The sequence below is a fragment of the Oryx dammah genome, unplaced genomic scaffold (assembly GCF_014754425.2).
Source record: "Oryx dammah isolate SB20612 unplaced genomic scaffold, SCBI_Odam_1.1 HiC_scaffold_17, whole genome shotgun sequence".
Taxonomy (NCBI): domain Eukaryota; kingdom Metazoa; phylum Chordata; class Mammalia; order Artiodactyla; family Bovidae; genus Oryx; species Oryx dammah.
In genome coordinates, this window is record NW_024070201.1 from 7,397,391 (window position 1) to 7,519,286 (window position 121,896).

The following is a 121,896-nucleotide window of genomic DNA, read 5'->3' on the forward strand; positions in this document are numbered from 1 at the left end:
TGTTACCCAATATGGTGATTCAATATCTCTATACATTTCAAAATGACCATCATGATAAGTCTAGTTATGATATGTCACCATACAAAGATATTATATAGTTAGTGACTATACTTCCCACACTGTGCATTTCATAGCCCTGATTCATTTATTTTGCAACTGGTATTTTCTTTCACCTAATCTCCCTCATCTATTTATTTCACACCCCACCCCGAATATCCCCCTCCTTCTAGCAACCACCTGTTTGACCTCTGTATCTATAACTCTGTTTCTATTTTGTTATGTTTGCTTTTTAGTTTTCTAGGTTCCACACATCTAAATGAAATCATACAATATTTGTCTTTCTTTGTCTGACTTATTTCAGGTAACATAATGCCCTCACAGATCATCCTTGTTGTTGCAGAGGGCAAGAATCCATTCTTTTCTACAGTTGAGTGATATTCCATTATATATTAAATATATATCACATCTTCTTTATCACATCTATATCACATCTATTAATGAGCACTTAGATTGCTTCCATATATTGGCTACTGTAAATAGTGTTGCAGTGAACATACAGATATATGCATCTTTTCTAATTAGTGTTTGTGTTTATTTTTTAAATAAATACCCAGTAGCAGAACTGCTTGATCATTTGGTAGTCCTACTTTGAACCAGCGTATTTAAATAGTGAGCTTGTTTCACTTAAAGATTCATATATTTAGGAATTCTTTTGTCAACAATGCTAATCACACAGCATCAAATTTCAGGACCTAATGGTGATTCAGGACATGTTGAGAATTTTTATTACTGTTTTCTTACTTCAGGAATTTCAATCTCGTGGAAATATCTTAGTCAGACATGTCTGGTTTGAGGGAATTTTTATAGTCAATCAAAATTAAGCCAAATATAGTGTGTCATTTAAAATGAGACTTTGTGCCAACATTATGGCTATAGCAACCTAGAACCCCCATTCTGAGCCATCTGCTATTTAAAAATCACACTCCTAGGAATACTGGCATTTGATCACCTGGAGCCAAATATAGCTATGCTACTTATTATCTTTATAATATTGGGAATCTGAGAGCTTCAGTTTTCTCAACTATGTAACGCAAATAACAGTACCTACTTTGTGGAACTGTTGAAAGGTTAAACAAGTTAAGTTAATGTAAAGGTCTTAGAAGACTACCTGGCAGTGCTATCCAGATTCTACAAAATCTACAGATTCTATGGCATTAACCATCAGGCAAGTGTAAATCAAAACCACAGTGAGATACCTCTTCATCTCACACACTATGAGAGCTATAACAAAAGACAGTAACAACCATTTCCAAGAAAGTGAAGAAATTGGAACCTTTATACACTGTCAGTGGAAATAGAATATGTCTAGTCACTTTGGAAAGCAGTCTGCAATTGTTCAAAAGGTTAAACCTAGAGTTACTATATTACCTAGCAATTCTAATCCTTGGTATATAACCCAGAGAAATGAAAATACATGTTCACATGAAAACTCATACATGAATGTTAATAGTAGCCTTATTCATAATAGCCTCCAAGCAGAAACAGCCCAAATGTCCAATGGCTTCTAAACAGATAATCAAATCATAGCATATTCACAAATCATAGTATAGTAAATCAAAGTCTATTCATAGAATGAAATATTACTTGGCAATAAAAAAGAGTGAAGTGCTGATACATGCTACCATGTGACTGAACCTTGAAACCTTCTTTCACACACTATGTGAAAGAAGCCAGTGTAAAAGACCACATATGGTATGATTCTATTTATATGAAATATAGAGGATAGGCAAATGCAGAGAAGGAAAATAGATTCAGTGGACTGTTGAAAAGGTTTTAAGGGAAAAAGAGGAGTGACTGCTAATGAATATGGAGTTTCTTTTAGGGGTGATGTAAATGTTCTAAAATTAATAGTGATAGTTACACAACTGTGCATAAGCTTAGAACCACTGAATTGTACACTTTAAGACAGGTGAACCATATGGTATGTGAATTATAGCCAATAAAGCACATTAAATAGTTTAAAATAAACTGGAAAAAGGAAAGCTAAAAACAGCAACAACAGTATTAATAATAATAAATTAGTTCACTTCTCTGGCCTTATCCTCTTCCATTCCCCAATTTACCCCATGTCTCCATACTCCTTGCAATTCCCATATTATGTCTTCCTATTTGATGTCCTGTGAACATATTATATCTGCTTCCTGGAGTTCTCTTCAGCCCTCCTCTGCCTGCCTGCTGCTAAGTCACTTCAGTTGTGTCCGACTCTGTGTGACCCCATAGACAGCAGCCCACCAGGCTCCCCTGTCTCTGGGATTCTCCAGGCAAGAACACTGGAGTGGGTTGCCACTTCCTTCTCCAATGCATGAAAGTGAAAAGTGAAAGTGAAGTTGCTCAGTCGTGCCCGACTTCGCGACCCCATGGATTGCAGCCTACCAGGCTCCTCCATCCATGGGATTTTCCAGGCAAGAGTACTGGAGTGGGTTGCCATTGCCTTCTCCGTCTGCCTGCCTAACTCCTTCATATTTAAAACTAGTCAATCAGAGTAAGCTAATGGCCCAAACGATTGATTCCCAGTGACCTAATATGATAAAATTTACTTCTCTCTCATGTAGACACTCCCCAAGTGTTCAGGGATCCAGGCTCCTTATCTCCATCAGCTCTGCCCGCCCAGGAGTCTTCCACTGTATTCTCTATACCAGGCTGAGAAAACCAGTGGGTCATCAACACAGATAGAACTCGAGGAATTTTCCAAATGATTAATTCACTTTTGAACATGGTATCTTAAGAGATGTCAGGATACCCAGCGGTCTTGGGTTCAGCACAGAGACTGATTTATTAGCTTATAACCCTGTATCTCAAATGCATTGCACTACTCCCCTTCTCCCTACATCTTCAGGAAGAGGTGATTTGCTTTAAAAATTCAAAGATTATTTTTAAGAATAAGAATGCTGAGGGGAGAAAAAGTAGTATTCAACATCTCTATTGAGGAATTGATGATGTAGCACAGGATGGAAACTGAAGCTAAAGGAAACTTTCCTTAAAGGGCTATTTATTAAAAAATGGGAAGCACTCCTTAGGACAAATCAAAGTGTAAACATACAACATCCAGACTTCTTGTATAGGTAAATTAGTGTTCTCAGCTATCTCCTGCTCCCAAATTTCTCTGTCACATTGAGGACGGTTCAAGAGGACTAGAGGACATGTTGGCTGCAGCCAGAGACATTTGAAAGCACTCACTTTTATGGAAGTCATAAGAGAGAAAAATCTCTCTCATGTTTTATTTAGAATCATCCTCGATATATTTATTCTAAAAACACAAAATACACGTAGCCAAATATCATTCTCTGTGTAAAATCTTTCCAAATCTGAAATGCTGAGAATTCAGCTTCTGATAGAATCCATTCACTTTTACAGTTAGCCTGGTAGTGGCACTGAGTTGGCTTTACAAAATCGAATGTGCCTATGCAGCTCATCCCACAGTACCTGTTAATTCGGGCTGACACTTGGAATTTCAGATCTGGTCCCTCCGCGGGGCGGGGCGGGGCCGTAGGCGGGGCCTCCCGCCGGGGAGGCGGGGTGCCGGGAAAGCCGGGGGGCGGGTCTGCTAGTGAAGCCTCGTAGTACCTGAGCGTGCGAGGGTCCGCTGCGCGAGCAGCGTGCTCCGCGAGGCTTCGCTTCACGTGGCATCGCAGTGGACCCCGCAGCTCCCGGCTCTCCGTGCTCCCGGACTGCCAAGAGATGTGAGCATCACGGAGATGCTCGTGGCGAGCGACCGGGAGCCGGCAGAGACGGCGCTGCTCCTGAGGATGGGCTGCGCTGAGAGGCCGATGCAGCCCCGGGGTGTCCGGGGCAAGGGACGGGGACCGCAGCCCGGGACCGGGAGCATCCCGGCGCTGGAGCGGGCGGAAAAGTCGAGAGCCACAGCCGCTGTCCAGTGCTTGCGAAGCCGCCGCCCCTGGGGTGCGCCCCGCGGTTTGTGAGTACTCTGCGTCGCCTGTCCGCAGACGGAAGACGGGGAACACCCCTGGAGAGCTCTACGGGATCCCCACAACCGCCATCGCCTGTTCTCCCCACCTGCCTCAGGGACAGAGTGACTGCCACCCACCATCCCCCCACCACCACCTGCGGACCCGGGGCGAGGGCGGAGGCCCATCAGGGCCGCCCCCTTCCCACCCAGGAGGTGGAGAGTTGACCCCCCTCTCCGCCGTCCGCTCCAGCCAAATTCAACTCCGGTTCTCTCCTCCCGCGGCCCCGAGCCTCCTGACGCCCCCTGGTCCTCCCGCTATCCCCCCTCCCCAGAGACAGGGGAGGAGAAAAGGGGAGCCCAGGGCGTCATGACTGAGCTGAAGGCGAAGGGTCCCCGCGCTGCCCACGTGGCAGGCACAGCGCCCTCGCCCACCCAGGTCGGAGCCCCTCTGCGGGGACGCCCAGACGCGGGCTCCTTCCAGGCGGGCGAGGCCTCGGGCCCGACGCCCACAGCCTCGGGCCTCCCCCTCTCCCTGGACGGGCTGATCTTCCCTCGGCCCTGCCAAGCTCAGGACCTGGACGGGAAGACTCTGGACTCAGAGTCGCTGGCAGACGTGGAGGGGGCGTATTCCAGAGGGGAAGCCGCAGAGGGCGCTGCTGTGAGACCCCCAGAGAAGGACGGCGGGTTGCTGGACAGCGTCCTGGACACCCTGCTGGCGCCCCCGGGCCCTGAGCGGAGCCCCGCCAGCCCCGCCGTCTGCGAGGGCCCCAGCCCTTGGTGCCTCTTTGGCCCTGAGCTTGCCCAAGACGCCCGGGCTGTGCCCGCCGCCCAGGGGGTCCTGCCTACACTCATGAGCCGCCCGGAGAGCAAGGCTGGCGACACCCCCGGGGTGGCCGCCGGCCAGAAGGTGCTGCCCCGGGGCCTGGCGCCGTGCCGGCAGCTGCTGGCCCCGACGGCCTCGAGCCACCCCTGGCCCGCGCCCGCGCGGAGGCCGTCTCCGCAGCCCGCGGTGGTGGAGCTGGAGGAGGACGACTCGGATCCCGAGGGCTCCTCGGGGCCGCCCCTGAAGGGCAAAGCCCGGCCCGCGGGAGGAGACGCGATCAGCGCTCCTGGGACCGCCGCGGGAGGCGTCGCCCCGGTGCCCAAAGAAGATGCCCGCTTCTCAGCGCCCAGGGCCGCCCCGACGGAGCATGACGCGCCCGCCGCGCCCGGGCGCGCCCCGGTGGCCACCGCGGTGATGGACTTCATCCACGTGCCCATCCTGCCGCTCAACTCTGCCTTCCTGGCCGCCCGCACCCGGCAGCTGCTGGAGGGCGACAGCTATGACTGCGGGGCCGCCAGCGCCTTCGCCCCGTCGCGGGGCTCGCCCTCCGCCTCGGCCGCCCCGGGCGCGCCTGGCGACTTCCCCGACTGCGCGTACCAGCCCGAAGCCGAGCCCAAGGACGACGCGTTCTCGCTCTACGGGGACCCGCAGCCGCCCGCCCTGAAGATCAAGGAGGAGGAGGAGGGGGGCGCCGAGGCCGCCGCGCGCTCCCCGCGGCCCTACCTGCTGGCGGGGGCCAGCCCCGCCATCTTCGCCGACTTCCCGCTGGCGCCGCCGTCCAGGCCGGGGGAGGTGGCGGTGCCCGCGGCCGCCACGGGGGCCCCAGGCTCGTCCGCGGCCGCGTCGGGGTCCGCCCTAGAGTGCGTCCTGTACAAGGCGGAGGGCGCGCCGCCCCAGCCGGGCCAGTTCGCGCCGCCGCCCTGCAAGGCTCCGGCCGCGGGCGCCTGCCTCCTGCCGCGGGACCTGCCGTCCACCTCGTCCGCCGCCGCCGCCGGGGCCACCCCTGCACTCTACCCGCCGCTCGGCCTCAACGGGCTCCCCCAGCTCGGCTACCAGGCCGCGGTGCTCAAGGAGGGCCTGCCGCAGGTCTACCAGCCCTATCTCAACTACCTGAGGTGAGGGCTCCGCGCGGCGCGCGAGGACCCCGGTCCGGCCGCCCCCGGCCCCCCGCGCCCGGCTCCCCAGAGTGGCCGCCAGGGGTGGGTGGCCGGGGCGGGGCGCAGCGCAGCTTGGCTTCCTTTTCCTCACCTCTTCTCATTTATTTATTTTTTTTTTTTTTGGCGGGGAGGCACCGCGGGGGCCCAGATTATGCTGTTTCTGGAGTGGGCCTCTCCGACAATGTTTCTAAACTTTCCAGATCTGTGCAGTCCCAAGGCGAACCAGCCGTGAGTTCTAAAAGTGCAGCGTCACTCTGGGTCCGCCGTAGCCCCGCGGAGCCAAAAGGGTGCGGCGAGTCCGGGGTTTTATAAAATGCTTTTCTTCCTAGAAGGACAGTTACCGAGAACGTGCGTTCCGGAGAGGAGATGGTAACGCATCGTTCTCCCGGGCGGGGTGGCGCTGGGTGCCCGGCCAGAACCCAAAGCAGAACCATCTTAGGGGTCTGGACACTTAGCGCTTCATTTTCACCCGAATCTCTAGATTGAAATTAATTTGTGTGTAATATGTTTACGGTCTGGCTTTAAACATCTATCACTGCAGTGCACTGTACGCTAGTATTGTTTCAAGTTCGCTGCTACTTTTAGCATACAAGTTTTGAAAACCGTTTTAATTTACATACGAGAGTTATGGAATTTTAAAGAAAAAAGAACGTGCTCTGGATTTGGAATCTTATATTGTGAATAGTCAAAACAGCGTCAATATATTGAACAATGCTTTAAAAAGACAAACACAGGTACTTGTTTAATTGCAGAGATGACTTTTTAGAATGATTGTACTTTTAGAGCAAAACAACATTTATTGTTTCCCACCGTGCAACAAGGTTATAACATTTGTCAAAAGACTAAATTGATTCTCTGTAGTGAGTTTTGCAGGAATTTTTTTTTACTGAACATAAAATTAAATATTAATTATTTAATATTGGTTGGTACTCCTGATGAGAGTCTAATAACTTGCAAGTCTGATGAATCCAGTAACAGGTAGTATATCAAGTTCAGTTTACTATGTTTTTCAGATCTGTATTTATATATGGCTGTAATTTTTAAAAACCTTTTCACGCTATCTATTCTGGGTTAAGGAAACTTTGGTATTAGATAGTAGTGCACCTAAAAATAAATTGAGTACTTTGTTTTGCGTTTCAAGGCCGGATTCAGAAGCCAGCCAGAGCCCACAGTACAGCTTTGAGTCATTACCTCAGAAGATTTGTTTAATCTGTGGGGATGAAGCATCAGGCTGTCATTATGGTGTCCTCACCTGTGGAAGCTGTAAGGTCTTCTTTAAAAGGGCAATGGAAGGTAGGCTCCTTTCTTGTTGGTTTGATTGTAAATGGACACCATCTAATATTTTACGGATCTTAATTAGCCCTTGCTTCTTCTAAGAAATTATGGTATTTCCATATAACTAAAAATATATGATGATATTTTAACAATATATTTTTATTTATAATAATCTGTATTGAATGTGGTTGGATATTATAATTGCATAATATTTGACTAACACTTTTAATATTAGACAAAGCATATGAATCTTGGAACATGCTAACATTGTTCATTAACTTTAGAGAAACAACTTTGTTCTGATTGAATTTTTATATTTCTATCACATATATTATATGTAAGATAACACTAAATTAAAATTTTCTTCCAAAAGTAAAATGGTAGAAGTCATCAAAATTATATATGTACATATATATTAAACAGTTACCAGTTTTCTTCATAATTATGTCCTTTCCCTATGCATGATATTTATATAATAATTATATAATGGTAATTATAGAAAAAAATGTTTAAAGTTCCCTTTTTGTTTAGTGCAAGCAATTTAAAGCAAAAGAAAAATTTGGACTCCACAGTAATTTAATTTCTGTAGAAATATTTTGCTTTAACTAAGGCTTTCATATTTTTAAAATCATCTAAATTACTTATTTGCCTAATGATTTTAGATTGATTTGCATAATGTATTTCATATTTGAACTTTTATAAAATATGTTTTAATCCTTTCTATCTACACTAAATTCTAAGCCGCCAAGCACATTTATATTTGAAGCTAGAAATACACTTAGACATCATTTCACACTTGAATTCTAGCAATAAGTGTATTTTATAACAAGTGGACATGAGATTATGCTTGTCTCTGGAGTTCTGAGATCACACCTAAACAAGGAACCAAAGATTTGAATGTCTACTTTTTTGCTTCCTGTTTGTGAGTTTTCTGATTTCAAAAGTCCTCTACATATAAGTAGGAAAGGAGGGAGTGGAGAATTTTTACCTTAAGGGAGCATTCAAAGGAGTTGATGTGTATTTAATACACATTTACCCTAAAAGAATATTAACCCAAAAGATGTTTAACAAAAAAATTCACTATCCCTATAGATTGCTAAGATATAATTCTTCATAACTACTATGCCCTTTTAGTGAAAATGATTCTCATCTATTAATGGTATATGTACCCCTCCTACTGAAATTAATACTTCAAAAAATGTAATTGCTCTTGCGGATTTTTAGAATTTGATTGTTTCTCACGAAGGATGGATGTATTTAACTGATGTTGAGCATATGTATTAAACTTCAGGGGGCTTTAATTGCATTTTAAATTAGTTGAGGTGCTGTGGCAAGAGGCCATGTGAGAAAATGGGACAGCTGAGGGTAGTCTTAACTTTCCACTGATGTCATTTACTCATAGTTACTGTTTGAAGCCCTTTGTGTATGTGGAAGAGTTGCTTCTCCAGTGGATAATTGAAGTTACTGTTCCCATCTGACTTTGATCCTGGTTTCCTGAACATTCTCCTCTGCATTAATGTGATTTTCTTTATACTTACAGTTTTATTAGTTTAATTCTTTATTTTTGATTAGTCTAATTCTTAAGTGAATGACCCTGTTGGAGTCCCCCAAAAGCCAGTTTATTCTAGCCCAACTCTCTCTTTCTACAGATATAGAAGTCCTAAAGACACGCATCTAAGTTTCTAAAGAGCATACAGTTAATTGGTAGCTGATTGTTAGTCAACATAGGTTAGATTTTCTTTCATTGTAATGCTTATAAATCAGAGGTGGTATGCAAAAGTAGGCATATGACAGATGCTACTTAATTCTTGAAAGTTACTTCAAAAGTGCGTATAGGACCAAGAATACTCTAATTAAAATATAAATGTTTTCACATCATTATTATCAGAATAGCATCCTAAACATAAAAGATGTCTTCCCAAATTTGCAATGACAAAGCATTTGTTGGACCACTACTGTTGGCATGGTTCTGTTTTAATTTTGAGTAACTGAAATGAAGTACCTTTATTCAACATTGTTTACGAAGAGGAGCTCAAGATAAAAGTTGAAAAATCATTTGGCTGTTAAATGACAAGTAATATTAGTGATCTCTGGACATTGAGAAGAGCTTGTAAAGTGTATATATTCAAGGAAAACTGATGAGATTAAGATTAGACTAAGACTTGAAGATCCATATTAGGAAATTATTACAGTTAAAGGTTAACAAGTTTGGTTGCCAGTGTTTGCTTGAATCAGTCATTTAAGGCAAGAAAATAGAAGGTTCTTTGAGTTTTCAAGAGTGAGAAAGATGAGTAGAAGAATATTTGTAATTGAAGAGAAATACCCAGTTTGAAATCTTAGAGTAAAATAGGGCTGTGTGATGAACAACTTCAAGGTAGAACTATGTGTGGATGCCAGTATGTCCAGAAATTGAATGTCATAGTCAACAATATGAATATTAAATACCAAAGATAATGATGATAATGGCCTTCAGGAGTGCTTTCTATGTGCCTGTGACTATTTTAATGTTGTATTGGTCTTGACCCTTTTTAAGCCATATAGTGTAGACATTATCATCACTTTCAGTTAATAAATGAGGAAACTGCCTTTGTAAATTGCCTTAAATCACAAGAAGCAGTGGAATAGGATTCAAATCCAAGGTGTTTGACCCCAGAATCTATGCCTTCCACCACTACACTTTCTCATAATAGGAAATTCAGTTTCAGCTTCACAAAGAAACAATAGCGGGTTGGAAGGAAAAATATGAGCCAAAAGAGAAAACATCTAAGAAGGTAGAAGGGAATCCTAATGGAGAATGCAATATCAAGGGTGATTGAAAGTGTGTAATGTAAATGGATGGATAATACTAACACCACATTTAGGGCTCCAGTGAAAAGACACATTCAGGAGCCAAGAGCCAGTTTCCCCACCCCTCCTCCAAGTTAGAAGTGGGAGACCATAATGTGTATGGAGAAGTTACTCAGGAAAACTGGATTTCTCTTGGTATGAAACAGAAAAGAGAAGAAGCAGAGAAAAAAGACATCCCTCAGGAAATAGGAGTATGCAGAGGAGAGAAATGACCTCTTAAGCTGAAAAGAAAAAAGAAAGAAAATATTAGCCAAAAAATAGTTGCTTGAATAGCCCATTGCATTCCTTTACTAATACTTGGCGTGAACCAGGAAGTGGTTAGAAATTGCCTTAATGCCTTTCAAGGAGAAGTCATAGTGACCTGCCAGTCCTATAAATGGAGGCCTGTATTAAGAAGGAAAAGATAATTTCTCACTGGCTTACCTCAGTATGCACTGTGATTCGCTCAATGCTAGGAATACTAAACATTCAGTGTGTAATTGTTTGCTAAACGAACCAGTCATAACAAATGATGCCAAGCTTTTATTGTTTGCATATTTTATACTGTGACAGCATTTGTAGTGAATACATTTGATGGAATAGAGTTAGGAAATATTGTTATTACAGTTGAAACATAGTGTTTAGAAGATACGAGGTTAAGTAGATGTTGATGGATTTTTAATTATATTACATTATGCCTCATTTTTCTAAGATTAAGGTATAAATGACAAATAAAATTGTGAGATATTTAAAGTATACCCTGTAATGATTTGATATTACAGGTTCATGGTGAAAGAATTCCTCCCCATCAAATTTTTTAACATACCTCACGTATTTGCCTTTCTTTGTGGCAAGGACATTTAAGTTCTACTCTCTTGGCAAATTTCAGTTATATAATGTTATACAATGTTATCAATTGTAGTCACAGCATTACACATTAGATCCTCAGACCTTATTCACCTTATACCTGAAGGTTTATATCCTTTTACCAGTCTCTCCCTATTTCCCCCCACCCTCCAGCCCCTGGTAACCACTTCTCTGTTCTGTGTTTCTATAAATTCAACTTTTTTTTAAAAATTCCACATGTAATGATATCTGTGGTATTTGTCTCTGTCTGGCTTATTTCATTTAGCATAACATGCTCTATGTTCAGCTAGATTTTTTTTTTGCATTAATTAACCAAATGTTTGTTGAGCACCTGCTGTATGCTGGGGACTATACTAGGTGCTGGTTGAAAAGTAAAACAGGACAGACCTAACTGGTTGTAGCACTAGTGGAGTTTTTAGTGTAGTAGAAGAAAGGGACATTCTATCAGTTAGTATGCATTTAACAAGTTATATATTATATATTAACGAGTTATGCCTGGACAACTAGTCACTTGACCCATCTGACAGATGCTGGGGATGGTGGGGAAGTCTTTAGAATTAGAAAGACACCCTCATAAGCAGTCTTCCCAGGTGGTCCTGGTGGTGAAGAATTCACCTGCCAATGCAGGAGACATAAGAGACGTGGGTTCCATCTCTCGGTTGGGAAGATCCCCTGGAGGAGGAAACGGCAACCCACTCCAGTATTCTTGCCAGTAGAGTCCCATGGATAGAGGAGGCTTGCAGGCTGCAATCCATGGGGTCACAAAAAGTCAGACACAACTGAGCATCTGAGTACATCATAAGCAGACCACAGAGGAAACAGAACAGAAATGAAGTATTTTTAAGAATAGCATATTTCTTTCTGAAGTTGAATGGAGTTGGTGTCATAGTCTAAAAATGAAAACTGACGTGCTAGCATCATTCTCTGTGGTATGACTTCTAAAGCAGAAATGATGAACATTCAAATTTGTGAAAGCTTATTTTTAAGAGCAATTTTAGGTTTATAGCAAAATTGAGAGGCTAGTACAGAGATTCCCTATGTACCTCCTGTGAGTGCACGTGCATAGCTTCTCTTATTATCAAAATTCTCCACCAGAGTAGTATGTTTGTTGCAACTGATGAATCTACGTCAACACATCCTAATCACCAAAAATCCATAGTTTACATTAGGGCTCACTCTTGGTTTTGTACCATTGAGTGGATCTGGACAAATGTATGATGACATATATCCATGGTTAGAGTTTCATACAGAGTATTTTCACTGCCTGCCCAAATCCTCTGTGATCTTCTGTTCATCCCTTTCTCATCCCCAACTCCTGTCAACCACTAATATTTATATTGTCCCCATAGTTTTGCCTTTTCCAGAATGTCATATAGTTGGAATCATACAGTAGGAAGCCTTTTCAAATTAGCTTTTTCCCTTAGCAATATGCACTGAAGCTTCCTCCATGTGAAAGCCTCATTTCTTTTTAGTGCTGAATAACATTCCGTTGTCTGAATATACCACAGTTTATTTATTCATTGATCTACTGAAGGACACCTTGGTTGCTTCCAGGTTTTGGCAGTTATGAATAAAGCTGCTCTAAAGATTTGTCTGCAAGTATTTGTGTGAACATCAGTTTTCAACTCCTCAGGGCAAATACCAGACTTTCTTGGTGGCTCAGTGGTGTAGAACTCGCCTACCAAAGCAGAAGTTGTGGGTTCGATCCCTGGATCAGAAAGATCCCCTGGAGAAGGAAATGGCTGGGGGAGTCTGGCAGGCTTCAGTCCAAGGGGTCGCAAAAGACTTGGACATGACTTAGCAATTAAACAACAGCAGCAGGGCAAATACCAAGGAGTGCAGTGGCTTGGTTGTATGGTAAGAGTATGTTTAGTTTTAGAAGAAACCACAAAATTGTCATCCAAAGAGGCTGTATCATTTTACATTCCCACTGGCAATAATCTAGAGTTTGTCTTATTCCATGTCCTTGCCAGCATTTGTGTTTCTAGTGCTTCAGATGTTCTCCATTCTAACAGGCATGTAGTGCTAGCTCATTGTTGTTTTGACTTAAATTTCCCTGATGACATATTATGTGAAGTATATTTTCATATGCTTATTTGACGTATATATCTTCCTTGGTGATGTGTTTATTATAGTTTTTGGCCCATTTTTTAGTTGTGTTTTTTTTTTTTTCTGTTGAGTTTTAAAGGGTTTTTTGTGGATTGTTTTTGTTTGTTTTTTGGATAAGAGACCTTTATCCAATAGGTATTTTGCAAATATTTTCTCCCACTCTGTCTTTTTGTTCTTTTGGTAGTGTCTTTTACATGGTAGACAAATTCATTTTTAATGAAATATGGTTTCTCAGTTCTTTCTTTCATGGATTATGACTCTGGTATTATATCTGAAAAATGTCATCAAACTCAAGGTCATGTGGATTTTCTCCTAGGTTATCTTTTAGTAGTTTTATAGTTTGGAATTTTATGTTTAGTTCTCTGATCCATTCTGAGTAGATTTGTGAAGGGTGTAATGTCTGTGTCAAGATTGATTTTTTTGCATATGGATGTCCAGGGTTGTTCTAGTACTATTTGTAAAGAGTGTCTTTTTTCTATTGTAGTACCATTTCTCTATTATTTTTTAAATTGATTTATTCATTTTAATTGGGGGCTAATTAGTCTATAATACTGTAGGGGTTTTGCCATACATTAACATGAATCAGCCATGGGTGTACATGTGTTCCCCACCCTGAACCCTCCCTCCCACTTGCCTCCCCATCCCATCCCTCAGGGTCATCCCAGTGCACCAGCCCCCAGCACCCTGTCTCATGCATCAAACCTGGACTGGTGATCTATTTCACATATGGTAATATACATGTTTCAGTGCCATTCTCCCAAACCATCCCACCCTCACTGTCTTCCACAGAGTCCAAAAGACTATCCATCTGTGTCTCTTTTGCTGTCTCGCATACAGGGTCATCATCACCATCCTTCTAAATTCCATATATATGCGTTAGTATACTGTATTGGTGTTTTTCTTTCTGGCTTACTTCACTCTGTATATTAGGCTCCAATTTTATCCACCTCTTTACAAATGATTCAAATGCATTCTTTTTAATAGCTGAGTAATATTCCATTGTGTGTATGTACCACCGCTTTCTTATCCATTCATCTGCTGATGGGCATCTAGGTTGCTTCCATGTCCTGGCTATTATAAACAGTGCTGTGATGAACATTGGGGTACACGTGTCTCTTTCAATTCTGGTTTCCTTGGTGTGTATGCCCAGCAGTGGGATTGCTGGGCCGTATGGCAGTTCTATTTCCAGTTTTTTTAAGGAATCTCCATACTGTTCTCTGTAGTGGCAGTACTAGTTTGCACTCCCACTAATAGGGTAAGAGAGTTCCCTTTTCTCTGCTCCTTCTCCAGCATTTATTGTTTGTAGATTTTTTGATAGCAGCCATTCTGACTGGTGTTTGATGGTACCTCATTGTGGTTTTGATTTGCATTTCTCTGATAATTAGTGATGTTGAGCCTCTTTTCATGTGTTTGTTACCATCTGTATGTCTTCTGTGGAGAAAGGTCTATTTAGTTCTTTGGCCCATTTTTTGATTGGGTCATTTATTTTTCTGGTATTGAGCTGCATGAGCTGCTTGTATATTTTTGAGATTAATTCTTTGTCAGTTGCTTCATTTGCTATTATTTTCTCCCATTCTGAAGGCTGACTTTTTACTTTGCTTATAGTTTCCTTCATTGTGCAAAAGCTTTTAAGTTTAATTATGTCCCATTTGTTTATTTTTGCTTCTATTTCCAATATTCTGGGAGTTGGGTCAGAGAGGCTTCTGCTGTGGTTTATGTCAGAGAGTGTTTTGCCTATGCTCTCCTCTAGGAGTTTTATAATTCCTGGTCTTATGTTTAGATCTTTAATCCATTTTGAGTTTATTTTTGTGTATGGTGTTAGAAAGTGTTCTAGTTTCATTCTTTTACAAGTGGTTGACCAGTTTTCCCACCACCACTTGTTAAAGAGATTGTCTTTAATCCACTGTATATTCTTGCCTCCTTTGTCAAAGATAAGGTGTCTATAGGTGCATGGATTTATCTCTGGGCTTTCTATTTTGTTCCATTGATCGATATTTCTGTCCCTTGCCAGTACCATGCTCTCTTGATGACTGTAGCTTTCTGTCTGAAGCACAGTCTGAAGTCAGGCAGGTTGATTCCTCCAGTTCCATTCTTTTTCTCAGGATTGCTTTGGCTATTTGAGGTTTTTTTTTTGTTTTTCCTTACCAATTGTGAACTTATTTGTTCTAGTTCTCCGAAAAATACTGTTGGTAGCTTGATAGGGATTTCATTGAATCTTTAGATTGCTTTGGATAGTATACTCATTTTCACTTTATTGATTATTTTTCTGATCCATTAACATGGTATATTTCTCCATCTATTTGTGTCATCTTTGATTTTTTTCATCAGTGTTTTATAGTTTTCTATATATAGATCTTTTGTTTCTTTAGGTAGATTTATTCCTAAGTATTTTATTATTTTCATTACAATGGTGAATGGGATTGTTTCCTTAATTTCTCTTTCTGTTTTCTGATTGTTAGTGTATAAGAATACAAGGGATTTCTGTGTATTAATTTTATATCCTGCAACTTTACTATATTCACTGATTGATTAGCTCTAGTAATTTTCTAGTGGTGTCTTTAGAGTTTTCTAAGTAGAGGATCATGTCATCTGCAAACAATGAGTTTTACTTCTTCCTTTCCAATCTGGATTCCTTTTATTTCTTTTTCTTCTCTGATTGCTGTGGCAAAAACTTCTGAAACTATGTTGAATAGTAGTGGTGAGAGTGGGCACCCTTGTATTATTCTTGACTTCAGGGGAAATGCTTTTAGTTTTTCACCATTGAGGATAAAGTTTGCTCTGGGTTTATCATATATGGCTTTTATTATGTTGACGTATGTTCCTTCTGTGCCTGCTTTCTGGAGAGTTTTTATCATAAATGGATGTTGAATTTTGTCAAAGGCTTTCTCTGCATCTGTTGAGATAATCATATAATTTTATCTTTCTGTTTGTTAATGTGGTATATCACATTGATTGGTTTGCAAATATTGAAGAATCCTTGCATCTCTGAGATAAAGTCCACTTGGTCATGATGTATAATCTGTTTACTATGTTGTTGGATTCTGTTTGCTAGAATTTTGTTGAGGATTTTTGCATGTATGTTCATCAGTGATACTGGCTTTTGTTTTCTTTTTTGTGGCTTCTTTGTCTAGTTTTGATATTAGGGTGATGGTGGCCACGTAGAATGAGTTTGGCAGTTTACCTTCATCTGCAATTTTCTGGAACAGTTTGAGGATAGTTGTTAGCTCTTCTCTAAATTTTTGGTAGAATTCACCCATGAAGCCATCTGATCCTGTGCTTTTGTTTGTTGGAAGATTTTTTATCACAGTTTTGATTTCTGTGCTTCTGATGGGTCTGTTAATATTTTATATGTCTTCCTGGTTCAGTTTTGTAAGATTATACTTATCTAAGAATTCGTCCATTTCTTCCAAGTTGTCCATTTTATTGGCATATAGTTGCTGATAATAGTCTTTTATGATCCTTTGTATTTCTGTGTTGTCTGTTGTGATTTCTCCATTTTCATTTCTAATTTTGTTGATTTGATTCTTCTCCCTTTTTTTCTTATTAGTCTGGCTAATGGTTTTTGTATTTTATTTATCTCCTCAAAGAACCAGCTGTTAGTTTTGTTGATTTTTGCTATGGTCTCCTTTGTTTCTTTTTCATTTATTTCTGCCCTAATTTTTATGATTTCTTTCCTTCTACTAACCCTGGGGTTCTTCATTTCTTCCTTGCTTTAGGAGTAAAGTTAGGTTATTTAGTTGATTTTTCTCTTGTTTCCTGAGGTAAGCCTGTATTCCTATGAACTTTCCTCTTAGCACTGCTTTTATTGAATCCCACAGGGTTTGGGTGGTTGTGTTTGCATTTTCATTTGTTTCTATGCATATTTTTATTTCTTTTTTGATTTGGTCTGTGATTGTTGGTTATTTATAAGCATGTTGTTTAGCCTCTGTATGTTTGTATTTTTAATCGTGTTTTTTTTTTTTTCATGCAGTTGATATCTAATCTTATTGCATTGTGATCAGAAAAGATGCTTGGACTGATTTCACTTGTTTTGAATTTACCAAGGCTAGATTTATGGCCCAGGATATGATCTATCCTGGAGAATATTCCATGTGTACTTGAGAAAAAAGTGAAATTCATTGTTTTGGGGGTGAAATGTCCTGGATATCAATTAGGTCTAACTGGTCCATTGTATCATTTAAAGTTTGTGTTTCCTTGCTAATTTTCTGTTTGGTTGATGGTGTGAGTGGGGTATTAAAGTCTCCCACTGTAATTATGTTATTGTTAATTTCCCCTTTCATACTTGTTAGCATTTGCCTTACATATTGCAGTGCTTCTATGTTGGGTGCATATATATTTATAATTGTTGTATCTTCTTCTTGGATTGATCCTTTGATCATTATGTAGTGTCCTTCTTTATCTCTTTTCATGATGTTTGTTTCAAAGTCTATTTTATCTGATATGAGTATTGCTACTTCTGCTTTCTTTTGTTCCCCATTTGCATGAAATATCTTTTTCCAGCCCTTCACTTTTAGCCTGTATGTGTCCCTTTTGAGGTGGGTCTCTTGTAGACAGCATATATAAGGGTCTTATTTTTCTATCCATTCAGTCAGTCTTTGTCTTTTGGTTCAAGCACTCAACCCATTTACTTTTAAGTTAATTATTGATAAGTATGATCCCATTGCCACTTACTTTATTGTTTTGGGTTCGAGTTTATAAGCCTTTTCTGTGTTTCCTGTCTAGAGAAGACCCTTTAGCATTTGTTGAAGGGATGGTTTGGTGGTGCTGAATTCTCTCAGCTTTTGCTTGTCTATAGAGCTTTTGATTTCTCCTTCATATTTGAATGAGATACTTACTAGGAATAATAATCTTGGTTGTAGATTTTTCTCTTTCACCACATTAAGTATGCCTGGCCATTCCCTTCTGGCCTGAAGAATTTCTATTGAAAGATCAGCTGTTATCCTTGTGGGAATCCCCTTGTGTGTTATTTGTTGCTTTTCCCTTGCTGTTTTTAATATTTGCTCTTTGTGTTTGATCCTTGTTAATTTGATTAATATGTGTTTCACCTTGGGTTTATCCTGTTTGGGACTCTCTGGGTTTCTTGATCTTGGGTGGCTATTTCCTTCCTCATTTTAGGGAAGGTTTCAACTATTATCTCCTCAAGTATTTTCTCATGGTCTTTCTTTTTGTCTTCTTCTTCTGGACTGCTATGATTTGAATGTTGGGGTGTTTAACATTGTCCCAAAGGTCTCTGAGGTTGTCCTCATTTCTTTTAATTCTTTTTCTTTTTTCCTCTGTGCTTCATCTATTTCCACCATTCTACCTTCCACCTCACTTATCCTATCTTGTGCCTCAGTTATTCTACTGTTGGCTCCCTCAGAGTGCTTTTGATCTCAGTTATTGCATTATTCATTATCGATTGACTCTTTTTTATTTCTTCTAGGTCCTTGTTAAACATTTTTTGTATCTTCTGAATCCTTGTCACTAGTCTATTTATCTGTAACTCCATTTTGTTCTCAAGGTTTTGGATCATCTTTACTATTAGTATTCTGAATTCTTTTTCAGGTAGACTGCCTAGCTCTTCCTCTTTTGTTTGGTTTGGTGGGCATTTATCATGGTCCTTTACCTGCTGAATATTTCCCTGCCTTTTCATTTTTTTAGATTACTGTGTTTGCGGTGGCCTTTCTGTAGGCTGGAATTTTGTGGTTTCTCTTTATTGTGGAGGTTGCTCCCTGTGGGTGGGATTAGACTAGTGGTTTGCCAAGGTTTCCTGGTTAGGGAAGCTCACGTTGGTGTTCTGGTGGGTGGAGCTGGATCTCTTCTCTCTGGAGTGCAATGAAGTGTCCTGTATGAAGTTTTGGGGTATCTGTGGGTTTGGTGTGACTTTGGGCAGCCTGTATTTTAATGATCAGGGCTGTGTTCCTGCTGTGCTGGAGAATTAGTGTGCTAGTGTGCTATGTCTTGCTCTGGAACTTGTTGGTTCTTGGGTGGAGCTTGGTTTCAGTGTAGGTATGCAGGCTTTTGGATGAGTTCTTGTCGATTAATGTTCCCTGGAGTCAGGAGTTTTCTGATGTTTTCAAGTTTTGGAGTTAAGCCTTCTGCCTCTGGCTTTCAGCCTTATTCTTACAGTAGCCTCAAGACTTCTCCATCCATCCAGCACCGATGATAAAACATCTAGGTTAATGATGAAGAGATTCTCCACAGTGAGAGACACCCAGAGAGGTTCACAGAGTTACATGGAGAAGAGGGAGGAGGGAGATAGAGGTGACCAGGAGGAGAAGATGGGGAGTCAAAAGGGGAGAGACCAATCTAGCCAGTAATCAGTTCCCTAAGTGTTCTCCACAGCCTGGAATACCCGGAGAGATTCACAGAGTTAAGTAGAGAAGAGAAGGTGCAGGGAAATAGAGGTGACCTGGGGGAGAAAAGGGAGAATCAAAAGGGGAGAGAACAATAAAGCCAGTAATCACACCTCTAAGTGAAAATGAATAGTGAAGATTAGATTCTTAAAGGTACAAAATTAATAACAAATACCTAAATGCAAAGGTTAAAAATCTAGAGTAGAGGTTAGACTCTCATAAATAAATATTAAAAATACAAAACAAAATCAATCACAAAAATTATAAAAAATATGTACATGGAATTTGCTTTAAAAATAGGTTTTCATCTTTTTTGCAAGATAATAGGTTATAAAAATGAAAATTAAAGGAGTAATTAATAAAGAACTTAATAAAAAACTAAAAATGATAATAGTAAAAATATATCTAGGAACTTATCTGGAGCTGTTGTGGGTAGTGGGGGTCAGTTCAGTTTCAGATAGTTCCTTGTTCCAGCTTGCACTTGTTCTCAAGGTCTTTGCTGCTGCTGCTGCTGCTAAGTCGCTTCAGTCGTGTCTGACTCTGTGCAACCCCATAGATGGCAGCCCACCAGGCTCCCCTGTCCCTGGGATTCTCCAGGCAAGAACGCTGGAGTGGGTCGCCATTTCCTTCTCCAATGCATGAAAGTGAAAAGTGAAGTCACTCAGTCGTGTCCAACTCTTAGTGACTCCATGGACTGCAGCCTACCAGGCTCCTCCATCAATGGGATTTTCCAGGCAAGAGTACTGGAGTAGGGTGCCAGTCTATAGGCCCCCTCCAGTGCTTAGTTGGTGTTAACTGCAGGGTTTTAATCTGTTGCACCTGTCACTTCCAAAGTGGTTCCCTCTTCTTTGTTTATTTTGACTTCCTCTGTTTGCAAGTCACTTCAGTGTCTAATATCCACCCTTACACAAGGCGGTGAAGGTGGTCACTTATTTAGGCTCACTTGTTCAGTTGTGCTGGGGGAAGGGAGGAACACTGTAAACAAATATTGCTGGCATGTGTGGGGAGTGCTCAAAGGGTATGGACCACACTGGGTTTGCCCCACTCACAGCGTCTGTGCTTTCCCAATCTATACTGCTCAGGCCCAGGGTGCTCTGCAGGGGCACTGTCCAAAGTGGGTTCTGCATTTCGTGTACTTCCCAGGTCTAAGCCACTCAGGTTCTGTAAGGGCACAGACTTGGTTGGGCATGCATTTTGTGCCCTTTCCAGGTCTGAGCAGCTCAGGTGACCAGGTGCTTGGCAAGCACGCTATCCTAGGTGGGCAGTGCATCTTAGTTACCTTCCCAGTCCCAGGCGTTCTGTGTGTCTCCTCTGGAGAGCTGATCTCTGGCTGTAACCCTCCTGGCAGATGTCAACCATCCACTATCCCAGGAAGACTTGGTTAGCAACTGGGGGCATGCTAACAGTTTGATGGAGGATGTGTCTCTGGGGCTGAGACTGCCCCTCACCTTCTGGCTTTGGCTGCCACCCTCCTGCCTCTCTGCCTCTAGAAGGGGAGGGCCAGTGTGCAGCTGGCTAGCTCTCCTTTGGTGTCGCTCAATCCTTTGTTCTGTGAGCAGGCCAGGCTGTGCCTTGGTTAGAGCTTTTCATGGGAAAGTTCTCTCTCCCTTTTTCTTTTCTCTCTCCCTGGCTATCCCACAGTTTGGGTTGCTATCTCACGTTAGCTCCCTCAGATTGTCCTCAGGGCATTCAGGCCTGGTCCTTACCCTAAGCATGAAACCTGCGCCTCCCTGTCCAGCCCTCGCTGGCTGGTGATGGCCACAAGCATCTGGGCTACTTCTCCACTGGCAGTTGCGGTTAGGTATGTATTCTGTGGGTTTTAGTTTTTTTTTTTTTTCCCTCCCAGTTATGTTGCCCTCTGAGATTCCAAAACTCCTCAAAGACCTCCCTGTGAGAGGGTTTCCTGGTGCTTGGAAAGTTCTACTTCACGACTCCCTCCCCGGGATGAGTCTCTGTCCCTAACTCTTTTGTTTCTCTCTCTGTCTTTTATATTTTGTCCTCCTTCCTTTTGAAGCGAATGGGCTGCCTTTCTGGGTGCCTGGTGTCATCTGCCAGCATTCAGAAGTTGTTCTGTGGAAGTTGCTCAGCATTCACATGAATTTTTGATGAATTTGTGGGGGAGAAAGTGGTCTTCCCATCCTATTCCTCTGCCATCTTAGGACCACCTCCTCCTTATTTCTCTTTTATTAGAGATAAGTTGACTGTATTTATATGGTTCTGTTTTTAGGCTTTCTGTTCTGTTCAATTGATATATTTGTCTGTTCTTTCACAATGTCTTAATTATTTTAGCTTTGTTGTAAGTGTTGAAGTCAAGTAATGTCAATCCACCAACTTCAATATTGTATTGCCTATCATAAGTCATTCGCCTCTCCATATAAACTTTAGAATCATTGTGTTAAAATCCATAAAATAGCCTTCTGGGATTTTGATTGGGCTTATACCATTGGGTTGAAGGAGAATGTTAAATTATGATGTATATTTACTTAAGAAACATATGGCATAGCATGATGTGACTTCTATGCCTGGTAACATGGTATGAAAATTACCTGTATTCCTTTCCTTTATGAACACCCATGCTGGAAAATGTATAACACATATAACTCTATTAGTAAGTGAACTGCTCAACCTGTAAGAAAGAAAGAAAAGAAAATCCCCAAACAAGGAGGAAATGGAAAATTAGAGTGGGAAACAGGTATTGATGCTTTGACTATCCTAATGGGCTGTGGCAACTCAGTTACCCGTGGGCTTGGCCTTTCATCACCAGAAAGGAGTGGGGACCAAAAGGAGGAATTGGGAAGTGATTTCCATTTTCCTGAGCTCATGACTTCTAAGGACTAGTAGAAAGATGGACTGTTTTAAAAATCTGTCCCACTCTCATTTAAACAAAGAAACTTCTTTGTTTTGGCCTTGATGTGGAAGAAGGTGGGTGATTTCCCTGTGAATTTGTAACCACAGTCCTGTCAGTGCTCAGATCTTAATTTCTTGACAGTCTTCAACTCAGTTGAGGTCAGTCGCTCAGTCATGTCCGACTCTTTGCGACCCCATGAATCTCAGCACACCAGGCCTCCCTGTCCATCACCAACTCCCGAAGTTCACTCAGACTCACGTCCATCGACTCAGTGATACCATCCAGCCATCTCATCCTCTGTTGTCCCCTTCTCCTCCTGCCCCCAATCCCTCCCAGCATCAGAGTCTTTTCCAATGAGTCAACTCTTCACATGAGGTAGCCAAAGTACTGGAGTTTCAGCTTTAGCATCATTCCTTCCAAAGAAATCCCAGGGCTGATCTCCTTCAGAATAGACTGGTTCGATCTCCTTGCAGTCCAAGGGACTCTCAAAGAGTCTTCCCCAACACCACAGTTCAAACACATCAATTCTTCGGTGCTCAGCCTTCTTCACAGCCCAACTCTCACATCCATACATGACCACAGAAAAAACCATAGCCTTTACTAGACAGACCTTAGTTGGCAAAGTATATCTCTGCTTTTCAATATGCTATCTAGGTTGGTCATAACTTTTCTTCCAAGAAAAGTCTTTTAATTTCATGGTTGCATTCACCATCTGCAGTGATTTTGGAGCCTCCCAAAATAAAGTCTGACACTGTTTCCACTGTTTCCCCATCTATTTCCCATGAAGTGATGGGACTGGATGCCATGATCTTCGTTTTCTGAATGTTGAGCTTTAAGCCAACTTTTTCATTCTCCTCTTTCACTTTCATCAAGAGGCTTTTTAGTTCCTCTTCACTTTTTGCCATAAGAGTGTTGTCATCTGCATATCTGAGGTTATTGATATTTCTCCCAGCAATCTTGATTCCAGTTGTGTTTCTTCCAGTCCAACGTTTCTCATGATGTACTCTGCATATAAGTTAAAAAAGCAGGGTGACAATATACAGCCTTGACATACTCCTATTTGGAACCAGTCTGTTGTTCCATGTCCAGTTCTAACTGTTGCTTCCTGACCTACATACAGACTTCTCAAGAGGCAGGTCAGGTGGTCTGGTATTCCCATCTCTCTCAGAATTTTCCACAGTTTATTGTGACCCACACAGTCAAAGGCTTTGGCATAGTCAATAAAGCAGAAATACATGGTTTTCTGGAACTCTCTTGCTTTTTCCTTGATCCAGCAGATGTTGGCAATTTGATCTCTGGTTCCTCTGCCTTTTCTAAAACCAGCTTGAACATCAGGAAGTTCACGGTTCACGTATTGCTGAAGCCTGGCTTGGAGAATTTTGACCATTACTTTACTCGCGTGTGAGATGAGTGCAATTGTGTGGTAGTTTGAGCATTCTTTTGCATTGCTTTTCTTTGAGATTGGAATGAAAACTGACCTTTTCCAGTCTTAAGGCCACTGCTGAGTTTTCCAAATTTGCTGGCATATTGAGTGCAGCACTTTCACAGCATCATCTTTCAGGATTTGAAATAGCTCTACTGGAATTCCGTCACCTCCACTAGCTTTGTTCATAGTGATGATTTCTAAGGCCCACTTGACTTCACATTCCAAGATGTCTGGCTCTAAATGAGTGATCACACCATCGTGATTATCCGGGTCATGAAGACCTTTTTTGTACAGTTCTTCTGTGTATTCTTGCCACCTCTTCTTAATATCTTCTGCTTCTGTTAGGTCCATACCATTTCTGTCCTTTATCGAGCCCAGCTTTGCATGAAATGTTCCCTTGGTATCTCTAATTTTCTTGAAGAGATCTCTAGTCTTTCCCATTCTGTTCTTTTCCTCTATTTCTTTGCATTGATCGCTGAAGAAGGCTTTCTTATCTCTTCTTGCTATCCTTTGGAACTCTGCATTCAGATGCTTATATCTTTCCTTTTCTCCTTTGCTTTTCACTTCTCGTCTTTTCACAGCTATTTGTAATGCCTCTCCAGATAGCCATTTTGCTTTCTTGCATTTCTTTTCCATGGGGATGGTCTTGATCCCTGTCTTCCTGTACAATGTCACGAACCTCATTCCATAGTTCATCAGGCACTCTATCTATCAGATCTAAGCCCTTAAATCTATTTCTCACTTCCACTGTATAATCATAAGGGATTTGATTTAGGTCATACCTGAATGGTCTAGCGGTTTTCCCTACTTTCTTCAATTTAAGTCTGAATTTGGCAATAAGGAGCTCATGATCTGAGCCACAGTCAGCTCTCAATCTTGTTTTTGTTTACTCTATAGAGCTTCTCCATCTCTGGCTGCAAAGAATATAATCAATCTGATTTCAGTGTTGACCATCTGGTGATGTCCATGTGTAGGGTCTTCTCTTGTGTTGTTGGAAGAGTGTGTTTGCTATGACCAGTGCATTTTCTTGGCAAAACTCTATTCATCTTTTCCCTGCTCCATTCCGCATTCCAAGGCCAATTTGCCTGTTACTCCAGGTGTTTCTTGAGTTCCTACTTTTGCATTCCAGTCCCCTATAATGAAAAGGACATCTTTTTTGGGTGTTAGTTCTAAAAGGTCTTACAGGTCTTCATAGAACCGTTCAACTTCAGCTTCTTCAGCATTACTGGTTGGGGCATAGACTTGGATAACTGTGATATTGAATGGTTTGCCTTGGAGGCAAACAGAGATCATTCTGTCATTTTTGAGATTGCATCCGAGTACTCCATTTAGGACTCTTTTGTTGACCATGATGGGTACTCCATTTCTTCTGAGGGATTCCTGCCCACAGTAGTAGATATAATGGTCATCTGAGTTAAATTCATCCATTCTAGTCCATTTTAGTTCGCTGATTCCTGGAATGCAGACGTTCACTGTTACCATCTCCTGTTTGACCACTTCCAATTTGACTTGATTTATGGACCTGACATTCCAGGTTCCTATGCAATATTGCTCTTTACAGCATCAGACCTTGCTTCTATCACCAGTCACATCCACAGCTGAGTATTGTTTTTGCTTTGGCTCCATCCCTTCTTTCTTTCTGGAGTTATTTCTCCACTGATCTCCAGTAGCATATTGGGCACCTACTGACCTATTGAGTTCCTCTTTCAGTATCCTGTCATGTTGCCTTTTCATACTGTTCTGGGGGTTGTCAAGGCAAGAATATTGAAGTGGTTTGCCATTCCCTTCTTCAGTGGACCACATTCTGTCAGACCTCTCCACCATGACCCGCCCATGTTGTGTTGCCCCACAGGCATGGCTTAGTTTCATTGAGTTAGACAAGGCTGTGGTCCTAGTGTGATTAGATTGACTAGTTTTCTGTGAGTATATTTTCAGTGTGTCTGCCCTCTGATGCCCTCTTGCAACACCTATTGTCTTACTTGGGTTTCTCTTACCTTGTGTGTGGGGTATCTCTTCATGGCTGCTCCAGCAAACGCAGCCGCTGCTCCTTACCTTCGATGATGGGTATCTCCTCACCACTGCCCTTCCTGACCTTCCATGTGGGATAGCTCCTTTAGGCCCTCTGGCGCCCATGCAGCCACTGCTCCTTCGATGTCTAGGAACCATCAAACCAAGAAGTTTACTTAAAATGTGATCTTGGGTAGACTGGTTACATCTCTGGGCATTTAATAATAAACACAAATAAATATTTGCTTTGGCATATACCCTTAACTCTGGCAATGTTTTTAAAAAACAAAGCCTTTAGAAATTTAAACCCAGAATCCCAAATTATTGGAGAAGGAAATGGCAACCCACTCCAGTGTTCTTGCCTGGAGAATCCCAGGGATGGCGGAGCTTGGTGGGCTGCCGCCGGGGTCACACAGAGTCAGACACACCTGAAATGACTTAGCAACATTCCTGTGGATTGTTTTGGGAAGAACTGACATCTTGAAAGTACTGAATCTTCCTTTCCATGAACATGGACTATCTCCCCATTTATTTAGTTCTTTTATTTCATTTATTAGAGTTCTATGATTTTTGTCATATAAATTTTATATATATTTTGTTATATTTGTACATAAGTACTTCATATTTGGGGATGCTAATTAAATGGTATTGTATTTTTAATCTAAAATTCCACTCGTTCATTTCTGCTACATAGGAAAGCAACTGACTTTTGTATATTAATCTTGTATCTTGTGACCTTGCTATAATTATTAGTTCCAGGAGTTGTTCTGTCAGTCCTCTGGATTTTCTACATAGAAGAACATATCATCTGTAAACAATGAGTGTTATCTCTTCCTTTCCAATGAGTGTATCTCTTATTTTCTTTCTTTCTTTTTTTTTTTTTTTTTTTTTTTTGGCCCATTGGATTTGTAGGACTTCTGCTACAGTGCTGAAAATAAATGGTGAGATTAGATCTCTCTAATTTTTCCTGACCTGATGGAAAATCTTCTAGTTTATCACCATTAAGTATGACCTTAGCTGTAGGTTTTTTGTAGATTTTTTTTTTTACCAATTTGAGAAAGTGCCTCTCTATTCCTCGTTCACTAAGAGATTCTTTTCACAAATGAGTGTTGAATTTTGTTGAATACTTTTTCTGCATCTGTTGATGTGATCAAGTGATTTTTCTTTTTTAACTTGTTAATGTAATAGAACACATTAATTTTCAAATGTTGAACCACTGTTGCATATGTGAATTAAAATCCCATTTGTTTGTGATGTACAGTTATTTTTATACTTTTTTTGGATTTGATTTGCTAAGATTTTGATGAGATTTTCCACATCTACATTCATGAGAGATATTAGTATATAGTTTTCTTTTTTTGTGATGTTTTTGTCTAGTTTTATATTAAGATAATGCTGGCCTCATGGAATGATTAGGAAGCATTCTTTCTGTTTTCATCTCTAAAAGAGAATGTAGAGAGTTGGTATAATTTCTTCCTTAAATGTTTGGTAAAATTCATCATTGAACCCTTCTGGGCATGGTGCTTTCTGTTTTGTTAAGTTACTAATTATTGATTCAGATTCCGTAATAAAGTTCTGTTCAGATTGTCTGTTTCTTCATATGTGAGATTTGGCAGATTGTGTCTCTCAAAGCATTGATCCCTTTTCATCTGAGTTATCAAGTTTTTAAGCACAGAGTTGTTCATAGTATTCTTTATTATTTGTCTCATGTCCACAGGATCTATAGTGATGTCTCCTCTTTCATTTCAGATATTAGTAATTTGTATCCTTTCTCTTCTTTTTTGTTAGCTATCCTGGCTAGAGGCTTACTTATTTTATTGATCTTTTCAAAGAACCAATTATTGGTTTTGTTTATTTTCTTTATTCATTTCTTCTTTTCAATTTCATTGATTTCTGATCTAATTATTATTTTTCTTCTACTTATTTAGCTTAATTTACTGTTTTTTTTCTAGTTTCATAAAGTGAAAGTTTAGAAGATTGACTTTAGATATTTTTTCTTTTCTGATGTAATATTTAATGCTATTTTATTTTCTCATATATTTAATGCTAAAAAATTCCCTCTAAGCACTGCTTTTGATGTATCCCACAGATTTTGATATTTGTGTTTTCATTTAGTTCAAAATATGTTTAAATTTCTCTTGACATTTCTTCTTTAAATCATGTTTTATTTAAAAGTGTGTTGTTAAATACCCATGTACTTTGAAATTTTCCAGTTGTCCTTCTGTTATGATTATTAGCTTAGTTTCTTTGTGGTATAAGAACAGACATTGAATGATTTCTGTTCTACGAAGTTGTTAAGGTGTATTTTATGGCATAGAATGTGGTTTACCTTGATGGATATTTCATGTGAGTTTGAGAAGAAGGTATATTCTGCTGCTGTTAAATGAAGTAGTCTATTGGTGTCAATTATGTCTAATTGATTGATGACATTGTTGATTTCAACTCTGTCCTTACTGATTTTCTTCTTGCTAGATCTCTCTATTTCTGCAAGAGAGGTGTTGAAGTAGCTGACAAATAGTGGACTCATCTATTCTCCTTACATTTCTGTCATTTTTACCTTACCAGATTTTGATGATCTGATGTTAGATGCATACACATTAATAATTGTTATGTCTTCTTGGAAAATTGGCCTCTTTAGTGTGATGTAATGCTCCTCTTTATTCCTAATAATTTTCCTTGCTTTGAAGTCTTCTTTGTTTAATTTTTTTTTTCTTTTTGACAGACTCATGAACTTTATTTCCCTGCATTTGGAGCTCTGTGGTGCTTTTTACACTTATTTTAGTCCACAAAACTATCCAACCTTCCCTTCCACAATAGTTTCTTTGACTTATATCTGGGCTGTTAAGAAGACAGTTTGCCAATAATCTTATTTAATATTCTCTCCATAGAAAACTGTGGCAATTTTCCTGTTTCTCTAAAAATAAACATGTATTCCCTGGACTTTACTTCTAAACTCTGTAAATAATAATACATCCTATTATTAAAGATAATAAATTGGATAATTTATTCTTAAACTGCATGTCCCTCAGGTTAATATTTAGCATGAGGACTAAGCTGGTTTCAGGCACAGTTTTGTGCTATGACCCATTGATGTAAGCCTCTGCTTTACTGAAAAAGAAATGGTGAGAATGATGGAATTTGGTGACATGCTCAGTATATGGTTATGTAGCATTCTCAAATTATTATTTTCCTTCAGAACCTGCATCTTAATCCTACAGCAGAAACACAAGGGTAGGTATTGGTGTGAAGACGTGCATGCTAATGCTAACAGGTAGTGCTTTTCCTCCAGACTTTAGATTGTTGTACTTTAAGTACTCAAGTATGTGACAGTACAGTCTCCTTAAAAAGTATCAAGACATTGCCAATGAGACTTAAGTTCTCTTTATAACTACCTCTAATCTGTTCTTGCCTACCATTGTTCTACACTTCTATCTTAGTTTTTTACATTTTTCTGCATGTTTGTCTGTAATATCTTGTTTTAGATATGTTGATACACAAATGATATATATCATAATTTGTGTATCACTTCTCATCTTATTTGTTTCATGAAACAATGACTGCAAGCTCGGTATGTTTATATATAATCTTAACATTCTTTTAACTATTCAATTCAGTTCAGTTCAGTTCAGTAGCTCAGTCGTGTCCGACTCTTTGCCACCCCGTGAATTGCAGCACGCCAGGCCTCCCTGTCCGTCACCAACTCCCAGAGTTCACTCAGACTCACGTCCATGGAGTCGGTGATGCCATCCAGCCATCTCATCCTCTGTCATCCCCTTCTTCCTGCCCCCAATCCCTCCCAGCATCAGAGTCTTTTCCAATGAGTCAACTCTTCACATGAGGTGGCCAAAGTACTGGAGTTTCAGCTTTAGCATCATTCCTTCCAAAGAAATCCCAGGGCTGATCTCCTTCAGAATGGACTGGTTGGATCTCCTTGCAGTCCTTTTACCTATTCCATAATACTTTATAAGATGAAAAGCCTCTTATGAAGACATCGCCATTATTTGAGTAAGCATTTTGACAGTTGACTACTTGGATGTGTGCCTTGCTCTTCTTTCTGGAGTATAATTATTTCTTTGTTTGGCTGTGTGAGGTCTTCTTTGCTGTGTGAGGCTTTTCTTTCATTGTGGCAAGTGAGGGCTGCTCTTCGTTGCAGGGCGTGGGCTTCTCATTGCAGTGGCTTCTCTTGCTGTGGAGCACAGGCTCTTGAGTGCAGTCTCAGTAGCTGACAACGGGCTTTGTTGCCTCAAGGCATGTGGAATCTTCCTGGACTAAGGATTGAACCCATGTCCCCTGCATTGGTAGGCAGATTCTTGAAACACTGGACCACCAGGGAGGTCCATAATGAACTATTTTTATACTCTAAGATACATCTGTATAAATTAAATATTAGCTTGCTTCATGCTGCTAAAACAATTTAATTCATTAATTTTTCACTCCAGATGTGTATATTGATACTTAACTGCATTTAAAAGTTACTTGTGCTGGGAATACAAGTGAATGAATGTGTATGCAGTCCATGTCTTTGACATGCACAAAACCAAAAAGAGGAAAACACAAACAGAAACCCTGTTGATAAATTAGTGAACACAAGAATACATTGATATGTTATGCCAAAGCCATGAATGATTCCCCCTAAGATTCAGTTAGATAAATCTAGAAGGATTGCAGTTTTTTCCACTAATACATCCTATTGTTGTAGAAGAACGAAGAACCTTATTCATTTAACAAATACCTTACTACACTTGACTGTAATCAGGTGCTATTGTGAGTGCTTTTGGTATTAAGTCATTTAATTCCTCTAAGAGTCCCATGCGGAGAAGGCAATAGCACCCCACTCCAGTACTCTTGCCTGGAAAATCCCATGGATGGAGGAGCCTGGTGGGATGCAGTCCATGGGGTCGCTAAGGGTCAGACATGACTGGGCGACTTCACTTTCACTTTTCACTTTCATGCATTGGAGAAGAAAATGGCAACCCACTCCAGTGTTCTTGCCTGGAGAATCCCAGGGATGGCAGAGCCTGGTGGGCTGCCATCTATGGGGTTGCACAGAGTCAGACATGACTGAAGTGACTTAGCAAGTGACTTAGCAAGAGTCCCATGAGGTGAAGGTACTCTCACTATTTTTATTTTACCAGTGAGAATACAGAAGGGTTACTACACAACGTAGGGGCCAAGGGCCAAGGACTGGGCATTTGACTTCAGCTTCTTGGCTTTGTGTGCTTCTGTTCTGTCTTTCCAGATTGTTTTGTACTTGAACATATACTAATTACTTTATAATTTTTCAGACAAAACATATTTCCTGGGGAAATGGTTTTCAAGTTGTGCTTCTTAACTTAGTCCCATTCCTTCTTAGCCCAGAACAGCCCTGCTTTTGTTTGTTTATTTGTTTGACTCTTGTGCTTAAGATTTTATTTGAACAAAGAATTCTCTGCCAGCATTTTTGTTAAACACCACTGCATTATGACAGGAAACTGTTAGCCTCAGTCAAGTGTTTATTCAGGTACTTGAGTCAGTCCTACACAGTTTATTGACTGTTTGCTGAAAACTTTTTAACATCTGTACAAAGGTAGGATGAACGTTTGCTTAAGATTTCAAATCTAACTCTTCAATATTTTAAGAGAATATCAACATTGTCACCTGAAAATTACATCTGAGTTATGGAGCTCTATCTTTTGTCAGCAAAACAAAGTAACTGCAGGAAATGTCTCATTAATAACTTCTTTAAAGGACTGGTTGAAATAGTTGATTCTTAAGACAGAGACCTCAAAACAGGCACACAAATTTTTTACTTCTCGATTTTTCAAATTTTTCCTTATTTGAAACTTCAGAAAGTCACGTCCTCTGTAATCTGTTTGTTTCTGCTTAGTCACCTCAGTTGTGTCCAACTTTTTGCGACCCCATGGACTGTAGCCCACCAGGATCCTCTGTCCATGGGATTCTCCAGGCAAGAATAAAGGAGTGGTTTGCCATGCCCTCCTCCAGGGGATCTTCCTGACCCAGGGATTGAACCCACGTCTCCTGCATAGTAGTCAGATTCTTTACCAGGGAGCCACAGGGGAAGCCCCTGTAATCTTCTCTATCCACCTGATTAGTAGGAGGGAGATGAACACAGTCTCCTTGTTGCTGGATGACCCTCGTGTAGTAAACTACATAATGTACACTTTGTATCATCTATTAGCCTATTGTGTTTTCCTTTTTACTTTGACTTCTACAAAGCAAAGAAGTGACTTTCCATGTTCAATTTTTTTAATGTAATTAACTTAGATTTCTGGTTTAACTCTCAACTGCTGCTACAGTGTTGGTCTTATGTACTTTATGTAACATTTTAAGAAATCATATAATCTTTTTTTCTGAGGCATAGTGCTCAATAATAATCATTATTTCTTAAGGGAAAAATACTTTCTATGTTATTTTCTCTTCTATAATATAATGAATTATTTATGAAATAGAATAAGCAAGCAGTGAATATGGACCATGAGCTCAACATTATGCTATAACATTTGTAGGGCTTCAGTGGTAAAGAATCTGCCTGTCAAGCAGGAGATGTGGATTCGATCCCTGGGTCACAAAGACCCCCCCTGGAGAAAGAAATGGTAACCCACTCCAGTATTCTTTCCTGGGAAATCTCATGGATTGAGGAGCCTGGCAGGCTACATGGCAAAGAGTTGGACACGCCTTAGCAGTTAAACAACAACAACAAATAAAAATTAAAATGTAAAAATAGTGGTTATTATTTACTTAGTCTTTATTAAATTTAGGCACTGCTCATAAGCTACATGTGCTAGCTTATTTAACCCTCAGAACAGTCCTCTCAGGCAGGTTCTGTTTTCTTCATTTTACAGATAAGGTTCATCCAGTTGGTGAGAAGTAGGGCAGAGCTCAGTTCCTGGAGTTCATGCTGTAACCCTTTCCTGGATCCTGTGGCTTGTACAGTAGAACAGCAGTCTCCAACCCCTTTTGGTACCAGGGAGCAGTTTTGTGCAAGACAGTTTTTCCATGAACTAGGCGTGGGATGGGAGGATGGTTTCAGGATGATTCAAGCTCAGTAGGGTTTGTGGTCCTATGAGAATCTATCACCTCCGCTGATCTGACAGGAGATGGAGCTCAGGTAGAAATGTGAGAGATGGAGAGCAACTGTAAATACAGCTGAAGCTTCACTCTCATCCACCGCTCACCTCCTACGGTGTAGCCTGGTTCCTAACAGGCCACTGACCACTATAGATCCAAGGCCCAGTGGTCGGAGACCCGTCCAGTAGAAGGTGCAGTCCTTGATTTCAAGGAACTTGCAGGCAGCTGATAGTTTAGTGCCTGACTGCATTCTGTGATGCAGACAAAGTGCTGAAGTACATCAGGGGAGAAGCTACCAGTATCTGTCATTATTGACTGCCTATGGGACAGAAACCATGCTAAATGCTGTGTATTCATTCTCTCTCTTCTTATCCCCACTCTTTAGTGTCTAAGCAGAGACTCACAAGTTAAGAAGATTACCAAAACTAGTAGGTAGTGGTGGAAGAGCTTGTTTATTTTGTCCTGTAATAGTTATAAAAGGAGACTTATGGGAAATAGTAGCATTTATCCACAATAGAATAAAGAGTAGGAATTAAGAGGCTTTCATTTTAGCTGGGTTATCAGTAAATAGTCTTGGAACTACTGGCTCACTGTGCCAAAGAAAAATTTCAGGTGGGTCAACAGTTTTAAGTTTTGGTTTTTTTTTGTTTTTTTTTTTTTTAAGGAAAAAAGTATTAAAAAACATAGAAAGAAAAGATGGAGGCATGTATTTATAATATTGGAATGGCAAAGCTTTCTTTTATTACGTGAAGTTCAGAATTCAAAATCAAACATGGTCAATTTTGCTACATAAATGAATTTGAAACTTTTTCTATAAGGAAAAAAATGTCAAAGGACAGATTGGAAAGCTATCTGTAACACATGTGTAAGTCAAAAGGATGTTATTGCTAAGGTACAGAATATTCTTTCTAACTTTTGTTGTTACAAAGGAAAAAAGATGAAAAGCCAAAAAGAAAAACAAGCAATAGATATGAAAGCAATTTATAAAACATAGTCTAGATATATGAAAAATGCTCAATGTACTAATAATTATTACTGATTAAAATAATGGGCATGCTGAAAATCATATTGATAAAACAATGAATAATGATCTTTTGAAAGTTGGAGAGCAATTTGATATTATCTATTAAAAGTATTCATTACTTTGGCCCAACAGTTCTACTTCTAGAAACTCATCCTTAAAAGAACTCTAAAAATGTGTAAAAATACCTCCAGGTAGATGTTGAGTACTACATTATTTGCAATACTGAGAAAATGAAAACAGTTTGAATGTCTGTTTATAGGTTAAGAAATTATGACACACCCTTGCAATAAAATACACTGTGGCATTTTAAAAGAGTGAGCTAGCCGTCTGTATTTCAAGTATGAAAAAGCATCTTAAATATATTGTGAAGAAAAAGTAACAATATCATTTGGGGTAAAAATAATTGCACCTATTTGATATTACTGTGTATAGAAAACTATCTGAGAAAAAATACACCAAGCTGTTTACTGCTGGGATATGATATGATAATATGTTTTGTTCTTTAAGCAAAAATTTCCTGAAGACACCACTGTTGCCCATCCACCTAGTGTGTGACTTCCCTGCACACTAGCTCTACCTAGTGCGAGCTGTAGCTAATGGCAGAGTGCACCACTTTTCACCTTCAGGCACGCAAGGAAGTTGAATGAAACCAACAAAAGGTGACACAGCAGAAATACTCAGGAGAAAAGCCAGAGGTCACCCTGCAGCATGAATTGAGGAATTGAGCCTGACTATAGAGCCAAGAACTGACAGAGGTCCACAATTCCTCATCAGTGTCAGTATTCAGAAAGACATGCAAACAGAAGTTTCATCGCAGTCCCTTGTCAGTAATACCTGATTTGACCTGACCTGAATTCACTTGACAGCAGAACCTAACCCACACTCATGTTTTATAGGCTATGTGAATAGTCATACATTTCCTGCATAAATATTAATGTGTTTTATTACAAAGTTTTGCTCTATATCAACTATCTAAAATCTGAATAATTCTGAATTCTGAAATACATGCTCAAAAAGTTTTGGTGAAGAGATTTGGACATGTACGAAGAAACAGAGTCATCAATTTGTTGAACACAGTGCCCACAGTTTTGCAGTGTAGCAGCCCTGAAAATCACTTCAGCCTTTTGGTTAAGCGAAGTGTAGTATGGAGGGCTTCCCAGGTGACACAGTGGTAGAGAATCCACCTGCTAGAATAGGAGATGCAAGAGACTCAGGTTTGATCCCTGGGTCAGCAAGATCCACTGGAGTAGGAACCTGTTCTGGTCTTCTTGCCTGGAGAATTCCATGGACAGAGGAGCCTGGTGGGCTACAGTCCATGGGTACACAAAGAATCAGACATGACTCAACATCTGACATAGCCCTGAAAATTATAATGAATATTTACTGAACAGTTATTGATATTCTTCTTATACCCACTCCAGTGTTCTTGCCTGGAGAATCTCATGGACAGGTTAGCCTGGGGGGCTATAGTCCATGGTGTCACAAAGAGTCGGACACAACTGAGCGATTAATACTATACTTTTACTACCGTGCTGGATTCTACAGAAGGTTACAACAGATAAGTGAGCCGTAATACCTAACCTCATAGAGTTTTTAATTTCATCACAGAAATGACAACCTCATAACTAAGTATAATATAGAACGTGGTTGGGATTTCCAAGGGAAAAAAAGATCATATGTAATTAGGGAGACCAAAATGTAATTTTGTGGGGAAGATAGCACTTTAGGTGGACGGCTGAGAATGCAGGATTTTGATAGCAGAAGTTGTCATAATGTCTTTTATAAACAAAAAGTAGGAGCAAAAGCACAGTTTGGCTAAAGCATGGAACATGGTCAGGGATCCACAGATCTTTTATCCTTATATATATAACAACTTGATGGTTTTTTCCTGGGGTATTGCTCTCATGAGATTTTCAAAGGGAGATTCTCAGAGGGATCAGCGACACTTCTCCCAAAAGTTAGGTGCCACTGCCATAGAGAAATGGTGAAAAGTGTTATTAAATGGAAGGTTGAAAACACGTGAGATGACAAAATGTGGTGTTTGGCAGTTAATTGTGTGGAGAATGAAATGTCCTTAAATTTTTTTGAGCACTGTGGTGATGTATTCCAGTATGTTGCTTAGGAAATGTAATATGTTCGCAGTGTCTAGGGAGTATTGAGGCAGGAAGCTCCAAACCCATGAGAACAGACTGAAAATGATGCATTAAGGATCTGGGCCAGGATGGTGGCCCAGAAAAACGTGTTCACTGGGTAGATAGGAGCCAAGATTAGTAGGGTAACCAAAGTTTCAGGAGAAATTTGGGAGAAAAACATGTAGATAGAGGAACTTTGACCTAGAGAAAGAAGACGAACTTGATTATTTAATTAAATAAAGGAGTAATGTTGAAAGTAGTGTTTAGAGAAGATTATTCTCAGAGTACCATGCAAAATGGATTTGAACAGAGGTTAAATGCCTTTGAGGGCTTCCCATGTAGCAAAGTCGGTAAAGCATCTGCCTGCAATGCGGGAGACCTGGGTTCAGTTCCTGGGTCAGGAAGATCTCCTGGAGAAGGGAAAGGCAACCCACTCCAGTATTCTTGCCTGGAGAGAGAAACCTGGTGGGCTACAGTTCATGGGATCATAAGAGTCGGACAAACCACATTCTATATTATACTTAGTTATGAGGTTGTCTTATCTCCCTGATGGATTTCCCTTGTAGCTCAGATGGTGAAGAATCCACCTGCAATGTGGAAGACCTGGGTTCAGTCAATGGGTTGGGAAGATCCCCTGGAAAAGGTAACCTTCTCCAGTATTCTGGTCTGGAGAATTCCATGGACTGTATAGTCCATGGGATCTCAAAGACTTGAACACTACTGAGCAACTTTTACTTTCAGTAGGTGCCTTTGAGTCAAAGAGAACATCTGTGGAACTGATACATCGATTATGAGATGTAGTTTAATTTCAAATTGTATGTATTGTATGCTACTTAATATACTCACCAGGATCTTGAAATAATGTAATCTTTTGTGCATAGTTTTTGTGGGAGTTTTAGGTGGCTCAGTGGTTAAAGCATCTGCCTGGAATTCGGGAGACCTGGGTTCGATCCCTGGGTCCGGGAGATCCCTTGGAGAAGGAAATGGCAACCCACTCCAGTACTCTTGCCTGGAGAATCCCATGGAGGGAGGAGCCTGGTAGGCTACAGTCCATGGGGTCACAAAGAGTCGTACACAACTGAGCTACTTCACTTTCACTTTCACTTTGTGCATAGTATAACCTCTGAGAATTGAGACATTCTGGTCTATAAATCCACTTGTTTGTTCATTTATTCATTTATAAACAAAAACATGTATTCAGTGACTTCTTTGAGCCAGAATTTACAGTAGATATTGCAACTCAGAAATGAGTAAGTCAAGTTTGTAACCTAGGGAGAAAGAACTAGAAGTACATTATTATTAAATACAGTAATATTTAGGGTAGATTTGAACAACAAATTGTGGAAGCATAAGATAGTGGGCAGCTAACTCTGGTGTTTAGTGACTGGGGACAGAGGGGAGCAGTATGAATCTGACATAAGCATTAAATAAAAATATTCAAGTTTTTAAAAACCATTATAATTTCAAAACTTGTGGTAGCATTTGTGTGGTTAATAATAGAGACCACGATAGTTGATCCTTCATTAAGCAGAGCACTTTAGCAAATGCTCCTTTATGCTAAAATCTGTCCAGGGCAAACTTGGGGTTGGGGGAGATGAATGTGTGAAGAGCTGAACTTATACTTTGTACCAGTGTAATATGAGAGGATTGTCAGCAGTACAAGAGGTAGGAAAATGAAGACCTAGCTGAGAAGGCAACGGCCCCCCACTCCAGTACTCTTGCCTGGAAAATCCCATGGATGGAGGAGCCTGGTAGGCTGCAGTCCATGAGGTCACTAAGAGTCGGACACGACTGAGCGACTTCACTTTCACTTTTCAGTTTCATGCATTGGAGAAGGAAATGGCAACCCACTCCAGTGTTCTTGCCTGGAGAATCCCAGGGACAGGGGAGCCTGGTGGGCTGCCGTCTATGGGGTCGCACAGAGTTGGACACGACTGAAGCGACTTAGCAGCAGCAGCAGCAACAGCAAAATAAATGTCTAGGGTACAAAGAGAAATGCATGCCTGTGAGAAATTTCCGGTTACATGGGGATATTTGCTAAATCCTTAGGAACAGAGACGTCTGGCGACAGATTTGGTGCTATTCACTGCCTTGTGTTTTCGTTACCTCCAGCTCCCCTGAAACCTTAAGTGAACTTTCACTTTACATAATCACCGTGCCTTCCTGTTGCTTTGGGGAAATGCAGGAAGCTGGTGATGTCTGTGTAGGTGGTGAGAAACCCAGAAAGAAAGGACTGTAGCATAATGAGCCATGAGCACTTTCTACAGCTGGAGAAAGCCATTTCTCCCCAAACACACTACACCACCCATTTTCTGATATGGTGTATCCACCCCAGGGCCCGTGCATTGACATGCGTGAAAGAATTTTTATAATCTATATCTATTCTTATACAAAAATAAGAAATGAATTATATCAGTGGTATCTGTCCTAGCACACTCTTTCAAAGTATACATCAGAGGCTTTGGAAGCACAAGACCTCCTAATGGAAGTGCCTAAGTTCCATGTTACAGACATGTTGGTGAATGCAAACTCCCCCCTTAATTAGGGTTTAGGATATAGCGAAGTACTGCAGCTTAGTTGGATCTGCAGTGAAACCACAGATTAAAGATAATACCAATTAATGAAGCATAGTGAACAAGAAAAATGGCAGGGCTGGAATTCCTCCTACCTCTCTAGTAACAGTTCCTCTGATACAGAGCTCTAGACAGTGTAGTCAGGCATGTCAGGCCATCAAAACAATTAGAATTTACCAAGATGACAGTTTGAAATACGGATTTATATACATTATCCTAAGAAATGAACGTTGCTTTAGGAATATGTTTCACTAGAGATGTTGGCTAATAACTCTGTTAAACCATTATTGTAAATTAGACATTTAAAATTTAGTACTCTGAACCTGAGGACAAACCTGTACAATTTTTAAACAAAGGTTTAAATTAAGGTCATGTGATACTCAATTTCATCATTCACAAATTGCACTTAACCTAATAAAAATGTTTAGAAACCTCCTTTGAGGGTTTCTAAGGAAAAACCACAGGTTTTTGCTATTCTTCCTATAATAGAATAAGTGACTGAAATGCTACATCTGAAACAAAACAAAAAAATAAATGTAAAATAACTGGATGGCCAGATAAAATGCATTCAGCAAATACTTTTGAAAGATAGATAGAAAACATTGCTCAAGATCTAAATAAATAAATATTAGAAAAATATAGTGTTGGAGGTTTATTATCGTGTTTGACTCTGTGAGCCCATGGACTGCAGCATGCCAGGCTTCATCAGACAAGTGAAAGAACACAGAGTTTCACATCTTGGTTTGTATTACAGTGAATTACTGCCAAAACATAGTCACCAAAAAATTCAATTCAGTGAAATTTGTGGTTGTGTTACTTGAGGCTAATGAAATGACTGGGGCAGGCTTGCACAGCCTGGTGACTTGAATCTCAAGTAGTCCAGACCCATCTAGTCTCAGTTGTCATTTTATACCGTGCTTAAACCAGTGGTTTAAAACCACTGGCTTTACACCAGTGGAAGAGATTCTGGATCTCATGCAGAGAGTGCAGGAAATCTGGTGCTTACTACCCATTTTGTTGATCTACCTAGGGGCACTAGCACATACAGAGGTTGATGAGGTTGCCTGCCCTTTCTCTGCCCAGCCTTACTCTCCTCTTGATTTTCAGAATAGGAGCTGGTGGAGGACTGAAGCTGTTTGAGAGAGGTGTTTTTTTTGTTTGTTTTTTTGTTTTTTTTTTGAGAGAGAGTTTATCTGAGTTAGCATTATCTCATGATTATCAGTTGCTCTTTGATGGGATTTTACTGATTGTTAGGCTCTATTTCAATAATGAAATACACAGAAAAAGTGTTTTTGATGAGTCAGTAAAGCAAAGATGTAGTCTCAGTAGTAATTGCCTTTTTTACTAAAAGAATGTTTTATGGAAAGACTGCATAAACTCCTGATAGGATTTTTACTGTGATATTAAAAAACAAATCCAGGTTAATGTTACAGGTGGCCTCATATAGGAAATTGACTTACTACTTCCTTCACAGGCAAGCTAGACATTGCAGCAAACAAGTGGAAATTTTAAGTGAACAAAGCTCTGCAAGGTGTCATTACTGTGACTGATTTTTAACAGAAGGTCCTTAAGATACAGAAAAGTCATAATGGTACTTTGCAATCTAATGAGGCATGACAATGAAAATCTTTTACCACACAGTGGTTTTCTCATTGCACATTATTTTAAAGAATTGTAGGATTTAAAAACAAGCTACATATTCTCCTGTATAAAAGTATACGTATCCTAAAGTGCTGATCTTTCCTATGATGACAGGTGTCTCAGTAGTATGCTACTTAGCAGAAGGGGCACTTCGCCTGCCCCTTCAACTTAAAGACAGTGATTTTTGATAGAAGAATGGAAGTGTCTCCCTTTTGCAAGACTTTGCTGCGATCTAAAGAGCATTTTGAAAAACATTTGTCTGTAGATGATCCTTTTATATGATTTTATTGTGAAGGCATTATGAGTACATTATAGATATAAGGTTTCATAACTGTATACACTTGAAAATAGAATTTTCTACTTATTAAAAAATTTTTCCCGAGTGTCAATGGTTATTATATGTAGTAGTAATAGAGGCATTTGTGGGCTTCCCTGATGGTTCAGTGGTAAAGAACCTGCCTCCCAGTGCGAGATGTGAGTTCACTTCCTGGGTCAGGAAGATCCCCTGGCGAAGGAAATGGCAACCCACTCCAGTATTCTTTCTTTGGAAATCCCATGAACAGAGGAACTTGGCGGGCTTAGTCCATGGGATCACAAAAGAGTCTGATGTTACTTAATGAGTAAACAACAATGGAGGCATTTATCTAACACTTATTACATGCCAAGAACTTGGCTGTATGTATTACATGCAGCACAAAGTGGTTAAATCACTTGCACAGGCCGATAATGAATAAATGGCAAAACTGAGACTGGAACCCAGAGAACCTTCTATCCTTTGTCTTAATTGTTTGTAATGAAAACTAATTTACATCAAGGAGGGTAAAACTTCACTAGCTAAATTTCAGGCAGGGTAGGGGGTACTTTACATAATTGATAGGTGGAATTGGAAACTGAATATTATGACTAAATAATCTGTCTTGCAAACAGTCCTTTCATTGTCCATGGTTTCTGGATGATTCTCTTCCTCCTCCTTCTCAACCTTCCAACACTCTCCCATCCTCACCTTCAGCTGTGCTTCCTAACTTTCTGAAAACACTTCCAGAAAATGCTACCACCACAGGTACCCCAGTGGCATCTAACTCATAATTGACTTTTCCTCCTGTTACTGGGGATCTGTGGTCCTCCACAAGATAGCCTATGGCCCTTGTGCACTAGGTCCCATCTTCTATTGACTCATGGGCAGGCTCCAGAAATTTTTCCCCTCCGCGAATTATTATTTTTCTCTCTGATTGATCCTTATTATCGGCATGTAAACATGCTATTATTTCTCCCATCTTAAAAATAAAACCAAGATATTTCTGTTGATTTTCTAATCCTTCAGGTAACAACCATTTCTCTACTAATTTTGCAGCCAACTCCTCCAATAAATTTTTTTCTACCTTTGTTTCTTAAGCATAATCCCATCAGTCGTTGTCTCTTCCACTCACTTCACCAGAACTTCTCTTGTCAAGATTGAAAATGAAAGTGAAACTGTTAGTCGCTCAGTCATATCTGACTCTTTTGCAACCCCATGGACTATAGCCTGCCAGACTCCTCTGTCTGTGGAATTCTTCAGACAAGAGTACTGGAGTGGGTTGCCGTTCCCTTCTCCAGGGGATCTGCCTGACCCAGGGATCAAACCTGGGTCTCTGTCATTGTAGGCAGATTCTTTACCATTTGAGCTACCCGGGAAGCCCTTGTCAAAATTACCACACTGCAAAATCTGGCCAGCAATTCTTATTCCCATCTTGCTTGATCTGTTGGTGGCATTTGACAGTTGATCACCCCACCTTCCTGGAAATGCTTTCTTCACTTGGCTTTCAGGACAAGACACTCTTGATTTTCCTCACTAGCTCCTGTTAGTCTCCATTTCCCCTTTAGCTTTTAAAATTGGAGAGCCCAGTGCTCTGTATTTGGACCCCTTCCTTTCTGTTTTTAAACTTGGCTCAGACAGTAAAGAATCTGCCTGCAATACAGAAGACCCAGGTTTGATCCCTGGGTCGGGAAGATCCTCTGGGAAAGGGCATGGCAACCCACTCCAGTATTCTTGCCTGGAGAATCCCATGGGCAGAGGAGTCTGGTGGGCTACAGTTCATGGGGCCTCAAAGAGTCAAAGGCCTCAAAGAGTCCTCAGACACAACTGAGTGAGTTTCACTTTCCTTCCTGTTTTTAAACTAATTCCTTAGAGCTGTCTGGGCTCATGACTTAAGATAAATCATCCATATCCTGATGCCATTTCCTTCTCGAATGTATGAAAGTGAAAAGTGAAAGTGAAGTCGCTCAGTCGGGTCCGACTTGTCGCAACCCCATGGACTGCAGCCTGCCAGGCTCCTCCGTCCATGGGATTTTCCAGGCAAGAGTACTGGAGTGGGTAGCCTTTCCCTTTTCCGGGGGGTCTTCCAGACCCAGGGATCAAACCTGTGTCTCTTGCATTGCAAGTCGAGTCTTTACCATTTGAACCACCAGGGAAGCCATGTGGTCCCTTACCACCTCTAAATGCATATGGGTTTTCTAAATAGATCATTAGAAGTACCAGGTGTTGCTAGTTGAATGATGCATAAAATTTAGTGTTTTAAAACTTAAAAGATATGTGGATAGTTAGGAGAGACTTCAGAACAGGTCCAGAGGCATCATTTTGTTTATAAAGAGAGCATAGAACTAGCCTCGAGAAGAATGAATGAAAGCTGATCACTGTCAGAAAGAATTTTAATTTAAAAGAGATGAAGAGAAGAAAGAAGAAGCGATTTTGAATAGTAGCATCGAGGCCTTTAAAAAATGAAACATTGGAATGTCACTGGTTAGATTCTATAAACTACTGAGTTCCTTTTTTGGATTATATCCAGAATCTGATCTCTTATCACCATCTCCACTGACCACTTGGTTTCAAGTCACAATTATTCTCCTTTGGATTTATCGAAACAGCCCCTTAACTGCTCTCATTTCTTTCCTTGTCCTCCTAGATTTTATATTCAACCTAGAAGCCAAAGTGATACTGTTAAAATTTAAGCTACATCATCTCAGTCCTCTGATGAAAACTCTGCAGTGGCACTATTTTCTTTCAGAGAAAAATCGAAGTTCTTACAGTGGTCCCCAAGGCTCTTCAGGATCTGAGCCCCTTTACACTCTGGCCTTCCTCTCTACCATGATTCTCACTTGACTAGGGCAGCTCTCACAGTACTAGTTTGCTCAGACAATCCAAGTCAGCTCCCAGGGTGTTGGCCGCTGGCTCTTTCTGTTTTAATTTCACTTCTTGACTCACTGTACTCATCCAACTCATTCTAACTTGCAGCTTCAATGAATGTCCTGAACAAACTTTGGTGACTTCCAACCTCTCATTTAACAGTCACATTCCTCCACTAGAGTGTTTCTAGTTGTTTAACACCTCTATCAATAATATGTAGATTTAATTTTAGGAAAAAGTGTACATGAATTGACTTGCTAAAAGAAACAGAAGAAAAATTTGGGTAATAATCTGCTTTGAGTTCAGTTCAGTTCAGTCCCTCAGTCCCTCAGTCCAACACTTTATGACCCAATGGACTGCAGCATGCTTCCCTGGTGTCTCAGCTGATAAAGAATCTGCCTGCCATGCAGGAAACCTGGGTTCAATTCCTGGGTTAGGAAGATCCCCTGGAGAAGGGAAAGGCTAACCACTCCAGTATTCTGGCCTGGAGAATTCAGTCCATGGGGTCACAGAGAGTCGGGCATGACTGAGTGACTTTCACTTTCACTTTGGACTGCAGGACACCAGGCTTTCCTGTCCATCACCAATTTCCAGAGCTTGCTCAAACTTACGTCCATCGAGTCAGTGATGCCATCCAACCATCTCATCCTCTGTTACCACCCGCACCTTCTCCTCCTGCTTTCAGTCTTTCCCAGCATCAGGATCTTTTCCAATGAGTCAGTTCTTTGCATCAGGTGGCCAAAGTATTATAGCTTCAGCTTCATCATCAGTCCTTCCAATGAATATTCAGGATTGATTTCCTTTAGGATGGACTGGGTGAATCTCCTTGCAGTCCGAGGGACTCTCAAGAGTCATATTCAACACCACATTTCAAAAGGATCAATTCTTCGATGCTGAGCTTTCTTTATAGTCCAACTCTCACATCGATACATGACTACTGGAAAAAAATCATAGCTTTGACTAGATAGACCTTTGTCAGCAAAGAGATGTCTTTTTAAAAGAGCATTAAAAGCATATTAAAAGATGCTTTTTAATATACTGTCTAGGTTGGTCATAGCTTTTCTTCCAAGGAGCAAGCATCTTTTAATTTCATGGCTACAGCCACCATCTGCAGTGATTTTGGAGCCCAAGAAAAGCCCACTCTTTCCATTGTTTCCTCATCTATTTGCCATGAAGTGATGCGACCAGATGCCATGATCTTAGTTTTCTGAATGTTGAGTTTTAAGCCAGCTTTGTCACTCTCCTCTTTCAATTTCATCAAGAGGCTCTTTAGTTCTTCTTCGCTTTCTGCCATAAGGGTAGTATCATCTGCATATCTGAGGTTATTGATATTTCTCTCTGCAGTCTTGATTCCAGCTTGTGCTTCATCCTACTCAGCATTTCACATAATGTACTCTGCATAGAAGGTAAATAAGCAGGGTGACAGTATACAGCCTTGATGTACTCCTTTCCCAGTTCAAACCAGACCATTGTTCAATGTCCAGTTCTAACTGTTTCTTCTTAACCTGCATACAGATTTCTTAGGAGGCAGGTCAGGTGATCTAGTATTCCCATCCCTTTCAAAATTTTCCACAGTTTGTTGTAATCCACACAGTCAAAGGTTTTGGCGTGGTCAATAAAGCAGAAGTAGATGTTTTTCTGGAACTCTCTTGCTTTTCTAATGATCCAATAGATTTTGGCAATTTGATCTCTGCTTCCTCTGTATTTTCTGAATCCGGCTTGAACATCTGAAAGTTCTCTGTTCTGGGTCATTAAGATCATTTTTGTATAGTTCTGTGTATTCTTGCCCCCTCTGCTTAATACCTTCTGCTTCTGTTAGGTCCATACCATTTCTGTCCTTTATTGTGCCCATCTTTGCATGAAATGTCCCTTGTTATCTAACTTTCTTGAAGAGATCTCCAATATTTTTATTCAATTGTTTTCCTTTGTTTCTTTGCATTGGTTACTGAGGAAGGCTGTCTTATCACTCCTTTTTTTTTTTTTTTTTTTTTACTTTGGAACTCTGCATTGAGATGGGTATACCTTTCCTTATGTCCTTTTCCTTTCACTTCTCTTCTTTTCCTAACTATTTGTAAGGCCTCCTCAGACAACCTTTTGCCTTATTTTCCTTGGGGATGGTCTTGATCACTTCCTTCTGTACAATGTCATGAACCTTCATCCATAGTTCTTTCGGCACTGTGTCTAGCAGATCTAATCCCTTGAATCTATTTGTCACTTCCACTGTATAATCATAAGGGATTTGATTTAGGTCATACCTTAATGGTCCAGTGGTTTTCCCTACTTTCTTAATTTAAGTCTGAATTTTTCAAAAATGAGTAGCCCTCAAGTCAACAAAAGAGTCTAAAATGTAGTGAAAGAAAGAAAGTGACATTGCTTAGTCATGTCAGACTCTTTGCAACCCCATGGACTGTAGCCTGTCAGGCTCCTCTGTCCATGGGATTTTCTAGGCAAGGATACTGGTGTGGGTTTCCATTTCCTTCTCCAGGGGATTTTCCTGACCCAGGGATCAAACCTGCACTGCAGGTAGACTCTTTACTGTCTGAGCTACCAGGAAAGCCCTTAAAATGGAGTACTTGGGTGCAGTCTCAATCCTGTCTCTTATGTTGTTGGAAGTGGGTGTTTGCTATGACCAGTGTGTTCTCTTGGCAAAATTCTGTTAGCCTTTGCCCTATTTCATTTTGAACTTCAAGGCCAAACTTGTCTCTTACTCCAGATATCTCTTGACTTTCTACTTTTGCATTCCAGTCCCCTATGATGAAAAGTCCATCTTTTTTTGGTGTTTGTTCCAGAAGGTCTTGTAAATCATCATAAAACCGTTCAACTTCAGCTTCTTCAAATGAGTGGTTGGGGCATAGACATGGATTACTGTGATTTTGAGTGGTTTGCCTTGGAAATGAACAGAGACCATTTGGTCATTTTTTTTGAGATTGCAAAATGCAATACTTGGGTGCAATCTGTATACAGTCAGCAAAAACAAGACCTGGAGCTGACTATGGCTCAGATCATGAGCTCCTTATTGCAAAATTCAGGCTCAAATTGAAGAAAGTAGGGAAAAGCACTAGAGCATTCGGTTGTGACTTAAATCCCTTGTGATTATACCGTGAAAGAGCAAATGGATGTAAGGGATTAGATCTTATAGAGTATCTGAAGAACTGTGGGTGGAGATTCATAACATTGTACAGAAGGTGGTGACCAAAACCATCCCAAAGACTTAGGAGGCTTTACAAATAGCTGAGGAAAGAAGAAAAGCAAAAGCGATTGAGAAAGAGAAAGATATACTCAGCTGAATGTAGAGTTCCAGAGAACAACAAGGAGAGATAAGAAGGCCTTCTTCAATGAACAATACAAAGCAATAGAGGAAAACAATAGAATGGGAAAGACTAGAGATCTCTTCAAGAAAATTGGAGGTTTCAAGGGAACATTTCATGCAAGGATTGGCACCATAAAGGACAGAAACGGTAAGGACTTAACAGAAAAGGTTTTAAGAAAAAGTGGCAAGAATACACAGAACTATATAGAAAAGGTCTTAATGACCCAGATAATCATGATGATGTGATCACTCACCTAGAGGCAGGCATCCTGGAATCCAAAGTCAAGTGGGCCTTAGGAAGCACTACTATGAACAAAGCTAGTCAAGGTGATGGAATTCCAGCTAAGCTATTTCAAATCCTAAAAGATGGTGCTGTTAAAGTGCTGCACTCAGTGTGTCAGCAAATTTAAAAAACTCAGCAGTGGCCTGAGGACTGGAATAATCAGTTTTCATACCAATCCCAAAGAAATCAGTGCCAAAGAATGTTCAAACTAATATACAGTTGCACTCACTTTCACATGCTAGCAAATTTATACTCAAAAGTTCCTTGAGCTAGGATACAACAGTATGTGAACTGAGAATTTCCAGCTGTAGAAGCTGTATTTAGAAAAGGCTGAGGAACCAGAGATCAAATTGCCAACATTTGCTGGATCATAGAGAAAGCAAGGGAATACTGGTAAAGCATCTACTTCTGCTTCATTGACTACGCTAAAGCCTTTGACTGTGTGGGTCACAACAAACTGTGGAAAATTCTTAAAGACATGGGAATACCAGACCACCTTGCCTGTCTCCTCAGAAACCTGTGTGCAGGTCAAGAAGCAACAGTTAAAACCATACACAGGCTGGTTCCAGATTGGGAAAGGAGTATGACAAGGCTGTATGTTGTAACCCTGCTTATTTAACTTCTATACAGAGTACATCATATTATATACCAGGCTAGATGAATCAAAAGCTGGAATCAAGATTGCTGGGAAAAATATCAACAACTTCAGATATGCAGATGACACTGCTCTAATGGTAGAAAGTGAAGAGGAAATAAAGAGCCTCTTGATGAGGGTGAAAGAGGTGAAAAGCAATGAAAAAACTGGCTTGAAACTCAACATTCAAAAAACTAAGATCATGGCATCCAGTTCCATCACTTCATCGGAAATGGAAGAGTAAAAAGTGAAAGAAATGACAGACTTTATTTTCTTGGGCTCCAAAATCACTGCAAATGGTGACTGTAGCCATGATATTAAAAGATGTTTGCTCCTTGGAAGAAGAGCTATGACAAACCTAGATAACATATTAAAAAGCAGACATCATTTTGTGAGAAAGGTCCATATAGTCAAAGCTGTGTTTTTCCCGGTAGCCATGTACTGATGTGAGAATTGGATCATATAGAAGGCTGAGCACTGAAGAATTGATGCTTTCAAATTGTGGTGCTGGAGAAGCCTTTTTGAGATCTCTTTAGACTGCAAGGAAATCAAACCAGTCAATCCTAAAGGAAATCACCCCTGAATATTCGTTGGAAGGACTGATGCTGAAGCTCCAGTACTTTGTCTATGTGATGTGAAGAGCCAACTCACTGGAAAGACCTTGATGCTGGGAAAGACTGAGGCCAGGAGGAGAAGTGAGTGGCAGAGGATGAGATGGTTGCATAGCATCACTGACTCAGTGGACATGAACTTAAGCACACTGCAGGAGATTGTCAAGGATAAGGAAGCCTGGCTTGCTGCAGTCTATGGGGCTGCAAAAAGTTGGACACAACTCACCAGTTGAACAACAACACAACATGTATTTTTGCTTATAAGGACTACATGAAATAAACCAGTTAAGTTCATAATATACTCACCCATTATGTGAGTCTATAAAATTTTCTCTCCTTCCTTCCTTCCCTCAACACCTTTTTTCTTCACTTTAACCAAAAATCCTGGAATCTTACCTTAAGATACTTCAAAACTTCTGTTATTGTCCAGCTCTTTCTCATACTCTGCCAGAAATTTACTCTTTCCCACTCTCTTCACTCTGGTTTTATACAACCAGCCCAGTTTGGCTAATATGAAAAACTGGTTCAAACTTTTATCTCATTCTATATGTGTCTGCAGAATACTGTGCTTCTAAAAAAATTCAGAAGAATACTGGTAAATGAATATCTGTACTCAATTACTTGAAATTAAGTTGCAGACATAGTACTTTACCTCTCAAGATTTCAAATATGTTCCTAAGAACAATTACAAAGTAATCACAATATTTTTATCACACCCCAAAATTTAACATTGATATAATGATTTTATCTGGTATATAGCCATTATTCAAATTTTCCCAGTTCCCAAAATGTCCCATATAAAAAAATTTTTTCCATGCAAGGTCCAATCAAGAACTATGTATTTCATTTGGGTAAAAAGTTTTTATAGTTTTTCATCTAAAAGGATCATCCAGCTTTTTTTTCCTGTCTTTAATCACATTGACATTTTTAAGGAGTCCAGGCAAGCTGTTGTAGAAATTCTGTCTGGATTTGTCTGATTTTTTTTTTCTATGTGATTAGATTCAGGTTAAATATTTTAACAAGAATCATATACAAAAAAAGTAGTTATTAACTACTCTGGTCTCCTGATCTTGTTACATGCTTAAAATTATGGAGAGTCCAAAGAATTTTTGTTTGTGTGGATTATATCTATCAATATTTGTTATATTAGAATCAAAACTGATCATTTTAAAAACATTTTATTAACTCACTTAAAAAGCAGCAAACCCATGAGATGTTAATTTTCCAATCCAGAAAAACTTAATGGCAACAGTGACATTGTTTTAAATTTTTAAGTCATTTTAATGTCTGCCTTAATTGAGTGCAGCTGTGTCTCATAACTTTGTCTGCATTTAATCTGTTGCAATATGTTGTTTTGCTTGAAGCATATGAAGAAAATGCAGCATCACACAGATACGTAGGTGGAAAAAGGAGGAGTTTTTTAATAGTCTTTTCATCCTTCACAGGTGGTGGTCATTTCTTTAGAGATTGCGAAAGGGTGATATTCCACTTCTGTTATTCCTTCTGATTTTATCAGCATAAATATTTTAAAAATATTTTTTAGAGTTCATTCTCTCTTCCCAAAGGCAATTTAGACCTATTTGTTGCTCAGTTATTTCTTTTTAATTATCAGTTTTCAAAGTAATAAGTTTATACCCTGGCAACCTCCAGTAGTTTACATTAAGTTCATTTTGTGTTCATGGCTTTTTATCTAGTCACTGTGCTTTAATGGGGCTTCCCCAGTGACTCAGCATTAAAGAATCTGCCTGCAAGGTAAGAGACGGGGGTTCAATCCCTGGGTTCGGAAGATCCCTGTAGGAGGCGTGGCAACCCGCTTCAGTATTCTTACCTGGAGAATCCCATGGACAGAGGAGCCTGGTGGGCTACAGTCCATGGGGTCACAAAGAGTGATCACAAATGAGGCGACTTAGCAGGCAGGCTAGTGTTTTAATCACTTAAACTAAATTATTTTTGATGTAGAAATTGTCTTATCTTTGGTCAGGATGATTTGAACACACTTCATTAGCTCTCAGTAACATGAAACTTGGTCACAGTAGAACATTCCAGGCCCGACTTGTACATTTTGCATCCCAGTGCTGCATTAGCCGTTTCTCCACAGAGCTCTGATTGCTTTCAGATGAAAATGATATTAGACTTGGCAATCAGTCTGCATCCTAGCATTTATTGCTGCTGTTGTTACCTTTGCTTCTGGGCATTTTCAGTGGACAGACCTAGAAAATACATCTCTCTGAAAAAATGGGGCGATCATGAGTTAGCACCAAGGTTTCCTCAAGTGGGGCACTATTTCCATTTTGGGCCAGTTAATTCTTTATTCTGGGGAATGTCCTGTGCATTGTAGGATCTTTAGCCACACCCCAGTTTCTCCTCAGCACCTAACCCCTCATTTGTGTAAAACAGCAGTGTCCCCAGGCACTGTGTAATGTCCCAGAGTAGAGGTGGGGAAAAGAGGCAAAATTGCCTCTAGTTGAGAATCACTAGTTTACACTTATTTTCCTAGCAAGGTTTAAATAACTCCCTAATTGTTTTATACTCACACCCATGCACACTATTTTTTTCTTCAAAATGCCACTATCAGCATGAATTTATTCTTCCATACTTTGCATGAAATCTTAGTCCAATCCTACAGTTTTTAATCAGAAGAACAATGTTATTTCAGAACCAAAATGTACTGGCCAGCAATACAGTAAAAACTGCAAACTCTCATCTAAGTTAGGGTCTCTCCACTGCCCCTGCTCAGCCCTGCTTGGGGCCTGAAGCCTGCAGGGAGGAAAGATCGAGGTCACCTCCTTCTTACCCTGCTCACTCTCCGAAGAACCATTAGAGCTACTTTTGACCTTTTCAGGGCTAAGGTATGGGAAGAGGGGTTGGAGGGAGAGGAACAGATATACGTGGCATGTACCCGTGACTATCCCTAGAGTTCTCTGTGTTTGCTGGAAGATCATAGCTGACTGTTTCCCTGGCAGGATACTTTGCTGGGACTCGGGGGATATGCTGCTGGGAAGCCCCAGTTGTGTCCTGTGGTGCGGGTGAGGTTTCTGTTCTTTTCTGGACTCCTCAGCTCTGGATTTCTGGTGGTCAGCCCTACACAGACTCCCTCTGTTGGATCACACTGCCTTCCACGCTGTCCCCATAGGTGGACATTTTTACAAAGAAAGAGGAAGGTTTTTATTGACATAAATGTCTTCAGAAAAAGTGCTTTAGTTAAAGATGTGGATGTTAATGAATTGTTGTTAGTCACTCAGTCAGGTCCGACCCCATGGACAGCAAACCACAGAAACTTTGTTACCATCACCCTCAAAAAATATTTTAAATCATTCGCTTTCTAAAAGTCCCCTTGCATCCCGTCCAATCACTCCTTAAAAGTAGCTATCATCCCAACTTCTAACATCATAGATGGTTTTAACTGTTTTGTAAATTTTTATGCCTGAAATTATACAGTGTTTTCCTGTGTCTGCTTCTTTCCCATAACATACTTACGGAGTCCATTCACATTTTTACATGGGCTAGACATTCATTCTCATTACGGTATGATGCATTAAATGAATAAAGTACAGTTTGTTTATAAATTATGCTATAAATGATCATTTCAATTGCTTTCAAGTTGGGTCTATTTATGAACAGTTTCTATAAAAATTCTTAAACAGATTTTTTGTATATGTATACCTATCCTTTTGAACTGTGGTGTTGGAGAAGACTCTTGAGATCCCCTTGGACTGCAAGGAGATCCAACCAGTCCATTCTGAAGGAGATCAGCCCTGGGATTTCTTTGGAAGGAATGATGCTGAAGCTGAAACTCAGTATTATGGCCACCTCATGAGAAGAGTTGACTCATTGGAAAAGACTCTGATGCTGGGAGGGATTGGGGGCAGGAGGAGAAGGGGACGACAGAGGATGAGATGGCTGGATGGTATCACTGACTCGATGGACGTGAGTCTGAGTGAACTCTGGGAGTTGGTGATGGACAGGGAGGCCTGGAGTGCTGGGATTCATGGGGTCACAAAGAGTCGGACACGACTGAGTGAGTGAACTGAACTGAACTGATCCTTACAATATAGGTTTTTTCATTTACCTCTCCCAGGACCCTGGGAATTTCACTGGTCCTAGAGTATTTGTTCTGTGGTGCAGGTTTATATAACATGGTAGTGAAAATCACCTCTGAAAAAGGCCAAGATTTTTGTTTATTTGTTTTATTTTTAGTCATGAATAATTCCTCTCCCAAGTCAAAGTTTTGGACACATTTCTGACTTAAAAGGTATATTCTTGGTATTGTAATCTTGGTATTATTTTCATGAATAAGACAGCCTTTTGAGTGTCTCCATCTTACAGAGACTTCAGTTCCTGTCCCTGTCTTCCAGATGGCCTAATGTCACGTACTGCAAACCCTCATGAGCTTAAAATGCTAGCTTTCAGCTCCTGGGTCCCTTATCTGTATCTGCAACTATTTTTGGACTACTGCAAAGTTCACTCGGATTTATCCCTCTGGCTTTCATATCTTTCTTTTTTTCTGACTTATGAGATTTTCTCTTTTTTCCCTCTGTTTCTTTCTTCCCTCTCTTCCTCTCTTTCTCCTTCCTTCTCTCCTCCTTCCTTCCTTGACTATAATTTATCAACATGCTTCTGTCATAATTTACCCAACATTTGTGTGTTTATGGTAGAAAGAGTGTCCTCATAAGCACCAGCTCATGTTACCTCAAGCCTAAATTTTTGTAGGTTATATTGTACATTTTTTTTTCCCTTTGGTCCTTTATCTGTTGAACATATACTCATTTCTCTTACCATTTTGCTACATATTTCCCCCTTCTTATCATAAAAAGACATGAAAAATTGTGACTTGACTTAAACTAAAGTGAAATGTGCTCACTTGTGCTCTGAGAGGCAGCACAAATAATACAGATTTCTTATTTTAAAGGTAAATCTCTTTCTAGCTTATAATAAAGAGATTCAATTAAAATGGAATTTTAAGCCTGTATTAAGAGAAATTTTAAAAGAAAAGGACTTTTATTTTCCAGGTATCTAAAATTTTTGTATGCCACTAGGCAAGTAAAATGGTCATATTTTAATAGTACTTTTATATTCACAGAACATGATTTTTTAATAGTAGTAGTGCTTGGAGTTATATTAAAATGGTAAATATAGAGACCAATTAAAAATAATATATAAATATAATCATTCAATAGTCCCTTTTTTGTATGTCATTAAACATAAATTTTTCTAAAATAATAAAAGTTCTCTGGTTTTCCAAAGATATCTGTTAAAAATAAGCTTGGTGAAGGTGCTGCATGTACCTCATAGTTTGCTAAGTATAAAAAGGCAAGGAATTTACTGAAATAAAAGGCATTCTGTAATAGTAAATATTGTAAGGTGGTAAGTAAAAATCTGGAGCAAGTGATTTTTATATGACATTAAGTGAAACATTGTTATAAACCTTTTATTGTTGAGTATATTTATGACTATTATTGTTGAGTATATATATGACAGTAAAACAGTGCATGTAATTAGATATGCATGTTTCCAACAACATTTATCAAACTCTTATAGAAAGACCTAGTTTCTACTCTTACAAAATGTAGGGAGAAACAGGCACATATCATTTACAAGAGGAATGCCTTGAATATGCAATTGCACAAAGAAGAAAGGGCCAGATCTTTCTATCATCAGTCAGGTAAGACCAGACTTGAAAGAGAGTAAGATTTTGCCAAGCAGATGAATTTGAAAAGGGAGGAGAGTCATAGAGACGTGTTTCCTAAACTAATATTTCAAGAATTTAAGAAAAGACAATGATGTCAGTACAACTGGAGCATAAAGAAAATAAAAGAGAGAATGAAATTTAGAAGAAATCTTGGTAGTTAGCACTCGTCTTTTGCTTTTCCCACCATAAAGGAGGTAAGAGATTTTCCAAGGAGAAAGAAAGCAAGGTTCTCTATTGTAGACTTCAGGTAATAGCTCCTCAGGTTTCAAGAGGGGTCAATGATGCATATGTGAAAGTGGAGATGGAGATGGTATCTCCTACTTGGGTAAACTCTCCTATTGTTGATCACATGCCACTTATCTTGTTTGTGGTGGCATATGAGAAGGGGACGACAGAGGACTAGATGGCTGGATGGCATCACTGACTCGATGGACATGAGTTTGAGTGAACTCGGGGAGTTGGTGATGGACAGGGAGGCCTGGCATGTTGTGGTTCTTGGGGATGCAAAGAGTCGGACACAACTGAGGAACTGAACTGTACTGAACTGATGGCTTATAAATTGATGAAAGTGGGGAAAACCACTAGACCATTCAGGTATGACCTAAATCAAATTCCTTACAATTATACAGTGGAAGTGAGAAATAGATTTAAGGAACTAGATCTGATAGACAGAGTGCCTGATGAACTATGGATGGAGGTTCATGACATTGTACAGGAGACAGGGAGCAAGACCATCCCCATGGAAAAGAAATGCAAAAGCAAAATAGCTGTCTGAGGAGGCCTTACAAATAGCTGCCAAAAGAAGAGAAGTGAAAAGCAAAGGCTAAAAGGAAAGACAGACCCATTTGAATGCAGAGTTCCAAAGAATAGCAAGGAGAGATAAGAAAGCCTTCCTCAGCAATCAATGAAAAGAAATAGAGGAAAACAATAGAACGGGAAAGGCTACAGATCTCTTCAAGAAAATTATAGATACCATCTTTACATTTCATGCAAAGATGGGCACAAGAAAGGACAGAAATGGCATGGACCTAATAGAAGAAGAAGATAATAAGAAGAGGTGGCAAGAATACACAGAAGAACTGTACAATAAAGATCTTTATGACCCAGATAATCACAATGGTGTGATCACTCACCTAGAGCCAGACATCCTGGAATGTGAAGTCAAGTGGGTCTTAGGAAGCATCACTATGAACAAAACTAGTGGAGGTGATGGAATTCCAGTTGAGCTATTTCAAATCCTAAAAGATGATGCTGTGAAAGTGCTGCACTCAATATGCCAGCAAATTTGGAAAACTCAGCAGTGGCCACCAGACTGGAGAAGGTCAGTTTTCATTCAAATCCCAAAGAAAAGCAATGCCAAAGAATGTTCAAACTACTGAACAATGGCACTCATCTCCCACACTAGTAAAGTAATGCTCAAATTCTCCAAGCCAGATTCAACAATACGTGAACCGTGAACTGCCAGATGTTCAAGCTGGTTTTAGAAAAGGCACAGGAACTAGAGATTAAATTGTCAACCTTCTCTGTATCATAGAAAAAGCAAGAGAGTTCCAGAAAAAATATCTATTTCTGCTTTATTGACTATGCCAAAGGCTTTGACTATGTGGATCACAATAAACTGGAAAATTCTGAAAGAGATGGAAATACCAGACCACCTGACCTGCCTCTTGAGAAACCTGTATGCAGGTCAAGAAGCAACAGTTAGAACTGGACATGGAACAACAGACTGAGTCCGAGTAGGAAAAGGAGTATGTCAAGGCTGTATATTGTCACCCTGCTTATTTAACTTATGTGCAGAGTATAGCACGAGAAACACAAGTCTGGATGAAGCACAAGCTGGAATCAAGATTGCCGGGAGAAATATCAATAACCTCAGATATGCAGATGACACCACCCTTATGGCAGAAAACAAAGAACTAAAGAGCCTCTTGATGAATGTGAAAGAGGAGAGTGAAAAAGCCAACTTAAAGCTTAACATTCAGAAAATTAAGATCATGGCATCTGGTTTCTTCATGGCAAATAGATGGGGAAACAGTGGAAACAGTGACAGACTTTATTTTTTTGGGCTCCAAAATCACTGCAGATGGTGGCTGTAGCCATGAAATTCAAAGACACTTACTCCTTGGAAGAAAAGTTATGACCAACCTAGATAGCATGTTAAGAAGCAGAGACCTTACTTTGCCAACAAAGGTCCATCTAGTCAAGGCTATGGTTTTTCCAGTAGTCATGTATGGATGTGAGAGTTAGACTATAAAGATATCTGAGCACCAAAGAGTTGATGCTTTTGAACTGTGGTGTTGGAGAAGACTCTTGAGAGTCCCTTCGACAGCAAGGAGATCCAACCAGTCCATTCTAAAGGAAATCAGCCCTGAATGTTCATTGGAAGGACTGATGTTGAAGCTCAAACTCCAATACTTTCACCACCTAATGCGAAGAGCTGACTCATTAAAAGACCCTGATGCTGGGGAAGATTGAAGGCAGGAGGAGAAGGGGACGACAGAGGATGAATTGGTTGGATGGCATCACCAACTCAATGGACATGAGCTTGAGCAAGCTCCGGGTGTCAATAATGGACAAGGAGGCCTGGCGTGCTGCAGTCCATGGGTTCTCAAAGAGTTGGACATGACTGAGTGACTGAACTGAACTGAACTGATAGCTTATGAATACTCCTGAATGTCTTGTAATTCCTGGTTATCAAAGAGTGGGTAGACAGTAAGGGAGTTAGAAGGTAGAATGCAGGGTGATTTAATAGAGAGACTTTTTATAGACTTGTTATATAACAACAATGTGTATAAATTAGCAGTATGCAATTTGAACCATCAGTCTATGATTTATGAGAAATCAGCAGCTGGATCTGGACATGAATGTGCTTTTGAATCGAGGATATAAATTTGTCTGAAGAAAAGTGGTGGCAGCAGACATCATGCTGAGTTTGCTACCATCACAGTTTAATCTTTTGCAGACTTCCCAGATAATGCTGTAGCAGAGCTAGTGCTTTTAGGTGTGAATTTTCCTCATCTACATATACAGCCCGATATTTGATGGATTAATACATATAATGGAGTTATCCTTTCTGCATTCTTGCCTTTTTTTGGTGGCTCTGAGTCCTGGGCAAGGGTTGTGATACAGAGTCAGGTCTGGGCCCCATGCCAAATTATCATAGTCACCTCTAGTTGGAATTGACTGGCTGCAACATTTCTCAGGTCAAAAGATCTCTTAGAGAAGATTAACCTCTAACTATATATGTCCTATATTTAACTTGCATGATGCTATATCTGCTTTGCAGTTTTGACAGCCCAATATTAGTGTTGAAGATGACCATAGCTTAGAATGCACTGAGCTTCCAGATATCTTTAAGCCATTCCATTCTTTGGGGAAATCTGTGATGATATGAGGCATGCCAATTCCTCACAGTAGTGACCTCATGCCAGTAGTCTTAATTACCAGAGATTCTCCTTCCCATCAAACATCAAATTTTAAAATGCTCAGCTGCTTTTCCCCCAAGAGTTATAGGAATTGCATTCTATTTGGTAACTATAATTTATATATTTTACTTAAATATATCTTTCAATGTGTTTAGTACTCGCTGTCCTTCACACCAGACCTCCTCCCTCATGCATCCTCTGTTGTAACTTAACTGCTGTTAGTTAAATTAGGCATTTTGGAATCCCTTTTGGAAGAGTGGTATATCAGGGCCTTATTTCCTGATTTTAGGCATATTTGAGAGTGTCTTTCTGTTGACTTTAAAAGTGAAGTCACTCAGTCGTGTCCGACTCTTCACGACCCCATGGACTGCAGCCTACCAGGCTCCTCTGTCCATGGGATTTTCTAGGCAAGAGTACTGGAGTGGGGTGCCATTGCCTTCTCCAAAAGTATGGACAGTGGGAACCTAAAAGGAACTGTTGGAAAGAAGATGAAGAGTCAGAAGAGATGTGCTTCAAATAAAAAAAAGCAGGGTCAGGGGGGCCGGTGGAGAGAGAATTACCCATGGCAGATTGTACAGAAAGTCAAGAAAGAGTCACTGCATTTAAGAATGAAGACATCGTTGATGTCTTTATAAGCAGAGTGGACATATAAGCCCAGTTCCAATAAGCTGAGGAGTAAAGGTTGAGATGGTTGGATGGCATTATCGACTCGATGGACATGAGTTTGAGCAAACTCCGGGAGTTGGTGATGGACAGGGAGGCCTGGTGTGCTGCAGTCCATGGGGTCACAAAGAGTCAGACACGACTGAGCAACTGAACTGAACTGAACTGAAGAGTAAAGGAAACTGATTAAAGGCTGCAAGTGCAGATGACTTTTTCACCAACTTAGATGACAAAGAAAGGGATGAAGTCAAGGAGAATTAAGAATGAGTCACAGTTCTTTTTTTTTTTTCTTGATTCTGGAATTTTTGAAATGGAAAAGCTTGAGGAGAAAGGAAGACATCCTTGAAAGGGGAGCAACTGAAGATTTTAGGAGGAACTGATGGGGAAGGTTTGAAAACAGGTAGAAAGGAATGGTTTTAGCAACATGCAGTGAGCACCCTCTAATGGGGACTTCTCTGAGACACTGAAGAAGGAGGTGCTATTGTAAATCATTTAGAAACAGAAGACAGCTTAGAAGCATTCCAGCTGCAGATGGTTCACGCTTTTTTCCTGGATGTTTTTAACAGAGGAGTGTAGAGAAGAACAGCTTGCCCTTAAACAATAGTTACATCTCTGAGCACCGTTTAAGTGTGTTCTCTAGAGAGGATGGAAAAATCTTGCTTTTTGTTCTCTCATGAGAAATCAGTGCAGAGTCAAGATAAGTTATCATAGATAAATAGATAAACTTACATACACTTTTGGGCTTCTCTGGTGGCTCAAACAGTAAAGAATCAGCCTGTGATGTGGGAGACCTGGATTCAATCTCTGGGCAATTCAATCCATGGGCAATTCAATCCATGGGCAGAGGAGCTTGCTGGGCTGCAGTCCTTGGGGTCACAAAAGAGTCAGATATGACTTAGGAAGTAAACAACAGTATAAAATAGTATAGGAAAATTCCATGGTATTTTAAAATGGAAAATTTCAACTTTTAAAATTATTTTTAAGCAATCTGATGATGTTAAAAGTCTCACAGTCTATTTCATAGGAATTCAATGGAAAATAAGAAGTGCCAAAACAGTAAATTTTCTAGTTAATTAATATTTATATGTCTAAGCTGACAATTTTTTTTTCATTTTTATTTAACCTAAATAAATTAGATTGCTCCATACCTTATTAAATATAACATATTTTGGTTTAAATAATCATCATTGTTGAATATTAAACATTTTTCCCAGACTTTTTGAAGGGTATAAGTAACCACTTATACAAAAACCCATCAAAATGAGCACAGGGTCATGTTTTACCCTTATTTCTTCTGTAATTCTTCTCTCCTGTCCTTCATTGAGTTTTTCTCATTGTTTTAAATTGTTCTCCCCTTATCACTATTTCTCTCCATCCTGTTTTCTAATTTTAGCCAAGATAAACCAGACAGTAAAGTCAATATAATCAGTTATAGTTTTTACATGCTATTCAAGTTCATGAGATTCTTGAAGAGTGAATTTGCTCCAAGATTCTCCAAAAGAATTAAGCACATAGGTTTTATTAAAAAGTCTATCACAGAGACTTCTTTGTCTATATCTGTTCTCTTGAAGGTTTATATATTAAAAGGAAAAGGTTTTACTAGAACTTGACTATGTCAACACACTAATGCTTGTCAGCAACATGTACCTAATCTTGAAATAACAGTGATCTAAAGACATTCTGATGCTGACACCATTAATAAGATGCACAGGAATATTTTACAAAAGATGTTTAACGGAGTTCTGGAATTAGTTTCTAAGATGTGTTCCCCTCATTTAGGCTCCTGAAGACGCAGGTTTATTGAACAAGGTTGGAGCATTACAAGCATTCAGCTAGGCCAAGCAAGAGGCCAGCTGAGACAGTCATGCACTTGCTAATGTGCACCCCTCCTCTTTTTAGTTGTCACTGCATAAGCTTTCCAGCAGTCTTTAGATATTTTAAGTAATTGTTCCCTATTTTTTGTTTGTTTTTTAGGACAGCATAACTACTTATGTGCTGGAAGAAACGATTGCATTGTTGATAAAATCCGCAGAAAAAACTGCCCAGCGTGTCGCCTTAGAAAGTGCTGTCAGGCTGGCATGGTTCTTGGAGGTAATGATGAGGTTTTCATCAATAACTGTCTGATATTTATATTAATAAATTCTGTCTGATATTTGTATTATAAAACTGTGGGTCAGAAAATCTTAGTTTTCTTATTTCTATCTTGATTATTGGTGTCTGGATGAAGCAGTCGATACCATTTTATTAACACTGTGGATTTCCAGCAGGTTGAAGTTTGTTATAGATACGTAGTAAACTTCAATTTGTCTATATTGCTTGTAAGTAGATATTATGGGAAGGCCGGGCTTTCCAGGTGGCACAGTGGTAAAGAATCCACCTGCCAGTGCAGGAGATGCAAGGGACACGGGTTAGTTCCCTGGGTCAAGAAGATCCCCTCGAGCAGGAGATGGCAGCCTGCCCCAGTATGCTTGCCTGGAAAATTCCACGGACAGAGGAGCCTGGCAGGCTACAGTGAATGGGGTCACAAAGAGCTGGAAGTGACTGAGCACAGCATGGGAAGTTCACCAGCCTCTCGTTAAGTGACACGGGGTGAAGTGTAGGCTCTGCTCCCCCCCATCATGTGGCCTTGAGTACATCACCAGCCCTTTCTGGGCACCAGTCTCTGTCTGCAAAATGAGAGCAGTGAAGTCTCTTCGAGCTCAAATACTGATTCTGTGAATTGGATAAGTACATTAATCTCCATCTCTTCCTGCCTCCATCAACCCCTCCCTTTCGATGACCCTTCCTCATTCTCTTTAAATAACTGAATATTGAGCCCTTATACTTACCAGGTACTATTTTAAGTTCTGAGAGTTCTACAGTGAGCAAAATGGACCAAATCTCAGCCTTCATGGAGCTTACACTCTAGGCAGAGGAGAGCAACACATATACATATACATACATATGTATGTATATCTGGTGATGATAAATGCTATGCAGTATATTAAGCAGGGTTCATTAATGGGAATCTCAGAGAGGGGCTTCACTCCTGAACCCTTTACTCTGATTACTATTTTCATTTTAGTCATTTCCTAAGCAGTAATATCTCTAAAATCCTGAATTTGATGTAGTAGTTCTGATTTTTCTACAGTGAGCTTTAAAAATTCATAATTTATTGAATACATATCTAATAAACCACCGGCCACAGTTCATATACCGTAAATGGTATCTGTTACCTTCTGAGAAGGAGTGTATGAGACCAACATTTTTTGACTGCTCACTGTGTTAAGCCCCCTGCTTAGTTCTGTCTCTACAGCCTGTGAACATGTACAGTCTAATCCCTAATAAATAATTGTCAAACAGAAGAGTGAGTGAATTAAGAGTGGTGCCAAACATTATTATGCAGATAAAGGAATGAATTAACTCTATCTGAGGGAGCTGGCAAAAGCTTCCGAGAGGAGGCTATCAAAGAATGAATACAAACATTATTAATGGAAAAGGAGAAAAGTATTTACAATGAAAAACATGATGCATTGCAGTGATGATTTTTCTGGAAAGTCAGTTGTTTAGTGGGAACAATAAATGAAGCTTGAAAGTTACCTTGGGCCAGCTGGGTTCTGGAGGTTGAACTCTGTTCTGTATGCAGTGGAACCAGTGATCTTTCTGACAAACTGGACCATCCATGGAATAGAGCCCACATTTCTAAGTGCAGCACCCCAGCCCTTTCCTCACTGAGTAGTTGCCCTCTCTTTTTCTAAGCCCTTCTCCCACCAGTCCTGGGGGAACCCTACCCTCCAGTCACCAACACTCACCTGTCTTTGCCCCCTTTTGACTTTTGCCTGTGGTGTTCTTCAACTCCCTGTGAATTGTTGTATTTCCTTCACATTAAGTTCAAGCATCATATTTTTTGTGAAATCGTCCCGTCTCCCTAGTCACTGCAGAGGTAGGGGTGGGGACAGTTTAATGTAGTGCTTTTCATGTCTGGGGAGGCTGAGCATCCTTGAGTCAGCCTGGATTGGACCTTGCACTACTTACTTCTGCATTCCTGCCCTTCCAATGGGAGACTGAACTGACCCAAGTGCGAGTAATGAGACCCAGCAGTTCCCCCTCATCCCAGCCCACATTAGGGACTGAAAATTCACTTTCTCTTTCTCCTCCCACAGTTTCTTGTATTTACATTCTTCTTTGTACTTCCTTCCTTGTTTTATAACTATTTACTTGTATCCCATTCAACGATTTCTCCTAATTCAAGTTTGAATTGTTTACCAACAGGAATTTCATTTTAGTGTTTCAGCACCAAAGTGCTTGTTTAAGAAGTGCTCACTAAATATTTGTGATTTTTATTTTAAAGTCAGAATCTGCCTGCCAATGCAGGAGACATAAGAGACAGTGGTTTGATCCATGAGTCAGGAAGATCCCCTGGAGAAGGAAATGGCAACCCACTCTGGTATTCTTTTTTTTTTTAATTTATTTATTTTTTATTGAAGGGTAATTGCTTTACAGAATTTTGCTGTTTTCTGTCAAACCTCAACTCATTATTAGAGAAATGCAAATCAAAACTACAGTGAGATATCACACTGGTATTCTTGCCTGAAAGGTCACATGGACAGAGGAGCCTGGCAGGCTACAGTCCATGGGGCTGCAAAGAGTTGGACTTGACTTAGCACACAACGTACTTGCATGCATTCTTGACTATAAGGTCCAATGTAGTCATCACTAGAACACAAGAAAGAGTGTTTGGAGGAGGCAAAGGGGATGTGGTTTCATGTAGTGTTTTTCATTTTGAGGAAGGGTGCTAGCCCTTTAAGCAGTCTTGCATTCCATGACTGAATTTATTTTACTGGTCTTAACTGTTATAATGGAAAAGTGATTTACGATGGACCAGTGTAAAAATGATAAGACACCTAGCCACTGAGAAACTCGAGTTTGTTCAGAAGAGAGATTTGGGGGTTCCAACCAGCAACAAGATAGATGCTCAGTAAGAAACAGAGTGATGAGGAGAAGAGAACTTCAGAGAAGACTCGGAACCAGGATGCAGGGGGTGGGTTTGAGTCTAGGGACAGAGCGTAAAGCAGCATCAGAGCAGGGTCAGCAGCACCAAACATCCTTGTACCTATGACTTGTGTGTATCGATTGAGAAGTTCTCTAGGCTGTATATCTAGAAAGTTAATCAATTTCTGGTTCACTGAGATATTGTGTACCTTTAAACTTACTGTTACCTAATCACCAAATTACCCTCCAGAGACTTTGCTTCTACTGATGATTGAGAGCTCTTGTTGTTACGATGTTATGTACCCTTACCTGTACCTTCAACCTTTTAAATTCTTCTAATTTGATGGTCCTAAAATTGATATCTAATTTTGTTTTAATTTGTGTGTCCTAGATATGGTGAGAACAAATATTGCTATATTTATTGGCCGCTTGTACTTCCTGTTCTGTGATTTAGCTATCCATAGTTATTGGCCATTTTTCAACGGTAGTATCTTTTTTGTTACTGATTGATACAACTTACCTCTGTACTCTCCTAATTCTTTATTAGCTATATACAATCTATGTCTTGACTTTTTACCTTGTTTATAATATCTTTTTTCTAATTTTTATATGATCACGTGTGTCAGTATTCTCCTTTTATGTTTCTTAGCCCTGAAATTGTGTAGATAATTTACTGAAAATCATCTAAAATCTTAAAAGTGTATTTTTATACTCAAGTCCTTAATTTCCATAAAGTTTTTTTTTCTGTAGGGAGACAAGAATGAAACTTTATTTTCTATATGGATAACCAGTTGCCAGAGCACATTTACCGATAAATGGTTTTCAGTATTTTTTGATACTGCAGTCCTATAGAAGTAAAAATGTTCTGAGCCTCTACACTGCCTCAGATCTATTCACAAGTAAATTATACATATGTACTACTATCAAATTATATATTAATGATACTTATTTCTTTTTATTTCCTTACTGAAATATAAATATTTTATAATATTTATATTGTTACAAATTCCAGTTACAAATTCCACTGGAACTTGTAGTGCTATACCTGATGTATATCAAATTTCCATATGTATTTACTTCTCTTCCTGGTTTCTCTGATCTGTTCCATTGTTTATACCTGAACCACTACCATACACTCTAAAGTGGTATAGCTCTCAAACTGTGTTTCAATACCTGGGAGAATAAGTCTCCCTAAATTACACTTTTTCCAAATTATTGGCTTTTCTTGGCCCTCTGAATTGTACTTTTAAAATTTTGATGCTTAAAAGGTTTATTCACAATGGTATCTAACACTTAAAAACAGGAGTTCTAACCCCTGGAACTTAGTATATATCAAAATTCTTTGCCTCTTTTTTTCCCATCAGATACTCTTTAAATCCTGTGGTCATCATCACAAACTGGGAAATACCATTTAATTATTTCATAAGTGGCTCTTCACAGAGGTTTATTAGAAAGAAGCTGGCAGCACACTCTTTTATGTCTGTCCTGATGTTGTTCTTCCTGGGAGAGTCAGTGGCAAGGGTCTGGGAGTCAGTAATCCAACTCCTGGAAACCAGGAAGAAGGTAGTAAATTCACTGGATCAGATTCTAATTGCTAGCCCTGTGTTAAAATTCTGGAGTAAGGGAGGATGTACTTGTGGTCTTTTGAGAATGAGAATTTCTTTTCCATTATGATGAGAATTGCTCAAAGTTCAATTCTTCAATAATTAGAAGAGCTTCACTGAAGTAATAATTGCCTTGACACTACTGAAAACAGAGCCTGTGTTCTCTCCCTCCCTTCTTTCCATGCATCCTTCCTTCTTTTCTTCTTCCTGTTTGTCACTTTTCTGAGGTTTTGCATTCCTAATGTAGTTGTTGTTCAGTCGCTTAGTTGTGTCCAGCTCTTTGTGACCCCATGGACCGCAGCACACCAGGCTTCTCTGTCCTTCACCATCTCCCAGAGCTTGCTCAAACTCATGTCCATTGAGTCAGTGATGCCATCCAACCATCTCATCCTCTGTCGTACCCTTCTCTTCCCACCTTCAATCTTTCCCAGCATCAGGGTGTTTTCAAACGAGTCAGCTCTTCGCATCAGGTGGCCTAAGTATTGGAGTTTCAGCTTCAGCATCAGTCGTTCCAATGAATATTCAGGACTGATTTCTTTTAGGATGGACTGATTGGATCTCCTTGCAGTCCAAGGGACTCTCAAGAGTCTTCAACACCACGATTCAAAAGCATCAATTTTTCAGCTCTCAGCCTTTTTTATTGTCCAGTTCTAGTACATGACTACTGGAAAAACCATAGCCTTGACAAGATGGACATTTGTCAGAAAAGTGATGTCTCTGCTTTTTAATATGCTGTCTAGGTTTGTCATAGCTTTTCTTCCAAGGAGCAAGCATCTCTTAATTTCATGGCTGCAGTCACCATCTGTAGTGATTTTGGAGCCCAAGAAAATAAAGTCTGTCACTGTTTTCATTGTTTCCCCATCTATTTGCCATGAAGTGATAGGACCAAATGCTAATATAGAGTCATTGGAATAACAATAGATGAAATAGAAGAGAACATTGACTATTGTAAACAATGCTGCAATGAACATGTATTTTCTAGTTAGTTTTTTTTCTTCAGATAAATACCTAGAAATGACATTACGGGATCATATGGTAGTTCTATTTTTAGTTTATTTGAAAACTTCCATGCTGTTTTTCCAATTTAAATTCCCACCAGCAGTGCATGAGAGTTCCCTTTTCTCCACATCCTCATCAAAACTTGTGATTTCTTGTCTTTTTGATGATAGGCATCGTGACAGGTGTGAGGTAATGTCTCAGTGTGGTTTTAATTTGCACTACCCTGATATTAGTGATATTGAGCACCTGTTCTTGGCCATCTCTATGTCTTCTTTGGAAAAATGCCTATTTAGATCCTTTACCTACTTTTCAATTAGATATATGATTTGCAAATATTTTCTCCCATTTAGAAGTTAACCTTTTCAATGCAACATTATTTACAATAGCTATGACATGGAAACAGCCCAAGTGTCTGTTGATGGGTGAGTAGATAAAGAAAATATGAGGTATATTTTATATATATATATATATATATATATATATGTATATATGTATGTATGTATGTATGTATATACACACAGTGAAATATTATTCAGCAATAAAAAATGTCATTTTTGGCAACATGGATTGGTTGGACCTTAAGGACATTATTCTAAGTGAAATAAATCAGAGAAAGATAAATACTGTATCATCTCACTTATATGTGGACCATAAAAAATGAGCTCAGAGATAGAGGACAAATTGTCGGTTCCCAGTGGCAGGCAATGGGGATGGTGAAATGCGTGAAAATGGCCAAAAGATACAGAGTTTCAGTTATGAAATTAATAAGTCAGGGCTTTCCCTGTGGCTCAGTGGTAAAGCATCCACCTTCCAATGCATGAGATGCTGGTTCAGTCCCTGGGTCAGGAAGATCCCCTGGAGAAGTAAATGGCAACCCACTCAAATATTCTTTCCTGGGAAATCTCATGGGCAGAAGCCCGATGAGCTACGGTTCTTGGGGTCACAAAAGAGTCGGATACAACTTAGCGATTAACCAACAATGTAATGTACAACTTGGTGACTATGGCTAATAATATATATTGTATGGTATGCTGTCTTGTATATTTTAAAGATGCTAAGTAGGTAGGTTTTAAAATTCTTATCACAAGAATAAAATGATTAGTAGCTATGTATGAGATGGATATTAACTAGACTTTATTGCCATGATCATTTCACAATATACACAATAATAAATCATTCTGTGATACGTCTAAAACGAATATATCAATTTTGCCTCAGTGAAAAAGAGAGAACGTGAAAATATTTAAAAGAGTTAGCAAAATCTTATGATAGAATATCAAAGGTCAGAAATATTAGTGTTTCTTACATGTCATGACATAGATTTGCAGGTTTGCTTCAGCAGCTATGGTCTGGTTATGAGAATTATGTTTGAGTTACTTGGCCTCTGAGTTGCATATGATTCTTGTTTTTAATGACTCACTTCCCTTACCTTCACTGGGTCACAGTGAACTTTTGCATTTTGTTCATTGCTGTACAGTACTGAGTAGGAAAGATAGTTATACTCTGAAGGACAGTAATATATCTTCTCGTTTAAGTGTTCTACTTCTAACTTATTTCCTTTAGAAAACATTTTGTGTAACAATTCATAAATTATTTTTCTGAAATGAATATAGCTCTGTATTTTGTATTTATTGTAAAAATGTTAAACTATTATAAACATAATTAGCTCTTTCAAAAATAAGTAGCTTTCTACATAAAAGAATGATTAAATGCATGGTTATGTTGCTGATTTTTTAAAGCTGGAGACTATTTTTATAGGTTTGTTTTTGTTTTGTTTTGTTGGTAGAGAGGCTTATCCTCAAATTTTAAAAGGTTATGTTTGAAAGCAGTTTCTCTCTTACCTCCTCCTACACCTAGATCGGCTTCATTCTCTTGGCAAAGAGCTGCAACTTTCTGGGCTGCAAGATTGTCTGGTAAAGTGTTTTGTTTTCTCCTCCTTCTACACTTGAAGACAACAGAGCCTCAATTTCTTTTCTGAAGAATTCCAAAATTCTTGACTTTGGAACGCTGAAAAGTACCTTTTCTGGAAGTTCAGATGCCTCCTCTATGCTTTTGATTACTATTTAAAAATGAAATCTATCCTCTCTAATGCAGGAGTTGCTGTGGGTGATGCCTGCCACCTACCTCTTTAGAACTCTCATGGTCCTCTGATGAGCACCTCCTTTTCTACCTAACCCTAGTCTTTGCATCACCAACCCCTGCAGAGACAGTACTCACACTGCTTCTCCACGTTGGTGTATTGAAGCCTGCAGCTAAATAATGTATTTTGGTCGCTGCCTTATTGTTCACCCTAAACTTCATCCTATACACACTTGGTAAGGATATTCCTTAGAGTATTCATTCTCACTTCTTTGCTTCAAGTTTTACGGGAGTTTGGAAGGGCTGCTTTTGTGGCTGCCAGCCTGGACATTTCAGCTGTGTTTATCAGTATCTCCTATTCCCTAGACACAGTAAAAATTTAGGGTTGAAGTGTACAAGGATTCCCTTCTATTTGCAGTCTGGCTTGTTTGAAAGATGGAGACATTTACTCTTTTAAAAACTCAACTCTAATATACTTGTTTGGCAAGTACCTATTTAAATCTTATACTTACTATTCTCTAGCATTTTTGAAGTATTTTGATATGGGCAGTAGAATTAGATCCTGAAGGAGGAAAAACAAGCTAAATCAGTGCTGTAAGGGGTTGTGAGAGCATAGTCCCAGTGGACTGATCCCAGAAACATCATCCTTTTGCTAATCCAAAGTAACTGCATGTATGTAGACATAATCTACTGTAGGGGTAGTTGCTGGTAAATTCACCCAAACTATAGCATCAAGTACGGATGTGAGAGTTCGACCATAAAGAAGGCTGAGTGCCAAAGAATTGATGCTTTTGAACTGTGGTGCTAGAGAAGACTCTTGAGAGTCCCTTGGACTGCAAGGAGATCAAACCAGTCCATCCTAAAGGAAATCAACCCTGAATATTCACTGGAAGGACTGTTGCTAAAGCTGAAACTCCCATACTTTGGCTGCCTGATGCAAAGAGCCGATGCATTGGGAAAGACCCTAATATTGGGAAAGATTGAGGGCAGGAGGAGAAGGTGGTGACAGAGGATAAGATGGTTGGATGGCATCACCGATTCAATGGACATGAGTTTGAGCAAACTTTGGGAGATAGTGAGCAGGGAAGCCTAGACTGCTGCAGTTCATGGGGTCACAAAGAGTCAGATACAACTTAGTGGCTGAACAACAACCGTGATGCTTATTATAATCCTCATAATGTCAAAGGATTTGCACCATTACTTGACTACTGATCTTTACCCTCTATTTCCCCATTTGATTCTCAGAAAGCATTCTGGCTGTCATAACATTTCCATTTTAGAATCCTACATAATATTCTTCACTTACTTCTGCTTAACAGGTCCAGCATTATCTTGTGAGATTTTGTGTCTCCATTCAATATAAAATATTTTGCCATAAGTAAAACAAATAGCAGAAAGAAAGGCCCAGCAAAGTAAACAGCACTCATTTTCAAACATGATCTAGAAATAATACTCAGTATTATTTTATTCAGTCTAGTAGATTACCTACATATTTACCTATTTGCTTGGTTTTTTTTCTAATTCACAAAGTCATCCAGTTTATTTTTGAAATAAACTTTATAAGTTCCTCCTGTAAGAATTTGTGATACTCATTCACTCTTTATATTTCAGAAAATATCTCTATTGGACTTTTAATTAATAATTTTGCTGGTTATAAAACTGAGGGTTGAATTTTTTTCCCTCTACTCCTTACTAATGGAAAGGAAATGGCAACCCACTCCAGTATTCTTGCCTAGAGAATTCCATGGACAGAGGAGCCTGGCAGGCTATACTCAATAATAGAGTCACAAAAAGTCAGACATAACTGAGTGAGTATCCATACCACCCCTAACTAATGTTAGTCTGCTCTTTTTGCATGTATATTTTTTTCTGAGAATTCTCCCATGTATCTAATAGTTGTTTCTGTGAGGTAATAATTTCTCTGAATTTGTAGACAATGTTTTTTATACTTGGTTCTCCAATTTCCCTCTAACATAACTGGCTTTAAATTTAGTTTTATTTGTTCTACTGGAAATCATTGTAACTTCTAAATCTGGGAATTTATGTCTTCTATAACTATCAGAAGTGTTGAAACCATCCCAGTGTTCTTCAAATATTTCCTTCCTTTTCATTGTCTCTTTCTCCCTCCAGACTACCTCTTAGATGTAAGGTAATGGCACCCCACTCCAGTACCTTGCCTGGAAAATCCCATGGATGGAGGAGCCTGGTGGGCTGCAGTCCATGGGATCGCTAAGAGTCGGACACGACTGAGCGACTTCACTTTCACTTTTCACTTTCATGCTTTGGAGAAGGAAATGGCAACCCACTCCAATGTTCTTGCCTGGAGAATCCCAGGGACAGGAGAGCCTGGTGGGTTGCCGCCTATGGGGTTGCACAGAGTCGGACACGACTGAAGCGACTTAGCAGCAGCAGCAGCAGCAGTGTGTGTGTCTTCCATATCTTACTTTTCCTGTTTCATCGTCTTTCTGTGCTATATTCTATGTAATTTCATCATTTCTTCCATATCTCACTTTTCCTGTTTCATCATCTTTCTGGGCTATATTCTGTGTAAGTTCTGTCTTCCAGTTCACCATTCTTTCATTTTAGTGATGGTATTTTTTTTTTAAACATTCTACATGGTTCATTTATAAATTTACCTATTTCTTTTTACTAGCATTTCCATTTCTGGTGTTTTCATTTCTTATCATATATCTTTAATAATTATAAAATCTCTATTGAAAATATTTGTATTCAGTAATTTCAGAGCCCCGTAACTCATCATATATTTGTGCTCTTCTGGTATGGTGGTTAAATATAAATCCTTGATTATGGATATGGTTTCTCAATGAGTTTTAATTTTTTGTAAAATTCTCTGTGACCTTAATTGAGGGAGTTTCTCTCAGAGAGAATTTTCATTTTCTTCTTCCAGTTACGATAGGGATTTCATCAGCAAAGGACCACTTTTCACATTTACTTTTTGCCTCTGTGTTCCCCATACCTTGCAGGTAGAAGTAAGAGTATAGCATCAGAACAGTAGAGTTTGATTTCAGTTTCTTCACTAACAGCTGCTGGACCTCAGGCACCTACACTGCTTTTCACATCTCTGTTTTCATTTCTACTATGACCACATAGTGAGAGTTATTAGGAAGGTAAATGAAATGTGGATCTGAAGCATACAGCACAATGGCTGGCATGCAAAGATTTCTGAGTGGTAGCTTAAAATAGCCTTTATTCTTAACATCATTTAGTGCAAACTCTATCATTGGCAGACTAAGGGTTTAACTTTAATGCAAAAGCTATTCTTATTTCTTTTAGTGTTTCATTATTTCTTTGTAGGAACCATTGAAAAATCAATGCAGATATATTGGAATTGAAATTAATTTACAGAGTCATAGCTAATAGAGGTATTTACTTAACATAATAGTTATTAAATAGTCATTGTATATACTTATGTTTTCAAGCCATGTTTCCCATGGGAACATGATCTGAAAGGAATGATATATATTTTACATGGCAAAAATTTTTTCTAAATGATTGAAAATATTCTTTAGTTGAAGATTTGGGAGTTTTGATTTTTTCCTTTAGAGGAGAATGTCCTATTCATATTGATTTTTATAAGTGCTTTGATAAGCTGTTTGGGATAAAGCCTGTGACCCCAGGAGCATGCTGGGTTATGAAAGATATTTGCTAATTTTGTCCATCAAAGGAAAAAAGGAGAATTTGTGTGGTTTAGGATGAAGAGAGGGTCGTAGCAGAAGTGAGGTGAAAAGGGAAGGTGAAAGTGAGATGCCTACTGCATGTACTACTTCCCATGGCCTTCCAAATCTTCACTAAAATTCTATTAAAGCATGGGAAATGTGTATATTTCCCATGAAATCTGTATATAATGCCATTGTCTTTTTTATTGAAGTGTAGTTGATTTAGAGTATTGTGTTAGTTTCAGGTGACATAGCAAAGTGATTCAATTGCATGTATTTTTTAGAGTATTTTCCATTATAGGTTATTATAAGATATTGAATATAGTTCCCTGTGCTATACAGTAAATCCTTGTTACTTATTTATTTTATGTACAGCTGTTTGTGTCTGTTAATCTCATACTCCTAATTTATCCCTCCCTCCTTTTTGTAACCATAAATTTGTTTTCTGTGTCTATAATTTGTGTCTGTTGTATATTTAGATTCATTTATATTACGTTTTAGACTCCACATATAAGTGATATCAGATATTTGTCTTCCTCTGACTTACTTCACTTAGTATAATATTCTCTACGTCCATCCATGTTGCTATAAATGACAATATTTCATTCTTTTTATGACTGAGTAGTATTCCACTCTGTGAAAGTGTGTGTGTGTGTGTGTGTGTGTATGTATCACATCTTTTTTATCCATTCATCTGTTGAAGGACATTTAAGTTGCATCCATGTCTTGGATATTGTAAATAATGCTGCTATGAACATTTGCATTTTTTTCAAATTAGAGTTTTTGTCTTCTGACAAGGGCTTAATATCCAAAATATACAAGCAGTTTATATAACTCAATATTAAAAAATCGAATCAAAAAGAGGACAGAAGACCTAAATAGGTATTTCTCCACCAATGGCCAACAGGCACATAAAAGGATGCTCAACATCACTAATTATTAGAGAAATGCAGTAAAAGCCACAAAAAAGTACCACCTCATATTGGTCAGAAGACCATCATCAAAAAATCTACAAATAATAAAGGCTGGAGAGAGTGTGAAGGTAAAGGAACCCTCATACACTTGGTGGGGATGTAAATTGGTGTAATCTCTGTGTAAAACAATATGGAGGTTTTTTTTTTTTTTAAGGAAAAATAAAAACTAAAAATAGACCTACTTATGGTTCCAAATAGGAAAAGGAGTAAGTCAAGCCTGTTTATTGTCACCCTGCTTATTTAACTTATATGCAGAGTACATCATGAGAAATGAAGAAACACAAGCTGGAATCAAGATTGCCAGGAGAAATATCAATAACCTAAGATATGCAGATGACACCACCCTTATGGCAGAAAGTGAAGAGGAGCTAAAAACCCTCTTGATGAAAGTGAAAGAGGAGAGAGAAAAAGTCGGCTTAAAGCTCAACATTCAGAAAACGAAGATCATAGCATCCGGTCCCATCACTTCATGGGAAATAGATGGGGAAACAGTGGAAACAGTGTTAGAGTTTTTTTTTTGGGGGGGGGCCTCCAAAATCACTGCAGATGGTGTCTTCAACCATGAAATTAAAAGACGCTTACTCCTTGGAAGAAAAGTTATGACCAGCCTAGATAGTATATTCAAAAGCAGAGACATTACTTTGCCGACTAAGGTCCGTCTAGTCAAGGCTATGGTTTTTCCAGTGATCGTGTATGGATGTGAGAGTTGGACTGTGAAGAAGGCTGAGCGCCGAAGAATTGATGCTTTTGAACTGTGGTGTTGGAGAAGACTCTTGAGAGTCCCTTGGACTGCAAGGAGATCCAGCCAGTCCACTCTGAAGGAGATCAACCCTGGGATTTCTTTGGAAGGACTGATGATAAAGCTGAAGCTCCAGTACTTTGGTCACCTCATGCGAAGAGTTGACTCATTGGAAAAGACTCTGATGCTGGGAGGGATTAGGGGCAGGAGGAGAAGGGGACGACAGAGGATGAGATGGCTGGATGGCATCACGGACTCGATGGACTTGAGTCTGAGTGAACTCCGGGAGATGGTGATGGACAGGGAGGCCTGGCGTGCTGGGATTCATGGGGTTGCAGAGTCGGACACGACTGAGCGACTGAACTGAGCTGAACTGTACTGATGGGATCCAGCAATCCCCTTCCTGGGCATACAGTGCCATTGTCTACAGGGTTCTAATTTAACTGAAAATAAATCTGATATTCTAATTTATTTTTCTTTATTGATCATCTGCTTCTTTTTCCTGTGTGTTTCTTAATCCTCGATTTTCTGTAATTTCATCAAGATTTAGCTCTAGTTTAATCTATTAATTTTCTTGAAACAAAGTAAGCTCCTCTGGGTCTGAAAATTCGAGTTTCCTTAGATATTAGCAAAGTATTCTCTTAATATTACCTTTGAATCTTTTTTCCTGTTTCATTTTTTCTTTCCCTTTTTCATGATCCCCAAGAATAATCTATATGTTGATTCTCTATTTATCTGTCTTCTGTATCTACCTTCTTTTCTCCATTAACATTTTAATCCTTTGAAACTTCATTTGACAATTTTTCTCAAAATCTTCATGTCTGTGGTTTAGTTTTTACACTGGCAGTTCTCCTTTCTTATTCTTATGACAGGTTTTAAAATCTACAGTGATTTTATTTATATTTTTAATTTATTTTCTATCTATGTATAGTTAATGTACAATACAATGTCAGTTACAGGTGTATAGTATAATGATTCACAGTTTTTAAAGGTTATATTCCATCTATAGTTACTATGAAATTGGCTACACTACCCCTGTTTTGCAATGTATCCTCATAGTTCATTTTATACATACTAATTTGTACGTCTTAATCTCCTACCCCATGTTTCTCCTTTTGCCTTTTCTCTTCCCACTAGTAACCACTAGTTTATTCTTCATATCTGGGATTACGTTTCTTTTTTGTTGTTTTCACTGGTTTGTTGTACTTCTTAGATTTCACACGTAAGTGATATCATCCAGTGTTTGTCTTTCTCTCTCTGACTTATTTCACTTAGCATAATACCCTCCAAGTCCATCCATGTTGCTGCAAATGTTAATATTTCTTTCTTATTTATAGCTGAGTAGTATTCCATTATATATATGTACTACATCTTCTTTATCCATTCATCTGTTGATGGACACATATCTTAGCAATTGTAAATAATTCTACTGTGAACATTGGGTACATGGAACTTCTTGAATTAGTGTATTTGGGTTTTTTCATATATATATACTCAAGAGTAGAATTGCTGGGTTATGTGATAGTTCTATTTTTAGTTGTTGAGACAACTTCATGCTGTTTTCCACAGTGACTGCTCCAGTTTACATCCCCACCAACAGTGTCTGAGTATTCCATTTTCTCCACATCCTTGCCAACATTTATTTGTGTTTTTTTGGTTTTTTTTTTGATGATCGCCATTTTGACAGGTTTGAGATGATACCTCACTGTGGTTTTGAATTGCATTTCCGCAATGGTTAATGATGCTGAGCGTCTTCTTATATGCCTGTTGGACATCTACATTTTCTCTTTGGAAACACGTCTGTTTAGTTCTCTCCATTTTTGAGCTTCCATTGTGGCTCAACTGGTAAAGAATCCTCCTGCAATGCGGGAGACCTGGGTTTGATCTCTGGGTTGGGAAGATCCCCTGGAGAAGGGAAAGACTACCCACTCCAGTATTCTGGCCTGGACAATTCCAGGGACTGTATAGTCCATGGGGTCGCAAAGAGTGAGACACGCCCATTTTTTAATGGGGTTGTTTGCTTGTTTGTCCTTTTTTTAAATGTTGAGTTGGAGCTGTTTGTATTCGTTGGATATTAACCCCGTATCCATCATATCATTTACAAATAGATGCCACAAAATGAGATTGTTTCCTTAATTTCTATTTCTGATAGTTTGTTGTTAATGTGTAGAAATTGTTTTTATAAACTAATTTTTCTTTATTTTTTAAAGCTTTTTCTCTGTCATCTCCCATTTTATCTCATTCTTTTTTGCAATTAATTTCATCTTTTATTTAATGTTTTTGTTTCTATTCTTTGATTTCATGAAACTTAGATGCACTCTTTCTTTGAAATCCAGTGAAAGGATTACATAAGGCCATTTCCTACAATTCTTCCTCTACTTTGTAGTCATCTGATTTCTGGTTTTACATTCCCTTTTTATCATTTCTGAAAATATTTTTGCTTAGATTCCAAATATCCTTGCTATTTACTTCACATTTAAGTCTACATAATTCTAACTTGGCCTGCTATTGGACTTAGTAATTGCTAGCCGGTTCTCCTTGTTTTCCTTCCTTGTTTGACTATCCATTTATAATATGAGCTAGAAAATATGAAGTCTCAGCTGTTTGGTTTGATATGGAAAGAGAGAGACAGTGTTTAGGGAGATAAATGTAGGTACTTTAGAAAGATTGTCAACAGATGGTTTGCAGGCAAATGTGAACCCAAACATTCTACTGTAAAATATACATTTTCTGCCTAGACGGTATCTTTTACTAAAGGGAAATTCCACTTAGAGTTCTTCCTATTATTCAAGAAGTGGAAGTAATATGGCAGGAAGCCAAATTATTGTTCAAGCCCTTGTGGCAAACAAATTGGTTTGTTGCTATGCAGCTGTTACTTTGTTCAATACAATGATTGTGTAGTACTATGCAAGTACTATGCTTTCAGTAAGGAGCTTATCTTTTAGTTGAGGCAGAGATGATTATCAAAATAGTTACATAAGATAAAGTATTATATCCTGATGGAAGATGATAAATATTAAGAAAAAATAAAACAGGGAAGCAGGTTTGAAGGCATAAAAGGTTACTGTTCATTTGCCTCTGCTCAGTCAAATATGACCAGTAACTCCAAAAGTTAATTCTCAGTTTTCTGTTGCTTCGCTCTCTACCTCTTGTCTGGTTTGCCCCTCAGATTGAGAAGACTAAGTCATGGGGTTAAGTAGTTGGTATGACCACATAGTCCTGATTCAGTTGTCTGTTGCCATTCTGTTATGAAAATGGACTAAAGGACTTATGTTCTCTGCTTTCCCTGTAGTCATCATGAGCCCAAGTGGAGGTCCTCTCACTCACTACTTTTAACATATATTAAGGTGTACTGCATGAATTTCCTAAGTGTTCCTGGGTTCTACATTCTATTCTCATGATCTATATATCTATTCCCTGAAACTATTAATAATTTAATAGTTTGGGTTATGGTGGTACTCTTGCCTGGAAAATCCCATGGATGGAGGAGCCTGGTGGGCTGCAGTCCATGGGGTCGCTAAGAGTCGGACACGACTGAGCGACTTCACTTTCACTTTTCACTTTCATGCATTGGAGAAGGAGATGGCAACCCACTCCAGTATTCTTGCCTGGAGAATCTCAGGGACGGGGCAGCCTGGTGGGCTGCCGTCTATGGGGTCGCACAGAGTTAGACATGACTGAAGTGACTTAGCAGTATTATTGTAAATTTTAATACATAGCATGGCATATATTAAAATCACAGTTGCTCTTTTAATGAAATTCTCTTGTCGACTATCACACACATTTATTCTTCTAGTTGTTGTTGTTCGTTCACTCAGTTGAGTCTGACTCTTTGCAACCCCATCAGGTAGCCAAAATATTGGAGCTTCAGCTTCAGCATTAGTCCTTTCAAATACTCAGGGTTGATTTCCCTTAGGATGGACTGGTTGGATCTCCTTGCAGTCCAAGGGACTCTCAAGAGTCTTCTCCAGCACCACAGTTTGAAAGCACCAGTTCTTCAGTATCCACCCTTCTTTATGGTCCAGCTCTCACAGCTGTATATGACTACTGATTTATTCTTCTAAGTGAACAGTAAAACCATCATTCCTAATTCTAAAAATTATTAGATTTTGATTGAAGCAGTATAAAATGTATGTATTAATTTGGACATATTGACACTTTAAGGTTTTCAATTCAGGTGTACATGCCTTTTCATTAATTCACATGTTTTGTGGGTCCTATGATAGAATTTTACAATTTTAATACAGGTCCTATGCTTTTCTTCAATATATTCTTGAATATTTTGTAAACTTTATCCCTTGTGATAGAATATTTTCTATTTTTCAAGTGGCAATTATTGGAAGCAATAAATCTAGTGATTTTTATAAACATGTTCTTTCTAGCCATGTAACTTAATTATCTCAGTGCTTTGATAGATTATTAGTAGTCCTTTCAATTTTCTATAGTCATTTTATCTAGAAGTTAAGTATTTCATTATTAATATTGTTACTTCTACTTGCCATATTTTGTATTTTCCTGGTTCATCTTTTCTCATCTTTTAATTTTCAGCTTATTTTTCTATATTTTTTTGCATTTCTGATGAAAACTTTGCTGGCTTGGTCACATTTCTCTTCATTTTATTTTCCCTATTCAATCCTCCTTGTTAAATTGTAAGTTTGACTCTGCTTTCCCAGTTTGCTTATGCTTACATCCCATCCTGATGTCATAATGAAGTCTATATTCCTCTGTTATTATATAACAATTAAACAGTAACTGTGACTGATCATTTAACCAATTGTCTTATTAACATATACTAGACAAGTTCATCGGAGAAGGCAATGGCACCCTACTCCAGTACTCTTGCCTGGAAAATCCCATGGGCAGAGGAGCCTGATAGGCTGCAGTCCATGGGGTCGCTAAGAGTTGGACATGACTGAGCGACTTCACTTTCAGTTTTCACTTTCGTGCATTGCAGAAGGAAATGACAACCCACTCCAGTGTTCTTGCTTGGAGAATCCCAGGGACGGGGGAGCTTGGTGGGCTGCCGTCTATGGGGTCGCACAGAGTCGGACATGACGGAAGCGACGCAGCAGCAGCAGCAGCAGACAAATTCATGATCTTTTGTTCCTTCTCTTCCCCACTCTTACATATCTTCTCTCTCTCAAGACCTTTCTTAATACTTATCTTATAAATTCCTTCTCATGGTAATAGCCTCTATTTGGATTCAGTTATGTATACTTCAAGAATAATTTTACAGTATTGTATCTTTAACTCAACATTTAGAAAACTAAGATCATGGCATCCGGTCCCATCACTTCATGGCAAATAGATGAGGAAACAGTGAAAACAGTGACAGACTTTATTTTCTTGGGCTCCAAAATCACTGCAGATGGTGACTGCTACCATGAAATTAAAAGATGGTTGCTCCTTGGAAGGAAAATTATGACCAACCTAGACAGCATATTAAAAAGCAGAGACATTACTTTGTCAACAAATGTCCGTCTAGTCAAGGCTATGGTTTTTTCAGTGGTCATGTATGGATGTGAGATTTGGACTATAAAGAAAGATGAGCACTGAAGAATTGATGCTTTTGAACTGTGGTGTTGGAGAAGACTCTTGAGAATCCCTTGGACTGCAGGGAAATCCAATCAGTCCATCCTAAAGAAAATCAGTCCTGAACATTCTTTGGAAGGACTGATGCTAAAGCTGAAACTCCAATACATTAGCCACCTGATGTGAAGAGCTGACTCATTTGAAAAGACCCTGATGCTAGGAAAGATTGAAGGTGGGAGGAGAAGGGGACGACAGAGGATGAGATGGTTGGATGGCCTCAGTGACTTGATGGACATGAGTTTGAGCAAGCTCCGGGAATTGGTGATGGACAAGTAAGCCTGGCATGTTGCAGTCTATGGAGTCACAAAGAGTTGGACATGACTGAACGACTGAACTGAACTGAACTGACTTTATCCTTTCTTTGCATCCTCTTTGAATGTCATAATTTTACTATAAAATATGTTATTGATATACAACAATTTATGCATATAATGCATATGACGTATATGAAACAATGTAATGAAAATCCACATATGAATTCATCTGGCTTAGGAAAGTTTATTGCCGATGCTCTTGAAACTGATTGTGTATTTCCTCCTGGTCCTTTCAGTTTTTCCAGGAAACTTCTAGCTTTAATTTTAGGTTTTTCGTTCTATTGTATAATTCTGTTAGGCTTTCTGATTATCTATGTGTCCCTTAACAATATATTCTTATGTACGTTTTCACTTTGAAGGCTATTGCATACAGTGCAGCTGTGAACATTCTTGAGTCTTCTAGTGCTCATTTGCAAGAGTTTCTATAGGTAAGGTATGCACCTGATTATAATATATGTTCATCTTGGTTTTACTAGATAGTGCCAAACTGTTTTCAAAATAGTTATACCAATTCACATCCCATATCAGCTCTGTATGAAAGTTCTTATTTTTGTGTCTTTGCCACGCTGGATAGGTTGTATTTCACAGTGACCATAACTTGCATTGCTGTAGTTACTAATGAGATCAATTGTATTTTTGTTCCCTGTTTTTATTTTTTTCTTCCTCTGTAAAATGTCTTTTTATGTCTTTCTCTCTGATTTAAGGGATTCTTTGTATACTGCCTAGAGAAGGAAAATGGCAACCCACTCCAGTATTCTTGCCTGGAGAATTCCATGGACATAGGAGCCTGGCTGCAATCCATGGGGTCACAAAGAGTCAGACACGACTGAGCTACTGACACTTTTGTACACTGTGGATATATATGTTACAAATATCTAATTAAAGAATGAGAAAGAATAGCCTATCTGATAAAGTGGTTATGGTTGTTGTTTAGTCACTAAGTTGTATCTGACTCTTTGCAACCCCATGGACTCTAGTGCTCCAGGCTCCTCTGTCCATGAGATTTCCCAGCCAAGAAAACTAGAGTGGGTTGCCATTTGCTTCTCCAGGGGCTCTTCTGAACCCAGTATTGAACCTGCATCGCTTGCATTGGCAAATGGCTTCTTTACCACTGAGCCACCAAGGAATTTCGGTCAAGTGCTAGTTGGGCATAAATCTAAATGAAATGAGAAGTGAATCTTGCACATATTTAGGTGAAAGACCATTTCAGGTAAGGGAAACAGAATAAAGGCCTGAGGCAGGAACAGAAGCAAGTTCCTCAGAACTCAGCGAGTTCCAAGAACATGGGCATCAGGTGGATGGAGCTGGGGACACTGTAAGAGACCCTCTTTTTGCAGAATGATATTGGGCTTTGTAGAGTTTGATAAAGAATTTGGACTTCATTCTAAGTAGGATGAGTAGCCACTGAGCGTATTGAGCAAGGAGTGAAATAATCCAAATGAAATTTTTTTCCCCCATGGAAAAGCATTTTATTTTAATCATAGCAGTGTGTACATGATTGAAGTTTTGAAAGGCCCATTCAGCTGAGTAGAGAATAGACTGTGGAGGTACAAGGATGAAAGCTGGGAGATCAGCCAGCACATGTTGCAGTAGTACAGCTCTGATGACGGTGGCTTAAACGATGGTGGAAGAAGTGGAAATGGGGAGAAATGATTGGATTTGGATTATTACTTCATAGTAATGCACCAGGATCTGCTGATGAATTGGATATGAAGTGAGAGAAGAAGTGACATAGCAAGGATGACACCAGAGGTTTTCCATAGCAAGAATGTAAATGGAATTGAAAAATGGAAGCTTCAATTTGGGGACAGGTGTATCAAAGTTTGCTTTAAAAACATTAAGTCTTGGGGAGGGTGGTATTAGATATACAAGCAAAAATGCTGAATAGTAAGTAAGATAGTTGAGTCTCGAGTTCCCTGAGAAAGTTGAATCAGGAGTTATACATTTGCAACTGTTCCATATATACATGGCATAAAGATATGAATAGATGCAGACACATATAAAGAGAGTATAGCTGTGTAGGAGAAGTCTGAGGACTGAGATTGGAACTCCATGATTTAGAAGTTGGGAAGATGTAAAGAACAAGCCAGAGAGACTAAAGGAGTGGCCACAAGAGGTATGTGGAAGCCAAGAGACTAGAGTGTTACAAGTAAAAGGAAATGATCAACTGTGTTGAGCTGTTGGTTTGATTAAGATAAGTAGTGAGCACTGACCATTGTTTTTTGACTGGTGGAAATCACCGGTGGAAATCACCAAGAGCAGTTCTATTGGAGTAGGGAGAAAAATCTGACTGGAATGGGTTCCAGGGAAAATGGGAGGAGAGAGAGTAATCTCATTTCAGTGGATGGATTGTGCATGAGAGGAACTATTAGAGGATGCAGGCACAAGGTCAGACAGTTGCAGAGAAAAGTCCTTGAGTAGATGAAGAAAAATAAGATTTAGTGCTGAAGTGATAGGGGCACAGGTAGTCCATGCATTGCAACAGGAAGGAGGCAGAGTATCGGGCCACCAGTAGTGCACGTTGATTACAAAGAAAACACTCTGTGGATGGATCTCCTCTTTCCCTAAGCCTCAAAAAATTAGCTGTTCTGCTTCTGCTTCCATCCTCAAAACAATATCCATTAGGTGGAATGAGGGACAACTATCAAGTCTTTCTCTCCACATTATTTCCAACACTTCCACATCCCTTAGCATCTGAGCCCATCTTCCCTCCTTCCAGCAAAACATTGGAAACTCCTAAAGATAGATGCCGGGTGGTGAGTCGAGGGTGGCTACTGGACTCACACATCAAGTCTCTACTTAGGTTACCAAACCACCAGGTACTATTGTTTTTCAGAAGCACATAAATAATGTTACAGATTATACAGAGTTATTCTGTATTTACTTTTACCATTATCTTTTTTCTCGGTCAACAATCATATGAAATTATATAGATTTGTTCCTTATATTAACAGTGATTTTTGTACATGAAGGTTAGGAATCACTTCTTTGAAAGACCACATTATATGAAATTCAGCAAATCAGAAGAAAAATCACATTGCTGTTCCCATTTTCTTCTTAGTATTCTTGCTGGGATATTCCTTTTTCAAGCTCTGTGTTAAGCCGAAATAATAACTTCAGTAGCTCAAGAAACATTCCCTGGTGGCCCATTATGCGGTAGGCGGTTGGGAAGACTTCAGGTCTGCGTTGGTAACTGCAGGAGACCTGGCCCTTGTCCTCATGGGGCCTGGTGGGGGTGGAGGCTGTGTACTTGGAAGGAAGCAGATACAGCAATGGAGAAGAACTACAGAAAGACATAATCATTTATTCTTTCATCCATTCAGCAGAAGTTTATTGAGGCAGTACCAGACATTGAGTGAATATACAAAGCTGACAAAGAGGCGATCTCTTCTTTGAAGATCACTGTAAAGAACAAGGGAACTTTTTCTTTAACCCTTTTCTTCTCTTAACATTATCTTCCCTTGAGGACTCTGATTTGTATCTACAACACTGTATGTGGTTATAATAATTGTATACCTACATTTAAATATCTATCCAAATTTTAATCTAATGTTGTCCTCTGTGGGGCTCTGGACCTTAACTTAAAATTGCCATTTGTGGCAGAAATAAAGAACACTCCCTTCTATATTTTGCTCTATGATGAAACAAAGGCAATTTAAAAGTTTGGTGCAGATGTACCTGTGTTTTTACAGTTTACATTTTATATAATGTCAAAAGGAGTTAAGGTTAACTGTATTTTTAATAACAGCTGATTGTTTTATTTAACTTGCTGAGTGTAAAGTCAGAGACTGGATGCTGACAATGGAACTAATGAGGTCCAACTCATAGTGAAAAAGTAAAAGTGTTAGTCGCTTAGTCATATCTGACTCTTGGTGACTCCATGGACTGCAGCTCACCAGGCTCCTTTGTCCATGGGATTCTCCAGGCAAGAATACTGGAGTGGGTAGCCATTCCCTTCTCCAGAGGATCTTCCCAATCCAGGGACTGAACCCAGGTCTCCCGCATTGCAAGCTAATTCTTTACCATATGAGCTATAGTCTTGATTTCAAGTGCAAACCTCATAGAGAAAAATATTCTGAAGTAGTGTTTTCCAAACTGTTAATTCTCTGAGATGCTAACAGATCTTTCATCAAGTAAAAAGGCCAGATAGACTTGGAAAGCACGGTATATTAACATTTTTCTCTTAGAGATCCATAATCCAAACAATGTATTGAAGGTTCTCAGATACAGGACTAAGTAAGGTAAGGATATCACTTTAACTTTATTAATACAGCGTTGCTTAAACATATATGCCCATAGAAGCCTGTATTCTTTGTTTATTTCCTTGGGTTTTGGAGGGAGAGGAATATACGTGACTAGGAACATGTTTTAATATCAGAAAATTCAAACAAACAAAGTTATAGTTTCACTTCCTCTCTCAGTTCTTTCTAATCCTGTTTCAAAAGTCAGAGCTAATGTTAGTGAGTGTCTGCTATATGCCAGGCACTTGACCATATACCTTACACATTATCTTACCTAGACTGATGGCAGTATTGAGAGGTAAATTCCCTATTTAAAAGCTGAATAAACTGATACTTGGATAAATAAAATAATTTACCCCCCATATAATGCTTTTAAATGATAGGATTCATACACAGATATGGCCAAGCCAAGGTTCATTTTTCCCACATGCCACACTTTCATGAGCTATAGATAGATGAGTTATTGTATCTCTTAAGATGTGTTTTGGAAAGAACAAACATGTCTTGTAATGGGTGGAGTATAGAGGTGGCAAGATTGTAACAATTTAGAGCTTCAGGAAAAGTGCTTCAAGAAAAGCCAGAGGAACCAGAGATCAAATTGTCAACATCTGTTGGATCAACAAAAACGCAAGAGAGTTCCAGAAAAACACCTACTTCTACTTTATTGACTATGCCAAAGCCTTTGACTGTATGGATCACAACAAACTGTGGAAAATTCTGAAAGAGATGGGAATACTAGACCACCTGACCTGCCTCCTGAGAAATCTGTATGCAGGTCAAGAAGCAACAGTTAGAACTGGACATGGAACAACAGATTGGTTCCAGATTGGGAAAGGAGTACGTCAAGGCTGTATATTGTCTGCCTGCTTATTTAACTTCTATGCAGAGTACATCATGCAAAATGCCAGGCAGGATGAAGCACAAGCCGGAATCAAGATTGCCAGGAGAAATATCAGTAATCTCAGATACACAGATGATACCACCCTTATGGCAGGAAACGAAGAAGAACTAAAGGAGCCTCTTGATGAAAGTGAAAGAGGAAAGTGGAAAAGTGGGCTTAAAATTCAACAGTAAGAAAACTAAGATCATGTCATCTGGTCCCATCACTTCATGGCAAATAGATGGGGGAAACAAGGGAAACAGTGACAGACTTTATATTTTGGGGCTCCAAAATCACTGCAGATGATGACCGCAGCCATGAAATTAAAAGGCACTTGCTCCTTGAAAGAAAAGCTATGACCAACCTAGACAGCATATTAAAAAGCAGAAATATTACTTTACCAACAAAGGTCCATCTAGTCAAAGCTATGGTTTTTCCAGTAGTCATTTATGAATGTGAGAGTTGGACTTTAAAGAAAGCTGAGCACCAAAGAATTGATGCTTTTGATCTGTGGTGTTGGAGGAGACTCTTGAGATTTCTTTGGACTGCAAGGGGGTCCAACCAGTCAGTCCTAAAGGAAATCAGTCCTGACTAGTCATTGGAAGCACTGATGATAAACCTGAAGCTCCAGTACTTTGGCCACCTGATGTGAAGAACTAACTCATTGGGAAAGACTCTGTTTCTGGGAAAGATTGAAGGCAGGAGCAGAAGGGAACAGCAGAGGATGAAATGATTGGATGGCATCACTAACTTGATGGACATGAGTTTGAGCAAGCTCCAGGAGTTGGTGATGGACAAGGAGGCCTGGTGTGCTGCAGTCCATGGGGTTGCAAAGAGTCAGACACTACTGAGCGACTGAGCTGAACTGAACTGAGTGCTTCAGGAAAGCATCTCTTAATAATACTGTACATTTATTAAATTCTTGTTAATTTTCCTTGTGTGCAAAGTTCTCCTTTAACATATACTCTTTGATCTGCTCTGAAAGAGTCATTAGCCTACAGATTTAGAGAAATAAAGGCTATATGAAGAGGCAGCAGCGTGGTCTGGTGGAAAGACCATAGTCTTTCCCTGACCATTTTAATTCTGTCCTGTTCCCTCAGGTTACTTTCTATTACCATTAACCATTTTACTCATAGTGCACACTATTGTTTGGTATTATCTTGCTCTTTATTTGTTTACAGGTCCTCTCCATCTTCCCCTCAGAATATAAGCCCCACGAAAGCAGATACTTTGTCTGACTATTCAGTGCTGCAGTTTCAGAACCTTAAATGATGCCTAGCACATAAAACCACTCAATAAATGTTTTATGAGTAAGTAAAAGAAAGACTAAAAGAAATTAACCCTTGATTAATATCTCTGCTCTGGCATTTATTATCTCTATAAACTTAGCCAATTACTTAGCCTCTATAAACCTATTCCTCATCTTAAAAAATGAAAATGCTAGTGTTTATTTCAAATGGTTGAGCATCAAGTTAAATTATATAAGATAGCTATGTAAATAATCTAGTTTAATGTTAGTTCACCTTTCAATTTTGCTTTTATCGCATGTCCCCCATTCTTTTTCACTAGGATTCGTGAAAAGACTGGATCACAAACAGAAATGTGAACATTTCTATATTAATTCAGATTGCACTTTGTCTAATCAACATGTTAGGAAATTGTCTTGGGATTTATTTTGTGTATAAGACTTTTTACACTAATCAAAGTGTAAAATATTTGCTTTGGTGTTCAGTAAAATTACATAGTTTCATAGTGTAGTCAAATCCTGATGAAACCAGAATTGAACTCAGCTATGAAAAGGAACACATTTGAGTCAGTTCTAATGAGGTGGATGAAGCTGGAGCCTGTTATACAGAGTGAAGTAAGTTATAAAGTGCAACACCAGTACAGTATATTAACACATATATATGGAATTTAGAAAGACGGTAATGATGAACCTATATGCAAGGCAGCAAAGAGACACAGATGTAAAGAACAGACTTTTGGACTATGTGGGAGAGGGTGAGGGTGGGATGATTGGAGAGAATAGCACTGAAGCATGTATATTACCATGTGTAAAACAGATGACCAGTGCAAGTTTGATGCATGAAGCAGAGCACTCAAAGCTGGTGCTCTGGGACAACCCAGAGGGATGGGGTCGGGAGGGAGGTGGGAGGGGCTTCAGGATGGGGGACACATGTGCACCCGTGGCTGTTTCATGTCAATGTATGGCAAAACCATCACAATATTGTAAAGTAATTATCCTCCAATTAAAATTAATTAATTCTTTTAAATGAAACAAAGAGAAAGGTGATTAATGCAAATTAAAAAGAAAACCATGTTGGAGTTGTTGGGGAGAGAAGAGACTGGTAAGGGTGTAAGTCTTATTTTCTGTTAATCACAATATTTTAGGATTGGAAGGAATCAAACCTTTGTGCTTTTTCCCAGCATCTCTCACCTTAAACTTCTTTTTCAGAATCACCCCAGATGACCATGAAGTCCTTGCCTGAAAACCCAGGGAGATTGTGTGAGAAAGAGTTTGAACTCAGAGTCCACATCATCCAAGTTCTATCACTCTAATAGTGGGCATGCCATCTTCTCTACTCTTCTTCCTAGTTTATAAATGGAATTAATAATTCCTGCTTACTGTGAGGCAACATGATACATATATAAAGCAGATACTCCACAAACATTAATTCCTTCCCCTCAAAGAACTCATTCCTTCACAAAGAAACCTGCTTCATCTCCTTAAACACTTCTGGATCTTTTCTGTGTTTTGACTGGCATTTGTTTATCTGTCCTCTGCAGGTTCTAGCACAGTTTGGGGGGGCTCCATAGAATAAATAGAATCCCTTTTCTTGATAACAATACCTGAGCTGAGAAATCACCAGGGCAAGTGCTTGCTGAGTCCAGGCAGGTCATTTAAGTGGGCAGAGTGATCCGAATTAAGAAAACTGACCAAACGCCTACCACCAGTCTGTGGGTTGTCTGTGCCCCATCCAAAGCAGCAGCTGCAGCGTGGCTTTAACAGATTGTTGCCACCCAGCTAATTCAGAGATGTTTTCATAACTCTGGGAAGAATTGTGTGAGCCAAAGAAAACACTCCTCTGAGCCAGAACAGGCGTTTGGAAACAGCTGACTGCAACCTCTGCTTAGATGATTGCAAAGTGTAATCAAGCCTCCCTTAGCCTTTCTTTTTCCAGGCGGAACAGCACAGACACTTAGAGTCGGCAGGGGCTGAAGTCCGCCCTGCCCTCTGATCACCCCAGAACTAGCAGTGGCCCAGCTGTACCTCTTGGTCCCCTTCAACCACTCCTCACGTGATGGATTTTCTACTCATCTTCCTGTGAGAACGATTTTCTTCCTAACACATCACAATTGAGCAGTGGAAAGAATTCTGGAAATAGAAATTCTACAAATGGTCTAGAAATACAAATGTGGTCTGACCATCACAAGATGTGGACTCTCTCCCCCCTTAATTTAGAAATGAGGTTCTTTATTTTGGGTCCTTAGATCTCATACTAGTCCATGTATTGATTCTGGGGAACTTCAACTGATCGTGAACTCACTGAAATTGTGTACAAGATTTTGTGGGATTTGCGTGTGTATATGCATATCCTTTAACAGATTCTTAAAACAATAAAATTCAAAATAAGACTCAACATCTACTAAAGGTTATGTTTTAATTAGTTTTTAGCAATAATTTTGGGACAATTTGGTCAGAATAGTAATAACTATTCTAATCCTCCTATCAGAATATTGACCAACACTGAACTTATGTGTGTGCCTGCTAAGTTCACTTCAGTCGGGTCTGACCGTTTGCAACCGTGTGGACTGTACCCCACCAGGCTCTTCTGTTCATGGGATTCTCCAGGCAAGAATACTGGAGTGGGTTGCTGTACCCTCCTCCAGGGGATTTTCCAGACCCAGGGATTGCATCTCTTATGTTTCCTGTATTGGCAGACGGGATCTTAACCACTAGCGCCACCTGGGAAGCCCCCAAAACTCAGCTTAGTCTCTACTAAAAGCCATTTGTCTTTTCTACTTTTTTTTTTTTTTTTTTTTTACTGCAAGGCTCCATAACCTTGCCTTGGATACTGGTGTAATTACCCAAGCCTATCCAGTGAATGCTGCTATAATTAATTCTTTAATCCATGTCTGAGACCTAACCTTTTTACTTACTAGGTCTCATTGCATTAGACTGATAACCAAAACCTATAACACTATAATGCTGTAGTTTTAAGACATTAGAAATAATTTTCTGCTGGAATATTTAGTTTCTGTGTATTTACATGATCCTTTTTTCTCTTCTTCTTCTTTTTTTTTTTTCTTCTCTGTAGGCCGAAAGTTTAAAAAGTTCAATAAAGTTAGAGTTGTGAGAACACTAGATGCTGTTGCCCTCCCACAGCCGGTGGGTATTCCAAATGAAAGCCAGGCCCTAAGCCAGAGAATCACTTTTTCACCAAGTCAAGACTTGCAGTTGATCCCCCCACTGATCAACTTGCTCATGAGCATTGAACCAGATGTGGTCTACGCAGGACACGACAACACCAAGCCTGATACCTCCAGCTCTCTGCTGACAAGTCTGAATCAGCTTGGCGAGAGACAACTCCTTTCAGTGGTCAAGTGGTCCAAGTCACTGCCAGGTAATAATAATTTGTATATAATAGCATGTAATAAAAATTTTTACTATGGCTTCATACTAGTGGGTGGCTAAATAAAACAGGCCATGCAATAAATTAAATGGAGTATAAACAGGGGGTTGTCGGGTGTGTTTCAGCAGTTCAAAATATTTATCTAGGCCCCTGTATTATATACTGTTTGTCTAGGACCCTACTGTGTGCTATGGAAATAAAAAAGACATAGACAACACTTTGAGTCTTGTTGATGAATCAAGAATTACATATATGAAGCAGTTAAGAAATAGCATAACTCTGTATTATCTGCTAGTTAGTGTCATAGTTCAGAAAAAGACAAATTGACCATCTTCTCAGAAATGTCTAGCTCATTCCAAATCCAAATTTAACCAACCTCATGTGGTTGAAAATAAGACTGAATGTATCTATTCATATAACAAGTCAAAATAGTATTCAGAGTGTAGCAGAGTATCTAAAGTCAATTAAGAAATAAAATTGCTAAGCCTAAAACAAATAATTTGAACACAGAGAAACCTCCAGTCACTATCTTTGTGAATTTATACCCAGACAGTGGGAATTTGAATTATGTTATCATGAAAGGATTTTAGCCACTTTATTAGTTACTTCTGCTTTCTCAGCACAGTTATATAGGAGCCAAGAGACTGAAAGAATTACAGGGATGTAGTTCTCACCTGCTAAACCTTGGACTGCAGAGCTAAGAGAATAACACGTAGGTAGTAATTACCTGTCAGGTGGCGCTAGTGGTAAAGAACCCGCCTGCCAGTGCAGGAGATATGAGATGCCACTTTGATCCCAGGGTTGGGAAGATCCCCGGGAGGAGGGCATGGCAATCCACTCCAGTATTATTGCCTGGATAATCCCATGGACAGAGGAACTGGATAAGCTACGGTCCTTAGAGTCACAAAGAGTCAGACATGACTGAAGCAATTTCACACGCATGTACACAGTTACTTGTGGAGGCATTAATCCCATAATTAGAAATAAAACCTTTTTTAAAGTTATTTTCTCTTCACACTGATAGTAACCTTATACTCCTTTAGACTAGTTTACTTTTCCAATATCTGATCAAGAATTAAACATATTATATATTTTAGTCTCCAAGTAAATTTAATAGCCTTAAAAAAAAAAAGAATTCACTTCCCAATTTGCCTTAATACTATTTCTCAGTTATTCTATCTGAAAGGTTTAAAATATAATAGATGAATTGTTATTGAAAAGTCAAGTTTACATGAGATGGAAAGAAAAATAGATTCCTGTTTGTTGACTCTTTAAAAAAATAGATATTGAGAAAGTTAATTAAACTCACTATTCTAGTGAAGATAAAGTAACATCAAAAATCAAAATGCCCAGGTTCTTATTAGCTTCACTCTTGTTGAAAGGCTTTGGACAGGTAATTTTTTTTTTTAATTAGAAAAGTTCTGAATTTTTTTTAAGTTTACTGTAAAGTGGTTATCAAACTTGATAGATTTTTATTAAAATATTACAATAACATTGGCAAACTTTTTCGGTTTTAAAATATGAGTGTTTATGTGTTTAAACATTTATGTTTTTCTATTATTTAGAAAGGTTCTTTCTTTGATTTTTGTTGACATAGCTCATATTTCTTTGGTTTTCATTTTGTAGATTCTCTACTCTTAAAAAAAGACTATATTATCATTTGGCAAAGTTAGAAAATAACCAATTATAATTACAAAGATAATTTATTCATTTTGGAAAGAAACTAATTGAGTCTCCTAAGTTGAAATACAACTATTTGTCTAGATTTTTGATCCCCACACACCCTCCAAAAGAGTGAGAGAAAATTTTCACATTGCATTTGGTGGCAACTTTTTTAATGTTGCAAAATGTAATTTGTGTATAAGTAAACAAGAATGATGGCATCACCGTATTACATATGTTGTTTCCATTAACTGTATAATAAGGGAAGCATTAAAATTATCAAAGTACTAAGTGGCCCATGGTCTTTCAAACAATATTTTCATAGTCTGAATTCTGAGAGTAAATTGAATGAGTGATGAAAGCAGTCAGTGAAGCAGAGTGACAATACTGACCTCTGTGGGAGGACTCAGAAGGACATGTGTTTAAATATTTGCTCTCAAAACTACTAGCTGCTCAAAAACTTCCAGCTTTATTCATGTGAGTCGTTCAAGAAATGTCTACTGCATGTTTCCTTTGTGCAAGAGGTAACCCTTACTCGGTGGTGTTAGAGGAGCCAGCAGGCTGGGCTCGTGATGGCCCTGAATTGCAGTGCAGTGTATCCTCGCACCTGGGCATCAGTTTTGTCCATAAGGGAAACTTCCTTTATCTATTCACTCACAGGGTTATTGGTCCATGAAAGATGGACTTAGTTAAATGAAGCTTATTGATAGTTTATTTATTTAAAGTGGAAAAAAAAAAAGATATTGCTCAGAAAACATGTCGGTCGATCAGGCAGTTCTTTCACAAACAGAAAGTGTATTTTGGGAGTCAGCTTAAGATAAGATTTCAGGCCTTCTGAGGCATCAGAGAAGAGAAACCTGCCCCGAAGCTCCGGGAAAAGGAATCATGGCCCTAAACTAAACAGAGACAGCACTCATTCACAATATCCTGCACTGTCTGGTTAGGCTCGTTTGAATAGTCGACCTGAAGGGATTTGAAGTGAGGGATTTGAAGTGAAAACACCATATGTAATAAGTTTTTGTTCAAGACCTAAAATTCCTTGGGTATATATGTTTATCCAAATAAACCAATGCCCTTTAACTTTGCAAAGAAAAAAAAAAGATAATTTTAAAAATTTCTCTGGGAGAGAAAAAGATCAGATGCAGGCTGATGAACATCACCAAGGTGTCAGCACGCACGAGAGCCACAGGGCGCGTGTCTGCAAGCCCCCGAGAGGACCTGTGCCGCCTGCTCAGGGACTCCCGTTGCACCTTTGTCTGTGCGCTCCTTTTGTCTTTGACGGGTCACAGTGATCACAGCGAATCTGGCATCTTTACCATACTATTTCAGAAATACCTTTGTTTTTCTATTTAATGGAGACTCACAAAATATGCCTCATGACAGTACATTTACAAGTGTACTCTGAGGTTACATTGTCTCTGACATATTATATCTATATATGAATGATTTTACATTGACACTTAGCTCCAACTTCAGTGGGTAATGTTTTCCTTTTTGAAACTTGAAGTAGCATAATATTTGCAAAATTTAAAAAATGAGCAAGATGTATTCCCTCTGTTAAGGAACATTCAAAACAGTGGAATGAAAGATACTCAAAAAAGTGAGTGTCAATCAGTTGTATCTGACTCTTTGCAACGCCATGGGCCATAGCCCACAAGTCTCCTCTGTCCATGGAATTCTCCAGGCAAGAATACTGGGGTGGGTAGCAGTCCCTTATCCAAGGGATCTTCCTGACCCAGGGATCAAACCCAGGTTTTCTGCATTGCAGGAAGATTCTTTACCATCTGAGCCATCAGGGAAGCCCCATACTAGCTATACAATTGACCCTAGTACAGTGAGGGAGTTAGGGGCACTGACTGTCCAAGCAGCCAAGAATCCACATATAGGTAAGAGAAAGCATTCTGAATAAGCTAATACTGTAAAATAAGGAAATCAAGAGGTATGTTTGGTGAGTAATAAATTAGACCAGTTCTCCACCCACAGATTCAACCAACCATGGATCATGTCGTACTACAGGACGGAAAAAAATCTTGGGTGAGTGGACCCATGTTCAAATCCGTGTTAGTCAAAGATCATCTGTAGTAGTATGTGAAAGTGATATAAGGTACGGATATTAAAAAATGAATACAGAAGAACATTTTTGTCTTTGATGATGTCTTTACTCATTTCCAGTCCAACTTCATCCTTATTCTTTATTCTATGTATTATAGCAGAATAGATTGTAGCAGAATTGATGTAAGAGAGAGGTTCAAGAGAAATATTTCCTTTGCATAAAGGGACAAGAGAAGGATTCAGAGACAAGGTATCAGTTAAAGTACACCATGAAGGAGAAGTGAGACTTTGATGAATAGTGTTAAGAGAAAGCATTCTGGATAGAAGGAATAGTGTGGCTGATGGTGTAAAATAAGGGAATCATGAGGTGTGTTTGGTGAATAATGAATTAGAGCAGCATTAAGAATGGTTCTAGAAGAGTGAAGATCCCTTAGTAACATAAAAATGTTATCATACCTTCCCCCCCACAGTATAGTAATTAAAATTGTTAACAGCTGCTAATTGAGAGAATACAACGTGTGTATGGTTTCTCAAACACCACGGGCGTTCTGGGGGTTTCATCATCCAAGCATTAAGAAACTACTGAGAAAATCATATTGGAGAGAATCGCAGAAAGTAAATTTAGAGGTGTACATTGTGGGCTGAGTCAGAGTATTAAATATTTATGTGCTCATTCCCAGTCCAACTTCATCCTTATTCTTTCTTCTGTGTATTATAGCAGAATAGATCATAGCAGAGTTGATGTGAGAGAGAGGTTCAGGAGAAGTATTTCCTTTGCATAAATTTTGCCTTGATTCTTCTATTTATTTGCTGGAAAAAAATATTCAAGCCAATGCTTTGACATTTGTAAACATATTTTACTTCTCAGCCAGACTACTTGCATTCATCAGTATCAGAAGACTAGAACAGTCCTTGGCCTGTTTTTTCACCTTTGAAGCATGCCAAAATATCTTTTGAGTCAGTAGTAGCCATTGCATGCATGACAAAATATTTTTGTCTCTCTCCCCAAATCAAATGAATAAATTAAACTACTTCTCCCAAAAAAAGTGATGGAAAAGAAATGAGATTAGCCCTCTTGGAGTAAAGTCAGGCTTTGGTAGTATTTTCATGAAGACATTAAAAAATGATTTTCTAATGTTCTATTCCACTGAAACTACTATTCCCAATGTCACCAAAATCTTTTGTCAGATCAGATGAGTACTTTCAGCCCTTACCACGTTTCGCATACCTCGGAAGCCATGACGAAGGAGCCGTGTCTTGCTGAAGCTTCCTGTAGCATTCATCCCTCCCAGGCAGATAACGTTTCTCTCGATTTACACATCTGTTTCCTTTGTGGACTTGTTCTCCCATGAATTTGGCATTTCCTGGTTCCATCTTCTATTCCAGTAGTTTCTCAGTCTGCAGGGCTGGATTTGTTCACTTACGGCCTTGTCTTCAGCTCCCATTATATTCTCATGATTCCTACTTACATGGTGACAACCTAGATCCTCTACAGAAGTACTGGACCATACATTTCTTGTGCTTATTACACATTTCCACCTACATGAGCTTCCAAGCCAACATGACCTTCTACTCCATAAGCCTAAGACCTTTCTCTGTATCTTGAAATGGCACTGCAGACAGAATCTTGGTTATAATCCTTCACTCACTTTTTTCCTTCACCTCTGTCCACTCTGCTTCTTATATGTATGATTCATTATACATGCTATTTACACTGCTACTACCTTGAGCTATTTTAAGCCCTTATCATTTTCCCCTAGGTTTCGGTCACAGCCCCCGACTGACACTATTATCACAGTTTCACACTGCCCGCGGATAGTCCTCAATTCTGCCACTAGGCTCATCTTTTCAAAAGCAATTATCATCTGTTATATTATTCTCGTCCCTTTCCAGAACAACGTCAAACTTCTTAGCCTTACTATTTCAGGTCCTTCAGGCTCCTGAATTTACATTCTCTCTCACTCTCCCACTTCAAGCGCCCGAGTCTTGGTTCCCACAAAGCTCTTGGCTCAATTTCCAGCCTTTCTTCCTCCGCTTTGTTTTCTGTACCTGCTGGCCCTTTGCTTCTCCCACATTTTCCCCTAGCTAGTCCCTAACTAGTCTTCAGGATGCTAATCAGCTTGCCCTAGGAAGATTTCCCCAAGCCTCCCCAGACTGAGTCGAAGGTCCCTTAGCTTTCTAAGAACTGTGCTACCTTAAATCTTTACACATCAAGTTCGCATGTATGCATAAGTTCATCAAACGCATGGTAGTGATTACGCTTGCTGTGCTGAAGCTCCTTTGTGCTTGTGTGGGAAGGTGCTGAGATAGTTGATGCTCTTCCCAGCTGTTTCAGTACATGACAGTTTTTACAGGAGCACAACCAGTATGTTTTATCAAATCTTTGGGATTAAGCCAGGAGAACCTAGAAGGTCACGTAGGCCAGGTGTCACTGTATGCTTTCTTTTCAATTTGCTTTAGGCATTAAGGCTTGGACAGTTTGTGACAGAAATTATCAGGTCAAGTCACTTAAAAGGAAAGAGCATTTTTCTTTACTACTTGTTGAATACAATTACAGGTCATCCATCACTTCTCTGTGTGAAGGTTTTCATTTTGATCCTCATCTCAAATGTACTGAGTTTACCTGATCATTATCATCAATGGGAATTTGATCTCAGTGTTCCCGTCTTTGTTTCAGTATAAAGTAATGAATGATATTACAGTTAATGGTTTAAAAAAATTGCACTTCTGTACTAGGCATGTTAAAGTCAATTTAACATTGTACACTTATCTCACTTAAAGGGGGAGTAAATAAAGCTATTTTTCTGATTTTTTTTTTTCATTCTGTTACATAGAAGGAATATACTTTCTGCTATAAATATTGGTAATTTTATATTTTATTTCACCAAGATTTGCCTTTTATATTATAACATACCCCAAATAAGCCAAGTCTATATGTGCCTCCCTTGAGGGAGTCTTGCTTTTCAGGAATTAGGAAACTTTATTATTTATCTCTTATCAAATGACCCTAAACTTAATGGAGGACTTAATTACCCATTTTTTAAAGCCTATAAAGTATGCAGTTTACAAGTGGCATTTCTGTACTAGATATATTGAGTGACTCATAATTTAAAATAAAACAGGTAATATATAAACATGAACTTCAAGATGCATGTATGACATGAAAATAAAGAGAGAATTATGAAAATTGCATGCCAAGTTTTTCTTGGCTAGTTATTTTTAGAGAGTCTTTCTGTACCTGAGTCAGTCAGGAAGTAAGCAATAAACACCAACTCTACTAAGTTTTAAAAACCGAAAACATCCTGCTATTAAAAACCAAACAAAAAAGAAAAACATAGTTTTCTGAAAAGACGTCAGGGATTCACTGAATAGGACAAGTCTGAAGAGGAGACAGAAACCAAGGCCTCTCTGGAGGGCCAAGACAAGCATCACAAATGACCCCCTTGGATTCCACTGTCGTTAGGCACCACCACCATCATAAGTAAAGCCTAAACATATCTTGATCTTTGTTTTACTATTTTTTGCTTCAAAGTCCAGATAGTAGGTGTTCTACGGATCAAACTTAGATCACAAGCCCAGGGAACCAGAGGCCTTAGCCAGCTTCCTTGTGGGAACGTAGGGTACTTGCTTTTGTAGTTTGGTTGACCAAACTGCAAACAATGGGAAACTATTCGCATAGAGGGAAAAAGAGACAGGAGTCAGAGGGAGGTCCCGCCACCTCTAAAGGAGCAAATACCTGCTGTGGTTCCACTGATTATGAATATGTGCTAAGGTTGTTTTAGGTCCCTCTGAGACTAAGAATTTCCAGGAAGAAAAGAGTAGTCTTCCTGCTATTCATACGAAGATGGGAATAGCAGGAAGTACATGAAGGAAAGATAGCCTTTTCTGTCTACTTTGAGATAATTAACTAAATCAGGAAATAAAGTTCTTTTACACTTGAGATCTAAGGAATTAAGTTTGACTCTTGAAAAAGGTCCATTGTAAGTGGACTTCAGCAAAGTCTTAGAAGGAATAAATGTTATTTAAAAAGCTTTATAGAACATGGTTGATGATCCTACCAAAATATTTGCTTTCTTTTACCTTTAATGAAATATATCCACTTTTACTGTTTCAAGTACTCAAGTACAAATAATTTAGAGTTTTATATCTTTTGCTCGATATGTCCCCATACCTCTAATTCCTATGCAAACGGATCTTCCATTGGTCCCTCAAACAGGTCCAAAGCTTACTATTTTCTCTTTCGCCTATTTTCTCTCCTTTATTTTGTCTCAGTAATGCTGTTATCATCATCACGCACCATTCAAGTAAAAACTGAAACATCTATTTGACTTCCTCTTTTTCCAATCTGTATACAGTCAGTTGCCAATTTCTTTAATTTTACTCTTTAAAACTTTCTCCTATGTGCTCTATCTTCTCTACTCCTACCTGTTGACTTATTTCTAGCTTTTTTTTTTTTTTTAGTCTGGGTAAATATTTTATTTTTTTTTTTTATTTTTATTTTTTTTTAATTTATTTATTTATTTTTAATTTTTACTTTACAATTCTGTATTGGTTTTGGCATAGATTGACATGAATCCACCACAGGTGTACATGCGTTCCCAAACATGAACCCCCGTCCTGGCCCTTGGCAATAGCTCCCAATTTCTCTCCCTAACTTCAGACCTTTTCCCTTGAACACGTCCTCCACGTGGTTACCAGTGAGCCGTGCATAGTGTAAATCAGGCTATATCACTCCCCTTGCTGTTTCATAGGCATGCAAGACCACCCATGATCCAACACCAGCCCACACCTCCAAACACCTCTTTGCCTTACCCTCCTTTACGTTATCAGTGCTGAACTGGTTATCTTTTCCCAAGCAGGCAAAAAGAGAATTGGAAAGAGATGGGAAAAACTATGTAAGTCACAATGCATTTGCCCTTTTCCTGCCATTCTTCCTCTGCCACCAAAACCAGAGAAAGATCTAAAAGGGAGAGGTTGTGAGGGTGTGAAAGACCAGGACACTCACACCACACACACACACACACACACACACACACACACACCCACCCACCCATATACATATAGACTCTAAAGCTCTTAAGCCATAGGGGAGTTTAAAATGAAACTGGATTAAGTTTCAGAAAGCAAAAGTGATCAGAAACCTGTGGAATCCACTCTAACTTTAATTAAGAGTTGTTAAAGAAAAATTAGATGTAGCAAAACTGAAAACAGGGGTTTTACAAAATAAACCGATTGAGATTCCTCAGCAGTCTGACTTTCTTCTGCTCAGGCATTGTCTCTGTCTGGGACAGTTTTCCTACTCTCTCTACTGCCTGGTGGATTCCTTCTTACCTTCTCTACCTTTTAAGATTCTTTTTTAGGGCAAAGGTTTTGTCTTACTCATCTTTGTAACCCAGCATTTTAACACAGTGCCTGGTCCATAATTGACTCTCCATAAATAAGTGTTGCATGAATGAATGATATATGTTTGATTTAATTAGCAAGTTCCCAGAAATGCTAAATCACAATGACTAATTTTAATGAATTCCAATCTCTTATCCTTTTTAATTTTTTCTGACTTTATTATTTCCCGATTTTTTTGTATATAAATATTTTGACTGAACACATTACCCTTGTTGTTGTTGTTCAGTTGCTAAGTCATGTCCAACCCTTTGCAACTCCATGGACTGTAGCACACCACGCTTCCCTGTCCTTCACTATCTCCCAGGGTTTTGCTCAAACTCATGTCTGTTGAGTCGATGATGCCATCCAATCATCTCATCCTCTGTCACCCCTTCTCCTCTTGCTCTCAATCTTTCCCAGCATCAGGGTCTTTTCCAGTGAGTCAGCTCTTTGCATCAGGTGGCCAAGGTATTGGAGCATACCCTATTTACATCTGTTTTCAAAGGTTTATTTTTCAGGTTTTGACACAGTGATTTTTGACACAGTGATCATTCTATTTTTAAATTTGTTTTGTAGGTTTTCGGAACTTACATATTGATGACCAAATAACTCTCATCCAGTATTCTTGGATGAGTTTAATGGTATTTGGACTAGGATGGAGATCTTATAAGCATGTCAGTGGACAGATGCTATATTTTGCACCTGATCTAATACTAAATGAGTAAGTAGTAACTTGACTTTTGTTGTTATTATTATCAAAAGTGTATATGTAGGATAATCTTGAAAACTACATTTCAATAGATGATCATACACCAGTGTCCTAAATAATAAAAATTTCCTGAAATGTTTCTCGGAACTACCTCAAAATATAACTTGAACTGACAATATTAGTAAAAATGTATTATCAGTGATTTGATATTTAGAGCTTTTTCTTTTATTTCAATATATAATAGTTGTCACAAATAAAAATTTCTTAAACTTCAGAAATGTATCAAGAAATACATTTGGTCTTCTTAAAGACCAAATAAATGTTTAGTTTATCAAGTTAAAATTTTACATTGGCAGTATTGAAAATAATGAAGTAAACGAGGAATCTTTTTGCTTAAAAGTAATGACTTACCTTCAAAAAGTAAAAATATTATTTGTCTTCCTAGAGGATAAATTAGACTGGTAATTTGTTTAAAATATTGAAAGATAATAAAATTGAATCCTATTTGCTTGATTATATTGGAATTACTATAATTAACTTTCTACATATAACTTTAAACTGAATAGAATCTTTTCATGAAAGTATTTGTACTGTCCTAATTGAGTCTGTTGACTCAGAATTATATAAAATGATAAGTTATACTAAACTTTACAAAACTTACTAAACTTTACTAAACTTTAAAGATTGCAGGTAACTTTCATATATGTTATTCTATTTTATCCCACAGTCCTTTGAAATTTGTAAGGAATCAGCACCCTTTATTTCACAGTTCAGAAAACTAAGGCAGACAATACTTCGTAATTTGCCAAAGAATCCAAGTGATGGTTGGGATTAATTTTATCTCTCGAGTCAAATCTAGTTTTGTCTTGTTTTTCCTACCATTCCTGATCACTTCTTTGACTAGTGCAGATACTACAAAACAGTACATAGCTGAGAAAATACCTTAAGTAAATGTCCTCAGTATTCAGAATTCATGTTTGTCTTGTCGATTATTTAATGCTGCTAATGTTCTCTTTTCTATATCACCATATATTTCCTCTAAAATCATTCACACTGTAGCCATTTTACATGAATATTCTAAACTGAATGCACCGAAGTATTCTACACTATTCAATTTCTGTGAATTGAATTCACTCTCCCATTGGATTGCACACAAAATTTTATATATTTTACCCACAAGGAAAGAAATCAGTAAATAAATATTTTCTGAGTATTTCTCAGCACCACATTTTTATTTTTATTTATTTATTTATTTATTATTTTACTTTACAATACTGTATTGGTTTTGCCATACATCAACATGAATCCACCATGGGTGTACATGTGTTCCCAATCCTGAACCCCCCTCCCACCTCCCTCCCCATACCATCTCTCTGGGTCATCCCAGTGCACCAGCCCCAAGCATCCTGTATCCTGCATCAAACCTAGACTGGCGATTCATTTCTTATATGATATTATACATGTTTCAGTGCCATTCTCCCAAATCATCCCACATTTTTAACTGCTACAACTTTGCTCTCCTATCTTGGGTTAGGTTTTTAAAATGTGATAGTAAAAGTGAATAGCAACATTAATCTCAGTTAATGTGCATTTAAAATAAACTTCCAACTTCAAAAATTTTTAACCTCAAAATCCATTAGTGTGAGTAAATTTAGAAGACATTTAAAATTCCAAATATTGAGTTTGTTTATAAAAAGTCATGTTCAATAAATCAGGTAATAACTAAAACTCATACTCACTCATAAATTACCTAAACTAGCTAAGACCTTGTGTGTGTTTATTTTTTGTTCCACTGTTGGTGTTTCTTCTGTGTGTTGTGTGTGGCGCAAGACAGCGGATGAAGGAGTCATCGTTCTATTCATTATGCCTAACCATGTGGCAGATCCCACAGGAGTTTGTGAAGCTCCAAGTCAGCCAAGAAGAGTTCCTCTGTATGAAAGTGTTGCTACTTCTTAATACGAGTGAGTGAGTAGAAGTAACTGAATGCAAGAGCTTTGCTGTTTTAATTTTTAATTCATTAAGGAAGTCTCAAACAACAGTACTATTGTATGATTATAGATGAGTTATGAATCTTACTGAGTTGGAAACTGCAAAAGAGAAGCATCTATAGACTATAATAAAGTCATTTCATATTTCTCAGATTTTATCTATCACCTAATACTAAAATAGCCCATCAAGTAAGCCAGTTTCTATTCTTTTTTTGGGTAAAAGATGATTAAATAACTTTTTCATAGTCATCCAATTAAGTATTATAAACTAATTAATACTGCATAAACACAGACTATGCTTCCCTTCATCCCCACCCTACAAAGGATTTACTCTATAAACACACATTTGTAACTGTTCACTTTATGTCAGGATAGTCTTAACAGTTATAACACATAACTGCAAGAATCAGTAGCATAATAACAGTTTATAACTACTCACAGTCAGGCCAGTGGGTTGGCCGAGAAAACCCAGGCTCCTTTCATCCAGAGGCTCTACCCTTTGTATCAACTTGGAGTCTTCCGTTTTATCTGACTAGAAGATGAGCACTGAGTAAGAGAAGGTTTGAAGACTAGATCTGGAACTATCTTCCACCCACGTTCTATCAGTTCAGTTCAGTTCAGCCACTCAGTCGTGTCCGACTCTTTACGACCCCATGAATCGCAGCACTGCCAGGCCTCCCTGTCCATCACCAACTCCCAGAGTTCACTCAGACTCACGTCCATCGAGTCCGTGATGCCATCCAGCCATCTCATCCTCTGTCGTCCCCTTCTCCTCCTGCCCCCAATCCTTCCCAGCATCAGAGTCTTTTCCAATGAGTCAACTCTTTGCATGAGGTAGCCAAAGTACTGGAGCTTCAGCTTTAGCATCATTCCTTCCAAAGAAATCCCAGGGCTGATCTCCTTCAGAATGGACTGGTTGGATCTCCTTGCAGTCCAAGGGACTCTCAAGAGTCTTCTCCAACACCACAGTTCAAAAGCATCAATTCTTCAGCGCTCAGCCTTATTCACAGTCCAGCTCTCACATCCATACATGACTATTGGAAAAACCATAGCTTTGACTAGACGGACCTTAGTCGGCAAAGTAATGTCTCTGCTTTTGAGTATACTATCTAGGTTGGTCATAACTTTTCTTCCAAGGAGTAAGTGTCTTTTAATTTCATGGCTGCAATCACCATCTGCAGTGATTTTGGAGCCCCCCAAAATAAAGTCTGACACTGTTTCCACTGTTTCCCCATCTATTTCCCATGAAGTGATGGGACCGGATGCCACGTTCTATGGTCCACCCTAATTGCAGGAGAGCTCGGGAACGCCCCCTAGCTGTGTACCCAGAAGAAATAGCGCTGGTCACAAGAGTGGGCAGACGCCCATTCATTCATTCTCACACACAAGGAACATGTGTCCCTCTGCCTCCATGGATCTCCCAGGGTCTAAGTGGAAAACTTTTTAAATTGCTTCCACCTTTTATCCTTTCCTGTGCCCTTCCCACACACAAGTAGACTGTTTGAATTGGTTCCTCTTTCAATCATTGTGATTTGAAAGGAAACCACAGAGAGCTAAGACCTGAGATCAAAAGTGAGACAGGAGTCTTTCTCAGAAAAGATTTCTGCAAGGATTTCCTTCTAGGGGCATGAATCTTACATGGTAGGGCCAGGGGAGCATATCAAAAGGAAAGGCAGAAAAGCTGAACTCTTAAGAAGGCAGTTTACCTCATAAAGTCTGTGCCCGGACACAGATTAATACAGGAAATGGCACCCCACTCCAGTACTCTTGCCTGGAAAATCCCATGGACAGAGAAGCCTGGTAGGCTGCAGGGCATGGGGTCTCTAAGAGTCGGACATGGCTGAGCGACTTCACTTTCACTTTTCACTTTCATGCATTGGAGAAGGAAATGGCAACCCACCCCAGTGTGCCTGGAGAAACCCAGGGACGGGGGAGCCTGGTGGGCTGCCATCTATGGGGTCACATAGAGTCAGAAACGACTGAAGCGACTTAGTAGCAGCAGCAGGGAACCATAGCCCTTTACCCGACCCTTGGAATCTCTATCTGGAGCACAGACCTTCAAGCACAATTTGATTTAAAAAAGCACAAAGTAGACAAAGGAATTGACATGGGATTGGCCAACAGAGTCAACTGAAAGAACTTTAATAATACAGCAGTTAGCTCCTGTCAGTTCTTTTCTTGATAGTAATGAATTCGATAGTAGATATATCATAGATGGTCCTAGGTCTCCCAAATTAGTTGATAGCATTAACATAATACTGTATTTATGGGTAGGCTACATCATGCAGGGAACCAAACAAGCCCTAAACCCCAGTAGCTTTAAAAAATTTTAAGTACTTATTCTTTTTACTATATTTTCACTGCAGATCTACAGGGAGGCTCATTGTTATCACTCAGGTGTTCAGGCAGATGGAGGCGGCATCTTGACAACTGCCTCTATAATCACTAGAGCAGTGCTAAGGGAAAACAGTTGTAAGGAAAGGAAGGGAGATACACGTGACTTCCACTCACATACCATGGAAGGCAAGGTTTTCAGCCATTTGCAACTTTAAGAAAAGGGAAAATCACGTACTTAATAGTACTACATATATACACATATATAAATTATTTATTATTATATGTAATAATTTGTGTAATAAAATCTACACAAATTTTAATGGGATTTTGAGGAGACACTTGGCACAGCTATTGAAATTCATCTTTAAATCTTAAAAAATAGGTAAGTATTACAAAAATATGGGGATGGGGGGAGAATTAGAAAGTTAGAATAATTAATAATGTGGAAAATACATACTCTGAATTCTTAGTCAAATCAGACTATATATACTAGAACTTTATATTCTACTATGGAAACACTAGAAATCTTTGAGTATGGAACAAATAAATATTGTTGAGAAAAGAAGCTTTATGTTTGAGGAAAACTTAGTTTGAATATTTAGCTCAAATTGTTACCTAAAATAGGTGGCTCATAGTTGTAAACACTTTAGCTTGTTAAAAATAAGCTAAAAGGAATAAAAATGAGAAATCTCAAAGAATACTGTTTAAAAATATATGCAATAGAAAAGTTGGCAAAAGAAAAGTTCAATGACTTAAGAATTTAAACCACCCATTTGCCATTAAAAATTAAAATACAGATATCCAGGAAAATATGTCAGGTTGAATACACACTTTAATCATTGTTCCTTTTAAACTACATAAAACTATTAGTCACGGGATTTCTTAAAAAATAAAATAAAGTAAATAAAATGACAGAAATATCAGTAGCAATAAAATCCCACAAGCCAGCGAGCAGAAACTAATTTAGTGTACCTGAGAAAGTGGAGGGTTTCCCGGGTGGTTCAGTGGTAAAGAACCTGCCTGCCAGTGCAGGAGACACAGAAGATGCAAGGTTCTGTCTTTGGGTCAAGGAGGTTCTCTGGAGGAGGAAATGGCAACCCGCTCCAGTATTCTTGCCTGGCAGAACCCATGGACAGAGGAGCCTGGCAGGCCACAGTTCACATGGTCTCAAAGAGTCAGACATGACTGAATGAGAAAGTGGTTTCTAAGCCAGAAGTAAGAAAAGTCAAAAAGCAAGCACCTTGATTTGTATCACTGAACCTCTGACATGTTTTGCAGTTAGTGACAAAGGTGATCTTTATTTTTTTTTTAATGAGAGTGAAAGTAGAATTAAAAACACCAAGTTCTCTTGAAAATGTGTTTCTAAATATCCACCAATGGTGCAGTTGTTCTCCAACTAAGGCAGAGACTGTAGGTTTATTCTCTGAAGAGGATGTAACAGAAGGCAGTTGGGTTGGTGGACTGCAGACACTGATGAGGGTGAAGCGGGATAGTGTAAACAGATTAAGATTATATACCAAATGTTGAGACAACACCCTCCAAAATCACCAGTCCTCTAGAACACTGTCATCCAGGTTTATATTCTCCAGATGGGAAAATGAAAGATTCTTTTATAAAGAATTTATTAAGCTAGAAAAAATAAAAGAACTAAATATGCTAATAGCAAGGCTTTCTCTTTGAAATAGCTCATCCGCAATGCCCTACACTAAAGCTTATAGGCAATAATAACTACTCATTCAAACAGAACTAGCAATCAGCTTTTTAGTTTCCATGCTTGAATATAAATAAACAACCAGGGCATCTGAGGAAGGTCTTTGATATCAACATAAAGACAAATAGAAAAATAATTTAGAGGAAAGAGAGACCATGGAGAAATTTGAAAGCTATCCTTTGTTGTTGTTGAGGTACCCAGTCATGTCTGGCTCTTTGTGACCCTATGGACTGTAGCACACCAGGCTTCCCTGTCCTTCATCATCTCCCAGAGCCTGCTCAAACTCATGTCCATCGAGTCAGTGATGCCAGCCAACCATCTCATCCTCTGTCATCCCCTTCTCCTCCTGCAATCAATCTTTCTCAGCATCAGGGTCTTTTCCAGTGAGTCAGGTCTTCGCATCAGGTGGCCAAAGTATTGGAGTTTCAGCTTCAGCATCAGTCCTTCCAATGAATATTCAGGACTGATTTCCTTTAGGATGGACTGGTTGGATCTCCTTGCTGTCCAAGGAACTCTCAAGAGTCTTCTCCAACACCACAGTTCAAACGCCATCAATTTTTCAGCACTCAGCCTTTTTATGGTCCAACTCTCACATCCATACATGACTACTGGAAGTGAAAGTTGCTCAGTCGTGTCTGACTTTTTGTGACCCCATGAACTATACAGTCCATGGAATTCTCCAGGCCAGAATACTGAAGTGGGTAGCCCTTCTCTTCTCCAGGGGATCTTTGCAACTCAGGGATCAAATTCAGGTCTCCGGCATTGCAGGCAGATTTTTTACCAGCTGAGCCACAATGACTACTGGAAAAACCATAGCTTTGACTAGACAAACCAAAGTAACATCTCTGTTTTTTAATATGCTGTCTAGGATGGTCATATCTTTCCTTTCAAGGAGCAAGCATCTTTTAATTTCATGGCTGCAGTCACCACCTGCAGTGATTTTGGAGCCCAAGAAAATAGTCTTGCCACTGTTTCCATTGTTTCCCCATCTCTTTGCTATGAAGTGATGGGACCGGATGCCATGATCTTCGTTTTTTGTATGTTGAGTTTTAAGCCAACTTTTTCACACTCCTCTTTCACCTTCATCAAGAGACTCTTTAGTTCCTCTTTTCTTTTTTGTCATAAGGGTAGTGTCATCTGCATATCTAAGTGAATGAGTGAGTGAAAGTTGCTCAGTCATGTCTGATTCTTTGCGACGCCATGGTCTGTAGCCTGACAGGCTCCACTGTCCATGGAATTCTCTAGGTAAGAATACTGGACTGGTTTGCCATTCCCTTCTCCAGGGGATCTTCCTAACCCAGGGATCAAACCCAGGTCTCCCACAGTGCAGGGGGATTCTTTACCATCTGAGCCACCAGGAAAGCCCTATCTCCATATCAAGGTTATTTATATTTCTCCTGGCAATCTTGATTCTAGCTTGTGCTTTATCCAGCCCAGCACTTTGCATGATGTACTCTGCATGAAAGGTAAACAAGCAAGATAACAGTATACAACCTTGACGTACTCCTTTCCCAATTTGGAACCAGCCTATTATTCCATGTCTGGTTCTAACTGTTGCTTCTTGTCCTGCATACAGTTTTTGCAGGAAGGAAGGAAGTTGGTCTGGTATTCCCATCCCTTTAAGAATTTTCCAGTTTATTTTGATCTACACAGTCAAAGGCTTTAGCATAGTCAGTGAAGCAGAAGTAGATGATTTTCTGGAATTGTCTTGCTTTTTCTATGATCCAGCAGATTCTGGCAATTTGATCTGTTGTTCCTCTGCCTTTTCTAAATCCAGTTGAACATGTGGAAGTTCTCAGTTCATGTACTGTTGAAGCCTCACATGGAGAATTTTGAGTATTCCTTTGATAGTGTGTGAGATGAGTGCAATTGTGCAGTAGTTTGAATATTCTGTGGCATTGCCTTTCTTTGGGATTGGAATGAAAACTGACCTTTTCCAGTCCTGTGGCCACTGCTGAGCTTTCCAAATTTGCTGGCATATTGAGTGCAGTACTTCACAGTATCATCTTTTAGGACTGGAAATAGCTCATCTGGAATTCCATCACCTCCACTAGCTTTGTTTGTAGTGATGTCTCCTAAGGCCCACTTGACTTTGCACTCCAGAATATCTAGCTCTTGGTGAGTGATCACACCATCATGATTATCTGGGGGATGATGATCTTTTTTGTGTAGTTCTTCTGTGTCTTCTTGCCACCTCTTCTTAATATCTTCTGCTTCTGTAAGGTCTATACCATTTCTGTCCTTTATTGACCATCTTTGCATGAAATATTCCCTTGGTATCTCTAATTTTCTTGAAGAGATCTCTAGTGTTTCCCTTTCTATGGTTTTCCTCTATTTGTTTGCAGCGTTCACTTAGGAAGGCTTTCTTATTTCTCCTTGCTATTATTTGGAACTCTGCCTTCAGATGGATATATCTTTCCTTTTCTCCTTTGCCTTTCACTTCTCTTCTTTAGAGAAATAAAATAACATATTCTATTCATGAAACAATACTGAATATATGAAAAAGGAATAACACAAAGAAAAGAATTCTTGGAAATATATATATATATATATAATTTTAAAGTGGCTAGAGACTTTGAAAGTTGGAAAACCTCTCAAAAGCAGAGGAAAAGATATCACTGTTCAGAAGGAAGTGTGTTTGTGTACATGCTCAGTCATTTAGTCATGTCCAACTCTTTGTGACCCTATTGATCGTAGCCCACCAGGCTCCCTCAGTCCTTGGGATTCCCAGGTAAGAATACTGGAATGAGTTGCCATTTCCTTCTCCAGGGGATCTTCCAACCCAGGGATTGAACTTGCATCTCCTGCAGGCAGATTCTTTTCCACTGAGCCACCTTGGATGCCCTAAGTAGACGTTGGCAAAATTTAAAACTTCGGTGCATCAAAGGACTCAACACAAAGAAAGGTTCATCCATTGATTTGGTGAAAATATTGGAAAAGATATCTGCTAAAGTAAGAGTATTAATATCCAGATGACATAAAGAATCTCTATAATCCAACAACAACAAAAAATAAACCAATTTAAAAATAAAGGCCTTAATAGGCATTTCTCAAAAGAAGATTTACAAATAGCCATTAAGCACATGAAAAGATACTCAGCATCACTAATCACTAGAGAAGCACAAAAGCCACAGGTGGATACCACTTCACACCCATTGATATGGTTACTTACTCTCAGTAAAACAAAAACATTATACTTGGAAAGAAATCCTAGTTAATTCTATATGACTTGACTGTGGTAACGTTTTACATAGCTAAAATAATAAACACTGAATATTGATCTGAGAAATATTATGAAAATTATATTAGGAAGATGAGGAACAGGAAGTTCTTCTTATATGAGTATATGATTGTGGTATGGGGTGATGATCTGGAATATGGAAATAGAGCTTTAGCCCTATTTTCCATACTGTTAAGAATTCAAATAACAGCAATATAAGGGTGTCACTTAAAACTATGGAAGGAAAGACCAAAATAAACAGTTGAAAAAATTGAAAGCATTGGCTTTCTGAGCATGGGAAAATTGGGGTTGCCTAGGTAGGACTCTTTGCCTTAATAAAGTTACAGCACTGATTAAATATTTTAAAACTGGGCTTTAAACCACAAACTTAGAAAATATTTTAAATATATCTTAATAAAAAAATGAGTACAAAACAGAAAAAATATTTAAATAAAACCAAATCACTAATAAGCATTAAAAAATTATTCAACCTCACTAACAATTGGAGAAATGAAAATGAGATAATATTTTCTTTTTCTCTATAAAATAAATCATTACCCTAAATGAAAATTGCTCAGAAGCAACTACCCAACATAAATAGTAAGTGTTGATAAGTTAGAAATATATATTTTGAGTGTTAAGAAAGTTAATACCTTTTACGCTAATATTTCCACTTATAAGAATATATCCTTTAAATATCAGAAATGACATTCATCATAGTTCAGTTCAGTTGCTCAATAGTGTCCAACTCTTTGTGACCCCATGGACTGCAGCACGCCAGGCTTCTCTGTCCATTAACAACTCCCGGAGCTTGCTCAAACTCATGTCGATTGAGTCGGTGATGCCAATCCAACCATCTCATCCTCTGTTGTCCCCGTCTCCTTCTACCCTCAATCATTCCCAGCATCAGGGTCCTTTCCAAGGAGTCAGGTCTTCCCATCAGGTGGCCAAAGTATTGGAGTTTCAGCTTCAGCATCAGTCCTTCCAATGAATATTCAGGACTGATTTCCTTTAGGATGGACTGGTTGGTTCTCCTTACAGTCCAAGGGACTCTCAAGAGTCTTCTCCAACACCACAGTTCAAAAGCATGAATTCTTCAGCACTCAGCTTTCTTTATAGTCCAACTCTCACATCCATACATGACTACTGGAAAAACGATAGTTTTGACTAGATGGACCTTTGTTGGCAAAATAATGTCTCTGCTATTTAATATGCTGTCTAGGTTGGTCATAGCTTTTCCTCCAAGGGGCAAGCCTCTTTTAATTTCATGGCTGCAGTCACCAATCTGCAGTGATTTTGGAGCCCCCCCAAAATAAAGTCTGTCACTGTTTCCACTGTTTCCCCATCTATTTGCCATGAAGTGATGGGACCAAATGCCATGATCTTCGTTTTCTGAATGTTGAGGTTTAAGCCAGCTTTTTCACTCTACTCTTTCACTTTCATCAGAAGGCTCTTTAGTTCTTCTTTGCTTTCTGCCATAACAGTGGTTTCATCAGCATATCTGAGGTTATTGATATTTCTCCCAGAAATCTTGATTCCAACTTGTGCTTCCTCCAGCCCAGCGTTTCTCATGATCTACTCTGCATATAAGTTAAATAAGCAGGATGCCAATATACAGCCTTCATGTACTCCTTTCATGGAACCAGTCTGTTGTTCCATGTCCAGTTCTAACTGTTGCTTCCTGACCTGCATATAGGTTTCTTAAGAGGCTGGTCAGTTGGTCTGGTATTCCCATCTCTTCAAGAATTTTCCAGTTTCTTGTGGTCCACATAGTCAAAGGCTTTGGCATAGTCCATAAAGCAGAAGTAGATGTTTTTCTGGAACTCTCTTGCTTTTTTTATGATCCAGCAGAAGTTGGCAATTTGATCTCTGGTTTCTCTGCATTTTCTAAATCCAGCTTGAACATCTGGAATTTCATAGTTCACGTACTGTTGAAGCCTGTCTTGGAGAATTTTGAGCATTACTTTACTAGCATGTGAGATGAGTGCAAGTATTGTTTATATTAGTAAAATATTGCATGATGTTGCATGATGCAAGTGTTGAATGATAAAATAATTAAATAACTTGCATTTACTACACATTTCTGTGATATTAAATTTTATGTGAGAATTAAAGCATTCATATGTGAAGAATTTTGAATGATTTAATTATGTAAATATTCTCCATATAATATTATTAAATATCCCAAACTATTGGATTGTAGGACCTCAGGTGACTTATAATTTTCTTTGTATTTTCAGTATTTTTCAAAATTTTTCTAATTGATACACACTATTTTAAAATAACTAAACAAAAAATAAGTATTTTTTAAAGTATTCTCATCTAAAATAGCAAGCATATTGCTAACTGCCCTTCAGTCACTCTCTCCCACTTGCCACAATATATTTACAAGAAATGCTGAAAACCCACATATGGAATCAATAAGAATCTCAGAGAAAATTCTCCAGTCATGTAATGCTGAGTGTAATAATTAAGAAAATGATGAATTAATATAAAGAGCTCAAATAAAATAGAAATAACTTTTTTACAGCTGGTTCATCATAGATCTGAAATCTAAGGAAGAGAGTGTAAAGGAGAATAATTTCCAGAGATATCCCAGGAGCATAGGATGAGAGCCTAGTGATTAGATTATCATATCCTGGGAGCATGTTGTTAGTGATTGATACTAATAGGATGAGGCAGGATGAGATTAGGCCTGATTTTCTTGAAATAAGGATAATTGCTTCAAGTCTGGTCCTCAACAGGTAGATGGATAGTATCGAAGCCTTCGGGTTACTAGTTTTCCAGCTCTTTAAAGCCCAATGAGAAAACAATACTTCAGTAATCAGAAGAAAAAATAATTTTATAGTCATGGTGAAGAGTGAGGGAGATGTGAAAATTGGTTGGGATGTTTAAAAAGAGTTATGGATGTTTAAAATAGTTGCTATATGAAGCAAAGTGAGTAGGTTATGATACTATATGTTATGATACACATAACATATACATACAGTTAAGTTTTCAGTTGGTGCAAAAGTGTCCTATTGCCCAAATTACCTAAGTCCCTTTTATACTGAGGCTCTGAGCTCTTGAAGACTCTAAACCAGAGTTCACTCTTAGTTTCTGTTGGCTTATTATCTCTGGCCTTCTTTTTCCAAGGGAAGTAGAAATGAGGGTCTGTTGGGATACAGGGAATAAAGAAAGAGGTCTTTAAAAAGCTTTATTTATCTACCTTTGCTGGAGACATAGAGTTGACTTTGCTCAAATGAAGTACACTTCTCTCTAGAAATATTGCTAAAGGTCAAGATCATAAATATCTAGATGTATAAATCCATAGATAATGTGATTTTTATTTCAGTAATCTGGATATAGTTACAGAAACTTCACTTATGGTTGAAGATTTGTTTGTGGGACAGTTGCAACCGAAGTAAAAGGAAATAAGGGAGCTGGGAATTCTGGTAATAGAGTTGCTAAAGAAATCAACCAGGACATCTCAGACAGGTCACAACAGAAGAACCAGAAAGACTTAGGAGAAAGGCTGTAGGTTTATTGACTACGTAGTGGAAACAAGAGAATGGGCTATAGTAGGACGCTGTGCCTAAAATTTGGATGTATGAATTAAAGATTTCTGAGGTAGAAGTTATTATTTACTATTAAATAATAACAGTAATGGTAAATACTCAAATTTTGTTGCTGATATTATGAGAGGCATTTATCAATAAAATCAGCAACAAAATTTGAGTATTTACCATTACTGTTATTATTTAATATTGTTCTGGAAGACTTAAACAATGTATCGAACCATGAAGGAGAAATGACAGCTACAACTGTTGGAAAGGAGAAAATAGGATATTATTTGAGTATGGTATTGTCGTATACCAAAAAATATATATATATAATCCAACAAAAACTGTTAGATTTAGCAATATTAATAAATGAATACATAAATAAAATAGAGTATAGCCAAGTGGCTGAATGTAAGAGAAAATTCAAACATCAATGACTTTCTCTTGTATCAATAGTCAGGAGACAAAAAGCAAAAAAGATACAGCATATCTGTCATTGTAAACTTAAACTAAATATTTGAGACAGGAAGGTACAATAATGTCAGATGCTCTTTGGAGCAGATGCTAAGTCAAATGCGCAGTCCATTAATATGGCTCTAAAATAAGCTGACATGTTCTTTAACTTACCTAGTTGTTGTTACCATATTCTTCAAAAGAACTAGAAATTTTGCATGTCCTAAGACTGTTAGTAGCACTCTTTTCCATTTAGATATTTGTTTCTAGAGTTGCGTATCAAAAGAAATCACTGTATAGTTCAGAAATTTATATTATAAAGTGCTACTGTCATCTTTTTAAACATAACCGCCACTTGTAATTATCTTCTTACAGTTCCTTTAGAAGGACTAAGAAGTCAAAACCAGTTTGAAGAGATGAGATCAAGTTACATTAGAGAGCTCATCAAGGCAATTGGTTTGAGGCAAAAAGGAGTTGTCCCTAGCTCACAGCGTTTCTATCAGCTTACAAAGCTTCTTGATAACTTGCATGATGTAAGTATTTTGGTGTTTAGAATATCAGTGATTATTTTCTGAATTCTATCTATTACTTCTTAAGTGTGAAGTACAAGTTTTACTTCACGTGTATTCGTCAAATTTATGTTTGTACTTACACTTTAAAACAGTACTTGCCTCATACTGCTCACAATTTATACTGTGCTTTTTTTCATTTTCAGTATAGATCACTGAAATATCCTTTTACTAGTATTTGTGAGATTTGAGAATAATTTAATGGTTGATAGGAATTGTGATACATATTCCTGAAAATGCTCCAAAATGTTTTTGTCTTAAGTTAGAAAATATTTTATGTAAACTGGAAAAGCAAAGATATAGATGTGGAGAATAAGACTCTCATACCATTTTGGGTGGAGATATAAGTTAGCAACAATGCTAATGGACAATCTAGCAGTATGTGGCAATAGGTAAAGGTTGCATTCTTTTCAAATTCTCACTTGTTAGGGTTTATCTTAAATAATTAGGCAAGTATTTAAGACATGTATGCCTCACTGTTTATACAGGAGGGGGAAAAAAAAGCACCTCAGAAATGCCTAACACCAAACTGGATAAATATATAGGGTTAGTCAAAATGTTTTGTGTACAAACTTTTATCATTACTTTGTTCAGAAACACTAAAATAATAATCAAGGCATAAAAAGCTCTCTGCTCACTAGATCACATATGAGGCCTTACTGCGGAATGTGAATAGCCAAGAATTATTAGCCATTTAGATAAAGTCTCTCAAATGTAAGGCAGAGAACAAAATAAACAGGAAAAAAAAAAAAGTAACTTGAAGGAAAAAGCTCCAGTGCAGATAACAGAAGAAAGCATCAAAAGTTAAAATACTCACAGAAGTAAGAATGATGCTGCATCCATGAAAAAAGACTGGAAAACATTTTAAAAAGGACATTTAGTGAGAAAATACTTTTGGATAATTAAAGTAGGGCATAAGTTAAAAATTCAATATAAATATAAAACTGAGAAAATATAAATCTCAGGAAAACTCAGATAAAAGTAACAAAAAAAGAAAAAGATATGAAAATGTAGAGAGAAAGCAAATTTAGGGTATTAATCCACAGGGCTTCATTTTCCAGTTCGTAGTAATCTCCAAAAGAAAGGGTGGAGAAAATCAAGGAGAGGAAATTGCAAAAGTAATCTTAAAAGAAAGGTTGCTAGAACTGAAGGATATGAATTTTCTGAGCATAAGGGCCCAGTATACAGACTCAACCCAGTTGAACCAAGGCACAGTATTGTAAAATTTCAGCATACCTAGAATAAAGAGGGTATCCTAAAATATACCAGTGAAAAAAGAAGCAAGTCACATCAAATCATCAGGATTCAGAATGTTGTAGGACTTCTCAACAAAAATACTGGAACCCAGAAAATAATAGAGAATTTTGAAAGAAAGAAAAATATTCAAAGAATTTTGTACCAGCCAACCATCAAACAGATATGATGGCATCATGAAAGTCTTTTCAGACTTGCAAGTTCTCCCAGACCTTACCTCAAATACAGCCTTTCTCAAGGACATCTGCAGGATTTCTTACAACAGAACCCTGGCGTAAGCCACAGGAGTATGAGATTCAACCCAGGAGAGACGCAAACGGGTGTCCCAGCACAGTAACTAGTGCACAGGGTTTCAGGGTACTAGCACCAAGGAAAAAAAAAAAGTTTGATTTGAGATATTACTAATTGTATGAACATACTGAAGTTAAGTTTTTAGAATTCTGTCAGAAAATTTGACTATGGCTTTGTGATAAATATAGAAAGAACAAAGAAAAAAGCCACAGAAACATGAAGTGATTAGCACTAGCAAAATTAAAGTAACTCATATAGGAAAAGAAATGTAATCCAGCAAGAAACAATAAAAATTTTTATAATATAAATGCTAGATATTGATTTAGCCAAAAATTGAGATATATCTATATAGAGAATAGGAAGAAGAGAAAGTGTGTGTAGTTGAGGAGATGGGTATATAATACAAAAAAGCTAAATCCTTATTTAATAGGATCCTAATAATGTAAACTTTGGGAAATATAATTTATTAGAAATACAGAGGTAAATATCAAATGACCGAGACTAAAGTAATTCAGAGTTGTTGCATCAGTGATTTTGCTCCTGTAGGTCTTGCAGTACTATCTGACTTTCAAAAATATGTGCATGAATTATTTTGACAGAATTAAAATTAGATTAAAATGATGCTTTCCTGGTAGCCCAGTGGTTAAGACTCTGTGCTGCCAGTGCAGGGAGTGTGGGATTGATCCCTGGTTAGAGAACTAAGATCCCGCATGCAGTATGGTGTGGCCAAAAAAAATTAGATTAAAATGAATCAGGTTGGGTTGTTTGTATTGACTGCCTATTGTTATGTGGGAAAAGCTGGATTAAGAAATAGACTAAAAAGTAATTTCATCTATGGAAATATATATATGCATATATATTATTATTATTATGCATATATATTTATGCATATACTTGAGTATGTATAAACAAAAAACTTGAAATATACCAAATGTTCACACTGCTTATCTAATAGGATTACAGAATACTTTCATTTCTTTAAATCTTTCTATATATTAGAATATTTCATCATATGTATGTAATATTTTATATATTATTCTGGAAATGGAGGGAGTTTTTTCATTTTGGTAAAAAACAACATCTGAAGCATTTCTATTATTAGAAAAATAAGCTTCGATGTTTACATAGTTTAGAAATTTATTATTTTCCTTACATGTTTCTTATCCATTTGTTAAACCAACAGCTTGTCAAACAACTTCATCTGTACTGCTTGAATACATTTATCCAGTCCCGGGCACTGAGTGTTGAATTTCCAGAAATGATGTCTGAGGTTATTGCTGCACAATTACCCAAGATCTTGGCAGGGATGGTGAAACCTCTTCTCTTTCATAAAAAGTGAATGCCATTTTTATCTTTAAAAAAATTAAATTTTGTGCTATGTCTGTTTTTGGGGGGGATCATGATTATGAGGTCACAAGTTTTTACTGTTTTTCTCAAAGCCTTACCTTTATAACGTGTCATACTATGTAAATTTCAAAGAAAAGTTGTGAGGTTTAATTGTTTCCCTTTATAAAGCATAGTTCAGATTTTTAGTGTTTTTGTGCACCCATATTTTCCTTAAGAGTTTGCAAGGTTGAAACAATACTAAAGTGATTGTTAATGTTAATCTTATCCGTATCATTTCATATCGTTCAGGTGACATTTTTAATTTTCACATATAACAAATCTACTTTAGAGAAAAAGAAGAATCTTACACGTAAAAACAAAAAGCTGTTCTATGTTCTTTCTATATAGCTCCTTTTGTCTCCCTGATTATATTTACAAAAATGAAACAAATCGGTATGCAAAATTATAGCTATATGAGTGTATATACTTTTTTGTGAGAAGGTAATTTATAACCTTAACCATATTTTCCAAAGGGTTTTTATTGCAAAAAATATATAGAAAAAGAGTTTAAAATTCTTGAAATAGATTGATGCTCCTCAAACTAAGAAAACCAGCTTATATGTTAAGACTGTTTCCCAGATCTGAAACACAGATCTCTAAGGAGGTTATTAAGGAAGGAAAGCCATAATGTTATGACAAGTATATCATGAGTTTTGCAGTTTTCTACTAGCCTTTTGCGGGGGGAATTGTCCTTTAACAAGGCATTCTGAACTGAAATAGGAAGCCAGAAAGTCTGTGGTCTAACTCCACCCGCTTCATCTAGGGCATGTGGACAGTCCCTTATCCTTACCAAGTCTCTGCTGTATTTCCTCACCTTTCATAATAACTTTCCTGTAATAATAACTTTCCTGTAAATGTTCCTTTTGGTCAGAGCTTGTTACTCACTTTTCACATCAAAGAAGAAAGGGATGGAGGGTAGGTAGGTAGGGGAAAAAAAAAAGAAGGGAGAAGAAAAAAGAGAGAAGTATTACTCTTTTTCTCTACTGAGTGGGCATAGTGGACAAATCACAGTTAAAATGTTTTCAGTGTCTCTGATCCAGTCTAAGAGATAATTTAGGAAACATTAAATACTGGCTTAAAATAATATAACCAATAACTAGAAAACACACAACTCATATTGTTATATGAGCTGAAAATATCCCTTTAGGAGACACACAAGTTTTTTTCTGAGGTATCACTGGACACCTAGGTGTCACTATTTTAAACAGGTCTATGTAAAAAAAAAAAAAAAAAGTCACTGTTTTTTTAAATAGACCTATTTTTTTAAAAAATGCACACACACACGTATAAAACAGGAAGAACCACTGGTAAAAACCAAAACAATCATTTTTTCTTCTAAATAAAATAATTTGTACCAATTTTAGGCATATATATAACTTTTAACAGTTCAGAGAAACTAGTAGACCTAATTCTTTTTTGAAATTTCTTTAAAATTGGACATTCCCTTATAAATAAAGCATACTACCATATGCAGATTAATAGTTGTTAATGAGAAAAACCAAAAAAACTTTGAAAACAATATAGGAAACATTTACTAAAGCATCTGATTTCTTAATGCATTTTTAAATTACTCATTCCCTTAAACTGATAGACACTTAAAGTTTACCAAGGGGCAATAACATAGAATCAATTAATGAATAATAATATGACCCCTAAAACAAGATAAAGTGATTTCATCTGACCAAAAAAATCCTGGCAGATCATAATGTTACCATAACTGTTTCTTGCCAATAACTTCTTCCATTTTCAGAATGAATTAGATACAGAGCAACTGTAAATAGTGACTCCTCATAAGGCATTTGAAATAGGGATTAAAACAATTTCTGCCCAGGACCCATGGCTTGAGTTCTTTAGGTCCATGTGCCAAACAGGTAATAAACAAATTTCATAATGCTTGGTTATAACGTTCATTAAGAGTTTAAACCAAGAATTCCAAATAGTCTTAACATTAGTTAAAAAAAGGTCTCTTCCTTAGTGTGTCTGTCTACATGTCTTTTTCAGTGAATACATGTGTGTTCCGATACAGTGCTGACTGCTATCTAGTCTTTCAAAGTCTTAAACACACAGACTCATTCTCTCTCCATTCTCCAGGCCAAAGTTATTTTCCTAAAATGGATCTAATTTTGCCATTTCCTCACTGGAAAATATTCAATGGCTTCCAGTCACCCACTGCAGTGTTTCTCAACTATATATATAGCTGCACGTGACAGTATGAAAGAGTTAATCGCTCGACTGTGTCCAGCTCTTTGTGACCCCTGGACTGTAGCCCACCAGGCTCCTCTGTTCTTGGAATTCTCCAGGCAAGAATACCAGAGTGGGTAGCTATTCTCTTCTCCAGGGGATCTTTCCACCCCAGGGATCAAACCCAGGTCTCCCACAATGCAGGCAGATTCTTTACTGTCTGACCTACCAGGGAAGCCCTCTACAGTCTCTAGGAGAGCTTGTTACAAATACCCTTTCCTGGGCTCCATCTTCAAAGACTATTTTAATTGGTCCACTCTTCTTATCAATGCAGCGACAAAGGAGTCACTCTGAAATGGTGTTCAAACATTGGTTCCTGTAACTTGACTCTCTTTATCCTCCCCTGTCATACATTCACCTTTTATTGCAGATGCACAAATCTTTAGAGTCAGTCTTCTGCCTTTATTTCTCCCTTTTGATACCAGTCCTGCCTCAGCTCAAGGCTCAGCAAAACATCACTTCTGCGTATCTTCCCTGCATCTTCCAGAGAGTGACTTGTTTTCTCCTAAGGTTCCGCAGATTTTGTGCAGATCTGGATTACAATAGTGCATTATTCTGTATTCTTACTCTACTACCAGTCTGAGAGCCACTTTGATATAGGACAGTCATGTTCCTTGTCAGGGAGTTGAATGACATGTTCTCTGGGTTTGGTATTACAATGAATCCCATGTGGGTTTGTTGCATCAGGACGTGTTTCCATGTGCTTGACTTTATCACTTTCTCTTCCCATGGCCTCTATCTTCATCTCTTTAAATATTCCAACTTTTCTTTTCCTGCTTTGTGAGTTTTCTCCTTGTACTGACTATAACATAGAAAATATAAGTACATTTTTCATTTAGTAAAAACACACTTAATGCTCCCTGTTCTAAATTTTAAAATAGAATGGAATATTATTTCCCTCCCTAAGAAAAATTCCACAAATATAATTGTCTTTTAAGAAAGTATAAGTAGCTCTAAATTGTATTCTAAATACAATTGAGGTTTGTGTTAAAAACCTCAATATACAAAATTTTCTCATCTCTGATTTCATTCAATAAGTATTTTTTGAGTGCCTGTTATAGCACAAGAAAATGAAGGTGTCTAAATCCTAGGATTTAATATTTCAAGCTAAGGTTTAAAAAAGTTAAAGCTTTCGGAAAAGAACATGACATAACCAAATGGAAGATATATAGCCTCTAAATCTTTTTCTCTGCGAATTTCTGCTTACTAATGTCTCTGTTCCTATGTGGTCGCATAACTTTTATCTTAATTTTATAGGCCATGTGCTTTCTGGAGGCTCTAAAGTGAAATTAAATCACATGAAGAAGGTTATATATCAGACAGTACTTGAAGGACACTGAAATAGATTATTGAGTTAATAAAAATATTTCTCTGCAAAAGATTTGAGAAACCATTTGGGTCTGAAGCAATTATACCTCCAGTGTCAGTTGTTACTTAACAATTGTGTTTTTATTTTTTAAATGGCACTTTTAAATTAGGCAGTACTATCATTTTTCATATTTCACATTAAAATAATTAGTTGCTGCACAGATAATATGCAAATATGGTAGGTAGTATGTTTTCTCCAGAAGGAAGGCCTTTCAAATAGCCATACCCTGTCGGCCTGTAACTTCTAAACAGCTACAGTGGATAGCGAGTACTGTGTGGAAAGCTGATCTAGACCTGCTCTCCCTTTCTCTGCTGTTTAATACCTGGCTAAGCAAGTGTGATTAAAATTGCCTGTGCCAATTGTTTTGTGATTAATAGAAATGAAAATGAAAAGAAAAACATAAGTGTTCAGAAATAGTAACTGCTATTTTTATGTTTTAAGCCATAGTTCTAGTTATGATTTTATCAGATTAATCTGGTATATTCTATGGTGAAACCAAGGTATCTAGAAAATGAAGTTGCTTTATTGCTACCTCTCTGTGTGCATATGAATATTTAAAATATTTGATTTGAAATTAGAGTTCAAAGTATTCAGTTAATTCCTTTCTCTGAAAAAAATATAGTCTTTTGAGTTTGTGGCCTGCTTTATCAAAAATCTAAAGAGCTGGTTTCGTTCATTATAATACAAAGAATAAAGGGACTGATATTGACCTTTTTTAAAAAGGATTTCTTTAAAATATAGAGAGGTTGACTAAAACACAGATATTCCAAAAATCTATGCTATATAGTTCACGCTCAGATTGTTTTTACTGTGGTAATAATTCTGTATAAAGGAACAATGGGTCTGGAAGTCATAATGAAGTCATCAGCTCCCTAAAAATCATTCCTGTCCTTAAGGCTATGTTATAAAATTCCCAGAAGAGATCTTTATGTCTGCTTTGATCTTGAATTCTTTTGGTAAGAAAACTATTAAATTTCTAGAGATTTTCCTGTGAATACCTGAGCAATTTCTCTCATGTACTGTACTCTTTACATACCAGATTTCAGAATAGAATATCAATTCTTTTAAATATTCATACAATCTCCAGAGAATGGTGTATAAGTACTCAAAAGAACATTTTTTTTTTTCAATTTTAAAGCTATTTTATTTTTATACTTGCAAACTCACCAACCATGTCTCCATTGATAATGTTAGTAGATAAGCAGACAACCCAAGAAAGGGTAACTACCAGTTGGATATGGGGAATTTTTGCAGCTCTTAAATTTTGCAGGAAATACATAGCCAGAAAATCTCACAAGTTTGCCAGGTCCTAAATTGCTTATCCACACTAGACTAAGCCATGTAATGATTTTGATGAAGATAATAATGCTTGATTTCTGTGGTTTCACTGTTTTCCCTACTCAAAGTTTAGTGAAAAAGACAGTCTCTATCTCTCCACATTGCATCCATTATCTATTTAATATACCATTATTCCACACTCTATGGTCCTTATCAAATTATCAAATTTCACAAGTTGAACAAAAAGCAGTAAAATAAATGACTGCTTGCTTCATATTATGGAATCCAATCCAACCTGGATTGATCTGTGTCCATATGAATCCAGAACGTGAACTGGGTCTAGATAACTGCATTCAGGTTGGCTCACATTCCCATTTAAACTCAGGAAAAGTCCTTAGAGACCATCAGTTACTTGGGGCCAATAAAACCTGTATGTCCAGAGTTAGGCATGAAACAGTATGGCCTTAAAAACGTGAAAGAAAAGAGCCTACAAAAAAGTATAGTTTTCTTTAATAATTTGTCCTCTCTACCATTAGACAAGATTTGAGAATTTAGGGAAGGGGGCATTGGTGATAAGTTAAAGAGCAGTAGTTCATAGTTGTTGTTCAGCCGCTAAGTCATGTCTGACTCTTTGTGACTCCATGGACTGCAGAATGCCAGGCTTTTCTGTCCTCCACTGTCTCCAGAGTTTGCTCAAATTCATGTCCATTGAGTCAGCAGTGCTATCTAACCATCTCATCCTCTGCTGTCCTCTTTTCCTTTTGCCTTCAATCTTTCCCAGCATCAGGGTCTTTTCCAGTGAGTCGGCTCTTCGCATCAGGTGGCCAAAGTATTGGGGCTTCAGCCTCAGTCCTTCCAATACTCAGGGTTGATTTCCTTCATGATTGAGTAACTTGTTTTCCTTGAAGTTCACAGTGGCAGTGATTTAACATGTACGTTACCTAAATATCCTATCACCGAAGCAAAGACAATCTCAAAGGGTTCTGCTGCTCTTCTTGGAGTTGATCGAGTTCCAAGGCAGCGCTCCGGGCACTTGCCTGGAGGCTGCACCCCGGCTTGTCCACAGCCCTGTGCAGCTGTGGAGCTTGGAAGAGTGTTACAGGACTGCTGGATTAGCCCCAAAATGTCAACCTCATTTTCAATTTACTGGCTCTTGTTGCTTTATGTCATGCTGACCTTACATGAGTTTGTTTGCTTTCTTTCTGCTCGCGGAGAGATGGGAAGGCATTACTTTAAGCTTTTGAAAGCTAAAGCTGGTTGAAAGCTTTAACGGACAAAAGACTTACAGTGAATTAAGCAGCTAGGAAAGCTTACCCTCTCCATTGCTTTAAAGAAAATTAAATTATTAACTGCAGTGTGACATCAGTATCATGATCAACATTTAGATATATATGAGCAAACTATTTAAATGGTACTGTAATCTTTTGAAATTGCTCTTAATACATCAAATCCTAATATATCCAATTTAGCAAGCATAATATTTTCTAAATGAAACCTACTTAAAATGTTTTCCTCTTGTCAATTACATTTAAAGCTTAACACCTCTTTCTATGAAATCTGCTTACCTGTGAGGGGTTTTTGTTGTTATGAATTATTTATAGAAAGCAGTAGTTTAAAACTTTTTGCCATTAAACTTTTACTAACTCCCACCCTCAGGAAGCTAGATTTTAAAGTATCTCCCCACCAAACTGTATTCCTATTAAGAAATAATTGTTTTCTTTTCTTCACATTTTTTATTCAAAGACATATCAATTACAACCATGTCCACACTGATTTAATGGGTTTTGTGCAACTTTCACTGGGTAAATGAAAAAGTGTTTTTAAAATATGTAATGGAAAAATAATCAATGGGCATCTGTCATAGCTTTCTCTGAGAGCTTTAAAATTCATGAGAA

The 121,896-nt window shown here is 38.6% G+C and overlaps 1 protein-coding gene across 2 annotated transcripts; it reads left to right on the forward strand.

Moving 5' to 3' along the window:
• Nucleotides 1-4,203: 4,203 nt before the first annotated feature.
• Nucleotides 4,204-119,718, forward strand: PGR (progesterone receptor). 2 transcript variants are annotated; one of them, XM_040257872.1, is made up of 8 exons: nt 4,204-5,905; nt 7,089-7,240; nt 59,828-59,944; nt 88,243-88,548; nt 98,230-98,374; nt 100,193-100,323; nt 111,989-112,146; nt 114,911-119,718. In XM_040257872.1, exons 1-8 carry the CDS (start codon nt 4,335-4,337, stop codon nt 115,064-115,066), a joined length of 2,736 nt encoding a protein of 911 aa, XP_040113806.1. In that variant the 5' UTR covers nt 4,204-4,334; the 3' UTR covers nt 115,067-119,718. The 2 variants fall into 2 exon arrangements, with proteins under 2 accessions (XP_040113806.1, XP_040113807.1); XM_040257873.1 differs by lacking the exon at nt 88,243-88,548 and having other exon boundaries at nt 4,818-5,905.
• Nucleotides 119,719-121,896: the final 2,178 nt, after the last annotated feature.

Bases quoted from the DNA above. Each gene is read 5' to 3' on its own strand.
- PGR (XM_040257872.1), top strand. From the start codon at position 4,335: ATGACTGAGCTGAAGGCGAAGGGTCCCCGCGCTGCCCACGTGGCAGGC. The intron at 5,906-7,088 runs GTGAGGGCTCCG...TTGCGTTTCAAG, and splicing joins CCCTATCTCAACTACCTGAG to GCCGGATTCAGAAGCCAGCC. The intron at 112,147-114,910 runs GTAAGTATTTTG...TTAAACCAACAG, and splicing joins TTCTTGATAACTTGCATGAT to CTTGTCAAACAACTTCATCT.